This window comes from Pogona vitticeps, chromosome 5, assembly GCF_051106095.1.
Source record: "Pogona vitticeps strain Pit_001003342236 chromosome 5, PviZW2.1, whole genome shotgun sequence".
NCBI lineage: Eukaryota > Metazoa > Chordata > Lepidosauria > Squamata > Agamidae > Pogona > Pogona vitticeps.
Window position 1 is genome coordinate 48,008,364 of NC_135787.1, and position 121,896 is coordinate 48,130,259.

The 121,896-nt window shown below is 40.7% G+C and overlaps 2 protein-coding genes and 1 long non-coding RNA gene across 4 annotated transcripts; 2 read left to right on the plus strand and 1 right to left on the minus strand.

Moving 5' to 3' along the window:
* Positions 1–36,987: 36,987 nt before the first annotated feature.
* On the plus strand, positions 36,988–78,167 carry LOC140707559 (uncharacterized). Its single transcript, XR_012087691.2, has 3 exons — positions 36,988–41,062; positions 61,502–61,633; positions 76,674–78,167. It is a non-coding gene; the product is annotated as an uncharacterized LOC140707559 (long non-coding RNA).
* Positions 58,071–102,765, minus strand: GASK1B (golgi associated kinase 1B). Its single transcript, XM_020781403.3, has 4 exons — positions 98,075–102,765; positions 85,035–85,249; positions 83,397–83,623; positions 58,071–81,645 (listed from the first exon to the last, which is right to left on the minus strand). The coding sequence occupies exons 1-4, from the start codon at positions 99,051–99,053 to the stop codon at positions 81,438–81,440; spliced, it is 1,629 nt and encodes a 542-aa protein (XP_020637062.3). The 5' UTR covers positions 99,054–102,765; the 3' UTR covers positions 58,071–81,437.
* Positions 102,766–107,821: 5,056 nt separating this feature from the next.
* TMEM144 (transmembrane protein 144) lies at positions 107,822–121,138 on the plus strand. 2 transcript variants are annotated; one of them, XM_020781405.3, is made up of 12 exons: positions 107,822–108,156; positions 109,005–109,188; positions 110,015–110,137; positions 110,680–110,779; positions 111,912–111,992; positions 112,369–112,450; positions 112,769–112,854; positions 113,134–113,252; positions 113,898–114,017; positions 115,790–115,887; positions 117,325–117,378; positions 118,397–121,138. In XM_020781405.3, the coding sequence occupies exons 2-12, from the start codon at positions 109,065–109,067 to the stop codon at positions 118,478–118,480; spliced, it is 1,071 nt and encodes a 356-aa protein (XP_020637064.3). In that variant the 5' UTR covers positions 107,822–108,156; positions 109,005–109,064; the 3' UTR covers positions 118,481–121,138. The 2 variants fall into 2 exon arrangements, with proteins under 2 accessions (XP_020637064.3, XP_020637065.3); XM_020781406.3 differs by having other exon boundaries at positions 107,834–108,160.
* The last annotated feature ends 758 nt before the right edge of the window (positions 121,139–121,896 follow it).

Genomic DNA, 121,896 nt, shown 5'->3' on the forward strand with positions numbered 1-121,896 from the left:
TCAACCTCCAGTTACATTATTGCTCAAGCCATTTTACGCCTGTGAATGCTTTCGAAAAGGTCAAAAATTATGTGGAAAGCGATTTTCTCTCTCTTGCTTTAGGTTGTAAATGAGTGGTGTCATGAACAAAATCATAGCCAAAGACAAATGCTGAAGGTAACATTAGTTAAGAAAGACTGAGGAAGCTAATATTGTTATGTTACGCTTTTTATAGTGGAAGTCAAAGCAAGCAAAGATCTTGCCAAAAATTCCTTATGTGCTGTAGGTATACTAGAAACAAGCAACTGGCAATAACTTGCATATCTTACATATGGAGCAGTTGTTCGCAACTAGAGATGGGGACGAATATAAAATGGATCGCTTTTTCTGACAAATACAGTGGAACTTCTACTTACAAACTTAATCCGTCCCAGAAAATGTTAGTTAGTTGAACCGTTAGTAAGTAGAAGCAAAAATTTCCCACAGGAATGCATTGAAAACCATTTAATCCATTCCGGCTGTTTTTCGTTCTTATCTAGAGGCGCCATTTGCAAGTACAGTAGAGGCATTAGTTCCCATATCTTTCTGAAGTGGCTGACCATGTTGTCATTCACCATGTCACAGTCCTGTTTGGGTGGTGCCTCTCAAAGAAGTCCTGGCACTCGGTCCATTTCTTGCAGATGTATTTTATCTTCTCACTGCTAACCTGCGGTGCCTCTTCCTCTTCCTCAGTGGAAATCTCCTCCACAAAAGCCTTGTGCTGCTCGGTTCTTCTGTGGTCAACTCCTCTTTGTGGTCTTCAACCAGCTCCTCTACATCCTCCTCGTTGACATCCAGACCCATGCCTTCACCCATGGAGACAATGTCCTCACCACCTGTTCATCAGTCACCTCAGTGCCACTGTCTGTGACACATTCTGGCCACAGTTTCTTCAAGGCTGAGTTCAAGATCCTAGTTGTGACAACTTGCCAGGCCTTGTTGATGAGTCTGACGCTGTGGAGGACATTGAAATGTGTCCTCCAGAACTCTTTCAGGGTCAAGGACGTCTCCTCAATGATATTGAAGCACCTGGTGAAGAGTGTCTTTGTGTACAGCTTCTTGAAGTTGCTGTCACGTGCTGGTCCATGGGCTGCAGAAGAGGGGTTGTGTTGGGGGTGAGGAACTTGACCCTGATGAAATCCTCATCAATATCATCCAGCAAGGATGGGGGTGTGTGCCGGGTGTCCATCAGCAGAAGGCACCTCTAAGGAAGCTGGTTGTCCGAACGATGTTTCTTCACAGTGGGTGCAAAGATCATAGAGCCACTCCATAAACAGCTGCTTTTTCATCCAAATTCTTGAGTTGGCCCTCCACATGACAGGCAGTAGTGGAATGGGCAAGGAGTCTATTTATTTCTTTTTTTATTATTATTACCATAAACTTTAATGAGTTTGTACTTTCCTCTGAAAAAGAATTATGGGAATGAAACCAAAATGGGAAATCTCCTCCAGCTTTTCTAATACTACATCTTTTTGCTTGCTTTGTTCAGATTATTCTATGAAAATCCCATTGCTTTTTATGGAACTGTCTTCCAGACAACAATCTCAGTCTAACTAAAGCTAACTTTAAGTACTTAAACTCTACTGAAATCACAGGCCTTGTTCATAGGATAAGTTACTATGATGATCATAAAATCCATTAATTTCAATGGAACTTAAGAACCACTCAACTTTAGTTGAATGAAAACAAATATGTTTAGGATCATGTTGTTTGAAGAAGGACCAAGGGCTCAGATGTGGCTCAGCAAGTGGCATGGGATGCAAGCTGTATTCCTAATATAAAACAAGAAAGAAAATGAAATATTGGGATGGATAATCAAGGGAAGAGATAATGGTTATATAGATAATAATGTGTACATAGCAACACTAAAGGGATCTTGCAAAATATCAAGAAAGACACAGTGATACGGGAAACAAAGCAATTGCTGTTTAGTATGAATAGAACCTCCACTGAATTATTAAATGAAATAGTTCTCTATTTTGACAAGCTAATGAAATCTCTTTGGGAATAAAACAGCAAAACACTTATTGGGGCGTAATATTTAAAAACACAGTACTAAGCACTGTGCTGATAAAGTACCAAATTTCTTACAGAGGTGTTTTGTGCACAAATTCTGCTTCTAAACTGACGTATATCGTTCATCCTAAAGTGGCATTTCAATTATGTTGGTGGAACTAGAACTTGCCAAAAAAACATACTTGTTTTAATGGATGTGTTACTTTCTCAGCCAAATGACTCAAAATGCCATCAATAAATATGATAAGACGTAATATCCATGCCAATTTCAGTCATTAAATAATGGGCAAAATTAGAGATGGGCACAAACCGCAGTTTGGCCGTTTATGCTGGTTAGGTTATTGGTCGATCAGGTGTTTTGTGCTTCCGAGGCCTTTCTCCTCTGGCGGGCACTCACTCAGAGGCAGCATCCCAACTTCCCTGCCCCACCTCCTCTGGGAATTGCCTCTGAGCAGGCACCCACCAGAGGAGGCAAGCTTGGGAAGCACCAAAAAACCTGTTCAGTCAAAAAATGAACCAGCCCAAATTGATGAAGTGGTGGTTTGTGCTACTAATCGCTAGCAAAAGTTCTACAGAGTTTCTACACTGAACTATAATACAGTTGGCCTACATCTTACTGGTAAACAGCTGTAAGTCAAAAGTTAATGTAGAGATTTATGCCAACCGATGGGAATAACAAACAGGATTTTGGGCATTCTTATTTATGCCTATAGCATGCATTTTGCACAGAATGTATATGTTTGCTGAGAGACACAAAGAAATAAGTTTAAAGAGATCTTTCTGTGTTTTTGGTTTTATCTCCCGATATTTTTGAGATTGATAAAATGAACACATATAGAAGATAGTTTCCCTCAGTATGAAAGGAGTAGACATGGGCTATTTGTATTTGTATCCCTGGGGATACGAATATAAGTCACAGAACCACAGGTGCCACAGATGTCCACTCCCTCCCTCCCAGAACTGGCTGGTCCACTCACCAGTCACCGCACAGTGCTGGGGTCCTTTGTCATTGTCATCATGTCAATGTGGGAAGGAGCCTGGCTGGCATTTCCCTGCCTCTCCACACAGCCAACCTCTCATCAGCTGAGCAGGGCGATTACCCATCCCATTCCTCACTGGAGTGGTCAGCTGTGCAGGGAGGCAGGGAAGTGCTGCCCAGGCTCCTTCCCAGATTGGTGTGATGCCAGATCCCACCACTGTGCAGAGACTGGTGAGTGGACTGGTCAGTTCTGGGGGAAGGGAATGGGCCTGTGTGGCACCTGTGTTGCCATGAGTCATATCTGTCTCCCCAGGGATATGAATATGAATAGCCCATGTCTGGAAAGGACTCAGTTTGCCACACCAAGCCAAAATGCTAAGCCAGCTGCAGCAAGAAAAAGTAAATCTTTTCCCCCAAAAGATTGATCTTAAATAGGGCAAATAAAAATATTTAGAAAAGTGATTCCCAACCTTGGGTCCCCAGACGTTCCTGGACTAAAATTCCAAGAAGCCTTCACTACTAGCTGTGCTGGCCAGGATTTTTGGGAGTTGTAGTCCAAGAAGATCTGGGGATCTAAGTTTGGGAACCACTGAAGAACAACTGAAAATAGACTTATTCATCCTGTAAAAACTCTGAAAACACAATCCAAATTCAAGGATATGCCCACTCAGTGTTTGGAATGAGCAGAAACCTCCTATATCAGCACAACTGCCCTTGTGCTGGCATATTCTCTTTGGCTGTGACTTCACAGTCAAATATCATGGGATTTACTCTGGTTATAAAACAGATTACTTTAAGCTTTTCGTTTACTGATCATGTGATGCAAAGTCTAAGTTGAATTGGCCTAGCCCTTTTTGTTCCCAAAACGGAGTTTTTCCTTAGCTAGTAGGGGCTTCTACTTTTTCCAAGCCAGAACGATTCAAACAGACTTTTACCCATGTTATCAATTGTTTCCTTTTGCAAAACAACAAGGATGTGCCTGTGGGTGGTGTTGTGGTGATATGGAAAGTTGGGGTGAGATTTTTAGGAAATTACAGGAATTCCCATCTTCACAATCTGTCCCCTAAGTATTGCGCCCCCCAAAAAATATTTCAACAAACAAGTAATTGCATTGATATGCTAGTTTAGCACTAGATCACTGCCACAAAGGAAAAAGAATGTTACAAAATAAAAACAATCCTGATAAGATACAGTACGTTATATATGTTTCTGCAGTGTATATTATGAAGGTTGGAAAACTGCCACCTTTTCCTAACACTTGCAACCCTTTAAAAACCATAACAAGTAGAGGATTGGCAGAGGCAGGAATAGAGGCAGGGAGAAAAGAAAGGGGGATGTGGGCTGAAATGTGTATCTTTGTGTGAATGGTGGCTCCAAATCAATCCGTGGCCCCGTGTGATTACGAACAGTGAATTGAAGGAGAAGATAGGCTGTAAATCAAACCACAGCCAAAGCCAAATCTTTGGAACAACAGATGGCCAGGCTGGCCCCATCTTTACCGTCCTTCAGCAAGGAGGCAAAGACCTTTCTCATCAGACTTTCCCTTTGAAAACTGTCTGCCTGAGTCGGGTTTTTAAATGGATTGTTATACCTTACTGCTTTGAATGTATTTTGGCGATGTCAACCACAGAATGAGAGTGAAAGGACATCTGGAAAGCACACTCATCAAACCAGTTTTTGTGAACTCATCAAGCTGTGCACATTTAAATCTCCAGGTGCCTGTGTATTTGACTCCCTTTTCCATTTCTCTTTCCCTTTCTTCACAAAGTGGTATTATTAAATGTAAGAAATAAATGAAAGCTTTCATTTCTATGCACCGCTATGAATGTGTACAGGGCAGCTCTGAGAAATGGAATCATAGCTATTAAAAGATTATATAAAAATTGACTTAGAATACTGTTGTTTCCCACATTAAATACATTTCACACTGGGTTGGATCTAAAGGATACAGACACTAGGTTGGAGGTCTCTGTATAAAGGGCATCTTCTGGTCATGGAAGGAAGGCTTTATATTCCACTATATAGCCTTTGCATGGCAGAAGTGGAACTAAATCCAGATCTGTCCTTCTACTTGAGTAAGAGTCTAAAAAATACAAAGACTGCTATAGAATTTACTAATAATAGCACAGTGTGAACTCTTCCTCAAGCTCCTCAGCCAGTGTATGTAGAGCAATGTGAACAGCTATTTTTGTTCCACCATGTTCTGTCCTCAAAATTCTTTGGATCGAACAGCCCCTTGTTTATAAAACACTTATTGAGAAAAACAAGAGTATCCATATCTCTATTATATTAAGACTTTTGTTAGTAAATGTGCACATATTTGAAATACAAATGAAAGAAGACTCCTGCTGCATCGGACCAAAGGCTTATCTAATCTGGGCTTCTGTTCCCACCATGGCCACTCATATGCTCCACAAAAAAAAGCCACAGGTAGGCATGAGAACAATAGCATTCTTCCATTCCTGTTCCCTGGCAACTAGGATTCAAAGGCATATTGCCTCTGTTTGAGGGAGGAATGTACAGTCATTGTGACAAGTAGCCATTGAGAGCTTTGTGCCTTAATGTTGTGTGCTGTCAAGTTGCATCCAACTAATGGTGACTCTTAAGAGGGCTTTCAAGGTATGTGAGATATTTAAAGATTGTTTTCATCAGTTCCACTACACAGTGAGCTTTCATGATTGAGCAGGGATTTGAATCCTAGTCTAACACTCTATCCATTATACCGCACTGGTTCCCATGGATACATGTCACAAATCCTCTTTTAGAGGATGGGTAGCAATCTCAACATAATGCAGAAAAAAATTCCATGATTTTGTTATACACTTATGAAAAAAAAAAATTTCCTTTTATTTAACCAGAATCTGTACAATTCAGCTATGATAGTCAAATAAAAACACCCAATTGGACGTATTTGCACTGGGATTTCCATAGAATATGCATCTATGCCACATAGAAAAACCAGAAATATAAAGAAATGGGGGGGGGGTGTATGAAAGAGAACATTCTAGTTCCCAAGAAAGGAGCGCAGTAACTATAGGGTCATTGCTCTAATTTCCCAAGCAAGCAAAGTGATGCTCAAGGTGTTGCAACAAAGGCTTTTACCATATAGAGAGTGAGAGATGCCCAGTGTTCAAGCTGGACTCCAAAAAAGGAAGAGGCACTTAAGATCAAATTGCAAATATCCACTGGCTATTGAAGCACACCAAAGAATTTCAGTCTATGCTTTACACACTACAGCAAAGTTTTTGACAGTGTAGATCATGAGAAATTGTGGATTGTTCTGAAAAACAAATGGGTGTGCTTCGGCATTCATTTGTCCTGATGTGTAACCTGTATTGGGGACAAGAAGCTACTGTTAGGACTAAATATGGAGGGACAGAACAGTTTCACTATAGGCAAAGGTGTTAAACAAGGCTGTATTTTATCCCCTTAGCTGTTCAATCTGTATGTAGGACATATCATACAGAAAGCCAGGCTAGAGTCAGATGAAGGAGTGAATACTGGTAAAAGAAACATTAATAATCTAAGACATGCAGATCACACCATCTTAGTGGCAAAATGCAGCAATGACTTGAAACAACTTTTAGTGAAAGTGAAAGTGCCAAAGCAGGACTGTAGTTGAACATTAAGAACACCAAAATCATGACTACAGAAGAACTGCATGAACTTTAATGCTGACAATGAAGAAAGTGAAATGGAGATTTGATACACCCTGGTTTAATCAATCCAAGTGAAGACTGCAGCAAAAAAAAAAAAAAAAAAAAAAAAAAAAAATCAGAAGGCGTCTGAAACTTGGAAGAGCAGCAATGAAAAAAATAGAAAAGATTTTTCTGTAAGGATGTGACACTGGAGATCAACGTCAAGATCATCCACACAATTGTATTCCTGATCACTATGTCCAGGAATGAGAACTGGACAGTAAAGAAAGCTGAACAATTTAAAAAAAATTGTTCTGGAGGAGAGCTTTGCAGATACCCTGGACTACCAGAAAGACAAACTAGTAGGCCTTAGATCAAATCAAGCCTGAACTATCGCTGGAGGAAAAATGTTTAAATTGAGATTTTCATACTTTGGGCACACCACGAGAAGGAAAATTCTCTGGAAAAGACAATAATGCTGGGAAAATTTGAAGGCAACATGACAAGACAAAGAGCAAATACAAGATGGACTGACTCCCTAAAACACTGGTTCTTAACCTTGGGTTACTCAGGAGTTTTGGACTGCAACTCCAGAAGCCTTCACCACCAGCTGTCCTGACTGGGGTTTCTGGGAGTTGCAGTTCAAAAGCATCCGAGTAACAATGGTTAAGAACCACTACCCTAAAATAACCATAGGCTTGGGTTTAAAGAGCTAAACAGGGCTATTGAGCAGAGGACATTTTGGAGGTCATTTATTCATAGGGTCGCTATAAATCAGAGGCAACTTGAAGGCATGTAACAACAATGGAATATGATAATTTTTTAAAAATACTGGTGCTTTCTGTGTTTATTCCCTTTCTGTCTTGTGTGTTCTTGTTCCAGTACATTCCATAAACATTGCCTTCCTGACTTATAAAGTTAAACACACTATGAGAACGACTTCTCTTCACATGTACTGTCTTTCTGTGGTATTGTTCTTTCATTTTCATTTCTGGTTGCCATATTTTTCTACATACACAATGATTCGTTTTCCTCTGCTTTGTTTCCCTGACCTTTCTGCTATTTTGTGCCTTTTTTATATTTATTTTTTTAAAAATAGTAATCATAATCACCACAATTATTATTAATAATAATTTATTTGATTTTTTTTCTAGTTTAGTGCTATGGTTGCTATGATTTTGTTGGTAGAATGGGAAAAGTATACATGTTGCTAATAAATTATCAACACCCCTGGCCCAAGTCTGGGTGGAGAACCCCTGCCAAAACATCTGAAAACTAACGTAATCTTTTCCTCTAATATAATTTTCATTATCAATGTAAGGCTTTTGTTTCCATAGCCACAGACAGAGAAAAGAAAGGGAGGAAAAGAGATGGAGGCAGAAGCAATAGAGAGATAAAGTGAGACAGGCACAGAGAGGAGACACAGAGAACTATAAAGAGGTTTTCTGGATTGTTTTGTGGCCACTGAAATCCAAAGCAGTTATTTCGTCCACCTCTGTTTTTTTTTTCCTTGCCTTCTCAGATATTTAGATAATTTTTAATTTAGTCCATTCAGTTGAGCAGAATTTATTTCCAAGAAGTAACTTAGCTAATAAACCAAGCTTAAAACTCCTTGAAGTAAATGGTATCTACTTCTGGGCAATAGAGTGTTTTAGGACTGCAGTTTTATCACACAAATAAGCGTCGTTGAACTTGGTCAGATATCTTTCTGAGTAAGCTGGCAGGCAGGAAGATGACTTGTGGAAACAATATCCAAAAGCATTCTCTTCTTGTGTTGACAATGCATAAGTGCCAAAAAACACTTGCACTGCTACCTTGTGTATGCATATTTTTCCTTTCACCCTCTCTAAATCTAGATGTCTTGTGCCCCACTGTTATTTCTGTGTTTTATCAGATTTATTCCAAATTGGTTAAAAAGCAAGCTAATTTAGCCTTCTGTATCATTATTGAGGCACAGCTGTCTGGAAATCATGGTCCCTGAAAGGACTAACTAAATAATATTCTGGTGAGTCAATAGGGGCCCTTTCTAAGGTTTTCTATGTAAGGAATGCTCAGAAATTGTTTAATATGCCTTTGATCAGTGGGTGGTCTGGAACTGTGGAGCTTGCCCAAGGCTACACAGGCTGCCTCTATTCCCAGGAGTCACAGTAGGGAATCAAGTTCCTAACATTTGGCTCTGCAGCCACATATCCAGCTCAATGAACTATTATATTTTACAGCAATGTACTATTCATATTATTTTAGTGCCGGGACTAAAAATCTTGTAAAATGTGTACTCACTGTTAAAATGGCTGTCCTGCGAAGCATCAGTCCCAAAAACATAGGGAAGCCATTTTGCGAAGCCGCTGATCAGCTGTAAAAATCGTCGTCTTGCAAAAAAATGGTCCGCGTAGCATGGACCAAATCATCATCCAGCGAAAATCGCCCATTGAAATCATTGTTTTGTGAATTGCTGTAGCGATTGCAAAACCTCATCATCATGCGGATTCGTCGTTTTGTGAGGTCGTCGTCTAGCGCAGAGGTCCCCAACCTTGGGCCTCCAGATGTTATTGGACTTCAACTCCCAGAATTCCTGGCCAGCAGAGGTGGTGGTGAAGGCTTCTGGGAGTTGCAGTCCAAGAACATCTGGAGGCCCAAGGTTGGGGACCACTGGTCTAGCGAGGTACCACTGTAGTAACTAATATACTCTTGACTCCATTACTGTGATACAATTCTAGAATCCATAACCTATATTATATTCTCTACTCATATCTGTTTCTGGGCTCAATCATAAAACATTTTCCAGCTTTCCATATGTTCTCGGGTTCTCATGTAATGTATCCGACAATCTATCCATTTCTGTGATATCTAATAATTTTTAAATAGCTCCTCTTTCTCCGGGCCCAGATCAGCCTTGCAGCTGTAAATATGTGCAGCAACATATATTTAATTTTTTTAAATTAACAATTTCTGAGATTATATTCAACAAAAATATTTCTGGTTTAAAAGCTATTTCTTGTTATATAATTTCTTGTGTGATATCTTTCACACAAGTGGGTGGGGAGTGTTTGGGGAATGTTATGTGTGTGCATGTGTCTGGTCTCTGGGTGTCTGTGAATTTCGTTGTATGGTATACTGTGTATATACTTACAATGACAATAAATTATATTATTATTCATCTGCCTCCAAAAGCTTTTTGCTTCATCGCATGTCCATCACATATGGAAAAAAGTTCCGGGTTGCTGAGAACACTTCCAAGATGAGTTGCTAGCCCCTAGCATCATTTTTGCCAGTTTTATAGGTGTAAAATGCCATCTATAAAACATATTTAAAACATTTTCTCTTAAGTTTACTGATTTGAGCCATCTATAGTTCTCATTCCACATTCGAATCCAATTGTCTAAATCTAGATTATAACCAAAATTTTGTGCCCATTTAATCATCACTGTTTTCACACTTTCATCCTTTAAATTAAATTCTAACAAAAAGTACACATTTTTGATATAATCTTATCATTATTATAAATCCATAATTCATCCACCTAAATTTTATTTTAAACTGTACAATTTGTATATGGCATTTTAATGCATTGTCCTACAAGTGATGAAATCAGCCCAGAGATTGAAATAGTTACAACTCTATTTGTAAATGTAAGAAAGAATATAGTGCAGTGGCCATTAACATGCTTTCCATGAATGAGGTACCACTAAGCTTCAGTTCTTTTTTTTTTCTCTGATCACAAGATCTCATAGAGCATGGTTTATCTAATAACTTCCTAGACATGGGGAAAGGTGTGCAGAATTGGCTAATGCTCTGATAATATGAGACAACCCCATAAGCAAACTCCTCCGTTTGAAAATATATGGCTGGCGCAGAGTGTATTCGTTTATGGCCCCTAAAATGGTGTGAAACTTTTCTCAGATGCCAAATGCCTTTATTAACCTTGTATAAAATATATTGCAAGGAGCAATCCACAAGTTTTCCTTCACCAGCTCCAAGCTTTAATCTATTAAACAATTAGCCAGTTGATTAGTTGCTCCTAATAGGGACTGGAAGGAAGACTAAGGGCATGATGATTTGTCAGCCAGACCAGAGGCCTTTGAATACAGTGGGGTCTCGACCTACGGAATTAATCCGTATTGGAACGGAGTCCGTAGGTCGAAAAGTCCATAGGTCGAAAATGCATTCCCCATAGGAATGCATTGAAAACCATTTAATTTGTATCTGGCCCAAGAAACCCCCCCCCCAAAAAAATAAAAAATAAAAAATATTTTTAAAAAAAATATCACCTTACCTTTTTGAAGTCTTCAAGGGGTCCCCCACTGCTGCCATCGCTGCTGTTGGAGGACTCCAAGGGCTTTGGCATGGCTGCCAGAGGCCTCTCGGAGCTCCCCCACCGCAGCTATCGAGGCTGCCAGAGGACTCTGAGGGCTTTGGCGCCGCTGCCGGAGGCCTCTCAGAGGTCCCCCGCCACCGCTGATAGTGCTTCGGAGCCACTATTGGCAGTGGGGGGGACATCCAAGAGGCCTCCCATGGTGGCAGAGAAGGCCTTCGGAGGTCCGCTGCTGCCGGGAGCCAAGCCGTGCCCAGCTATCCCAGCCATGCATGGACTCCCGGGAGTCCAAGCATGGCTGGGGTTGCCTGGCACGGCATGGCTCCCCGCAGTGGCAGCAGGGGGGGGTCCCCGGATGCCTTCCATTGCTTCTCCTGAAAGGCATCCGGAGGTCCCCTGCCACCGCTGGGAGCCGAGCTGCGCTGGGCAACCCCAGCCATGCTCGGACTCCCAGGAGTCCGAGCATGGCTGGGGTTACCCGGTGTGGCTCCCAGCAGCGGCAGCAGGGTGGGGGGGTCTCCGGATGCCTTCCATTGCTTCTCCTGGAAGACATCCTGAGGTACCCTGCCGCCGCCGCCGGGAGAGGAATGTTACAGGTCACATTCCTGGCTGTATGCCCATTGCAGAACTTGGCATATGACCAAGAATGCAAACAACAACTTGTCAAGCAGAGATGGTTTACACAACTACTGTACACTTAAACTGACATAAATGCCCAGTACAATTGCAGCCATTGACTTACAGATCTCTTCTTAAACTTGTGGTAGCTTGTGTCTATATAAAGTCTACATCCAGTTGTTAGTCTGTACTAGAGCAGACCACTGAATCAATGTAGCTTACATGAATAACAGGTCCCATTCATTCAATGGATATTCTCTAACTGGAATTAACTATTAGTTTTTGTCATTTATCTGAAAATATTACAGAAGAATTATCTTGCTCATGTTTCTAGCCAACCGATATGTCCTTTTACAAGATACATCTGTCTTGTAATCCTTCCACTGTTTTTCCGTTTTATCTCTAATGGTCAGTCAGTATTCTGTGGTAATGCTCACCTCCATTGAGTTGCTTTTGGAGTGCCCATACTACCCAGGATTTCTTCTTGTGACAGTACAACTTACTAGAAAAGACAATAATGCTAGGAAAAGTTGAAGGCCATAGGAAAAGAGGCAGACAGAATGTGAATTAGATTGAGTCAATAAAGGAAGCTATGAACTTTGGTTGGCTAGATATGAACAGGCTGTTAATGATGGGACATTTTGGAGATCATTAATTCGCAGTCACCATAAGTTAGAAGTGACTTGATGGCACCTAGAAAAAACAAATGTGATGTTTTTCACACATTGAAACACTGCTGCAGAATTATCCAGTTTCAGTTTAGTGTAGCATACAAATATTCATGCTGCATTGGCTTTATTTAGCAAAGGCAGAAATAAGTGGAAAGTTATGGGAGGGCTTTAGTTCCTCACCCTTCTTCCACAGAAAAAAAAGATGTGATGATAATCCAAATACTGTACAGACATATGTTTTCAGTCTAAATTTTTACAAAGCTATGAAAAGACAGAAGTAGAATAGAATCTCAGCATTTTTAAAAGATGAAATTGGATGTACTGCTTCCACTTAGATGGACTACATGAAATAAAAACTTCATAAAGAGTGTGATTCCCATAAATAAATACACCCTAGACTAAAGACTGATACTCTATACAAAGAAACAAACAAGCACCAGCAGCTGTAATATATATATAATCATCAAGTCTTTTGAAAGTTTCCTGTCATCTGCTTTTAAATGATAAAATGCCTGGAAAGAAACACATCTATTTAAGGGGGTTTGTTTAGACAGGAGCATATAGCAGGTTTGCATAAACCATCAAAAAGACTTCACATGAGATCTGAGCACCCTTTTATTCGTATAACTTTCTGCCAGAAGCACCATCTCTCAAGCTGTCCTACTTCTCCTAAGAACAGGTAGCCTACTTACATCTGATTGTTGCTGCAAACTAGCACAGGAAAACATTTTTTTCAGAAACCTTGAAGCAAAAAACATTTTTGCTCAAGAGACATTTGGCAATGGAAGTCGACTTCATAAGCAGATCTCCTCTTGAATTCATCATCGCCACAAAATGCGTTTCCTGGATATTTGGTACATCTGACATGCCATGGAAGAATCAGACTTGAGAAAGGAAGGAGCAATAGAGCTGGCTCATGAATCAATCTTTAGAGCCAGTGGTCTAATTCAAGGCCTATTTTAGCTTGAAAGCATTCAATCTATGTGCAACAATAAATAAAACAGGAGAATCCATGTAGATTTTGAGGGGAAGACAAATCCCCAGTCCCTGCAGAATGAATCACGAAGTTCTTGAGTCAAGCTGAGAAAGTGGTTGCCTTGTGGTGTGTCAAGTCAGAATTTATTAAGTGCTGGGTTGTGATACATTACACAATGAAATATTAAACAATGGAAGGGAAAAGAAACTCCTTTTATAATGGAACTGATGCTATCATTGCATTAAAATACAACCAAAGACAAAATGAATATATTGTTACATAAAACCAAGGTACCTTAATCAGACATGAATTTTAAATGTTGGAAAGATTTAAAGGAAGAGTACTAGCACAGTCCTATCCTTGGCATTAGTCCTGTGGACAACAATAGATCATTACTAGGCCCCTTCTACTCAATTTTAGTCCAAACTTACTTCATCATAATGAATGTATGCCATTGCACCACTATTGTGCTGTCCAATGCAGTGGAGTGATCAGAGTGGTGGGCTGTGACACAGGAGGCAGGGTGTGCCAACGCAGTAAGGGAAATGTGAATTAACTTGCATTTTCTAACTGTGAAGTCACACCAGGGGATTAAGTTTTCTTCTATTTAAATAGCCATTAAAGGCAGAAGAGTAAAAGCCTTCTAATTGCAGTCCTATTGCAATTCGATTGAAGTGCGTGTAAGTGGCACACTTGAAATGAACTGCCTTAAGAAAGTAGGGAGTCAAGAGATAAAAGGAACAACAGGAAAGTTTGGCCTTGGAGTTCAGAACGAAGCAGGGCAAAGGCTAACAGAGTTTTCAAGAGGCGACTCTACACATGGAAATCACCAGATGGGCAATACCGTAATCAGATTTACTATATTCTCTGCAGCCAAGGATGGAGAAGCTCTATACAGTCAGCAAAAACAAGACCTGGAGCTGATTGTGGCTCTGATCATCAGCTTCTCACAGCAAAATTCAAGCTAAAACTGAAGAAAGTAGGAAAAACCACTGGGCTACTCAGGTATAATCTAAACCAAATCCCTTATGAATACACAGTGGAAGTGAAGAACATATTTAAGGAACTAGATTTGGTGGACAGAGTGCCTGAAGAACTTTGGATGGAGGCTGGTAGCATTGTACAGGAAGCAGCAACAAAAACCATCCCAAAGAAAAGGAAATGCAAGAAAGCAAAGTGGCTGTCCAACAAGGCCTTACTAATAGCAGAGAAGAGAAGGGAAACAAAATGCAAGGGAGAATCTTAAAAGATGACACTGTTAAAGTGCTGTATTCAATATACCAGCAAGTTTGGGAAACTCAACAGTGGCCAGAGGACCGGAAAAGATCAGTCTACATCCCAATCCCAAAGAAGGGCAGTGCCAAAGAATGCTCCAACTACCGTAGAATTGCACTCATTTCCCACACTAGCAAGGTTATGCTCAAAATCCTACAAGGTAAGCTTCAGCAGTATGTGGCCCGAGAACTCCCAGAAGTACAAGCTGGATTTCGAAGGGGCAGAGGAACTAGGAACCAAATTGCTAATATGCATTGGATTATGGAGAAAGCCAGAGAGTTCCACAAAAACATCTACTTCTGCTTCATTGACTATGCAAAAGCCTTTGACTGTGTGGACCACAGCAAACTATGGCAAGTTCTTAAAGAAATGGGAGTGCCTGATCACCTTATCTACCTCCTGGGAAACGTATATGTGGGACAGGAAACAACAGTTAGAACTGGATATGGAAACACTGATTGATTCAAAATTGGGAAAGGAGTAAGACAAGGCTGTATATTGTCCCCCGGTCTATTTAACTTATATGCAGAATGCATCATGCGAAAGGCCAGACTGGAGGAATCCCAAGCCGGAATTAATATTGCCGGAAGAAATATCAACAACCTCCAATATGCAAATGATACCACTCTGATGGCAGAAAGTGAGGAATTAAAAAACCTCTTAATGAGGGTGAAAGAGGAGACTGCAAAAAACAGTCTGAAGCTCAACATCAAAAAAACTAAGATCATGGCCACTGGTCCCATCACCTCCTGGGAAATAGAAGGGGAAGATATGGAGACAGTGACAGATTTCACTTTCTTGGGCTCCATGAACACTGCAGATGGTGACAGCAGCCCCGAAATTAAAAGAAGCCTACTTCTTGGGAGGAAAGCGATGACAAACCTTGATAGCATCTTAAAAAGCAGAGACATCACCTTGCCAACAAAAGTCCACATAGTCAAAGCTATGGCTTTCCCTGTTGTGATGTAGAGAAGTGAGAGCTGAACCATAAAGAAAGCTGACCACCAAAGAATTGATGCTTTTGAATTGTGGTGTTGGAGGAGGCTCTTGAGAGTCCACTGGAGTTGAAGGAGAACAAACCTATCAATTCTAAAGGAAATCAACCCTGAGTGCTCACTGGAAGGACAGATCCTGGAGCTGAGGCTCCAATACTTTGGCCACTTCATGAGAAGAGAAGACTCCCTGGAAAAGACCCTGATGTTGGGAAAGTGTGAAGGCAGGAGGAGAAAGGGACGACAGAGGATGAGATGGTTGGACAGTGTCATCGAAACTACCAACATGAATTTACCCCAACTCCGGGAGGAAGTGGAAAACAGGAGGGCCTGGCGTGCTCTGGTCCATGGGGTCACGAAGAGTCGGACACAACTAAATGACTAAACAACAACAACAAAGAAGGTTTTTCCTGCCTCAGTGACCTTGTTTCCTCATTTTACCCTGCCAATCCCACTCTTGTCCTCCCTCATGAGACAAGAAGTTGAGGGGGAAGGTGTTTTGCCACAGCTTTGTGGGCATCTGTCTGTGTGTTCTCAGCTGGCCTTTCAATTCTGCATCAGTTCAAAGTAATCACACACTTTTGAACCAAAGCGAAGGGATTTGACTTTTCTTAAAAGTAGAAAGATTCCATGTGGGGAGGAAAAACGATAGCATGGGCGTATGGGACTCCAAGGTGATTCACATTTCCCATTGCATCATGTGATTAATGGGGGATAATGTGAATCAGTCTACCCCAAACTCAGTCAGGTTCACTATAAAGCTCACTAGGTCACCATGGGCCAGCCATACAGTCTCCACATGACTTCCCTCACAGGGTTGTTTTGAAGATAAAGTGGGGAGGAAGATAGCAACGTACGCTGTCTTGAGCCCCTATGAGGAAAGATAGGATGTACATGTAACAAAATAAGTAAATAAATGCAACTGTGCCGCGGTATGGCATCAGCAAACAAGAGGGAGATATGACTAAGACAGGCTGTTAAGTCAGAACATGTCATGCTCACAGAGAGATCAGTAACACCAATGGCAGAATAATCTTTGATCTGCGAAAGAAGTGCACCACTCTTTCCACTACAATCAACAGAAAGCCTGAAATAACTGCATTTCCTCGTGAGGAGAGTAATAGAAAAGGAGGCTAAATCTCTCCCCATCTGACACATTTAGATTTGTTTTTTGCTGAATGCCTGACTAGTGGTGCCCCCAAAAAGGCATACAGTATGTCCCTCACTCAGGAAACCAGCACATCAATTTTATCTCTAATCAGCAAGATAGATTTTTCCCTTCCCATTTTTGTCAAAATTGCAGTGTGTGGAGGGGAGTTTTGTATCTATTTTTGTGTCTATCTAGGGTTTAAGCAGAACTCAGCTTTTCTCTTGAAGAAGTTCCATATCATGTAGGCAGCAATTGGAGGCTTGACAGAGCCCCATGATCCCCATCACAACCTTTTCCATATATAGGCAGCATTTTTGTTATATAAGAGTTACAGTGCTGTAGCTCACTGATAAGAAATAATGAACGCCACTTCAGTGCTGCAGTCTGAAACATGACCTCCCAATTTGCAGCAGATCCTTGAGAAAGAATTCTTACTATCCTGCTTTCAGATAGATTGTCTCATTATTTTAGCCTCATTTCCCTTTCTAATTCTGATTTTTATCTCTACAATATTCCAAATTACCTGGGAAGTTCAAGGTGTTATTAATATTTTTGTTGCATCTCCCCAGAATAGATTCTGTGTGTATACACCCAGGCCCTATCTTCATTGACTTCCGTTATTCGACATTTCCTCGTCTTGCCCTTGCTCTCTGTTACCCATTTCTCTCCTCCTCCGCCTTTTCCTTCTTCCTAACAGAGACGGGACAGTATCATTCATAGCTATTTTGATTTTGCAACAGGTCTAAAACTACTTTCCAACTGTTTTCCAGCCAGATGTTCTTCTCCTTCTTTCATTTCTTTTCTCATTTATTTGATCTCAGATGACCAGCTGTAACAATCTGTCCTTTTCATTTCTTCTGTAACTGAAATATTCTAACTTTCGGCATTTTATATGTTATGCATCTTCGCATATGTGTAGATAATGACATGTTAGAACAAGAAGAAAGACACGTGGGAGTAGGGACATATTCTTTACTAGCTGGAGCAGAGAATGAAAGATACATTTAGCATGTCTTCTGAAGAAGTGTTCCTCAATTGATAAAAGAGGTATCTCTGTTATAGGCTGTGATGTGTGCCATGACGTCACCTGCCTGTCTTGGCTAAGGCTGGAGTTTCCTGGCCTATGGCAGGGCAGGAGGTGGGTCTTAAAGGGGTGGAGTTTGTGTATATAAGGGGGGTGTGCAAAGAGGGAAGAGGTTGTTGTTGGGGAATTAGAGAGTTATAGAGTGACAGGGTTAGATATAGGTTAGGTAACTGTGTGTTAAGTAACCAAGAACTGTGCAGGGTGAAGGTATGAGAAATATAGTGTGATAAGTAATTCTTTTAATCAGTGATTTCCATTTTATTTTTCTGTATACAATAAAACATCATTTTTATTTTAAAATCCACAATAAGTCTGAAGTGTCAGGTTTATGTGTGGTTGGTGGCAGCGAAGTACTGTGTGTGTGTGTGAAGGATCGTGACCTGTCATCTCTTGTGGTGACGTAAGAAGAGGTGGCAGTCGCGACAAAACTGGTGCCAGCGTGTGGGATACGAGTTGTCCAGTTGCCCAGTTGCCCAGAAAAGCCTTGGCTAGTGTGATCAGAGCAAAAGGATTTCAGTGAGGTGCACCTGACCTGAAGTGGGGTGTGGGTAACTCTCTAGGATTTGTCTCCAGGGGGGAGCAGATCTAGTAGAGAGGCACCTAAACTTCAGAGTGAGGGAACTGACTTATGAGCTCTAGAAGGTCCATTTTCCATTTTGTGAGGGAGATTGACCCAAAGTAGGAGGCTGTTGTGACTTGGTCTGAGAGTCCAGAGTTAGGAGAACTCGGAAGGGACAGACAGACCAAGGGCAGCGAAGATTTGGGATCTCTCTAGTGAACTGCAGAACCTGAGAGAAGGTGAAGCTGTGGTGGATTTTGGAAGTAGAGCCAAAGGCAGAAGATTAAAGTAGCTCTAAATCTGGCAAGAGGCCCAGTGAAGGGGCAGAAGCCATTAGAGACTACAGTAACAAGCCTAGCCATATCTGTTTGTATACCCTGTTAGAGAGTGTCAGACCTTAGCACAGGAAAGGAAAAAGTGACGTTTTAAACAGAGGCTTGAAAATAGAAAAGAGCCTTTTGTGTGATTAATATGCCTCTCACGCACAGTCAAATGGCAGAAGTGAGTGAACAAAGAGACCAAGCAATGTCAGACTGGTCTGGGGATGAGTCAAATGGTGAGGGAAGAGTTGCCTCAGTGCAGGAAGAAGCTCATGGTGAACAGTTATCAGAACTGAGGAAAATTCAATTAGCCCAGGCACATGAATTTCAAATGAGACAAATAGAAAAGGAGGAAAGAATAGAAAGGGAAAGAATTGCTCTGGAGAGAGAGCGTATGGCTTTTGAACTTAGGAAATTGGAAATATTGAACCAAAACAACAACAACAACAGAGATTCTGGTACTGAACCAAGCCAGTTATCAAAATCAGATTTGAAGAAATTTCCTACATATAAACAGGGGGATTGTCCTGAAAACTTCCTTAAAATCTTTGAACGAAGTTGTGCTGATTTTTCTGTGAGGGAAACAGAGAAAATGATAATTTTGAGGTCTCTCCTGAGTGGAAAAATGGCTGATGTGTATGCTGATATGCCAGTTGAGCTCAGTAAAGATTATTCAGAGTTCAAAAAAATGGTTTACAATCGGTTTGGCATTAATTCAGAACATCTTAGGCAGAAGTTCAGAAGACTTACTAAAAGATCAGATGAATCTTATACCCAACTTGGTTTTAACTTAGAAAAGTGTTTAGATCGGTGGCTTGAACAGGAGAATGTAAAAACCTTTCAGGAATTGAAAAATGTTGTGGGCCTGGAGCAGTTTTATTCCTTACTCCATGGGGAACTTAAATATTTAGTTCAAGAACGGAAACCAACTGATGTTAGAAACGCTGCCCAAATAGCTGATTTTATTTCTCAAATAAGGGGTCCTAGTTGTTATGAGGGGAGAGGTGTGAGGAAAACATGGGACCCAAAGTTCTCTAAGGAACAAGCACAGAGACAGACTAAAGTAGGCGGCCATTTTAGTGAAAAGCCCTCAGAACAGGGCCAGCACAGTAAACAAGTTTTGGAGGGAAAAGAGAAACTTGAAAGATTTGATGGGAAAAGCTCATGGGGGGAGAGAATCTGCTTCATTTGCAAAAAGAAAGGCCACATTGCTGCACAATGTTTTAATACAAGGCAAAATAAAGAAATTCCACCTCAGAAAGTTAATGTAAAAGAAGCAAAGGCTGTATTTTGTGTTCAGAGTAAACCTCAAGCTTCTTCTAATGAAAGTTCTGTTGCCATGGAAATCCAGGCAGAGGCAGTTAGGAGCTCTGAATTGGATACATTGAAGGAGCTGCCTCTCGCTGAAGTTGTCCACTGTTATTACATAGAGACCAATGGTGCTTTATTGGAATCTGCTGGGGACAGGATAAAAGTCTTTGAAAATGACTATACAGCTTTGAGAGACTCTTGTTCTCAAATTTCTATTTGCCACTCAGACATAGTACCACAAAGTTGTATGATTGCTGACCAGACTCTATCTGTGAAAGGGATTGGGTCAGAACTAGTTTCATTACCTGTAGCTGATTTGAAAATTGAATATCAAGGTTGGAAGGGATTGTGGAGAGTGGGGGTGTCTTCTGAGATTCCTACCCCTTTTCTTATTGGTAATGACTTAACAAAGCATGTCAAGAGTGCCCTGGTGGTAACACGTGCACAATCAGTACAAAGTGAAGCCAGTAATGAGACTGACTCTCAAGAGCCAGAGAAATTTGTACCACAACCTGAGGCATTCTCAGTTGAAATACCTCAGAAAAGCCTCTTTGTCAAGGAACAAACAGCAGACCCCACCTTAAAAGACTGTTTTGCAAAGGTGACTGATAAAGATTTATCACCTGAGTGCCCTGAACGTTTTATTATTAAGGGTGGTTTACTGTATAGGGAAAAACTGAATAATATTTCAAAAGGGGGGCCTGAAGTTAAGAGACAGTTGGTGGTGCCTGAGAAATATCGCCCTATGATTCTGGAAAAGGGACATGCAGACATTTTCTCAGCTCATATGGGGATAAACAAGACCAAACAAAGAATAGCCCAAAACTTTTACTGGCCTGATATGGGTAAACATATTAAGAGTTTCTGTCAAAGATGCCATATTTGTCAGAGACAGGGCTCTAACTGTGATAAAACTAGAGCAAAGCTATGCCCATTACCAGTGATTTCAACTCCTTTTACACGTCTAGGGGTGGATATCATAGGTCCATTGCCCAACGCCACTAAGCGGGGGAACAGATTTATTTTAACTACAGTAGACCATGCAACGAGATATCCGGAAGTGATCCCATTACGTAATATAGAGACCCAAACTGTAGCAGAAGCCTTAGTGAATTACATGGGTAGGATGGGTTTTCCTTCTGAGATAATCACAGATTTAGGAACCTCTTTTACATCCAGACTAATGAAGAGGTTATGGCAAATTTGTGGGATCAAACACCTGGAAACCTCCCCTTATCACCCAGAAAGCAACGGGTTAACAGAAAGATTTAATGGAACTCTTATAAGAATGATCAGAGCATATTTACAAGAGAATCCAAATAACTGGGACCAAAAGTTACAGCTGCTCCTTTATGCATATAGATCAGTACCCCAGGAGAGCACTGGCTTCAGTCCCTTTGAATTGTTATTTGGAAGGCAAGTGAGGGGACCGCTAGATTTGATCAAGCAAAATTGGGAGCAATGCTTTGAGGATGATCCACAAAACGTGGTAGCTTATATTGACTCCCTAATGAATTGCCTAAAGCGGAATATGGATTTAGCTGTGGAAAATTTAACCTCTAAAAAGGCCAAACAAAAGCAATGGTATGATCGAAAGGCAAGAGAACGTCAGTTCAACCCAGGAGATGATGTTCTCAGGCTGAGGCCCATAAAAGGGAACAAGTTACAACTTAAATGGGATGGTCCTTACAGAGTGGTTGAGAAAATGAGTGACCTCAGTTATATTATTGAGGACGAGGAAGGTTCAGGCAGGAGAGTTGTTCATATAAATGCCCTGAAGCCTTATTACAGAGAGACCAACCATGTGCTGTTTGCCATGAAAGCTGCTGGCAAGGAGGAGCCTGAATTACCCTTTTGGGAAGGGAGAGGGCAGCAAAAATATAATCCACAGGATGTGCAGATCAGCCCTACCCTATCCACCGAACAACATAATAGTCTTTTAGCACTAGTGGCAAGATATCGTGAAGTGTTCTCAAGCAAACCTGGCGTTGCCAAGGGAGTGTTACACAAGATTGACACAGGGAATGCTTCCCCTCAATCTGTAACTCCATATAGAGTAACAGGGCCATATGTAGAGAAAGTTAGGAAGGAACTGGATGAAATGCTAAAGGATCAGATTATTGTACCTTCTTCTAGTGCTTGGTCAGCCCCGATAGTTTTGGTGGACAAGCCGGACGGCAGTGTGAGGTTCTGCGTAGATTACAGAAAGCTAAACGCAGTAACCAAACCTGATGCATATCCTATGCCCAGGCTTGATGACCTCTTAGAAACCATTGGGGGGTGTAGGTACATTTCTTGCTTGGACCTAGTTAAAGGTTTTTGGCAAGTGAGAATTGATCCTCAGGACCAAGAGAAAACCGCATTTTGCAGTCCATTTGGCCTGTTTGAGTTCCGGGTCCTCAGTTTTGGCCTGAGAAACTCACCAGCAACATTTCAAAGGCTCATGGACCATACTCTGAAAGGGCTTAGTGACTTCACAGTAGCTTATATCGATGACATAGGGGTCTTTAGCAACACCTGGCAAGATCACCTACATCATCTAGAGTTAGTGCTACAAAGATTGAAAGATGCTGGCTTAACCGTTAAAGCTAGTAAGTGTCAGCTAGGTAACTCAGAGATGAAGTACCTAGGTCACATAGTGGGAGGAGGCCTAATCAAACCTTTAGAGGCCAAGGTAGAAGCAATCCTGAATTGGCCCAGACCTACCACTAAAAAGAAAGTGAGGTCCTTTTTAGGTCTGGCAGGGTATTACAGAAGGTTTATACCCGGTTTCAGTGAGATTGCTGCACCTTTATCAGACCTGACAAAGAAGCAGAGCAGCAACAGCGTTTCCTAGTCGGAAGAATGCGAGATGGCGTTTGGACGGCTGAAAGATGCTCTAACCAACCATCCAGTGCTGCATGCTCCTGACTTCAACAGAGAGTTCATCATCTACACAGATGCGTCTAATGCCGGTGTGGGAGCGGTACTGTGCCAACAGGATGACAGCGGAGACCAACATCCAGTGGCGTACCTGAGCAAGAAGTTGCTTCCCAGGGAGAAGAATCTTTCTACCATCGAGAAAGAGTGTTTGGCGATCATCTTCGTGATCCGGAAGCTGAAGGCTTACGTCTGGGGTCGACATTTTACCTTGTGCACTGATCACTCACCTCTATCGTGGTTGCGGACTATGAAATCACAGAACAGTAAACTGATGAGGTGGGCGCTTCTTTTGCAGGACTATGATTTCGAGGTTAAGGTGGTCAGAGGGACTATAAACTGTGTGGCTGACGCCTTATCCAGAAGACCGGAAGACGACATCTAAAGGACTTATGGACTCTGTGTATGGTATATGGCAATGTAAAGTATTTGGAAAGTTATGTATTGTGTTATGATAAATGTTTTGCATTGCATGTTTTTATTTACCTGTATGGAGGGAGTGTAAGTATATTTGTAGTTGTGTTAAACTGTGATGATAAATGTAATGATTGATGTTTGTTGCAGTTGTTTTGGGGAAAAAGCACCTTAGCTTTCCCCCACAAAACAACTTATTAAAGGGGGAAGGTATGTGACGTGTGCCATGACGTCACCTGCCTGTCTTGGCTAAGGCTGGAGTTTCCTGGCCTATGGCAGGGCAGGAGGTGGGTCTTAAAGGGGTGGAGTTTGTGTATATAAGGGGGGTGTGCAAAGAGGGAAGAGGTTGTTGTTGGGGAATTAGAGAGTTATAGAGTGACAGGGTTAGATATAGGTTAGGTAACTGTGTGTTAAGTAACCAAGAACTGTGCAGGGTGAAGGTATGAGAAATATAGTGTGATAAGTAATTCTTTTAATCAGTGATTTCCATTTTATTTTTCTGTATACAATAAAACATCATTTTTATTTTAAAATCCACAATAAGTCTGAAGTGTCAGGTTTATGTGTGGTTGGTGGCAGCGAAGTACTGTGTGTGTGTGTGAAGGATCGTGACCTGTCATCTCTTGTGGTGACGTAAGAAGAGGTGGCAGTCGCGACATAGGCTATGATTGTCTTCAACTACATGTCTTGCTTATAGCATGCCTTGTTTCATGATTGTTCATTAGAAGTAAACAAAACCTTAATTTGCAAATCTGATTACTAAGGCATGTGTCTCTGAGGGAATGTACTGTGAGAGAGAAGATAGTACAAACATACTGAATATAAGTTCCCCTTAAGATCCAGTTTAACCTTCAGAAGATTTTGAATACCCATGAATTCCACTGAGGGAGGTGAATGGAGCTTGATACCACTCTCACCACCCCAAAGGTATATATTACAAAAACTGTGACAAACGTCCACACCAGCTTTGAGAAGTCCTGAGCTACAGCATAACAGAGACAGTCTAGGGGAATGATGGTGCCAGCCTCGCCCAGCGTTTGGCCTCACCATATGTCTGCCACTCTTGGTTAAAAGGGTGTGTGTGTGTGTGTGTCGGGTATGAGACTCAGTGGTGTGCAGCCATGCTGGATGATGGTGCTCAGCTTAATACTGACCAGGTTAAGATGCTGTTGTTTGGATAATCAGTTCCTTCTGAGCCTGAGCTACAGGGATTTCTCTATCTGCTGCAAGTGTACTAACTATGATTGACTTCATTACTCAACGGTGGTGGAGTATCCATGACTTATAATGGAGAGATATGCTGTTGCATTTAATATTTCATTCTATATAATTAAAAAATGGATTACATTTGTTTTCCTTCTTGCCACTGGATGTGGCTCTGTGCTGGAAGAAACCTCCATTATAATCTGAAGCTATCAACCTAAATTACATCATAAATTTAACAGAAACTTTATCAACAAGACTCAACTTAGGCGGTATTTATCTCCTGTAAGAAAATGCTTTGACATCATTGTGCAAGATAGGAATCTAGACTTTAAACTTGACGAACAATTGCTAGTTGCACTTAGCAACTCATAAAGCTACCACCTACGAATGATGACTCATTGAATGGCTTCCTACTTGCTTTTGTAACAGCTTTTTTTTTAAAAAAAGTACATGTGACCGGGAACTGTATTTTTCTGTATTTATCTCTGTCTGGATAAAATCTGGACTGAGTAGAATTGATTGCTTTGCATCTATTTACTGAAGTATACATGTGTTCATTTAAATACATCTTGGGACTGATGCTTAATAGCATACTGAGCACAAATGGAGGTCATAGGTGTGAATCATTAGTGGTTTTAATCACGAAGAACGTGTACATCCACTTCAGACTGGAGCCCAGTACTGATCTGCAGTGGACCTCTTCCAAAATAAAGTGGCGTTGAAATGAAACCATCTGCTTCTCCTGAGGTTTTAGATTCAGACACTCCCTGCCACTGAAATCCAAGCAATACATCCCTATATCTCTTGTCAGGGAGTAATAAAAATTGTGTGTTTGCATAATTATGTTGTAAACTGCCCAGAGAGTGCTCTAGCACCATGGGGTGGCATATAAGTCGAAACAACAACAGTAAGAGGAGGAAAGTGAAATAAATGGATTTTTGTGGCTGAAAATTGCAGCTTCCAAACAGGGTCTGCAATCACAGAACTTTTGAGATGAAAATTGAAATCACATCATCAAAAATGTTATAAAGCTTCCAGTGCCTTTTTTTGAAAGCTGGTTCTCATAGGAGCAGCAACACTTGCAGAGTTGTAATGAGTTTGTAATGAAGCTGCTGATGGTCTGCTTGTGTGACATTTTTATTCCAGTCCAGAGCAAACCTTTCCTAAAATTCTCTGCCAGAACCAAATTCTAATTTACACTTGCTACTGTTTGTGGTTAGGGACGTGGTGGCGCTGTGGGCTAAACCGCAGAAGCCTTTGTGTGCTGCAGGGTCAGAAGACCAGCAGTCGTAAGAGCGAATCCACGCGACGGAGTGAGCTCCCGTCGCTTTGTCCCAGCTCTTGCCAACCTAGCAGTTTCAAAGCATGGAAATGTGAGTAGATAAATAGGTACCATCTCGGTGGGAAGGTAAAATGGCGTTCCCTAGTCATGCTGGCCACGTGACAACAGAAAACTGTCTTCGGACAGGCGCTGGCTCTATGGCTTGAAAAGCGGGATGAGCACCGCCCTCTAAAGTCGGACACGACTGGACTGAAAATGTCATGTCATGTTTGGGGTTGTGCTGGGTGGTTAGTTAATAAATCCTTGCACTCTGTGGCTCTAGTTCACTATTCCCCAAATGGGAGTGCAGGTCCAGAGGACAACAAAAACATTTGGGGGAGGGTGGAGAGCAGGATGATAACAAGAACAAAATCCAAAATCCACAGGCAGGCAATACTTTTAGGATGCCAACTGTTAATTCAACAATTTGCTTTATTTTGCCACCTAGTCTCCTGAGTTCTGGAGAATTGAGAAAGTATTGTAGAGTCGCAACCCGTCCTATCAGTGGTGGTATCCTGGTGGCAAGAGATATAGGAAAACATTCATCCATACATAAATAGTGGTAAATAAGCATTTGTGATCACTTCTTAGATTTACCCATCAATTTTATACTTTTAGCAGGAAAATTATTTTGATATGGCCTTAATTAAGAAACATAGAACGAGCACAATTTTATTTTGTATCAAGAAACAGAATTGGTGTTTCTTTTTAATTCAAAATATTTTTGCTACATTTTGTGTCGTCTATTTTTAATTTAAAATCCAAGGCATTCAAACTGATAGTAAAAGAGAGGTGAGAAGCCATGATGGCTTCTCAGAAATCAACAGAGAGCAAGATGGCAAAACATTTGGGAATCAGTGCCCTAATTCATTTGGTTTAGGGTCAGAGTTAAATATTGGTAGGTTTGTCCTTGAGTTAAAGTATAGCATCAGTCCTAGGGTGCAATCTGACAATGAAAAAGAATCACACTGGAAAGGGCCACTTGGCTTGGAGTAATCTCCCTTAAAGCAACTCTCCCATTCATGTGGGAATCCTTTCAGCCTCCCCACGCCCCATGAGTAGCCCTGTCTTTGAACAAGAAAGGTCCATATCTGCTGGATCACCATTGCCCATATTCCATGTGTTCACTGGGAAGTAGATTACACTGGACTGTGCTGCAAGCAGTATAAAATGTAAGCTATTCCCCCACTTGACCATGCCCATACTCTGAGTCTGTGCTGATGTGTGTGACTGTGTTACACAGACATATGCACACACCCATTCATGTATGCAGATGCACTGTGTTGTGGATTTGACAGACATTCCACTAGTGTACACTTTCATATTCCGATAAAGCAATACCCACTCCATCAACAAAGAAGGAGGAACACAGTAAGTCTTATACTGTGGTTTCTTGGAAAAGATGAAGAAATTGCAAAATTCATTCCTCCCACCTCCATCAGTCTGAAAGTCCCTGTCCCCCAACATCTTGGAAAAGAAATGTCCAAGTTATAATAACCAGAAGTGACCATGAGCAGTCACTTATTTTTGCAAAAGAATTTTTAAGGTCTAAAACAGGACTTCAGAGTGCGGGTGGGAATTTTGTTAGAAATGCCAACCATGCCTCCCAGATATCTTTTGAGGGCATGACTTGTAATTTTTCAGAGATGTTCAGGAGATGAGGGTTGCGGGATCTGGAGGATCACAATTTCTCCGCTCTGCCATAAACTATGATCTTGCTTTCTTTCCTACCCATCCCTAATATTTATAACCTGCAAACTTTCCCAAAAAGTGAATGAATGGCTTTATGGTCACTAGCCAATCTGGCCCGCTGACATTTAGCTGCACATGCTGTTTTTAATGCAGCTCTGTAGCTGTCCTTTAATTCTCTTATTTTTATCCACCTACAGAATCTAACCTAAACCTGTATGTTTCTTTTAATTTATTTATAGACTTCTAACACATACTTCCTTTCCTCTCTATTCTCTGGTGCCTTTGGCATCCTTTGAAATTAAAACTGCTGGCATGGAAGGACAGTTCATTGGCACACTTCCTTGCATTGTCTCACCCACTCTCCTTCTCATTCAGGGTCTCACTATAGAAAGAATTTAGCATTCACTTTGGACTAAGAAGCTTTTATTTGCTGATCCTTCTTCCCTCCCCCTTGCCTTCTATTCTTGAAGCTTTTCAGCCTTTCCTTGCTCTGGAAACTTCTATCTGTAAATAAGGCTGGTAACCTAGCAACACCAAGTGAATAATACATATTCCCTGCCGCATAACACTGATGCATAATCAAATCATGCCTTTCCATTATTTGAAGCATTAACATTCACTTTAAGGTACATTGTGCACATTTACACATTCCTGCTTGACAGGAGGAAATAGCAGGGATCTCTTTCCTTTTGTGTGGTCTATGCCAGTTTCCCCAAAGTTCTTAAACAAGAGTCAATGAAGCCCCAAGGCAATCAGGTCCTCAGTGCTCTTACATTCCAGGACTATCTATCAGGCTGCGTCCTAGTTTCTCCTCTGCTTCAGAAAGATGAAAACCTGCCCCATTCTTAGCTATACTTCCACTGCCTGGATCACCAAGACAACAACTGTTGTACAAATCAGCGGAGAGAAGGCCGAGATCAAATTACTGCAAAGACAAAAATTAATCATCTTGTAGGAGGCCACCATGCTGCATGTTTGATGGCTAGCTGTTTACAACACATCTGCAGTTCCCCCAATGGATGTGTCACAGTGGTGAAGTCAGAAGGTATTCCAAGGGCTATCCAGCTCAAGCCTGTCCAAGAAACCACAGCTTAAGCATTCCTGAAAGAGGATTATCCAAATTGTTTAAAAATAAGCAAACTCTAAAGAAGGAGACTCCACCACCTTACGTGATCTGGATGTAATCTGTTCCAATGCTGCAGAGTTGTTAGCATCAGGAACTACTTCCCAATGTTTACTTAGATCTCCTTTCTCATAATTTGAATCCTCTGGTTCAGACTCTTCCCCTCTGGAGCAGCAGAGAACAAGTTTCCATTTGTCACAGAATAACCCTTCAGATATTTGAAGGTGTCTATTATTTATATACCTCCCGTGTTTTCTCACCTGTTTTTTCTTTTCTTCTTTTTCTGAAATTTTCTTTCCTTTTACTTTTCTTAATGGGGAAAAAGATAGAACAGCTGCACAGCCCTTTTTTTGGCTGGTAGCACTAGCGGCTGTCCATCTGGAGTGAACAAATGGGATGACACATCCAACCGTCACACATCTGTGCTTGAGAATTAGCTAGATAGTTCTCAATGTGGCCCAAAATAGGGTTCTCCCATGCCACTTTCTAACCATGAGAAGTCATTGGTTCCACAAATTTAGAAGGTAAAACTGTGTGAGCCCCACAAAAATCCTCCTTAACACAGGCATCTGTAAACACAAGGCAGCAATATGGCAGTTACAGATAAGCATTAACATTATTCTTCTCTATGACTCAACAGCAATGGCACAGGAAGCAGGAGATGATGAGGGGAACAAAGAAGAAAGTAAGGAGAGCCACCCATGGAAAGCTATGCACCTTAAATAATCTGAAACTTCCACATGAGTGTAACACAGATCATGCCATAACAGCTCCCAATACGTTGCTTGAAGAATTCTTCAGAGAAATGAAGTCCCTTATGTCAATTATGGGCACCACATGTCCTATGACCCTTATTCATTTTTAAGACCCCTGCCTGTCCTTTCCTTCATCAGCTCTGGATTTGTTGCTATGCCAGCTGCCCAAAAAGTGTTTCTTTTCTTTAACAAAGCTGACATCCTCCAGAAGCACTTTGTTGTTGTTGTTGTTTAACACAAGAAGCAGCATGCTCACCTCCATGTGGCCTGGCTGATGGTGCTTGTTGTTGCTCCTATTGTTAACTGCCATTCCAATAACAAATTCTGTAGTGTAGATGACAGCTAGTTCGGAGTGTCATGGTCACCTTGTCCTAGGGATGACTATCTCTTATTTAAGATATTTTTGCCCTTCTGTGCCTTAAAATGTTCAGAATGTCTTGCTGTTATACATGATATGAAAAGGACACCTTGAGTTCTCACTAAAATGTTTGCCATGAAACCTTTCATGAGATTTTAACTCCCCAGTTTTTTGTCCAATATTGCACTTCCATTCCTATGTGGATTTTCTGAGGTCTAAGAAAAGTAGTTTGACAGCGAGAGCTTTTCACAGACACTATACATTATATACAACTTCTCTCCTGTGTGTATTCTCTTAACATCTTTAAACAATGAGTGCCAGTCAAACCTTTTTCTACAAGCTGGGTTTTTATATCTTTTTTTTTCTCCTGTGGGAGTTCCCTTCTGCATTATAAGGTGCATATTCTTAATAAAACTTTTGGCAAGTGGAGTATTCTTGTCATGTGTTTTTCCTCATATATGGATTTGTCTTCTGTATGGTAAAGCTATACTAATAATGGAGGCTGCTCGTAAAGGCTAACTGTAAATTGTCACCATGAATGAACCTCTACACCATTCAGTTGTACTGATAATAACAGGGATATATCCACAATACTTTCTCTGCAGAAACATTCTTGATACAGTACTACCACTTTCTTAAGTACCGGTAAGTATCAGAACAAAAAGATTTGGTATACAATAGCCATGCACATGTTTAGTAAAGGCAATTAATGTCAACTGGGCAGTTCAGGGTGGGGTTTTTTTGGGGGGGTGTATGTGTTTTGTTTGTTTACTTAAAAATTCTTAATTTGTCTCAGTTTCAAAACTGAGATTATTCTTAGAAAGTGTTAGGAACAAGTCCATCTATGGCTATCTCTCTTTTTTTGGAAACAAATCTTTGACTTCAGTCCTCAAACGGAACATGCCAACTGAAAATAATGGGATTACTCCAAACAGAGAAGTGTCTGAGAAAGATGACCCCAGACTCAACTGGGTCTGCCGCATTGCAGGCCACGAGGAAGCCTGGGAGAATGTCACCAGGGTGAAGGTTCTTGCTGGCAGCCAGAGAAGGGGGGGCACTCCCAGGCCAAGGTTTGTGGAGGCCTCAGCAGTGTTCACCCTCCCCCCCACCCCGTGCTTTGTGCAGTTAAGAGTTGTGGAGGATATGTCACCCCAGGTCATTTCCCAAAGAGGTCTGGGAAGTGGATGCTACATCATTGATGCACTTGGGCCTCCCAATTGAAAGGATCTGACCCCAATGCTTAGGCAGGGGAACTGCGGCTCTAATTAATTAATCAATTAATTGTGGCCTTTTACTTCCATTTTAAGTGTGCTATGCGTTTATTATCTGGGGGAGGTACTGGGCTGCCTTTCTGCTTCATGCAGAAAGACATTTTTACATGCTAAATATGCTTAATTATTATCTGGAAAAGAGGTGTTTTCATATTGTATTCGCGAAGGCTTTCACAGCCGGGATCTAATGGTTGTTGTGGGTTTTTTGGGCTTCTTGGCCGTGTTCTGAAGGTGGTTTTTCCTAACTTTTTGCCAGTCTCTGTGGCCGGCATCTTCAGAGGACAGCAAACTGTGCTCTTGTTTTCATATTACTCTCTCGCGCGGCATACACTTCTAGTTATCTCCTCAAATGTAAAATCTATTGAATTCAGTGTGTCTATTTTCCAGATACTGTAGATGGGTATAAAATTTCAGTCTTGGTGCAGCATTTCAATTTGAACAGAATCAAATGTGTAACCCTGCCTCAGGCAGCAAATTGTCTCGGTTTGACTTTGACTAAACTGAAAAAAAGAGAATAGATAGATAGACCGAGTGAGGGGATGGCAGGCTGTGGGGATTACTAGTAGAAAGAACAATTTCTCTCCAACATTTGTATTTTGGCCCTTCCCAAGGTCCTGTTTTCCTTTGTGTATGTCTCCTTTGAAAACATCTTCCTTCATTCAGCTCAGGCATTTAACATGTCTGAGTATATTCAGGGCACACTGGTTCTATCCACTTTGTTTCCTGTCTTGGTTCATTGCCAGTCCAGTGCATACAAGATTGTAGTTGCTAATTCCAAGCAAGAAAAAAAGGGCATGATTCTCTGCCATGAGTAACTGCATTATATTTTGTCATCCTTTATTAAACAAAGCTTTTGTACCACACAAAAACATGGTATGCTAAAATAACAACAGGAGTTAAGAGACAAGGGCATCTTCGGACATATCTGGACAGGAGCCTTCTATCTCTTTATCAGAGCCAGCAATTAATGGGTACCTGAGAAGAGATACAGTGTAAACCATAGTTTGTTCCTTTAATAGCATTGCTTTGTCTATGAAATCACTCACCCAAGCATACTCAGCCAACAATCCCTATATCAGCAGTGGCAATTTATATGCATATCAGTGAAGGCACAACAGAAAGGATACACAGAGTGTAGGGATTTGCATTAGTTGTGTGATAATATTTGTTGCCTCAGGTTGCCTTGATACTGCTATTGTAAATTGCATGTATTGTTCTAATTTGAAGCTTGAAGTCAGTGTCCTTATTATATTGCGTCTCTGACAAAAGTTGATGTGTTCCTTCTTCACTAAAATAGTTAAGTAATTTGGCCTGCCTACTAGCTACATTTTCTTTTGTTCATGCAGAAACATTTGTTTTATGCTGTACAAAGCAGCACTGCCATTAGCCATCTCTCACAAGGGATCCTCTTGTGGGAACATACATCCTGGATAAATGACTGAAATGTGAGGGAGACATTAATGAGAAGTGAGAACTATGACAGGAAAGTCAGCGATGGCAGCTCCTTGTTAGTGACAAGGGCATCTTCAGTCTCGTGAGGGCTAAAAAATACCCAAGACTAAGGAGGAAAAGATATGGTGCTGAGAAAAGAAGGAAGAAAGAGAAAGAAGAGTTCTGAAGAAAGTGGGAGCATACATTATAGATTGGCACATGCAGTACAAAGAGAGATGGGCCACAAGTGAAGAAGCCTGAACTAGGTGATTAAAATGCTGAAGCAAAAATTCAGTGTAGACAGACAGACGGACGGACGGACGGACGGACGGACGGACGGACAGACAGACAGACAGACAGACAGACAGATAGATGATAGATAGATAGATAGATAGATAGATAGATAGATAGATAGATAGATAGATAGATAGATAGATAGATAGATAGATAGATAGATAGATAGATAGATAGATAGATAGATAGATAGATAGATAGATATCCATGAATTTCTAGATAACAATGATGGAGGGAAACTTGATTATTTGCTCACAAGAATCAAGTTCAGTTGTTGTTCAGGTTGACTGGATTAATCTTGAACACAGAGCCATAATTATGAAGCAACATGATGAAGGCAAGGCTTTCATGCAAATGGAACAACAGTTACACTGTTTTAAAAAGTGCATGAGTCTTTCTTGACCCCACTGAAAGGAAATAAACAAAATTCACCTACTGTTGAAAACAAAGAAAAGGAAGATGGGGAAACACTCTATATCCAAAGGACTGAAACTGTTAAGCCATTTAATATTCTGTTTGCAGGTGCAAAATTTGTGGCTTGTTATTTAAAACAGGGGTAGGAAATACAGTACAGTACTTTCCATGCATTTGGGGCTACAGTTTCCACACACTTCAACCAATAGAGCCAATGATTGGGGAGTTATGTTCCAAAACCAAAGATGAGAAATGTTTTAAGGCTTTTTGGACTACAGCTCCTAAATCCCATGGCCAGTAGCCATGGTGACTGTGGGACTCTGGGAATTGTAGTCCCAAAAACTCAAAAGATGTTCCACTTTGGTCCAAGTCAACTGGAAGCCACCAGGTTGTTTATGTATGTTTATTACATAACTGGGCACGTTGGCTGAGGAACTCTATGAGTTGTTGTTTGGGGGGGAGGAATGATTTTTTCCAAGTTCTGAATGCAAAATCATGCAGTTTATTCTACCCTGAAAGGCTTATTAGGGTACCCAGTGTGGATCAATGGACAGAGTGACAGATTAGGACTCTAGGTTGGCCATGGAAACTCATTGAGAGAGTGGAACTGGTAAAAACACTCCTGAAATATTGCACTTACCTTAAACACCCTATTAGAGGCACTATAAATCAGTTACAACTTGGTGGCACATAACTAGCTACTTTAGCCCCAGTTTAAAGGCTCTTTTAGTAGATACAGTTGGTACACAAAGAGATTTTTGTGGCCTTGGTGATGACAAAAAAAGATTGGGTCAAATGGTTTATTGGCTTCCTCTCATTCTCAAGGATTAGTGCAGGTTGCAACCTATACTACCATCAAAATGGCCCACATGTGCTGTAAACATGAGCAAAGTGCCCTGGGACTACAGGTTGAATTTTTAAACCTTTCGGTCAATGAATTTGGGAATTTGTTCTTCAGTATAGAAGAAAACATCCCTGACCCTGGAAAAGTGAATAGGTACATGGTTCTTTTTCCCCTCCCTGATTTGTGCATGGGGAAGGGAAAGTTAATGCCTCCATCCCCTCTACCACCCACCCACCTCATCCTGCTGCACCCATCACCTACTTTCCTGGTTCTGGTCCCTCCTCCCCTTTGTCCTCCACCACCAACATCTTTAGAGACAGTGGCCTGGCTCCCCTTCCAGAAGCTGGGCTGCTGTCTCTGCACATGTTCATGCCCATCAGCTGATAGGCATGCACATGCACAGAGACTGTTGGCCTAGCTGTTTGTAGTTCGGTTTGTGCCCATCTCCATTTGTTAGGTAGGTAAGTAGGTGTGAGTCTGTCTATATAAGCTCCACTTCAGAGCTAGGGATGATGTCTAGATTTCAGCTTAGACTAATAGTGGTCCAAAGAACCCTTGCATTGTCAGTATTTGGATAAGGTCCCAGGCTTATATCTTTATATATAACACAATTGGAAAAGCACGGTGCCACTTTTCTAAAGCAGCAAAGGTTGGTAAGGAAAATATGGAGAGGCTGAAGTATAACAGGACCTGGTTGTGTTTTTCTTTCTTTAAAACCTTGTCATCTCCTAAAGAGAGATGAGAATTTGGTCCTTTGTCATAGAAGAAGGGAGTGTGAGCAACATGTTATATCTATAGAAGTGAGTTGCAGCCTCCCTTTTTAGACCTCCCTTTTTAGATTGTTGGTGCTTCTGTAGAACTCCCCCAGCCTGGATTAGGTTTGGAGTTTTAGTGGGTCTTGTCAATATATATATATAATGTAAGGTTGCTCACAAAACTGCATGAATTCCCATTTGCAGACCAGGCACACACACATACACACACACACAAAGACACATATGTTACACACGCCTACTCAAGAAACATAAAGGCTTTTTCTCAAATGAAAGATAAGGCCACTCTTGGTGATGAATTGCCCTTGCTTGCTGACAAAGTGCATCCCCCACTATCTCTATTGGCACAGATATTTTCTATTTTCTGGAATGTTTTCTCGCTACTGTTTTTCTTCGGTACTGTAGCACCCTCTAGTGCTCCAAACTCAGTGTTATGCCTTCCATTATCCAGATACTCAAAGAAATAAAAGGCATCACTTAGAGCCACACAGAAAGATAGCATGGAGGGAGTAGAGAACTTAACAGATGGTTTTTTTCTTCTTCTTCTTTTCCTGTTCACTGAAACAATATAAGAAGAGCTATTTAGGATCAGGCCCAAGTCCTTTTTGGTCCAAATTGTGGTCCTCTAGTGTCTAATCAAAAGCTTTTGGGAAGCTCACAAAGATAGTATGAAGATAACTGGATCTAATGGTTGTTGTGGGTTTTTCAGGCTCTTTGGCCGTGTTCTGAAGGTTGTTCTTCCTAACGTTTCACCAGTCTCTGTGGCCTGCATCTTCAGAGGACAGCACTCTACTGGTGAAATGTTAGGAAGAACAACCTTCAGAACATGGCCAAAGAGCCTGAAAAACCCACAACAACCATTAGATCCCGGCTGTGAAAGCCTTCGCAAATACATAACTAGATCTGCCTATTTGTACCCACCACAACTGATGTTCAGAGGAACATTGGCCAAAATCTGGTTTGTTTAGTTAAGTTTGCATGTGGAACAGATCTTTGCACATACAGTATGGTTGTAATTTGATACCACTTGTGCAAGGCAGTATTCACTACTCCTCTGTGCCTAAGTAAGCACCATTGTGGTCTTTGGCTCATTTAACTGCTATCTGGAGACTGCAAGAGCAATCCCAGAGCACTCTGCCAGCAGAACAGTTATGTTGCTCAACTGCTAATAGGAGAGCAATAGGATGCTGAAGCTAGAACCTTCATGCTTGGTAGTTACGGACAGCCGATGAACTGTGGAAGTCTGTAGTCGAAGCCAAGAGATGTTGCTGTTTGGGGGAATGGTGACTACCCAGTTCCAATCATATGCATTTCAGTCCCTCCTTATTAACTGCAGAGAGCATGACTGTCTGTTTTTGTATGAGAAAGAGATTGACTAAAAGGATGCAGCTTTGATGACCTGTTGGAACCTCCATTATCAGTGCGATGAAATACTTGAGAATGCAAGAACATGTGCGTATTGCCGCAACAGAGCATTGTAGCAAAGTATGAAGGTGCAGGCATTTTTACTACAGTAACTAAGGGTGGAGCAACAGCAGTGAGACAATTGTTTATTTTTCTGAAGAAGGCAAGCTCTTGAATTAAGGTTGCACGCCCATGTTACTTTAATTAAAATGTTTTCCCTGTACTATAGGGCCAGACTGCTTAATAGCTTTTTGAGACATTCAAGTGGGCAATTTGTAAGCATAGCCTATCAACTATCCCTTTGATGATAATAATTGTGTGCCATCAAGTTAATTCCGAGTCATGGCAGCCCTTTTCAGGGTTTTCTAGGTAGAGCATACTAAGAAGCGGTTTACTGTTCTTTTCTTCTGGAGTCATCCTGGGACTGTACAGCTTACCCACATGGGCTGCCTGTTCTCGAGGACACCATGGGGAATTGAACCTTTCACTAACCTGCTGAGCTATCCAGCCAGCTGCCCTTCCACAGCTGTCATTTTCAAAGTGATAGCTATGTTAGTCTGTGCAAGCACATCAGACAAAAAAAACCAAAAAAGAAAAGAAAAGACAAAAATGTTGTGACTACTTAAAGACTAACTCGTATATTTCAATGCGAGCTCTTGTGGATCAGTCTGCTTCCTCAGACATATACAATACATGGGGCCATGTATAAATGTTTGCCATGAATTCTCACTCTTCTGTCTCTGAAAGTGGACAAAAGTTCACATTAAAATATAGCAGTTAGACTTTAAAGTGCCACAACATTTTTGTGGGGTTTTTTTTGCTTTTTTGTTGTTGTTGTTGTTGTTGTTTCTTGTATGAGATACCCTTCCATAGCCTCTGTTCATTACCATGATATTTTTGTGTCCATGTATGTGTTTAAGTTTTAATAGCAGAGCAGCACTTCTACTGGTTGAAGAATCATGGGAAATGTAGTTTAAAACAGTAATTTTCCCAGAATTTCATCCTTATGGGCATGAGGGCAAGGGGCAAAAGACATGACTTAAAACTAAAACGCTAAAGAAAACAACAGACAAAACATAATAAACTATTTAGAGGCAAGTAAAATATTTGAGAAAACTATTCACATAACTTAAATGTGAAACACCTGAACAAACAAAAGTTCTGATCTTTATCATATGAGCTTTCGAATGCAGAAGGAGAACCAGACAGAAAGAAAAAACTGAAATCTACAATGCTTTTAATGAACACACAGGGGAATATTTGCTGAAAGATTGCTGGGAGGTTTTTATTTTGGAGAAACACACCACCAGACAGAGTTTGGAAAAGTTAATTTCAGACTACTGCTCCAAAAAGAGAGAGACCCCTGTCCAGCAAAGCCAACTTCCTTTTGAATCCCAAAAAGTTACTTTTCCCTCCGCTGCTGCTGGTTGACACTGTGCTCCTCCAGATGGTTATAGAGTGCTTCCATTTTAATTTCTTCAGATGAAGTGGGTTGCTATCCACAAACTTTAGTTTTCAAAGTGCTTCAAGGCTCTACAGTATTTTAATTATGCTCTCAGATACCTGCAATAAAGCATAAAAAGGCCTTATGGTGGAAGCGGCTCCAGAGGACAGATCCTTATGAAGATGATCAGCTAGGTAGACATTAAATGTGGGACAAAGCCATGAAAAGGCCCAGCTGTGGCTTCTGCCCCAAATACAGACACCTGTGGGGGAAAATGTTCAGTACATACTTCCTTATGCAAACAGGGTCATAACTGGGACAGGGCAAGTGCTCTATCATATTTAGAGGGGACACCACTTACTTTAGACTTACAAGTTTGGCTTGGCAGCCTAGCCTCCTGCTATGGGAAAAGAAGGCAAACTGCAGGTTTTTGGCAGGCTGCACAACCAGCAGACCAGATCACAAGGAGATAACAAAGGAAAGATGATTAAGCTCTGGTGAGGCATCGGAGGGCATGTCTACCCAGAATTTAGTAGACCAGGCCTCTGGCCCAGACTTGGAAGAGGAGACAGCATCAAGATGGAGGGCTAGTTTATTTGGGTTGCATAGGTAAAACAGGCCTCCCTTGGAGGATCTTCCACTTCAAGTTTGCCAGACATATACGTATCTATGGTACGCTGAACTACATCTATATATCTCTACCTATCTATCTACAGACACGCGGACACACACACACACAAGACACAGGTTTGGTCTTTGTAGATCTGAAGGTGCTGCTGTGGGATAAGGGAGATGTTGACACAAGTGCTTATAATTACTTCTTGAATGATTTTCACATCATGAACTCGCACATTGCTTTGGTGGCCCATTCTGTGCTACTTGCCCCAGGTGCCAAAATAGCTAGTTACATCTCTTCATGAAAGGGTGCATGTCACCGTGCAGGAATATGTGTAGACAAGGTCTCACTTTCCTGTCATACATTCACTAAGTACACAAGGGAGTTCACTTAAATACCCTCATCACTTAAATACCTCATGTTCTGTACATACAGAACAATTCAGGCAAGAAACTTTTTTAAAAAATTCAGGAAAGGAGACAGGGTACTTCAGTGGCTAAGAGCGCTTGGTGTTCTTCAGGCTGGAAGAACACATGTGCACCACATACCACATCAGAGGCAATGTTGGCATAATCAATGCCAGTTCTCTCTGAACTGTTCTCTGTTTCCTGAGGCTGTTCATCAAGTTCCAAAATGTCTCCCACTTTTTAGGTCCTCTGGACCTAAAAGTACTCCACTTTGGCAGCATTCCTTCTGAACTTTTGGCAGCATTGTGTCTGGGTTTCGGGTGGGGGGAGGTAGTGCATTGTTTTTCTTCCACATGGTTGCTTTTTCATTGAGGAAATAAAAGTATTGTTCTGCACCTGGAAAATAGGACAGTGTTAGTCATCACCTTTACAATCTAGTTGATGTTAAAATGGGTCAAGAAGAGAAAGCAATTTAAATAAAATACACTAAAAAAAAGTTTGGGAAAGTTGCTTTCATGGGCCTTAACTCCTATAAACTGCCAAGCAGCATAACCAGTGGCTAACAGTTGTAATCCCAAAAAGTAACTTTTCCAAGCTACGACCAGAAACTGCAATTGAAATTTTTTTTTCTCCCACTGTTCTGGAAAGGAAGATGGCCAGACCCAGCTATATTGCTGCTGATGCACCATCACAAGTTTACCTACTTCAGCATCTCTTGTTTCATCTAGAGTTCAAGCACATTTTCAAAAACTGCAGGTTAAATTCACCTGGAATGGTACTTTGGCAAAGGGGAAAGTTTTACCTGTAGAGTAGCTGGCCAAGGAAGACTAGCAAATTTTGGCCATCCAGATGATTTTAACTTTAACTCCCACAATCCCTCGCCATTGGCCATACTGGCTGAAGATTCTGGGAGCTGAAGTCCAAATGATCTGGTGGGCCCAAGGTTCTTGACCCCAAGCTACATATAAAGTTATATTATATATTAAGTGTATTATTAAAAGTTATCCCTATCCTTTTGCAGTGCGCAAACTCTCTCTCTCTCTCTCTCTCTCTCTCTCTCTCTCTCTCTCTCTCTCTCTCTCTCTCTCTCTCTCTCTCTCTCTCTGTGTGTGTGTGTGTGTGTGTGTGTGTGTGTGTGTGTGTGTGTGTGTGTGTGTAAATAAGCTAGGACTATAAGAAATGTTATGTTTTACAATGTCATTTTCTATTAACCTGTCTTGAGTTCTACCACTGGACAAGACTGAAAAATCTGATGCTCTTTTACACAGGCAGAAGACAAATGATGTCCTAATGTTCGCTTGCTTCCAGTTGCCAATCCCCCCTGAGATTCTCAAGCATTCATCAAGCCAGCAGGCATATGTGCCTGAGAATCACAGCACTGACTCTTTAACTGCTGGCTTGAAACAAGAGAATGTTACATTGTTTGCCTTCCATCTACATAGACATCCAACATGACAAAACAAGCACTGAGAGTAAAAAAAACCTCCATACACTCATATTTTAGCATATTATTATACATAGAGCTCTAAGAAGACTCTGGACACCACTCTCCACCAAGGGCATAAAAGCACTACTTTCATATTAAAAACCCAATAACTGTTACAGATACACACATGTCTGCACTCTGAAGACACTACCAACCTCATTGTCTACACTATGGTCATCTCTATGAAATAACAGGATTAGCTATTAGTCTTAAGGTGCCACAATATTTTATCTTTTGCTCACTCTTGCCCTTTTTGTCAACACATTGAATCAAACTGAGGGTGTGATCAGGAGGAGGGACACCTCACATTTTGGTCTGCTTGTGGCATGGTCTCGTGCAAGCTATTTTCCAGTGATCAGACAATTTATAGGAGATTATGAACCAGCTGAGCCCCACTCTGTGTCTGGTCCAAACCTTTTTGGTACAGAGCTAGAACTAGGCTTTTTTGGAATTGGACTGGGTGACTCTTATGTGCACGGAAGTATTGCTTTGAGGATTATCACTCCCAGTGAAGCAATTCTTTTCAACATGATCGGATGCCACCCTTTATCACTGTCTGATTGCACCCTACAACAGCTATCTCTTTGGAAATAGATAGGTGGCTAGATGAATAGGTACCACTAGATGGCAGCAGACTTCTTAAAAGAAAGAGCCAGCTCTACTCTGTAAGAAAATGGAAATTATTTCCTCTCTGGTGCGTCCCTATGGGACTTCCCTTCTTCAGCTGCTCTAGAATTCGTGCCAAGAACTGCAGATACTTTTCCAAGATTGCACTTAGGGAGCAGCAAATTAAAGATTTGCCAGCCATGCTGAATGGAATCACAGAACACTAATTTCCTTTCATAATTATGGGGGACCATTTACTAATATCATCTAGCCATGCTAGAGAAGCAGACTTACAACTGCTGTCTGAAAGACACCGAAGCCCCATGGAACACAGCAGGACTTGCTTTGAAGGAGTGTATACTGAGGTATATGCAGTTAATGAAAACGAATCCTTGTAGTTTAGCTTATTTTGTTTGGGGCTTTCCATGCTCACTCTAGCTCCAAAATGCCAAGGAATTACAGTTGATACTAAACTCATGTCACGTTGTTTAGCTTCAGCTTTACTCTCTTGCAGCTTGATAGCACTCAATGGTAAAGCAGTAGACTGAAGTCATGTCTGCTCACAGGAATACACATGTAGTGTCTATGCAATTGCAGCTATCACGACACGATAACGTCTGATGCAATGGGGAAAGCCATACAAGAGAAGGGTCCAGGTCAGTCATCAAATTTTGAATTCTAGTAAATGAGCTGCTGGCTGGATAGCTCTGGATAACTTTTGGAGTACAAGGTCAGGGGCTTGATTCCCCACTGTGCCTCCCAATAGAGTAAGCCTCTGTAGCTTATACTTTCTGTTTCAAAACTGGCATGGAGCATCTGTAAACCAAATGCCAAGTTTTTAAATCAGTCTGTTGAGCTGCTTTCTGACTATAGAGAACCTCCTATCTAGTAATCAGAATGGTTCGGTGGTTTATGCCTGTTCATTTATCACCTTAACAAGTTTTTGGCGCTCCAAAGCCCTGCCTCCTCCAGCAGGCACCCACTTTGAGGCAGTGGCCTGGCTTCCCTGCTCTGCCTTCTCCAGGCACTGCCTCCAAGTGGGCGCCCACCAAAGGAGGTTGGACTTTGAAGCACTGAACACCTGTTCAGGTGATAAACGAACCAGGATGAATCCATGAACCAGCAGTTCATGCCAATCTCTACTCTTACCCCATCCCACCCCACCCCCTTAGTAGTAGTAGTAGTAGTAGTAGTAGTAGTAGTAGTAGTAGTAGTAGTAGTAGTAGTAGTAGTGGTGGTGGTGGTGGTGGTGGTGGTATTTTGAAAAATGGCAAAATATTATTTTGAAAAATATTTATTTTTATTTTGAAACATGGCAAAGTATTATTCTTCATGCTTATTAACACAGGGCTGCTTTCTATAGCTGTGTATTATGGTATAGCATCAGATATGTCACCGTGCAATTTACAGTAGTTCCCAACTTTGGGTAACCCAGGTGTTCTTGGACCGGAATTCCCAGAAATTATAGCCATCACAGCTCGTGATGAAGACTTCTGGGAACTGCAATCCAAGAACACCTGGATTACTCAGTGTTGGTAACCACTGCACTAGTACATTGTAAGGGATAATCACCGTTAGCAAATTTACCTGACCTGGGTAATACATAGGACTTCTATTAATCTCTATTGTATCTAATACCCTGATTTTCTAACAAAGTTTCCTTTTCGTGTAAGCCCACATGACTTTTCTTTATCACTGGTAGCAGCAAGCACCTAGTTGCTATATCACTGTATGTAATCTTCCCGACAAAACTAATCTTTATAGTTTATGAAAACAAATCATTTATGCCTGGCACTCATATAGCAATGAGGAGGGGAATCAAGCCAGGTGCTTCCTTTACAGTTGATACGTTTTAATCATGAATGATAACTTGGAACATATGTTTTGCACTTTTTCATTGCGTCTTTTCTTTCATAGTTTGAACTCGTGAGGTTCATTTGTTAAATTGCTTTATTCAAAGTATGCAATCAGAAAATCAGTGAGTCGCCATTGACTTACAAAGTGTGATCTTCTGGATCTTGTTGGACTGCAACTACCAGCATTCCACACAATTGGCTCTGCTGGCTAGGGCTGATGGGAGTTGCAATCTGACGACATCTGGAAGCCTGCAATTTGCCTATTTTTGTCTTAGATCAAAGGATAAATGAACTTGAGGAAGTTCTGCTGGTGAAGTTCTCCTGAATTTATTTTATCCATTGAATTTATAAAATGCTCCTTGCCAAAAATTGTAGGTCAGTATAATAATAATAATTATGTGCCAGCAACTCAATTCTGACTTATGGTGACCCTTTCTAGGGTTTTCCATGTAGAGAATACTCAGACGTGGTTTTGCTGGGGCACTCTGAGACTGTTCTCCTCCTATGAAGCACAGTGGGGAATTGAACTCCCATCATTTGGCTCCATAGTCAGATACCTAAATCACTGAGTTATCCAGTGTACAATGCATTAAAACAAACAAATGCCTAAGGCTGCAAAAATGATTGTTTTCAGGAATGCTTTTCTGGAAAAAAAAATGAAAGGTATGCATGAAGACTCATACCAGAGACATGCAGTGTATACCTAACCTCAGATGAAAGAGATTTTTGTAAAATGGTAGGCAATACACTAAAGACCCTATTCCAGGTGGACCTCAAGTACATTTCAGGCCCATATGGAACCACCAGGAGCACCTCCTCAGAAGACATCAGAACACAGGTAGGATGATGGGGGGGAGTGTGTCCTCAAGTGTCTCATTCCTAAGTTGTTTAGGGATTTCCATATTACCCCTAAATGGAATGATGTAGAAGGTTGCTGTGGGAAAGTTCCTTCTGTATACCTCCTTAACATATCTCAGGATGTGATTCCAATTTTTGGTGATTCTTCTTCACTTCCAGCTGCACTTTTCTGCATCCCATTTTACATCATTGAAGAGCTACCTTCTCCAAACCATAAGACAAGTTTTTCATAACTTGTAAGTAGGAAAGGAAGGGATTGAGACTTAAAGTTCATGCATTTTTTTAAAGTTAGCTTCCCTTCAGTTCCAAATGATTGTGTCTGATGAAAATCTAAGGGATGAGACCTTTAAATGTGGAGAGCAATAAATACTGGATAGGTCACTGGTAATTACTGTATTAATGTATTTCATGGAGAGTTTTCTTTTGGCAGTGACCACTGAAAATAGCCCCAAGAATACTTACATGCAAGCCACCACATCCTCAGAAGTAAAGAAAGAAATCCACTAGAAAACTCTTTAAACCACTTCAACACATTGTTTTGGCACAATGTTGTCACCTCCATGCTGAGCATGTTGACACTCACTGGTGCTGGTGAGAAGAAATTTGCTTTATTTTGTTGCCAAAGCACTTGGAATTCAGGATTTTGTTTTCATGTTTAAGATAGAAGGAACATGAATGAGCTTTTAAAAATTCTCAGGAGAAGAAAGCAAAAGTGCCAGGTGTTTCTACTTCTGGGTAAGCTGGAACTTTGCCTTGCTGTGCAGAGATATATACCATTCACCTCATCTACTCAGTCCATTCCCCCAGCTCCTTTTAGAAGCCAGGAAAAGCAAGGATCCAGCACATACAGTGTTTCTCAACTCCCCAGGTACAGTATCCTGTTTGTATCCTCATGCTACAGAAATTGCAACATATCCACCAACCTAGGACACGTACAGGCCAAAGTTACAGATACTGGACCTGTGTCACGATAGCATACAAGTCAGAGCAAATCCTAATAATTTTATCTGCAGTGTAGTGCAAATGCTACATAGCAGATGGTGTAATTTTGTTTGTTTTTCTGCATACTGTTAGACACCACAAGGATTCCGTTTTTATTCTGCATAAACAGACAGATAAGGAAAGAGACAGAAAACATGAACTACATACTAACTAGGAATAAAGGGTACTCGAAGAATCTACTTCATTAAATCCATAGATAGTATTCTAGCCTTCGTTATTCCTAGCTGGTGTGCAGTTTTATTTTCAGAATTCTAAAGAACTAACAGACATAAACTGAGGAATTGCTCAACATCATTCCGACTGGTTCTTTGTGGGAAAGTATGAGACAGCCCAAACATAAACTGGCTTCCAGACATCTGGGAAGTCTACAAGGCCAAATGGACTATAAGGCAATATTTCTGTGGAGAGAAATCCCAGTGTCCCTCAGCAAGAATTTGCACACAGGAAGCCATTCATGGCAAAGAGCACACCCAGATGTTTCTGAAGAATAAGGTTGATCCGTGCCAGCAAAGACCCAAAGCAGGGGTGGTAGCAAAATAACATGCATATAAAAGCACAGTGAGTATCACAACTTTCACTTATGTGTTAGAGATCTGATGGTGTGTGCTTTATTACCCTCAATATGATGGCTTGGTTATTACAAATGCAAAGCCATTTACTGTATATTTTTAGAGTCAGTGTAGCCCTCTGTGTCCTTCCCAGCCAGTGTCAGCACTGAGTCTTGTTTTTCATAACATAATGCTTATTAGTATTGTTCAGATGTTTATACCCTGCCTTTTGGTCCAGATGAGTCCCCAAGGCACAACTGAGTTAAAAATGTCATAAAAGAACATAAGAAAAAGAATAATAATGATGTTTGTGAGTTTCAAAAATGTCCAGACCTAGCCAACAAACGAAACCTAGTTGTAACCTTCCTCCACACTCAAGAGCAGAAATTAATCTGTTAACCCTCCCCCTCCCCCGGTCCAAGGTGTGTGGCATGTCCTCAGAGCCTGGGCACCCATCTCCATTTGTCCCCAGATAGTTCGAGGGTTGACAAGCCCTTGCTGGCCTCACCCTGATGCCGTGTCACAAGGACCTCCCCTCTAGTTTCAATTTGTAGCCCTGAAATTTCAGGAAATCAGATGCTGTTGATTTGGCAACATTAACAAGAACTGATTTGCTAAATGTGGATCAACACACATGCCTGGATATCTGGATTCTGCTTCAGGTGCCTAAGAGAACGGTCTCTAGATAACTGTCCTTGTATCCCAAACTTTACCAGTACAGCACTGATGCTGTGTCAGTACAGGGAAAGTAGAAGTAGCCTTCCATTCCCCATGGGTTTTGCTGACTGAGAAATGTTCTGACAGATGGATGAATATGGAGGCTCTTCTTGTCATTCTCCTGGATCCCAGTAGTAGAATGTCAAGGGCTTTTCTCTCATGACAGACCCTACAATGCTTCAGCTTTCCTCTGGAAGGTTTTGCTGTGCATCTAATCAAGGCAAGCTTGCTTGCTGTCTATTTGCAATAAACACAATAATTCTTTCTGAAAAAAATCATTGGCAACCTTAATAGCCTTTACACACACACACACACACACACACACACACACAGAGAGAGACAGAGAGAGAGAGAGAGAAAAAACGTTAGGCTCTTTCCTCCCCTGGCCATGATTCTAACAATTAATCTTTTTCCCTCCTCTTTGTACATCCTTACATTGCACATGCAGGCAGATTTCAAAACAGGAGGGCTTTCAAACAATTAGTCCGTTGTGTGTGCCTGAAATGGTACAGAGTGTTGACTGTATCAAATGGTCTGTTGATTCTTTGAACTGGCAGTTCAAGAAAACGATGGGAAGCCCAGAAGGAAAACTGACCTATTTATTGCTTAGAAGATTTGTACTGGCCCTCAAGTACAAATAATATTGGGGATAGCTACCAAGAAAAGTAGCTATAACTAGAATAAATAAAAACAGATGCAACCAGAGTAAGCAAAGCAGATTTGAAAGAGGAGCAGCAGATTACATCAATTTCATTTTTTATTATTTTTAATGGCATGTGGAAACTGAAGGAGGAAAAACCTTCCACTTACAGTGAAAACTGAAGAGTATCAGAGAAACCAGTCTGGGAAGAGCTCTCTATGAATGGTAGATTACAATGGGGCACCCCTTTGGTAAATGGCTCCTAGAGAAAGGCCTTCTATGATTATTTTAAGATACAGGCAACTACATGCCTATCTGACAATGCAGTTTAGAGTCATGTTGCCTTGAGAACTTTCCCCCATTCCAAGAAAGAACCATATTTTTGAGTCTGGAGTCTGGTTTCTGCACACACATCTGCATCCTGTCACAGTCATGTGCTGCTGGAATTAGACATGAGGAAATAACTGGAAGCTTATTTCCATACTGGTTTGTTTTTTAACTGATCCTTCTTTGCTGAAAACAAGATGCATGAGGAGCGTGCACTTTCTTTTAAAGGAACATCACACTTCCAGGAGGCTTTGGAAAGCACAAGTCTCCTTTAAAGGAAGCAAAAAATGAGTTCAGGATAGGGCAAATACTGTTCTACGGGCTTCAGTGGGGAAGTGGTGAGGACTGTGAGGCCCAAAAGCAGCCGTGGGCTGCCCCACTCCTACCCTATATCATGATTGAGAAACGTTTTTCTCTTGAAGGCTAGATTTTCTCAGAAATACTTTGTCAAGGATTATTCTGCTCACAGGGTGGGGGGACAAACCTGCTCCCTCCCTCCCTCCCTCCCTCTCCCTCCCTCTCTCTCTCCCTCTCCCTCCCTCTCTCTCTCTCTCAGCTAATCCACAAATTCCATTTGCTCCTGTTAAAGAGTTGGTTTGATTGCCCATTGATTTGAATTAGTTTAATGACATAACTGGAGGCTCAGATTAATGCCTTCCACTTCCTTTCTACTTCAGGATTGTTTTCCTTTTCTTGGGAACTGGGCTTCTGCTCTTGTTGCTTGCAGCCTGGTTCATGGCAGATGTGTCAGAGCTATCTGTTTCATGGTTCCTAACAAATCTGGTTCTTATGGGGTGTGCACAATCCAAACTCCCCTGACAGCAGCTGTGATGTCATCTGTGGGAGTGCCTTACCTCTATCTCCCCCTGTAGGTGGAAAAAAGACAAGGGCTGAAGACAGGGCTGAGAATGGGGACAGCATGAGAGAGCTGGAGGGGTAAACGTGTTTGGAGCAAGAGAGAGGATGTCTTACTATGTGGAAATTCAAATCAGAAGACTCCAGATTTCACTCAAGGGGAAAACTAAAATGAATATGGAAGCTTGGAGAGAATGATTCTACATCTATGGGGACAAAAGACCACACTTTCAACTCATTTCAAGTCACACACAGATCTTGAGCCCTCTGTCCCTCTCTGACACATACTCGTTAGAATTTTTCCCTCCCCTGCTTTCCCTTTTCATCAGAATACCAGGGTCCAGTTTCTGGGATCAGTTGAAAGGTTTTTTCCCTGTGGCATCATCAGTTTAAGAAATTCTAAATTCTATGAGTTTATAATTTTCTACAATATAATTAATTGATTTTTGTTTTTAGGCGAGTATTTGGTTTCTCTTCTGTTTGGTGGTTTTATTATTCTTGTTTTTGCTCTGCTACAATTTTAATAATATTACTGTGGTATTATTTTGTTTTTTCTTTTTACTCTTGGGGTAGGATGGTTGTTACATTGTAAGCCAAGAATTTTCACTCTGTTTTAAAGGACAAGATGAGATACAAATGTAAGCCCACTTACATGTTCTGTTGCAGCAGTGGTCCTGCTCATTCTTCCACGCCAGGAGCGCCACTCTCTTCCTGCTTAGCTGCCCACTCCAGGCAGGGGGAGGGAGGACGAGTCTCCCTGCATGGCTGCCAAGTGGCCAGTTGAGTGGGAAGAGAGTAGCACTCTGGACGTGATTGGAAGGATGAGCAGGGCCACCACCACAGCAGGATGTGTGAGTGGATGGTCTAGCCCTGGGGGGGGGGGTGGACCTTTATTAAGTCCACCTGCACAGAGATATTTGTATTTGTATACAAACACCTCCATCTCTAGTAAGCACCAGTAAAGGAAAAAGGCCTAACACAAGATGGGCTGATTCAATAAGAACTACAGACTTCAGTTTGCAGGACTTGCAGAAAACTATTAATGACAGAACCTTTTGGGGGTCATTAATTCATGAGGTCATTGTAAACAGGAAGCAACTTGACACCACATAAGAACTGCAGTTCCTTTGTCCACTAGTCTACATAAATGTACTTAATTTCTTTATCAAGGGACATACCACCCTTAATTCCAAGTAGCTGTTAGCCTAGCGGCAGCAATTCAAAGAAGTAATTTTCCAAAAGAAAAAAAAGGCATTATATCTAATTGACCTTAAATCAGGTAAACCTGTAATACAAGCTTATTTTAAATTAGCCTGCAAAAGCATGAAGTGCAAGTAAAGGCATAAAGTACACTTGCTTTCTTATACTTGGGGAAAATCCTAATTTCAAAATAATAATAATGTCCTACACAATGAAATCTGTAGAGACTTTGTATGCACTGTATTTTTTCCTGGCTCCAAATTAGAAGCCTCAGAGGATTTCCTTCCTGCTAATTTGCTTTCAGGCACTGGTACAAACTTAAGTTCCATCAAGGGAACAGCAAAAGAAGTCCTCAGGGAACACTCACAGCACTGCATTGTCAAAGTTTACATTCTAAATTCCTTTACTTTATGTGGCAAACAATACCATCAAATGCTCAAGGGAAAAAGTGACACTGATGCAGATTCTTATTGTCAGAGCTATTTTGGGCATTGCAACAGGCATAACAATAGCAATATTTCCGTTGGAAGAATATGTGGCTATGAAGATAACTATCATTTCCACTTCCTTAGCTTCCCTATAAGAATCTGCTGCTCTTTTTGCACTTTATACTGTAGACAATGTTTATTTTTATTAGGAAAAGTCCTGTTGGAAAATAGTCTGTATACAGTACTGGCATTGCAGCATTTTTCCTTCGCCGGCTCAGAACTGCAGAGTGACATTTCCTGATTAGAACTCAGCAAAGACATAGCAAAATTCACTTGGGTCTTAATAATCACTAGAAGACTTTTATTTTGCACAGAATCACATGGATTTCTCCATGAAACCCCAACAAAAAGCAAAGAACTCCCTTTGGAACATGACCATCTAAAAATATTTCTTTTGGAAGTCATGTCCACAGATATTTAAATCAAAACTGTCAGTTGGTGATGTTATTGAGAAGGAAATGAGTATCATTTATGACTGAGCATATAAACTGGACTACCCAGTGTGATGTAGTAGACAGAATAATAGATTAGTACTCAGGAGATCTGGGTTTGATTCCCTTTTTCTATCATGGAAATTCACTGGGAAAGTGGAACTGGTAAATAAGTACCTCACCTTAAAAACCCTATCAGGGTCTTTTAAAGTCAGTTCTGACTTGCTGGCACAAAACAGCAACACATGGACTGGCATATTTCCCTGTTCTTTTTTCATCGTACTGAAGTGTTTGTCTTTCAAAGAAGCTCTGAATAGAATCTCTTTGTGTGTACAACATGTTTGTACATACTTCTAGCAGGATTCCCAGTTACGAGAACAGAACCTATATTTGTATGCACAAATAGTAAAATGCGTGCCGGAGGATTGAGAGGGAGAACAAATGCATGGAGAAGTTTCCATCCTAATCTATGGCAGAAATAAACAAAATGGGAAGCAATTAGTACAGGGACGAGAGGGTTCACCTCTGGACCTTAAAAAGAAAGCTCTGCATTCTCCTACCATCTGGCCTTGGATTATGGTTATAATCCAATAATTATCATTGGTTGGACATCAACTCCTCACACCCACTGCAACAGGAAGGAGACCCTCAAAGGATATGTGGCACTGGTGGCAAGGTTCAACTGCCTGAATCAATGGCTATGACTCCTCTGGAGAACACATCACAAGAGAGACGCTGAGAGACACTGGGTTGTGACGAAGCAGCAGCTGGGAAGAAGAAGCTGTTGTGGGAGTCTGTGTGTCAGACAGGGTACTTCTGTGTGTCAGAGTACCAACCTGATAGGTTCAGGTGTCTGTTGGTTAGCCAGAACTGATAGGTTCAGGGTCTGTGCTTTAAGTTAAGGGTTCTGTGTGAACCAAACTGTATGTATGTATGAGTGAAACCAAGCCACGTTACTTTATCTATTCACCTGATTGTTTATTTTTCCCTGTGTGTATTTAAATAAACCTTATTCTTTTTATTGTTTGAAAATCCATCCCTGGTCTGTGTGACTTCTTACAGGGAATGGTTGGTGGCAGCTTAGTGTAACTGTGTGACAGATCCCAGTAGGTCTGGGTTTATCACATTGATTGGTGTCCAGCGTGTGGGATACGACTGGTCCAGTTGTCCAGCGGTCCAGCAAAGCCTTGGCAGGTGTGCCCAGAGCAAGGGGGGTCTAGTCAGGGACAGTCTGAGGCGCGTAGGTAATCTTCTAGGTGTACCTCACGGGGAGGTGCGCTAGTAGAAGAACGTGCCAACTGGGGAGACTTAGATTAAGGTGCTCTGAGGCAGCCTGGTTTTGGCGGGAAAAAGCTGAGGCAAAACTGCGTAGTAACAGTGATCTAGCTTGCCAGCTGAGAGGCCCAGCAGAGGGGGGTAGGCTCTGACTCGATACTGTTGCAAGTTAGTGCTGAAGAACAGCAGCAATCTCTAGGGAGAGCTGGTTCTGAGGCAAGAAGGAAAAAAGTGGTCGTTTTATTTTGAGGCTTGACTTTTAAAGCAGCCTGTTCTGAGGGGGGATTATGCCCTTGACTCGAAGCCAGATGGCCGAAATGAGTGAAGTGAAAGACCCCCAGATTGACCAAGGTTCTGAGGATGAATTTGGCTCAGTGCAGGGTGACAGCACAGGAGAGCAGAACCCAGAACTTAGAAAATTGCTCATAGCCCAACAGCATGAACTGAGGATGAGGCAATTTGAAATGGAGGAAAGGGAAAGAGAAGAAAGGGAAAGGGAGAAACAACGGCAATTTGAATTAGAGAGAGAGAGAATGGAGAGGGAGGAAAGATTGGAGAGAGAGAGAATGGCGTTTGAATTAAGAAAACTGGAACTGATGAACCAGAACAATAATAATAATAGGGATTCTGAGGGAGGCCAATTGTCTAAGGCTGACCTGAAGAAATTCCCTGTGTACCACAAGGGAGATTGTCCTGAGGTGTTCTTTTCCTTAGTGGAAAGAGCGTTTGTGGACTTCTCAGTGAGGGAAACTGAGAAGATGACCATCATGCGATCTTTAATCAGTGGTAGCCTGGCTGAGGTTTATGCCGAGATGCCTGAGGAACTGATGTTACATAACAGCACTGATGTTACCTGTCTGTCATGGGTTTGGAGGGAAAGTTCCATCCTATGGGGAGTGGAAGGCGGGACATCAGGAGGAGGGGCTGTACTGTATAAATATGTGATGCCTGTGTGGTGAGAAAGCGATGCTATGAGACACTGTGAGACACTGGGTTGTGACGAAGCAGCAGCTGGGAAGAAGAAGCTGTTGTGGGAGTCTGTGTGTCAGACAGGGTACTTCTGTGTGTCAGAGTACCAACCTGATAGGTTCAGGTGTCTGTTGGTTAGCCAGAACTGATAGGTTCAGGGTCTGTGCTTTAAGTTAAGGGTTCTGTGTGAACCAAACTGTATGTATGTATGAGTGAAACCAAGCCACGTTACTTTATCTATTCACCTGATTGTTTATTTTTCCCTGTGTGTATTTAAATAAACCTTATTCTTTTTATTGTTTGAAAATCCATCCCTGGTCTGTGTGACTTCTTACAGGGAATGGTTGGTGGCAGCTTAGTGTAACTGTGTGACAGATCCCAGTAGGTCTGGGTTTGTCACATTGATTGGTGTCCAGCGTGTGGGATACGACTGGTCCAGTTGTCCAGCGGTCCAGCAAAGCCTTGGCAAGTGTGCCCAGAGCAAGGGGGGTCTAGTCAGGGACAGTCTGAGGCGCGTAGGTAATCTTCTAGGTGTACCTCACGGGGAGGTGCGCTAGTAGAAGAACGTGCCAACTGGGGAGACTTAGATTAAGGTGCTCTGAGGCAGCCTAGTTTTGGCGGGAAAAAGCTGAGGCAAAACTGCGTAGTAACAGTGATCTAGCTTGCCAGCTGAGAGGCCCAGCAGAGGGGGGTAGGCTCTGACTCGATACTGTTGCAAGTTAGTGCTGAAGAACAGCAGCAATCTCTAGGGAGAGCTGGTTCTGAGGCAAAAAGGAAAAAAGTGGTCGTTTTATTTTGAGGCTTGACTTTTTAAAGCAGCCTGTTCTGAGGGGGGATTATGCCCTTGACTCGAAGCCAGATAGCAGACATGAGTGAAGTGAAAGACCCCCAGATTGACCAAGGTTCTGAGGATGAATTTGGCTCAGTGCAGGGTGACAGCACAGGAGAGCAGAACCCAGAACTTAGAAAATTGCTCATAGCCCAACAGCATGAACTGAGGATGAGGCAATTTGAAATGGAGGAAAGGGAAAGAGAAGAAAGGGAAAGGGAGAAACAACGGCAATTTGAATTAGAGAGAGAGAGAATGGAGAGGGAGGAAAGATTGGAGAGAGAGAGAATGGCGTTTGAATTAAGAAAACTGGAACTGATGAACCAGAACAATAATAACAATAGGGATTCTGAGGGAGGCCAACTGTCTAAGGCTGACCTGAAGAAATTCCCTGTGTACCACAAGGGAGATTGTCCTGAGGTGTTCTTTTCCCTAGTGGAAAGAGCGTTTGTGGACTTCTCAGTGAGGGAAACTGAGAAGATGACCATCATGCGATCTTTAATCAGTGGTAGCCTGGCTGAGGTTTATGCCGAGATGCCTGAGGAACTGATGAAAGATTTTGCAGAGTTTAAAAAACTGGTGTTTGCCAGACATGGGATAAATGCAGAGCAGCTGAGACAAAGATTCAGGTCCCTCACAAAAAAACCAGAACAGACTTTTACCCAAGTGGGGGCCCAATTGGTGAGGCTGCTTGAGAAATGGCTATCGCAGGAAGGGACAGAGACCTATGAGCAGCTTAAAGACTTGATAGCCCTGGAACAGTTCTATTCAGTCCTGCAGGGGGAATTGAAATTCCAGGTGAGGGAAAGGAAACCGAAATCTGTGGCAGCAGCCGCAGAGATCGCAGATTTTATTTCTCAAATAAGAAAGCCCTTGGGTGAGGGGAAATCTGTAGGTAAACCCAAAGAAACCTACAGCAAGTACTCTCAGGGACCAGGGAAAAGCCAGCAAGGGGGAGGGGCCCATGGTGAAGGGAAGCCCTCAGACATGAAACCAAGACCTCAGATTTTGGAGGGAAAATCAAAACAAGATGAGAGAGAATCAAAATACACCAGAAAATGTTATTTCTGTCAGGGAAAGGGTCATCTAATCTCAGAGTGTGAGAAATTAAAGCAGCTAAAAGGAATGGTGCCTCAGAATTCTAGTGGGACCAAGCCAAAAGCTGTGTTCTGTGTCCAGAAAGAGCAAGGCTCAGTGTCACTGAGGGAGCCTGTTGCCATGGCTACTCAGTCTGGAACAGCTACCGCTGCTGATCAGGCTGAGGAAAATGGTCCTCTTGTGGAGGTAAAGCGCTGCTTGCTGATAAAAACAGATTCTCAGTTGTTTGAGACAGCAGGGGTGGACGTAGGAATACTTGACCGTCAGTATAGGGGGCTGCGGGACACTTGTTCCCAGGTAACCCTATGCCATCCAGATATCATTCCTAGGGAGTTTATAATCCCAAATGAGAGCATAAAGGTGGCAGGGATTGAGGGGCAGGTAATCTCTCTGCCAGTAGCAGAGGTACCTGTCAACTTCCAAGGCTGGAAGGGAGTGTGGCGGCTAGCGATTTCATCGACTCTGCCAGCAGCCGTGCTCGTGGGAAATGACCTGGCTGAACATGTGAAACGGGTGCTAGTGATTACACGCTCACAAGCCACCACAGGGACAGTTCAGGGGGGTAATGATGAGCCAGAGACAGAAGCAGAGGGGAGTTCAGAAGCTGTGGTGGAAACCTTAACCACAGACAGCAGATTTGGACAGGAGCAAAAGGCAGACGCCACTCTCCAAAAGTGTTTTGAACAGGTGACTGACGCCCAGCTAACACCTGAAACCCCAGTGAGATTTCTGGAGAAAAAGGGGATTTTATATAGAGAGACCCTGAGGAATATCTCAAAAGGGGGAGATGGGATCAGAAGTCAGCTGGTGGTACCTGAAAAGTATCGCCCCATGATCTTACAAAGGGGTCACTCTGACATGTCTGCTGCACACTTAGGGGTGAAAGGGCCCCTTGATTTGATCAAACAAAATTGGGAGCAGATCACCCAGGATGACCCACAAGACGTTGTGACATACATAGACACCTTGATGAATGACCTAAGGAGAAATCTAGAGCTGGCAGCAGAAAACCTGCAAGCTCAGAAGGTCAGACAGAAAACATGGTATGACCACAAAGCTAGAGAGAGGCACTTTGACCCAGGGGAGGAAGTGCTTTGGCTTAGGCCCTGCAGAGAGAATAAACTGCAGCTCAAATGGGCAGGACCATATAGGGTCATTTCCAAGATGTCAGACCTGAACTACCTAATAGAGCAGGAGGAGAACCAAGCAAGGAGGGTGGTTCATGTGAATGCCCTGAAACCCTACTACAGAGGGGAACAGAGGGTTTTATTCGCGATAAAAGCAGCTGAGAGTGAGGAAGCGGAATTACCCTTCTGGGAGGGTAGAGGGGAAGTAAAATACAACCCAGAGGAGGTAAAGATCAGTCCTGCACTCACCCAAGACCAGCAGCAAGAACTAAAAATGCTGCTTAGTAAATATCAACAGGTGTTTTCCAACAAGCCGGGGATAGTGAAGGGAGTGATGCATCGGATCCATACAGGGGATGCACCCCCGCAGGCAGTATCCCCATACCGAGTAACGGGACCCTATAGGGACAAGGTGCGGAAGGAGCTGGACGAGATGCTTAGGGAGAACATAATCGTCCCCTCTTCTAGTCCTTGGTCCTCTCCGATAGTCCTTGTGGACAAGCCTGATGGGAGCATTAGGTTTTGTGTCGATTACAGGAAATTAAACCGTGTAACCACTCCTGATGCCTACCCAATGCCCAGGCTAGACAACCTGATTGAAACCATAGGGGGTTGTCGGTTCATCTCATCATTGGACCTGGTAAAGGGATATTGGCAATTAAGAATTGATCCCAGGGATCAAGAAAAGACTGCCTTTTGCAGCCCTTTTGGTCTCTATGAGTTTCGAGTCCTGAGCTTTGGTCTCAGAAATGCACCAGCCACGTTCCAAAGGCTGATGGACCAGACCTTGGCAGGGCTCAGTGACTTTACAGTGGCCTACATTGACGACATAGGGATCTTCAGTAATACCTGGGAAGATCACCTGATACACCTGGAGTTAGTGCTGCAGAGGTTAAGTGCAGCAGGGCTAACAGTAAAGGCCAGCAAGTGTCAGCTGGGTAGCCCAGAAATAAAATACTTGGGTCACATGGCAGGGGGAGGAGTGATAAAACCCCTGGAGGCCAAAATAGAAGCAGTTCGTGATTGGCCTAGACCCAACACCAAGAAAAAAGTCAAAGCATTTCTTGGGTTGGTGGGCTACTACAGAAAGTTCATCCCGAGGTTTAGCGAGATTGCGGCTCCGCTGACCGATCTGACGAGGAAGAAGGCTGATGACCGCATCCCGTGGACCAGCGACTGTGAGGCGGCGTTCCAGAGGTTGAAGGAGGCGTTAATCAACTATCCTGTCCTGCGTGCTCCAGACTTCGACCGGGAGTTCATCATCTACACCGATGCGTCTAACAGCGGGGTAGGAGCAGTTCTGTGCCAGGAAGATGAGAATGGTGACCAGCATCCAGTGTCCTACCTGAGTAGGAAACTTCAGAGAGGTGAGAGACATTTGGCAGCCGTGGAGAAGGAGTGTTTGGCCATAGTCTACGCGATCCAGAAGGCCAAGCCTTACATCTGGGGAAGACATTTTATTCTGTGTACTGACCATTCACCATTACAATGGTTAAAGACAATGAAAACCCACAATAGCAAACTTATGAGGTGGGCTTTAAACCTACAGGACTATGACTTTGAAGTGAAGGTGGTCAGAGGGTCAGTGAACTGTGTTGCTGACGCCTTATCAAGAAGACCTGAAGAATGAAGACGGCGAAAGAACATGGACTATGTGTATATAATGATGACAAAAGTAAAATGTACCTGTTTTTTGAAATTGGTTTGTATGAATAAAGGTAAATTGATGTAATGTATATGGTAAATGTTTAAATGCTTAATTGCTATGGTTAACTTAGAATGTAAGTCTAAGTAAGTATGATATTGTATGTATAACTGTTGTGTGTATTTTATACAGGTTGTTTTTTGGTGAAAAGCACTTTAGCTTTCCCCCTACAAAACAACTTATAAAGAGGGGAGGTGTTACATAACAGCACTGATGTTACCTGTCTGTCATGGGTTTGGAGGGAAAGTTCCATCCTATGGGGAGTGGAAGGCGGGACATCAGGAGGAGGGGCTGTACTGTATAAATATGTGATGCCTGTGTGGTGAGAAAGCGATGCTATGAGACACTGTGAGACACTGGGTTGTGACGAAGCAGCAGCTGGGAAGAAGAAGCTGTTGTGGGAGTCTGTGTGTCAGACAGGGTACTTCTGTGTGTCAGAGTACCAACCTGATAGGTTCAGGTGTCTGTTGGTTAGCCAGAACTGATAGGTTCAGGGTCTGTGCTTTAAGTTAAGGGTTCTGTGTGAACCAAACTGTATGTATGTATGAGTGAAACCAAGCCACGTTACTTTATCTATTCACCTGATTGTTTATTTTTCCCTGTGTGTATTTAAATAAACCTTATTCTTTTTATTGTTTGAAAATCCATCCCTGGTCTGTGTGACTTCTTACAGGGAATGGTTGGTGGCAGCTTAGTGTAACTGTGTGACAGATCCCAGTAGGTCTGGGTTTGTCACAAGAAGGGAGAAATCATCTTTTACTATACTGAGTGGAAGCAATGTGTTCCTCCTTGACAGCTCTGTGGCACCCCATGAAGCTTTTCATACATCAGACTAGAATATGCTAACAAATGCAGAGCTGTAGAAATTTGCTAGTACAATAGTAAATATCTAGCTGCTGAGTGCTCTTCTTGGAATTCAGGATAATACACTTCATGAGTGCAGACAACTCTGCAGCAAGACTTGGGCCCCTCTCTCTTGTTAAGATAGTTATTTCAAGTGCTGAAATATCTCACAACAGAAATCTGGGATGTGTTGCAGATCCTGGCTACAAGAAAACTCTGGAAGTTAAGACTTGTCTATCATTTCTTCCTCAGAACATGAGAGGATCTGGCCTTTCCTCTTCCTTAGATCAGAAGCACTCCAGTGCAGCTCAAGAGTAGATGGGAAGGAAATGTTTGGCTGTGCTGATTCTGTCGTCACCAACTTGAAGCATATCCAGATTGTGCTGAAATGGAAGGGTTGTGGTGGTAGAGAGGAACGCAAATTTGAAGTGAATACATGAAATGTATGTGATATTCACAATCTGAAAAAAAAATCAGTATCACCACATGAAAAAGGCAACAGAAAAATGGTCCAGAATGATTGTACAAATAAACACCTCAGATAGTAGACAGCATTCCGTCTGTACCACTATCTGGGCACTTCCTGCTTACTTTTTTTTAAAAAAAAGTCATAAATAGCTGTTTCCACAGGTAGTGCAGCTCATGACAGGGGCTGGTGGCAAATCTTTGGTTTCCCGGCCCCACCAGGTATGCCCACTCCTGCTCTATGTATTTATTTTTCCATGAACCAACGTATCAACAACATTTGAATTAAGAGTACAAGTACCATGCTCTTTCACAGGAGAGTGCATCCTTGTTATGTCTTTCCTGGTCATACAAATCCTTGTCTTCCATAAGCAAACAAATTGTCGATAGTTCTACCTACTAAAGTAGCCCTTTAGATTCCATTCTCTCACAAATGTGGTTCAGTGCATGTGCAGTGACCTAAAAGTGCTCTGTTCTGAACAGTACACATTCTTCTCCCCAAATGATTCCCTCAGATATACATTTTGCCTAAGACTTCTGGCAGTGTTCATTTGTCTCTGTCCCTTTTCAGATTTATGAATCCCTCTTATGTGTAGCAGATGTGTCCAGCTACAGCACAGCAAAATGAGACTTGATGAACTATGGTGGAATAAGCATTCTTTATATGAAATGTTATAAAGAAAAGAGTGTTTCATAATTTTACAGGATAAGAAACGTGGCCTTTATGTGAAAATAGCCCACATTTTTACAAATAATAGGCTTCTGTGCTGGGAACTGCCAAAAGCACAAACCTTTATGTACATGTAGAGAAGGAAAAGGAATAAGGATAGAATTTCAGAATGTCTACAGACATTTACATGCTTTGCTGCATTAAATGAGGGCAATTCAGAGGTGAAGTAATAACTGTTAACATTGTTCGCCATTTTGCTTTGCACTGTCCATTACCTGCCCTTTTGACCCAAGGACAGCTCTCTCTTGTCCTTTTGCCCTGCCCTGACATTTTCAATGTGTCTGGAAAGCATCCACTGTAACATTTGCAGAAAATATTCACTTATGTCAAGGAATACCAATGAAAATGAGTCTTGCACAGAATAAGAACTAGAATTACTTGCATAAAATTGCTAGCCAAGTGTATCATATTCTAATGAATCTGGAAACAAAGGATGTGAGTTTGAGGTGAAGGGAATTTGAATGAAAAAAAAAATTAGAATAAGAAAATCTATGCATACATAATTTAAAATTTCATATGTACAAGGCTTTCATAGCTTCTTTCCAGAAGAAAATGTGGGGGAAACAGCTTGCACATATGACATTTCACACCTACATCAGAGTTTTGGGTTCATAACTAATCTGTTGGCTTATATATTCCTGAGCACTGATTATTTTCTGTTTTCATATGTTGCTACCCATTGTCTTATTAGATAACTGTTCCATGCCAAGAACTGGTGAACTGAGTGAAGCTGAATCTTGACAGGGCTGCACGAAATACAGATGTTGTTATCTTCAGAAACTAAAACATCCATAATTCATGCACTTCCTTTTCTTTTTAAATTCTGATTCCCAGACTGGGGTATTTCTGTGAACCATTGATTGGTGTAAGTATGGCTCCAAATCACCAGGTTTTCCTTAATTTTTTCCAGGTCAATAAAACATGGTTTTCCAGAATTCTGCATCTTCTAGGATGCCTAAATCAGTATAAAAGACTTCCTGGTATACTAGTTTTCCTTCTTCTTGGAGGATAGTACTGGGGATGGAGCTGTCAGGCTTGTCCTTGTTTCTCCAATTGTGTTTTGTTTATACACTGAAGATGAAAATCTGAATAGGTTCTTAAAGTCAAGAAAACAGGGGTGTGATGACATTAGACCACCACATTATCAATCAGATTTAGCTAGAGATTATGATATCATTGAAACCCATTTGGAATGGGTACAGGAAGCTTTAGCTATGTTGTTAATATAGTTTACAGAGTAAGCCACATTGATGAACATTTCTTCCTATTCAAAGACACATTCAACAATGACAAGCATGTTTCATGTAGAAGAGGAATGGCTCTGAAATCAACTAAAAAATGCTTCCAAAGGGATATCACCCAGGATATCTGTTTATGCATCCAAATCTAGGAAACATTGAAATTTTCGTGCAGTTTAATAGATATACTATAGATAATTTCACTTTAAGTTGATGATCAGGTTATATCTTTGAGTTGATATAGGCTATATACAGTAATCTTCTACTTCAACCAGTAAAACTCTCAGGAGTAGCCAAGAGGGCCTTATTCTTGTACATCATAGTGCAATATTATTCTCAGAGAACATTCAGTTCTCTCTGATCTTTTATTGCAGCTCTAATGTTTGCGTCCTGTCGTCTTATTAAATTATCATCTCAGAACAACTTTTACTTTGAGTTGAAATACCTACAGTGTCACTAGCTCCACCATATTGTTATTGGCAATTCTGTAGTCTCATTGAAAAAGGCTATTTCTAATGATCTGCTACAAAGAAAAAGAGAAAAAATGCCCCTTGCTTAAAAATAGGTCCTCAAAAGGCAATCCTGGGGCTAGATTATGTTCAACTAGTTTATAGAAAAGATATTTTATTATTATTATTATTATTTGCTTGTAAATATTGTCTTCTAACAATGATGGCTGCCTTGGGTCCTTTTTAAGGACAAAAGCGAGTAAAATATTTTAAATAAATATAATAAAATATTATCTTTTGGAAACTATTGGACTGCTTCAACAATTGCTGTGCTGTGTGAAAGGTGATGAGGATGTTGGCTTGGAAAAGGAAATCAGAAGTTGTAGGAAAGTCAGTTCACATTTACCATTAGAAAACTGCAACAAAGTACTGTAGTACAGAAAACTCTCTGATCAGAATTCCACTCCCTATGTTCCCATTGCATTATTCTGGGGAACCTCTCTCTCTCTCTCCTCTCTCTCTCTCTCTCTCTCTCTCTCTCTCTCTCTCTCTCTCTCTGTGTGTGTGTGTGTGCGTGTGCGTGTGCGTGTGCGTGTGCGTGCGCGTGAATATTCCCACCTCAGTATTTCTGCAGAACAGAAATGTACTTCTGCAAAAACATGGGGATTTACCAAGGTTGGAAACCATTCTCTTTTGTGTTGGTTGTGCCACCTACGTAAGGCAGCACACAGCCTGATCAGAAATAAACAAAATGGTGTCCTAATCATGACACACATTACCTGACACCATACGAATCTGCCTTCAAAAGTAAGCATCTCGCTCAGTGTAACAAACTGAAATTAGAACATGAAAAAGCCCACCCATTTTAATTATTTGGTTTCCTCAACTTACTTCCTTGCCAATATTATTCAGTACAGCTCAGCAGAGAAAAGTATTTTGATTATGTTAATCTTCATTACTAATAAAACAGTGAGACAAGGCTGTTCCCATGATTTCACATACACAGAGTTTCCAAGCTTTCCTTCCTGCTATTTCTTGCACGTAGCTCTCTAGGAACAAGGCCTGGTATATTGTTCTGATTTTTCAGAAATGGTTCCCATCCAGCTTCTCAGAAGGCTTGACAAAAATCTCTTGTTTTGATTGTGTTCCAATAGGGCCAGGGAAGAGATTTTCCCAGAAAGCGCTATCTCTAGATGCTTTGGATTCAATCATCTGCCAAACCAGAGGAATGTCACAAGCAATTGCACAAGCCAAGCTGAAGGAAACTGAGTACAGATAAAACCAAGGTAAATGTGAGGGTTTATGACTTAGAAAAGAACAGGAGTCCTGTCACACATCCTGATTGTTCAACTTTTCAGTCTCTTCACTGATACAGAGCTACAGTGGTTTGTGGCAACTTTGAGAAGATCTATGGTGCATACAATATTATCCCATGCCTGCCACCACATGCCATGTAGTACAATATCCTGCCTTGCCAGGAGAAGACTTGTAAATCAGAAAGGTCACATTGGTAGTATACTACATCAGTAGTACGACTGTTCCATAAAGATAACAATGAGACAAATGTCACATCAATAAATTGGGTTTGACCATACATATTTACAGGTAATGGTCAGTATCCTATTACTAGTACAGTAGATCCATCAATTCAAAGAAATTTGAATAAGTTTAGACCTACCATTCAGAAATTGATTCAGTGGATCTGCTCTTAGTTGGAATTACTGATAGGATACCGGCTGCTGCTGCTGCCCTGTGCTATCACCACAACTCTGGAAGCAACTCCAAGGATTTTTTATTCTTCAGATGCTCTGGACTTCAGCTCCCTACCCTGCATGACCAATGATCAAGGGTTTTGGAATCTAAAGTTCAATCAATCTGGAATCTGAGGGCCAGTTATCCAAGCCACACTTCCTTTTCAGGCGTAGGGCTCACGAATATTGGATGTATGACCGGACAGGCACAGCAGTCAAGCTTTGAACCTTAATTCTGGCTTTGCACTTTGAAATTAAAAATAAGCCAGTTTTACAGCTTGACATGGTAAACCAATGATAAAAACAAATACAGTGGTGCCTCGCTTAGCAATGTTAATCGGTGCAGCAAAAATCGCTGCTAAGCGATTTCATAGCTAAGCGATTTTTAAAAGCCCATAGAAATGCATTGAAACGTGTTTAATGCGTTCCTACGGGCTTAAAAACTAACCTTATGCAAAAATCCTCCATTGCAGTGGCCATTTCCGGTGCCTCCGAAGCGAGGCAAAACAGTGGACGGCCATTCTGTTTACTCGGCGGCCAATTTGGAACCGCCGATCAGCTGGCCAAAAATGGGGGCTTTGCGATGATCGCTTCCCTGCGATCATCGCAAAGTGAAATTTCCCCATAGGGGCCATCGCAAAGCGATCACTCTTGCGATGGCAAAAAGTCCATCACAAAGCAATTTCATCGCTATACGGAGCGATCGCTATGCGAGGCACCACTTGTAGTGGTGTGTACAGAAACCACTTGTCTCAGAATAAAACTCTTGGAATATTGATAAGACAAAACTCTTTCACAGGGGTATATCTAGGGTGCTCTTTATCAATTTTGATAGCCCATGGAGGACAATAAATAATACAACAAGAAACATTCTACTTGATCCAACAGCCAGCTGATGCTTTCTTGTTGGCCCAATAAAAATAGATCAAAGAATGTAGCACTTGTATAGGCAAATGTTAATCTGCCAGAAAATGAAACAATTTTGAAGGAGCACTTACTAAAATAAATAAGAAGTGCCAGTGAGTACAGATCAGAGGAACATAGCAGGTGTTCCTTTTATCTTGTCATTAGGAGATTTGGAAGTATGGTTTGCAGTGGTTATTAAAATGTTGCCTCCCACTTTAAAGAAATAATTATTAAATGCAAGTAATATTATTTAGCACAGAAACATTGTATTTATATTTTGTTTGTAACACCCAAAATGATTTACCTATCTTATCACTAATTTGAAGAAAATTATTATAAGAACCGATGTCTAATAACTCATGTCCTGGGATTTCTCAAGGTTTGTCCACACGCCAATTTTCCATCCCTAGCTTTCACGGTGGGAATAAAACTAAACAGAATTCCTTTATTTCTTATATTGTGTGTTAAGCACACTGAACTGATATGATCAGGGATAGGAATGAAGCAAAGTGGCAGCGTAGATTTTAAGCTATGGCAAAACTTGGCCACATACTGTACCAATAAAATGGTGAGTGGGGCCAGAGGCAACATTAAGTAGATCCAGAACCAATGACAGTATATGGGGAACCAACCCCCTGCTCCCTTTACCCTTCTCACAAATTACAGCAGCAACAGTTAAGTAGAGGCCAGACTGTGGCAACTTGGAATGATCAAGTGAGGACACTTGCCTTCTTTAAAGGAATCATGGCTACACTTCTTTCTAAGACAATAAGTCTGTGTTTATTAGAGAAATGCACACTGGATAAGAAAAGTGATGGAAGTCCTGGTTCTAGCTAGCTAGATTGGAACTGTCAGGAACCATGACTATCCTTTACATCTCTAGAGAGCAAAAGCAAGAAGTCTCCTTCTTGGAGGGGCAAGAGAGAGAGGTGAGAGGAAGGAAGTGACATCAGCAACCCTAGGAATAGGAATCTCAGGTCAAAGAACGTTTAGAACTACTCAGAGTTGGTAGAGTGGAATTTAGGAAGCCTGATAAGTGTCTCTCTCTTCCCCCCCCCCTTCCTTATGCAAAAACATGCATCCTCTTGTCTGGAACTAGATTTGCACCCAGGCACTTCCAGCAACCTTGCAGAACATCAATTGTCCCAAGTCAGTTATAGGGGAGAATGGCAAGACTTGGAGTGGGATGGATTGTGGTTGGTTTTAACAATGTACTTACACTCAGTTCTTGGAAAAGTTACTTTTTTTGACAACGGATCCCAAAGTCTCCAGCCATCTGGGAGATGTAGTCCCAAAAAGTAATTCCCCCTCCCCCAGGCTCTGCTTATGGCAGACATGAATGTGAAACATAATCATCTGTGGTCAGGGAGAAATCTAATCATATCATACATAATGCTCTTTGTCACATTCATTCAATGCTATCATTGTTGTAACAACTCTGGAGTAAACGTGAACATTGTATATTATTTTTTATTGAGCATTTGTGAAAAGATATGCAATATACATTAGTGTCTGTTCCATGTGTTATTTATATGGCCATAAAGCCAGATGATTCCTACATTATTGGTGAGAATGCTCAAGATGAGCAACATGAAATCTCCCCCTGAAAGCATCATAAACCTTTATAGCTCCTGTTCTAGTTTCTCTCCTCTCTTTGGAAAAAAAACTGGCAGCAATTCCTTTCTCAGGGAAATTAGTTAGATGCATTGCTCAGTGAGGTAATTTGTTCCTTTGCTGCTAAATCTCAGGAAATAGCCAGAGGTAGCCTCATGAGAACAGACATAGCTAATTGGAAATAACATATTGTAGAACATGTACAGGAAGTTTGTGGAACACATTGTGGCAAATTACTGTAAAAATAGGAAGCAGTAATGAATTGCTGTCAAACTGAGGGTTTTAATAGATAAACTGACTTCTGAATATTGGCCAGGGAAAAAAGCAATCTTCACATTTCCATGACTACCCAAACCAATTAACACCCAATATTTCATCCTGTTATTGCAGACTCTATTTTTATATAATTTAAACACATGTCTGTTTGGCAAAGAACTTGACTCTGTACTCATCTCCTTTCCAGAGATGTAAACAGCAACAAGTCTTATGACACATTAGAAACTAAAGCTATCCATCTTGCATCTAAGGAAGTGGACTGTAGTCCACAAAGGTTTGTGCCGTGTGATACTTGTTAGTGTTTAATGTGTCACAAGACTGCTGTTCCTCTTCTAACAAAATATTTTGTCCAGAGGCAGTGTAGCAGACACTTGCACTCAGGCAGATCATCCAGTGCCAATGAAGGGAGACCCCTTTGTTTCAGTCATCCGAACAAGCAGCCAGAATCAGTTTATCTGCTAATTATTTCTGGACACAACATGTAAGCAGCAAAGGCTTTTGTGGATTAAAGAAAGGCCCCATATTGTGGAATCTAGGCTGTCATAAGAACTTAAGAGCAGTGCTAGAACACACCGAAGTCCTATGTAGTACAGCATTCTGTTTCTGCTGTGACCAACTGGATGCCAGCTTTGAAGACAGGGGCTTGGAAGTTGCCTATCAACAGGCATACAGCTCACATGATGATAATCTTTTACCAGATGAATAGGAACATCTCTACAAATGAACTCATTTGCTTCCTTTAATCCAAATTGCCAATTGTGAATGGATGTAGATTCAGCTCTGTGTATAATTCCCAAATGACATCAGTAGATGGAAAGATAATTCGGATTAATGAACACACTCATGAAGTTAGTTTTGCAGCAAGGGTGGCCAACATCTATACTGAAGATTTATTCTATTGATTTATGCTCCAGACAGTTGAATATCGCAGGGTTCTGTAATGCTGCTTCTTTTCCTTACAAGTAAAACTATGCACATTTCTTCTATTGCCTCTTCATTCAAACCTTGTGCTGCTGGGGATTAGGTAGAATGGCACAGATTAACCACCTCTGCTTCAAAGTGTAAGTTATAGGCTGAAATCCTCTTGTGCAACCTACATTGCATAAGACTGATGATGTCAACAACCTTATGTGTCTTCTGACTTCTGACAACAGGATTTCAGGCAATGAATATTAGCTTCCTTCAAAAAATGATAACTCCTTTCGGGAGAATATAATGGACAGTAGTTCCAGGTAGGAGGATTCTCTCTCCATTTTCAAATATATTGTCACTATTGCTAGCTTTAACAACACTGGTCACTTGTGTGGAGGAAAGGTGATAATGACATGATCCAGCTAATAACACCAATAATGATTTTGAAAAAGGATACATAATTGTGGTTTAACTCTGTAGCCACTCTGTTGCAGTCACAGAATTAGAGGCAAAGGGGGATGATATGCCTACAAAAATATGTTTCTCTGCACAGATCTTTCATGATCTAGTGGGCCACATTCAAAGCAGTATTTGAATATTGACCTATCTTGATCTCATTGAAAAGAATAGGTTAGAAGTGTTGCTCTGCAGCAAAGTAAGGAAAAATGTGGTTGAAAAGGGAAAATGTCATCCATGAATCCATTCTGAATCAGAAGATTGCAAATGCATGGTTATTTATAAGCTACAGTTTTTCCTTGCCCAGCAGATTTCCTATGATTTCTTGGAACAATTCCCAGTCTACAGAAATCACATAATTCTACCCAAATTTATACTCCCTATATAATATATTTATTTGATCAGGTTGTTATTGCTTTTCACCCTGATCCTCTGGCAAATAGCATGGTTGTTGAATTAAAATGGAGTGGATTTCAGAAAAAGTTCTAGAACTTTATGAGCACATTGTCTATTGCATATAAAGAATCCACTTTCTAATTGCATGTGGCAGTTGCATCACATGCTGTCTACAGAAAGGAGACAAAAGGGAGATGTCTGAAATGGCCATGTGCTATAGAATGCTTTCCCACAGGGAGATGCAAAGGCCCAGAGCTGAACATTTTTTGGAAGCAGTGTAAAACTTCATAAATAAACTGATGTTCGTGACATGAATTACAACCATAAAAGACAATATTGTGGCCCAATTACGTTTAAGGTCTTTTAATGTATGCAACTGGTTCATTGATTCCACTGTAATTAATCTTTTCTCAGGTGGTCCAGCTGCAGCATTTGCGTGCATGTTGTATGTGTAAACCTGGATGTGTTTTTTGTGTGTATGTGTGTGTGCACATGCAATGCTGTTTGATGCTGAGTACATAGGTACTCAGAGAAAACTTGCTAATTAGTATGATACAGTTGCAGTAGAAGAGAGGCAGTAGGCACTGAGCTATGAAATCTTTCCAGGCAGTGTCATTATTCCCACAATGCAACAGCTGTTGTTGCTAAACTGAAATATTTCTCAAAAATAATTCTTTAACAGTGCAGTCGTACAAATATCTACTCAGGGGTAACATCCATCATATTCAGTGAGGTTTATTCCCAGGTCAAGATCTACATGCATGGTGAGTTTTCTAGTTCAGGTTTAGACATTTGCATTCATAAAATAAAATGAAATAAAATGGGAGGCTATGATTCTAAGAGGTTTTTAGCCTCTTTTCTTTCTTTTTTTAATGGCACTTAAGTTATATCTGCACTCTGGCCCAAATGCAATGCCTTCATGAACTTTAGTTAGCATGCCAGAAGCTGCCTGAATACAGTGCTCAGTTACTCAGAAATAAACATGAATCTAAGTGGAGTGCATTTCATAGGTCAAATAAGCCCAACCAGTGAGGCAAAATTTCAAAAATTTCCAAATGCCATACATTTTTGTTTGTTCCAGCTAATGTCACATGAAGAATTTCCACAAAAGAACAATTGGAGGGGTTGAAATGCTCTCACTCCAGAAGTGTCAATTGTGTTCTTGATGTAAGAAGGCCTGGGAGACAGGATTTTGATGGATTCCTGCAGACCTTTGTGCCTTTCTTGGACCTAGTTCCACTAGTTTTCCCCAGGCTGCTAATCTGCATTATCCACAGCCACCGCTGGTTCCAAAGGTGGGCCATGTAATCTAACCCTCCTGTTGAACATCAGGTTGGGAAGACCGAACTCCACTTTGCTGCCAGGAGAAAACAAAGCTAACTAGCATGAGAAGTTTTGAGAAACAACTGTATCCATTTGTATAGCTACATAGTTCACCTCTTTTAAAACTTCAGTGGAAATATTTTCAAGACTGGGTAAAGTTTCACTAGTTCGAAACAGACAATAAAGACCTAGTTCTTGGATGAAAGAAGGACTGAGTTCCTTTATTTCCCCTTCTCTGAGTTTGCTGTTGTTGTTGTTCTAACAGTAACTTTTTAGGTCACTGGTATTTTTAGTTGCATGGGTTTGTGTTTCCTTTTGTGGAAGCAGAGGAAACAGGAGCTCCATCATCTTTTCTAAATTATTATTATTCCTGACCTGAAGAGTAGTGTAGTTCTTTCTGCTATTTAGGGCATGTGAGGGGCTTAAAAGGATTTCTCTCTATTTCAACATTTCCAAACCCAGACAACTTCAAATAGAAGCCAGCTTTCACCATCTGTCAGACATGGTTCTCACACTTCATACAACTGCCTTTAACACAGGCACACTGTCATCTATAAGTGTTTGTTATGAATTGCTGCCAAATCTGGACGTGTTCCATATGACCTGTCAGACTATTACTGATAATGAGAGCTGATATTGCCCAGATGAAGAACCTGTCAGGAATACCAGGCCGAGTCCTGGTGAGAAAATGTCATTCCTCAGATGATGCAACATCATCACAAAGTGAGATCACAGCTACTGGGGGAGTGAAGTAGGTAATCTTGAAAGGGCATACATTCTGTGGTGGAACATATGCCTTGAACACCATAATTCCGAGATTGACACTCTGACATTCAGATTCAGAAGGGTCATGTGGCAAACAATGTTAAAAGCCCTCGGCCTGAATCCTGCAGAGAGAGCAGCCAGGAAGAGTCAACAACAGTGGACTAAATGAACAAAAAAGCTGAACTGGTATAAAGAACTTCCTTAAATGCTTTGTGAATGAGAGAACCATTTCATAGACCAACAGCAGGGAACTGTGGCCCGCCTGGTATTTCTTCACCCATAACCTTCATGTTCTCAAGTCAGCACATCCGGTGGTACAGGATTATAGCCAGCCATCTTCTCCGGCTTTGTGCTTGTAGAATGGGCATGGCAGCAGTATAGTCTGGCAGGGCAACAAACTGTCCTTAAGCCCTAATGACAGTGGTTAGAAAGGGTGGTAGAGGCCACGTTTTCTTCTTCAACAGAAACCCAAAACTTATAGTATGAAACTCTACCGAATCAACACAAGAGACTAATCTTCAATTCAGTTGCAAGGGAGAAGGAAGGGGGAAAGAACAGAATTAGTTAGTTCTGCCTACTGTCTGTTTTACTTTAACCTTTCACTAACCACCCTGCCCTATTCATCTTGAGGGGCCCTATAGACAGATGTAAATGAAATACCACTCATTCTCAGTATCAGAGTTGACAGAGGACAGAAAGATATGAAGAGGAATACAATGAAAAGGGGTGGCTTTCTTGCCATTTGTTAAACTTTGTACTCTGAGAACATCTCTGGAGAAGGGCTTGCTGATTCAAAATATGGAATTATTATCAGTAAGGAAGCTATTGGCAAGATGCAGATGGTGCTCTAGTACTAGCTGTCAGTTTAGATTGTTTACAAAGGTCACTCACCAAAGTAAAGGAAGTAAGTCATGAACATGGTCTCAAGATGAACAGTATAAAGCCCAGTTCATGGTGATCAACAAAAAATAAGAAGTCGAAGGAAAGCCGTTAAGATCCTCAATGAACGTTTGCAGCATGTTGACAAATATAAGTGTCCTGGAATTTGGCTGGAACAGTGGGACCATAGCTATCCAATAAACGTTAGGATAGAGATGGCCTGGAGTAACTTCTTAAAATGAAGCATGTAATATGCAACAAAAGTATAACATTGGCTTTGAGAAAATGCATTGTAGATTGCTATGTAATCTCAACTCTATTATATGGCAGGAATTCATGGTCTTTAACCTAAGCTGTTTAAAAAAAAAAAAGACAGAAGAATTTGAAATGTGGATTTATCACAGGATGACACGACTCTCTTGGATACACGACTCTCTTGGATTGATATGATGACAAAGGGAGAAGTATTAAGATTATAAGCACCAAGAGTACCTCCATAACAATTATGATGGTGTTTATGACGGGGAACTGTGTGGTAAATAGCAGCCTGCTGGCTTGTGTGGAGGGCACCATCCCAATGCCACTGATAAAGAAATCCAAGTGTAAATTCAGTCATCTTTTGTCAGGGGGTGCTATCTTCTTGTTTGCTTCAGGCAGCAAAATGTTATGGATCATCCCTCTATATTCATCTACACACCTTTCTGGTATAATGTTTCTCTCAGACCTAGTTTGTCCCACTGCCATATACAGTACTTGATCCAACTTTCCACAATTAGACAAACAAACAAAACAATCCAACTAGATGTGCTGCTCATGAATTATCACCTTGAAATGACAAAACCATGAAAGCATTATTTCACTGTTTTGAGCTGCCAGAGAATCAGACAGATCCAACAATGCAAATTATTTTTTCCCCTCCACAGAGACATGACAAAGAAACAAATTGGCACACTGTGGAAAACAACAGCTGCCTTTGACTTGCCATATTTCCGTCTTTTAAAACTTTCTCAGTCCATGCTGAAATATAGGCAGCTGTGCTGGCTGGGAAGTCTACACACTGGTTTTTAGTATAATATGTGGTGCTGGAATTTAAAAAAATCTCCTTTTGTTCAATTTTGGAACGTTCTAATTTGTACATATAGGAGGACTGAAATCTACTGCAAAGTAAATCAAACGGGTGATGTGTTTTATTGAGGATTTCAATAAACCCAGAGGTACATTTGTTCAAGAATACTTTCGACCCCACATAATAGTGATAATCTTCATGACCCTCCTGTGTACAAATAGGTCATAACTTGAGAAGATGCAGTTACTTTAGAAATAAGTTTTAGAAGAGTTTGCCATGTTTGTCTGTGCTCTGTTGCTGATCCTACTCCAGTCCTCTGAAGATGCTGGCCACAGAGAGTGGCAAAACGTCAGGAAGAACAACCTTCAGAACACGGCCAAAGAACCTGAAAAACCCACAACAACCATCAGATCCCAGCAGTGAAAGCCTTAGAGAATACACAGATATAGCTTCTTTCTAAAGAAAAAAAAATAAAAATAAAGAAGACGAAAACATTATGGCACCTTAAAGACTAACTACTGCATTTTGATGTGAGCTTTTGTGGAAATCTCACATGGTGGACTTGTTCACAAAATCTTACACTGAAATATAGCAGTTAGTCTCTAAGGTGCCAGAACATTTTTGTCTTTTCTATTTTTATAGATTTCTTTAGAAAGAAGCTATGCATAGCACACTACTCAGTTATTCAACTTCTCTATCATGTCACCTGCTTTGATGATGATAAGACGTGCTGCATATGCTGTCAATTCCATTCAAGACTGATGTGTCCAATTATATAGTAGGATGCATATTTACTGATTTACTTATATTAAACAGCAACAGTTTACCCTTTGTTAAAAACCTTATCAATATGCTAAAAGGGACGAACTGAAGGGCAGATGAGTTATCTTATATAGCATAGGTACACTTGTATATGCTGGTTGGTGAAGTTAACTGGCTCATGTACATCACATACAGGTTGTTGAGGAAACCCCTAGTAGCACAACTAATTGAATAAAGAACTCTGAAATGCATTTTAAAAGAAAAGAGCAGGTGGTGTCTACCTTCAATATGACATAAATGCCACAAAAATTGCAAAACTTTGAGTTTTCCAGAACTTTGCCTCAGGTTAGATGGTCTTTTCTGCCAACTTAGAAATGTGAGTTTTGCCCTGGTTAATGGCTCCAAGGACAGAAACTGATATTTTGTTTAGTCTAGGATTAAAGGAAGAAAATCTTTAAGGTCTAATCTTTTAGGGGTATCAAGCAGGAGCATCACTCAACCCTTGGCATTTGCAGATTAGCTTTCTTTGCTTTGTTTCTTTGTGATTGGTCTTCAGGACTTAATCATGGGATTTCTTTGAAGTCTGGCTTCCAAAACAAGGACTCCTCCTATCCCATCCTCCAGCATGAACATAGTTTTACTGTAATGGTGGGCTATGTATAATATCTGCATCTTTCCTGAGTTACAGCCATTCTTTGTATTTTCAGAAATGGAAGCCATCCACTGATATTTTTAAAATTCTCAATATATACAGTAGGACCTGCGTATCCAAAGGATCAGTATCAATGGTTTCACTTGTCCACGGTCTGAAAATATTAAAACTATTAAAGGGGGGGGGACTATTTTTACATGTATTACCAGAACATGCCACTAGAGGGTGCCAGAGATCGTGCTATGAATACTTGTTAGTGAATAATATATAGCATGGTCACTGGAATTCTCTAGTGGCCAGTTCTGGTAATGCATGTGAAAATAATTTTTTTCTGTTTCTTCCCCCTTTTACCATGCTGTAGTAGGCATAATCTGGTACACGTAGTTCGTTCTGTCTGCAGTCTCATCATCTGACCAAGCTGTATGAAACCTTTTGTCTTTCCTGGAGGGAAGGTGGAGTACCACAGGACATGAAGGATGCAAACATCATCACACTGTATAAGAACAAAGGAGATAGGGGCAACTGCAATAACTATATGGCATCTATTTTCTCAGCATTGTAGGGAAGCTGCTTGCCCTTGTTGTGCTGAAGAGACTCCAGGTGCTTGCAGACAGAGTCTATCCAGAATCACAATGTGGATTTCAGTCTCATACATCCACCACTGACATGGTATTTTCCCTCAGACAGTTGCAGGATAAATGTAGGGAACAATGACAATCACTCTTTGTGGCCTTCATAGATCTTACAAAACCTTTGTTTTGCTTAGCAGGGACGGCCTTTTTAAAATACTTCCCAAGATTGGAACTATTTTTAAAAGATCCCTTTGACATCCAAAGCAAAATGAAACAGGGCTGTGTCCTCATGCTGACCCTGTTTGGGATATTTTTTTACTGTCATGCTGAAGCACGCCTTTGGAACTGCAACAGAAGGTGTCTATCTCCAGACTAGATCAGATAGAAAGCTCTTTAATCTCTCTAGATTAAGATTGAAGACCAAAATCCAGCTGAAATGCATGTGGGACGTCCTCTTCGCCAATAATGCAGCTGTTGTTGCCCATTCTGCTGAAGACCTCCAACAACTTATCATTTTAGCAAGGCCTGCCAAGACTTTGGATTAACAATTAGCCTGAAGAAAACACAAGTCATGGGTCAGGGTGTGGACTCACCTCCCTCTGTTACCATCTCCACACAAGAATTGGAGGTTGTTCATGACTTTGTGTAGCTTGGCTCAACGATCTCTGACACTCTCTCCCTAGATGTCAAGCTGGATAAACGCATTGGCAAAGCAGCTACCATGTTCTCAAGACTCACAAAGAATGGCTCAATAAGAAGCTGACAGTGAACACCAAGATCCAGTTCTATAGAACCTGTGTCCTGAGCACACTCCTGTACTGCTGTGAGTCCTGGACCCTTTGTGCACGGCAGGAGAGGAAGCTGAACATGTTCCATATGCGTTGTATCCAATGCATTTTTGGTATCAACTGGCAGGACAAAATTCCAAATAGAGTAGTCCTAGAATGAGCTGGAATTTTTAGCATGTATACATTACTGAAACAGTGATGTCTACTTTGCCTCAGGCATGTCGTGAGAATGGCTGACGGCTGGATTCCAAAAGATCTCCTGTATGGTGAATTAGTGCAGGGAAAGTGCCCAAAACGGAGGCCACAGCTGAGATACAAGGATATCTGCAAGTGGGATCTGAAGGCCTTAGTAATGGACCTCAACAGATGGGAAACCCTGACATCTGAGCGTTCATCCTGGAGGCAAGGGGTGCATCAGGCCCCTCCCATTTTGAGGAGACACTTGTTTAGCAGGCCAAGGCAAAGAGGCAGTCCCTAAACCAGCAAAATCAGGGAGCTGGACAGGGGATAGATTGTATTTGCCTCCAGTGTGTCCAGTGTGGAAGGGATTGTCACTCTCAAATTGATCTTCTCAGCCACACTAGACGCTGTTACAAGTCCTCTATTTAGACCGCATTACCATAGTCTCTCGAGACTGAAGGATGCCTAAATTTATTTATTTCTTCATTTGCCCCCCTGCTTTCTAAACACCTAATGAAAAGTTCTGGAGAACATGATAACATTGACACATTGGTCATTTTTTATTGCCATATTGTACATGTTGAGTTTTTCTTTTGGAGCTGTATAGTTGCCTTTGCTGCAGATGCTCTTTGCTTTTGTTTTTCTAAATGTTGCCGAGATACCACAAATACCTCATTTGCAAAAAGGGTGTTGATTCCAAGCAATAAGCATTGTTACAATCCAGTCATGATCTGATTTTGTGTAGCTTTCTAGGTTGGCCTTTGTAAGGAAAGAGGGGAGGAAATAGAGTGTACCACTGTTTTTCAGTAGTATCATACTTCATGTAGTGAGTACAATTTGGCTCTTGAAGAAGGGTGTACTTCAGAGACATGGGCTTTAATTACTTGAACTACATATTTTGAATCTTTAGTTACACAGCTGCTTGCAGATGTTAGGCTTTTATGTAAGGGCCATTTATGGAGGAGTGGGAAAGGCTTCGGTAATGCTTATGAGCCAGTGTGGTACAGTGGATAATGAAAGTCCTAAGTTAGGCCAGGAGCTGTTTTTTCCCCCAGTTGAAAAGCTAACAGATGGGAGAAATGTTCCCGCTGACCTTCCTCCAATCCTATTTATTTTCTGTGTAAAGAAAGGGTTTTTTTTCTGTTTTACTGTGGAAAAATCCAAATATGTAACCTTTTGCTTCGGGACTTTGCATAGAACACAAATGCATGCAGGCAAGAGTTTTTAGTTGAGGGCCGGGGGAGATGAGGGGATGATAGAATAAAACCCAGGTATTTGCTTCCTTGTCTTTCCTAGAGCTACATGAAGATTAATTATCTTTGGCTTCTTTCCTTCCTTCTGTGGACAGAGGTGGTCAGCTTCTTCTTTTCCTCCATCTTAGTTAAACAGAAGCAGACATAGATGTTGAAGCTGAATTTTGAGGCTTCTGTGATTAAGTTTTGCAATTATTTTTGTCATGCGATTAATAAATAGATTATTTTTAAACAGTATGTTTTCATTTTGTCTAGACCAGACTAATCATTACTATTCAGTAGTCACAAGTTCAGCACTAGGCTGTTGACCTCAGCAAGTATGAAGTGTCAAGTACTCGTAACACTGAGTTGGCCTATTATGATTCAGAGCAGACAAGTACCTCAAATAGCTGACTTCAGATGTCATGAAAGAGTATCAAAATGTTATGCATTACTTTGACTGGGAAGATGAGGAGCTTTTGAGTTTTCTCCCTGGGTATTCAAATGAGATGACCGGTCTTGGATACCAAGCATCTTGAGTCTGCACTCCTAAGATTTTGAAGTGGTACTTCCCATGAGTGTTATACTGAGTAACATGAACTGGAAACATGGCATCTCCTCTTCAGGTGTGAAGAGGTGGATGTTGTTGTTGCTGTTGCTGTTCCCTTTCAAATACACAATATGCATTACACAAGAATAGCTTTAAGTGAAATCCATCTGACACACCAAAGTTGAAAGGATAGAGGTGAGATACATGCAATTGTTATATGTATTGTAAGGAAGCAACTGAAAAATGTTTCCATCAAAAGATTTTCATAACCTGACTTTAAATATATTTTATCTTGTTTTAGTCAAGTGTAGTCATCCAAAATTTAAAAATTTAGTTGCCTGAACAAAGTAGTCAAACAGAGCAGATGAAGAGGTAATTCAATAATTTTACAGCATGCAAGTTCATTGTAAGTAGTTTTGTCCATTATAAAGAAAGACAATATCTTTAAGTTTTTTTGCTTTATTTTCCAAGACATAGCAACAGAAACATTTTTAATCCCTTACAGAATCAAAATATGTTTAATAACAGCTGATATTATTTATATATATTTTATATATTATATCTAAAATCAGAGCAGAATTTGCAGCAATGTATACATTGTTATTGTGAACAAAATGCCTGTACAGTATACTGTACTCTTTGATTAAATACAGCAATTGATTGTGATGATGATGATTTTATGAAGTCAATTTGGACTTAATAGTGACAATCCCAGAATTTTCTAGGTATAAAGTACTCTACAGAGATTTACTAGTCGCACCTTCTAGTGGCGTTCTGCGACCATGGAAACTGCTCAGGTCTGAACAGGTGGTGAAGCACTTGACTTCACCAGCCATACATGCTTTGGCTGATCCCTCCCTTAGGAGACACAGGGGGCAAGTAACCTTCCAACTCTGGCTCGGTATACATATTGAATCAACTGTTGAATGAGCTGTTAACAGATATACATTTCACTGATTCAATGAATCTTTTCTAGTTGAAACTACCAGTAGGATTCTGACCAGTGTGTGTAGAAGGAAATACTGTGTTAGACCATAATCATAAATTATTTGTGGATGAGAATTTCACTTCATTTGTTTTAAACTATAGTTTATCAAAATCCATAAAATTTCACTGTGTCATAATATGAAAATGGCATATTTGTCCATCCTAAATTAAATACAGCTGACTAGATAGTTCAGTGGTTTAGGTATCTGGCTGCAGAGCTAGAGGCTGGCACTTTGATTCTCCACTGTGCCTCCTGCAGGTAAAGCTGATCTGTGTGGCCTGGGGCAAGCTGCACAGTCCAATAGCTCCTCCAGAAGAAGGGAATGATAAACCACTTCTGAGTGGCTTCTACTGATATTTGAGTATCTTTTACCTGGAAAATCCTGAAAGAGGTCATCAGAGGTGAGAACTGACTTGATGGTACATGATTATTATTATTTATTGAATTAAATACAGCTGAAATTACTGTAATGACAATGTCAACTGAACAGCCTTCGGAAGGTATCCAAGTAAATCCTATGGCAACACATCAACAATCAATCAGCTAAGAGGAGAAGATTTAGAACACCATGGCTCAATGATCTCTGACACTCTCTCCCTAAATGTCGAGTTGGATAAACACATTGGTAAAGCAGCTACCATGTTCTCAAGACTCACAAAGAGAGTATGGCTCAATAAGAAGCTGATGGCGTACACCAAGATCAAGGTCTATAGAGCCTGTGTCCTGAGCACACTCCTGTACTGCAGTGAGTCCTGGACCCTTTGTGCACGGCAGGAGAGGAAGCTGAACACATTCCATATGTGTTGCCTCCAATGCATTTTTGGTATCACCTGGCAGGACTAAGTTTCAACTAGAGTAGCCCTAGATAAAGCTGGAATATTTACTATGTATATATTACTGAAACAGCGATGTCTACATTGGCTTGGGCATGTTGTAAGAATGGCTGATGGTCGGATTCAAAAAGATCTCCTGTAAGGAGAATTAGTGCAGGGAAATTGCCCCAGAGGCAGACCACAGCTGCGATAAAAGGATATCTGCAAGCCAGATCTGAAGGTCTTAGTAATGGACCTCTACAGATGGGAAACCCTGACATCTGAGCATTCAGACTGGAGGCAGGTGGTGCATCATAGCCTCTCCCAATTTGAAGAGACACTTGTCCAGCAGGCTGAGGCAAAGAGGCAGTCATGAAAGCAGCAAAATCAGGGAGCTAGACGGGGTACAGATTGTATTTGTCTTCAGTGTGGAAGGGATTGTCACTCTCGAATTGGCCTTTTGAGCCACACTAGATGCTGTTCCAAGTCCTTCATACAGAGCACGATACCATAGTCTCTCAAAACTGAAGGATGCCTAATCTAAAAACTCACAATTTAACTGCTTGACAGAGTTTAGTTATAGAGGAAGGGAGAAAGGAGCTATCTGGGAGGCAAAAGATCTATCCGAAAGGGGAAACAGAGAGTAGTACAATAAAGATCTGAAAAGAGCTGATTTCATACCTGTAGCCAAAGAACCCTTGGAAAAATAAGTTTCCTCAGTGTGTAAATACATATTCTCAGATTTGATTGTATAAGTTGGAAAACACTCAGCATTGTTAATAGTTTGGCATCTAACCCAGAAGCTTCCTCCCACCCCCACGTCATTTTTTCACAAGACATGCTTCATAACACATTTCTCCCACACACAGACCTTAGATTCCTAAGCTATTCTCTTCAGACTAGCCTGGAACGTGATGTCTGATCCTATATGCCCCAAAAAGGAAAATAGCCTAGGACAGATGATTACAAGTGAAGAAGACAAGTGGACATAGCTTCTGAATTGCCAAGAAATACTTTATTTCTTAATCTAGCTTGTCCTATTTCCCAGAATGTAATAAAAATCCTTGATCCCTCAACTGTTCTAAAAGCCAAGGTGATTTAGTTGTCATTCTTGCTTGATAGTCAAGGTGGGTTGGGAAACAGCATATAAATGCCCACGGGAAGTGTTGGTTAGGCACAGGCTTCTCACTACGGAGCATATAAACCAACAAAATTGGATTTACAGATGTGAAAATGATCAGGACAAAGAAATATTTCAATCTTGAAATGAGTTGTTCAAGATTCACATTCAGAGCAAAACTTGCCCCATGTCTAAATACAGGAGTATAATCTTCACATGTTAAATGGGCAAGCAAGATAAATGAAAGGCTATTTTGAAAATGTTAGTTAGTATTATAATTTTTGTCCATTTAGTTTTAGACTTTCACTTGAAAGCTCACTTCAGTTTTTTTCTTGCAAGCACTCCCACTAATTCCAGCTGGATCATCAAATCAATGGCATTCCAGGCATGACTTATGAGTAAGGAACACCCACAAGTGGATGAGATTCTGAAAGGGCATATCATATGTCGATTAATTCCCATCCTCTCCGGATACTGTGAGAACCGTTGTTTTCTGAGTGGGAGATCTCTGTAAAGGAATACTCAGCTTTCTCATCAAATAATAAATTTCAGGATTCTTTGCAGGGCCACTTGACACTTAAACTGCTATTAGGAGGTGGAGATAAAGGGCTAAATAGTGGTGGAGATAAAGGGCTAAATACAATTGTTCACCCCAAATAAAGTAAACTTATTGAACAAATGAGACTTTACATCAACACTAATGTTAAATCCCATTAGGAAAAATACTGTTGCTTAGTAAATTGCACTCAAGTAAACCCATTGAATCAATCAGGATTTGGTAAGTCAACTCCTCCATATGTTCCATGGATTCATATAAGGTTACTCTAGTTGCAACTTATTGTGATAGAACTGTAAGCTACAGTTAGAGAGGGCCCATTTGAATCAATGGAACTTACAAAGTAGTTGAGTCACCAATCCCCATTGGACCTACTCTAGCACAATTTACTACTATACGCAACAGGATTTTGGTCACTGATTTAATGGATCTAATCCAATTGAGGAATGAAGCTGGATTTAGTCCCCAACCTCTCCATGAAACCAAAACCTACAAACTAACAAGGTGATCTAAAAAGCATTACGTTCATGTTTTCATAGTAGTGACAATATTGATCTTCATGACCCTTTTAAATTTCTGATCTTTGTGTGATTTTGTGATCCTGACAGATCTTTGTGCCCCTTTAAAGTTTGGTTTCAATCAGAGTTCTTCAGAATGTGATAATCAAAAGGAATGCTTTCAAAGCCATAAGGTATAATGTTGCAGAACATTCAACCAAAATATGACTCAAGTCCAAAGTCACAATGACAAAGTCAGTGTTTTATACACTGGGAGAAAAAACACATTTTCATTGGGTGAATGGCAGAGCAAAGATAGACCATTCAATTACTCATTACATGGACTTTATGAAAGAAATAATCCACAGGCAATTTGTAACAGAATATACTGTATAGTGCCGATGGCAATTTCATCTCTAACAGTGACTGGCTGGGTTGAGGGAACAGGTTATACAATGGCTTTGGCAAAAATACATCTACAATAGAGTTCCTGTAATAAGGGAAGGAAATGTATAAACATGAATGGAATTTAAAAACCCAATAGGCAAGCTGAAGGCTGGAGAAATGTCTTTGGATGCAGTAAAGTTGAGAAGAGAGAATATATAGGTGAGAAAACTCAATGAAGGGTACAGAGCAGGCAGTGAAATATGAATGAGAGACCTGAAGAAAATGTTGGCACCTAAAGAGCCTTGAGAGTAGACCCATTTGAATTAATGGAACTTACAGAGGAGAGAAGGAAACTGAGGATGGGAAGAGACTAATTAGAATGAGCCCACAAAAAGAAAGGGAAAAAAAATCAAGGTGTACAATTACTGACAAAACATAGCAAGCAAATACTGTAACATTCCCACTAAATATCTGCTTAATCCTGTCAAAGCCACATTCCTTACTTAGAAATGTAACATGTTACTAACTATAAGAGTTTTTGCTCTTTATTTGCTCAACAATCTGAGAGCAAAGCTCAAAAAACTCAACAGCAGAAGTTGATCATCCACACTCCAAAATTAACGGAAAAAAAAAAGGCCCGGTATAAATATATTCTTTAAGCAAGTATTGCAGCAGTCCTGGAAACTACTCAGTGCAGAACAAACCTAGTGTACGTTGTCTTGCAAGCTGCAACTTTTGGTCATATGTTGCAGAAAGTGTCTCCCAAAGTGAGCAAGCTTATTCCTGCTGAAACTCAAGAAATGGTGGGAAATCGACTGTGTTCTTTAGGGTTGGGTTTATATTTATGGATGTGCAAGTAGGCTGGTAGAGACAGACTTTCCTTCTTCAGTCCCCTGAAAATACTACATAGAGGATCAAGGGATCTTGTAGAATCAGAGGGACTGTTGAACAGGACTCTCACTTTCCATGAATAGAGCTACACTCACAGAAAATAACCTATTCAATAGGTTCTGTATGTAATATTTTCAGGGAGCTTGAGGGGCAGCCATGGAGAAGATTGGTAAGGAACTTCACCTCTGCCATTCTAACTACACAAACGTTAATTTGGATCTAGTGTTTATTTTCCAAGATGGGAACAAATATGTATGATTTGTAAAACAAGTAGTATGAAATGTTGCTATCTTGGATAATAAAATACTTAGTTCAAAATGGTTAGTTTTAGTATTTGTGCTTTGGGAATTAATAGTGCAATGCTATAAATGTCTATTCAGAACTAATTGTCACTGAGTTCAATTTGTATAAAATTGAATTCAAAAAATATCAACAACAGGTGCATGTCTATCTATGCAGGCTTTCTTATTCAGTTCAGAAAAGCCCAAGTCTTTTCATTAGAGCTCTGTTATTTTATCTACTCATTTCCACCAAAATCAATTGCATATTCATTTAGAACATTGGTTCCCAACCTTGGATAATCCAGGGGTTCTTGGATTGCACTTCCCAGAAGCCTTCACCACCAGCTGTGCTGGCCAGGATTTCTGGGAGTTGCAAGAACACCTGGGTTACTGGTGGTTAGGAACCATTAACTTAGAAGTAAGTCCTGAAGTATATAGTCTGGCTTACTCCCAGATGAGTATGCGTAAAATTATAGCATCATTCATTCATTGGGATCACTTTTGTACCATGTGCATTAATATAGGTGAGAAGAATTCTGGCCCTCTGTTCAATCACATCAATTAATTTTTCAATAACCCCGCGACCACCTTGGCTATCCCAAAAAATTCTGTCAAGGAACAAAGACTGAAGAAGTTTTTCTCTCAAACGATGGCTCTTCAACACAGAGATAGCAGATTCAGGGAACCTGAAAGTGAACAAACAAATTCAATTGGAATAAATTCATATCAATATTTCTGGAGCTGTGGTATAACACTGGCTGAAATCCTGTTGTACAATTATGCAAATAGTGTAGGTGTAAACTGCCAAAAGCTAAGAAATCTCTGTAGATATTATTATACACCAAGTTGTGTGACTGAGTATGCAATGAATAATGTGTACAGAAATGTCTTAGCTTATGGCAATTCACTTCCAAAAGTTATGCTGTTTGTGTAACCGCACAACAGGATTTCAATTAATGTCCATTTTTCCACATCATTCTTTTCTTGTGGCAGTGAAATCATGTCAATGGGTTGAAATCAGAGTCAGGCCATGAACTAGAACAGAAGGGCTTCACTCAAGGACAGTGTCTTCTTGCACCCCCAGCCATTTCACAGGCTGAAGTGGGAAGGAGGGGCTCACTTCTACCAGCTACTGCACATGCCCAAATATGAGTCCATCCCAGTAAATAATCTCCCTTTGATCAATTTCCCATGCCACCTCCCTAGTAATGATGCTGCAGGTGACCACCCCAAGGAAAGTCCAAAAGCCTACAATGAGGAGCCAGGCCTTCTCTGCGTTGGCCACCTTTTTATGGGATGCTCGACCTGTGGAGGCACATCAGACCTCTTCCCTCTTAATATTCAGGTAGCATATAAAAACTTTGCTTTTCAGGGAGGCATTTCAGTATAACCTCCCCTCCGAATTGTTGGTTATTTAGTCTTATTTTAACTATTATATTCTTGTAATCTTTTTGTCCCTTGCTGCCATCTTGATTTTTAGACCTGTTGTCCTTTTATATTATATTTTTTTATTTTATATTTTTGAATTGGGTGGGATTTGGTTGTTTATTTTTATTTTACTGGAAACTGACCATAGTAGTGGCAAGACTACTAGATGGTGCGGTATAAAAGTTAAACAAACACACACACACACACACACACACACACACACACACACATACACATTTATTTATTTATTTATTTATTTATTTATTTATTTATTTATTTATTTATTTATTTATTTATTTATTTATTTATACCCCACCCCTCTAGACCATGTCTACTCGGGGCGGCTACATACATACGATTTTGGGTAGAAAAAGCAAGAGATAACACAAGACATTTTGAAAACAGTTCCACATCCATAATTGATTGGACTGGTAGCTGAATCTCTCTTTAACACTGGTAATGGGGTGCTATCATCCTTTACTGAAGTTCTTAGCTTTTGGCTTGTCAAATATTTGAGAATCTAAATCAACTCTTTGACCATTAACCATGATGACTGCAGCTTCTGAGAAATAAAGTTAAAATATTTGGAGAGCTAATGGTTGAGAACCACTGCTCTATCACACTTGAGGGCAGCAGGCTAGCTTAGGAAGCCCAGGATAGACTGTATAGCACACAGAATACAACCCCCTTATTGCCTTCTCTAACTATGTGCTGTCTGAGGCAAGCACCTCACTGTTACTAATAGTACATCTGATCCTGAATGTGACTGAGGGACTATACCTCTGACCCTAACCACAATTTCCTGAACGGAAAATGCCCATGGAGGCTTCCACACTGCTGGAACCCTGGTTGCTTAAGACGGGCCTTTGGGGTCAAGAAGTGAAGTGAGGTTCAAGAGCAATAACACAACAACACTGCCTCCTTCATAGAAATGGCCTTTAAAAGTTTCACAGTTGAAAAAACATGCAGACCTCTTCTATGCATTTTTTTCGTATTTCATGGAACTTACTCATTTATGCCTTGCAATATTTTGAAATCCAGATTGTCTTCACTTCTGTCAAAGAAACCTTTATTGTCTATAAAAACCAAATGCTTTGGGTCATCCTTTCTCTGGATAATGTGAGTCAAAGCAATATTATCCTGGTCATCACAATTCCCACTCAGTCCATTCTGTACACAGGAATCCTCCTTCCGTGGTTTGAACCCACAGCAGTTCTTGTCCAAGCGGTGATGGATCTGAAAATGATCACCAAAATAAAATGAACAATGTTTTTTAAAGCTGCCTCAGAGAATTATAGGAAGCCACTGAACTATGTGTGAACATGGAACATCACAACCATTTATCGGTCCTTTAAGTCATAATTGTTTATTATTTATGGAGCATGAATGTAACTTGTGAGAAGGGGAACATGGGATGTGAGTTAGATGTCCCTCGTTCAAATCTCAGCTCAGCTATTTACTTTCTATTGGCTTTAGGCAAGAGGTTGTGCAATTCATAGTAATAAAAACAAAACCCACAGTCCACAAATGGGCAATCCCTTTTTAAAGAATCAAGTATATCAATGATCTCAAAAGTCCCTTGCAACTATATAATTGCACAAGGATTTGTATTTTACAAGACCCAAGGCTTATTTTCACTTATTTTCTAACCTTTTGTAAAAATTAAAAGCTAATAGATCCCTTATGCATATAGACATCCTGGTTTTGTTTCCTTCCTTCCTACTTCTGTTCTCCCAAAAGGTTGAAGAAACATAACCATTGTAATTTGTCCTAGGTATGTGAACCAACTATAGGGTACAATTTAGATCCCATTTCTGGAAAATGACTGAGTACATCTTGGACAACCTCTGTGACTGTCTGATGCAGAAATGTATATGCTTATGCTTCCCACTCGAAAATGGCAAAAAATTTGTATACTTACACTTCCCACTGGAAGCCAACAACATTTACAACTTTTGTTCTCTTGTCAAAACTGAAAGACATTTGCAAGGATAATAGCCCCTTAGAAGAGAACACCAAGCAAATGCTAGATAGATAAGTGCAAGGGATTTTCACCTAGGTCCATTACAATTTCAAAATTTTGAAAAGGAAACTGCCAATAATTAAGTTTTTTAAAATTTCTTGACAGATGTGAGGAAAAATTAATGAGTGGGTTCTGTATTTTCTTTACTAACATTGTTTTAAAATTCAGTTCTACCTCAGGATTGTAAAATTTTGTGGGTTTATGTGTTATCTAACTAATCTTGTAGCAAAGTGTGATGAGTTCCAGTTTTAGAAGAAAAGAGGCCTATAACTCAAATAAATGAATAAATAAATAAATGCCAAGGGTATTTGAAAAACTGTCAAGTTTCAGGTAGTTTTGTACAAGGGCAGGCGTTTTTGCCCAGGGGCAGGGTTTACCTATAGAGATGAGCCACAAAAAACCACACCCCTATCCCTGTACACCTCTTGTGGGCCATGGATACCCCAGAGGTGACCCTAAATAAGAACTCTGTTAAGTTTCAGAAGGATGGTTGCAACTGTTTATGTGAGAGATGAGTCCCCACACTGGGTGGGTAGGGGCCTTTATACTACCATAGTGAAATGTGAGATCCTGGTTTTAATATGCCATGCTGAAAGCAAGTACATTTGGATATAATTATCTCACCTGTAATAGAAAATCAAGGACTGCCATCTTGGACCACTCAAAGTGATGCACATCTGTACACCTCCACTCTGCTTTGGGCACTCTGCCATTTTGCCAACACTTCTGCCTTAGTTGTTGCTGGTAAAGTCCCCAGTTGAGCTTCAGTGAAGAGTGTGTCTCACTGTCTGTTTTAGCCAACGAAGGATCCCAAAGGACAACAGGACATGGTTGACCATCTCATGTGCGAGAAAAGACCAAAGAAAACCATTAGAATACTAACACAGTGCACTGAAGAGTTGCAATCCTTTTGACATTGTCTAAAATTATTGTAGTTAACAACACATGTTAAGAAAAAGGTATTTTAAAGATGTGGTAGGAAAAAGTCTAAAACCAGCAATGACTTTACTTCCTTTGGTTAATGTGGTCATACCCCACATCCAAAAGAAGCCACTAGTCAGGGAAGTAGCCTGGACGTTATAATTGTCTCTTATGACTGAGAATAACAGCTGCTGTTTTGCTACAAAACTGGTATGCTGTAAAGGAGCCCTATTGCATCTGAAGATTTATTAAATAGATTAAAAGTGGTTTGGCAGATCAGTACCTGAGGTAAATCTCTGTACCTCATTTAATTTCAGAAAAGCAATATTCATTTATGAGGGTGTCGTCATTTAATGATATATGCATGGCCAAGCTATGAACACCATCATCCAGCAAACAGATTTATATTCCTATCTGGATTGCACCACTTTGTAACAATGTATGACTTCTAAACTATAAGAGGAGTCAGGATGCACAAAATGCATGTGCCTATATTGTTCCAGTGGAGAGCCCACAGAGAGATGGTGTAGGCTCTCCTGGGGAAAAGCAGCTCATAGCATACAGAACTTTCAGGATGCACATCTTTAACTACATATTACTTGTAATGTCTTTCTTGAAGCAGTCATATTCCTATGTAATTACTGAAAAAGACATCTATCACCATGCATATGGGGAGGAGAGATTTAACAATCCTGTAAAATTCATCTAAAGAGCAATTTTTTTTAAGCAAATCTCATTGGTGTCATTTGGAATTTTTTAAATATTATGATTTACCACGATTGGGTATAGGTGCTTCCCCCCCCCCCCCCGAAGCACTGTGGGTTTGGAAGGATTAAATTTCTACCCTTTGTCTGCTGTAGTGCAATATGGATCGGGGTATGATGGGGTCTGTACATGAGTTTAAAAAAAACCAAAATGCTAATACTGCTTCAAGTAATACATTTAAAGAAATGTGCAGTTAGGTCTTTAAGCAAGATCCATTTGAAAATATAAGCTTTAAAATCTCCTTAGGTGTTAATTTTTTTTCTTACATGGAGACAGAGATTATTGTTGTCTATTTCTCAAAGACAAACTAGAAGAACAATGGTAGACCGGTGGGGGGTTTTGTGCTTTTTCATGTGTAAAACTTGGTTTGAAAGCAAAAATAATGTGTAACCAAGGACCCTGAACCTTACTTATCCCTTGCCGTACATCTAAGGAAAGGCAAACTCATCAGCTTTGTTTTCTACTGCTTTCCAATTTTTGAAGCACACTTGTTTCACTGATTTTCATATCGATTTGTGATTTTTTAAAAAAAAATTAAAATCTGATCTGAAAATGTGCATATTATTTTGTAGCCATTTCCCATAATAGACAGGACTTCACAAATGATTTATTTTCTTTATGTGTATGTGTGAGAGAAAATGTGTGTGTATGTAATTATCGCTTAAGATATAGCTTTTTGTGTGCAATTTTGTATAGTACTTTTTGATACAATTTTCTTGAAAATGTTCATTTGTATTTTCAAACTTCCAAAACATTATTTTTTGAAGGAAACTGGTTGTATTACTCATTACTGTGGGGAAACCAGACCAGCATTATCATTATCTCTCCTTTGTTAGCAAAGATAGTTTGTCACTCTGTGGGTTATTAATGTCTTGCCTTGTCATTATCAGCAGACCAGAAAAATACAGCAAAATATTGTTTTGTTCCCTTTAGTATCAGTCTGAGTAACTGTCTGCAGATCCAGAGGTTAGGAGTTCAAATCCCCACTGCATCTACTAAAAGAAGGGATAACCAAGATTACTCAAAGCATGTGTAGTCAATGGGGTTATATGCCATGCCCCCTTTGAAGCCTTGGGCAAACTGCACAGTCCCAAAGTGCTATCAGGAAGGAATGGGAAACCACTTCTGAATACTTTATATGTAGAAAACCTAGGAGGTTTCCCATAAATCAGAATCAATCTGATGGCTCATAACAACCCATCCTGCTACTGCACTCATAAAACACGTACAGAAATATGAAAAACTAAACAAATACTGAGGATTGATAAAAGAATACCTTAAAATCTAGAAAATTTATGTCAAAAGCCTTAAAATCAAAAGAATTAGAAAAGATTATCTGTTGGACCCAAATGTAACTCTGTTATTTTTTGAAATCTGAACCTTGTTACCTCCAAAGTAAATAGTTGCTGGCAATGGTGTTACTTTTAACCAGCTACGTACTTCTGATCTCTGCAAACCTCCTTAACATAATGCATTTCTTAAAAACCAGAGACCAGCATCACAAAATGTGGAGAAGTGCAAAAGACAATTGTATTCTGATTCATGGAACAGTTTGGCAAGTGCAAAGTAGGTCAGTTCACAGTTAAATAAAAACTAAAGTATCATTCTTCCCTACTGACACTTTAAAATCCACTGCCACAGGCCTTTTTTTCTGATTGCTTCCACCATCACAGTGAGGAGTGCAGAAGAAGCCTTGGAACAGACAATATGGGCAAAGGGAAGGCTCAGCAACTCTCTCCCATATCCTCCTTTTACATTTATCCATTCTTGTCTTTAAAAGACAAGTCCTCCTGCAAAGCCCTTCCTGTAATTCTCTCCTCTCCAGGTCCTCCCTTGAGTTCAGAAAGCTGGGGAGGGGGAGGGAGACACTCATATTCTGAACACACAGGCAGATGTGAAATTTAAACAGGAGAAAATGGAGATAAAGTGAAGTACAGGAAACATGTGTGAAGAACAGGAAATAGGATGTTGTGAAAAAAATCAGTCAACCCTAGAAACACTATCTTCAATATGTTCTATCAAAACAGACATCACTGAAACCAGGAAACCTTGTTAAAAAGGGAGGGAGGGACAAGATTTACAATGCTTATTATCAAGTGCTAAAAGTATCAGTTAGTCACATGTCCTGTCCTAAAAGAGGCATGCCATAAATGGATCTATGGCCACACTTCTTGTTAATTTCCTACTAGTTAAGTTGCATCCAAACAGCAGCATCTCTCAAGCAAAGAAAAAGAAACATTTTTAAAATGCCAAAAGAACTATCTGATAAAAACACTACCACTCAGTCTCATCTGAGAAAAGTCCTCCTCACTCCTTAGAACATGCCACTCTGATCAGATTCGGCACTTGAACCAAATCCCATTAAATCTCCTCTCCCTCACCATTCAAGTCTTCACAGTAAGTGGTCTCCATTAAACATTGCAGCAAGGCATGCTGGAAATGAAGGGGAGAAAAGAGATCACTCTGTTTCCTGCTATTTGTGGGAGGAGGAGGAAGGGTTTGGTAGGCATTTGCTAAAAAAACACGCTCTACGTGGGGCTGCTTCTAGAATATGTTCAGAAACTTCTGCACATATGGAAGCTAGATTGTTAACTGGGGCTGGCCAAAGGGATCACCTAACCCTACTGCTACAGCAGCTCCACTGGCTGTTGATCCATGTGAGATCGACACAAATCAAAGTGCTGGTTCAAACCTATAAATCCCTAAACTGCTCAGGTCCAAGCTATCTCAAGAACCACAACCCCCGTTTATGAGCCTGCCTGGCTGTTAAGATAATCAGGAGAAGTCTTTCTCTCAATCCCACCACCTTCACAGGTGCATTTGGTGGGGACATGAGAGAGGGCTTTCTCTATTGCTGCTCCCAGACTCCCTCTCACCAGAGGCCAGGCTGGCTCCATCTTTGCTGACCTTCTGCAAGCAGGCAAAGACTTTTCTCTTCAGTCAAGTTTCCCCTTAATGACTGGGTGTGGTACTTAAATGGATTCTTGTGCTTGCTGGTTTGAATGTGTATTTTTTTTAAAATGTTGCTCCTCTTTACCATCATTTAGTGTAGAAGAAGAAGAAGAAGAAGAAGAAGAAGAAGAAGAAGAAGAAGAAGTGTAGTACAGTGGTGCCTCGCTTGACAAGGATAATTCGTTCTGTTCAAATCGCTGTTAAGCGAAATCCTCGTCAAGTGAAATTTTAAAAACCATTGAAATGCATTGAAAACCAGTTCAATGTGTTCCAATGGACGAAATACCTGCTCATTTTGCAAAGATCCTCCATAGGGCAGCCATTTTCCAGTGCCTGTAAAGCGAGGAATCCGTCCTAAAGCACAACGGGGAGCCATTTTGCACAGTGGGCAGCCATTTTAGAGCTGCCGATCAGCTGTTTTAAAATCATAATCTAGTGAAAAATCAGTTGCAGAAGCAGGGAACTGATCATCGTTAAGCAATTTTGTTCCATAAGAACATCATTTTGCAATTGCAAAAACTTCATCGTAAAGCGGTTTCATTGTTTAACAAGGTAATCGTTAAGCGAGGCACCACTGTATTTGTTTGAGCCTTTTTAGTATTTGTATACTTATTGTTTTTAGCTCCAAATATTATCTTTTAATGATGAAAGTTGCCTTGGATCCTTCTTAAGGAGAAAGGTGGGGTAAAATGGTTGTTCTAGTTTTTTTCTGGCTGCTTGGCCACGTTCTGGAGGTTTTTCTTCCTAACAGTTTGCCAGTCTCTGTGGCTGGCATCTTCAGAGGACATGAGTTAGAACTCTGTCTGTGTTCTGGTATTTGTAGCTATAGGGTCAGCTTTTTCTCCTATTCAGGAGATTGGGTGATTATGGTGATCAGGGTGGGTTTTTTTTTTTTTGTTATGGGTGTATTGTTGTGATAAGGGGGAGATGACCTGTCACTGTGATTGATGGGTATCATTAGCTTGTGTATTTTGTTCAGTGATCACCAGTCCTTGTGGCTGGGTAGAGTTTGTTGACCTTTTTGCAGGCTGTATTTTTCAGTGCTGGAAGCCAGGCTTTGTTGAGTTTTAGACTTCCTTCTTTTTTGTTGAAGCTGTGCTGATGTTTGTGGATTTCAATGGCTTCCCCGTGTAGTCTAACATAATGATTGCAATCATTAAGTTAGACTACATTAAGGCTGTGAAAGCCTTCGAGAATACATGGGGTAAAAATATTTTTAAGAATTTAGTCTTTGTGGAACCTGGAAACTCAGTTTATAAAACTACAAAGCCTATTCATCACACTGAGGCCTGTTCCTGGTCCAAAGCTGAAAAAGAAGGGTATTTTCCACTACAGCTAATCCTAGGAACTTTTAAAGAGCATTAGTGATAAAAAAAATAGAAGACTCAAAGACTGGAATCCAGTAGTAAATCACAGTTAGAATAGGTCTATTAAATCAGTAGGGATTTGGTGAGTCAACTCCTTTGTAAGTTCCATTGATTCAATGGGCCTACTCTAGTTGTGATATTCTAGTGGATTTCAGCCAAAGAAAGGAAAGAAGGAGGCAGGGAGCTATACTATACTGCAGAGTCAGCAGTAATCTCCTAGGAGGCAGTAGTTTGGTGATATACTCAGTGTCTGTGAAATAACAGCTATTTTTACTTGTGATGGCTTCTGCCTCCGTAGCAATTTTGTGCCAAGCCTATATTAATGTGCCCTCCAGATGTACTAATATTAGAATTGTAGGTTTGGTACATCTTGGGTACAGAGACAGAGCCTGTTTGGAAAAACTGACTTTTGAGAACTCCTGTCTGGTTTTCATAGGAAGGAATGATTCTGTTCCCCAAATCATGTCCCTTTCTGTAGGCTCAGATGCATGGTTCCTCAAACACAAAGCTTATTGAACATGGATTAGAAAATCTCCAAAGAATTCAAAACTAAAGCTGTGCTCAAAAGGCACACGCATGCACATGTCAACGATGGCAATGCATCAGTCAGATTTCAGGAGCTGCATGAGCAAAGTAAAAATAGCAGGATGAACCTTAAAGCCATTGCCCAATTCCCACAGAATTGTTATCTCAAGCCTATCCATCATAAGTCTGTAACAATTGCTATGGTGGATCAGACCAAAGCTCTATCTAGTCCCAATTCTGTATCCCTCACTGGCCAATCAAAGATGCTCCAGATAACTTCATATGGAGGGCATGATGGTACATATTTATTATAGTTTCCTTTTCCCAGCATGACGAACACTGTCTTCTAAACATTCCTGTTCTGCCTTGCTATTCAAGAGTCCAAGAGCCCTTTCTACTAGGATAACTAATAACTAGAATTGAGGAATGACTACAGATAAAGGTGACTAATCTTCTTGCAATATAATACATTTTTCACCAGCAAATCTTAGAGCCTGTCCACACTGGCATATAGTTATGCTATATAGTTCAGTGATTGCACTCTTTGAATTGGGATGGAAGAAACTGTGTCTATTTGTGTTTCTACTTAGAATGAACCATCCTTCCCCTTTCTGTCACACACCTTTTTGACAAAGAGCTAGGGCATGCATCCTTTTTGGCATGATGCAGTAGGATTCAAAATCCACCTTTTGCTGGACTCCCAGAGCACTGGCGGCAACAGCAGCAGCAGCAACCGCCTCAGGAGCGGACAAGAACAGCTAATAAGCAGCGAGCCTTGGCTGTGAAGCAATGCACCACTCAAAGCTGCCCTGGAACTGTGGTAGGCTTCCCACCTCGGTGGATCAGCTGTGAGATAGAGAGTGGCCGCGCAATCAGCCTGGAAGTAAAGAAGAGTGGCAAAGAAGAGAGGCCAGTTTCCAGCCCTCCCTGATTGGCTGGGAAGCAGAGAGTGGCTATGTGATCACCTGGAGAGCGCTTAATTGACAGCTGATTGGGCTACAAGGGGTCATTTGCTGTTTGGACAGAAGGAGCATGTCAAATGACATGGGCGCTTACCGCACTTTAGCACTTGAAAGTGGTTCGGCAGATTGGGTCCGTACGTATTGCATGGGTGATCTGGATTCCACAGCGGGCTTCCCTGACCCACCACCTCCTCTGAGTGGACACCTGCAGGAGGAGGCGAAGCACGGAATCTGTATCACCCAAGCAACACATGTGGGCCTAATCCTCAGAAATGCGCCAAAGTGCCGAATCATGGTAAGTGCCCATTTCTACACATCACTTATTCCACCACCACCACCCCAATCTCAACTAGCCCTTTGTAGACCAATCCACCTCATACCCCAAATAGCTGGTCTGGACAGGCCCTTAGTTGTTGTCCACATGAACTCAAAGAGTGAATGTAAAAGGAAGGACATGAATTAAGGTCTCTCATACCTATTTAATGTATTCAGTAGGTTGGCAAAGTATCTCAGACAGGATCACTAACAAATAAAAACAGATAACCATTCCAGATGCATCTGATGAAGTAGACTAGAGTCCAACCTTTGTGTCTCAATAATACTGGTTAGTCTTTAACATGCCATAAGACTCTTTGTTGGTTTTGCTGCAACAGACTAGCCATCCCTCTGGAAACCCGACATGATTGAAACAGTAAAACAAAAGGAACATCCACATTTAATAAACAAATCCAACCCAGCAGAGCTGAATACCACTTCAAAGAGAAATGCAAGCCACTGGGATGCTTGACTCATGCCAAAGCTGAAAAAAAGGAAGCAGGAATTTCTGTGAAGTTGAAACAAATGAAGCAAACAAAAGAAGAGTCTTTGAAATGGAACTTGTCAATGCTATAGTCACAGTACATGGGTAGCAAGGGCAAGCCTCAGGCACACCATTCTTAATCTCATTTATCCTTGCACAATCTTATTTTAAAAACATTGTATAACTTGTAGGATAATGTGGAGCGAACATGAAGAGTCATTGTTCTACCATTTTCATATGAATGCTGGTACTGAGACATATGGGAGAGCGTACCTAACTGTAGATGTGACCTGTAGATTATAAGATTTCAAATAAACAAAAAGCTCTCCAGTAGATGTTTCTACACCAGAGTTTTCTGTTGGCCTCCTATTATCTATCAGGAGAACAATTTGTGAACAAAACTGCTGAATCCGACAAAAGGTGCTCAACAAAGCTGATTTCTCTCAGCAAGAACAACTTTCCTCATTGTCCTTTGATGGAATGTTGATCAAATTGATGAGGTACAATTTGAAGTGTGCAAGGAAGAGCATGGCAGCTCTGCTTGTGTGCTTGTTTTGTGCTATTTCTGTTTTAAAACTGGCCCTCTGACAATGCTTATCACCATGTGGCGATCACTAAAGTAACATAGTTAATGGGACCAATGGAGCTTCTTCTTCTGTCTGTGCCAAGTTCCCAGTCTCTGTTGGTACAAACCCAATTACAGAGTGAGCAAACACAATGAGGCTCAAAGTCAAATGCCCTCTCACCCTAAGTACATTTCAGACGAGGGTCGCTCTTGACTCTGAGCTCCTGCTTTAGCTACTGTTGTTATTATTGAAATTACACAGATGTAGCTCTTCTGAGAGAAATGAGGGCTTGGCTGGAGGCAGGCAATGTTTTCACATCAGTGGAAGAAGATTCTAATAGGACTCAGCCTCCAGTCCTCTCCTTTTACAGGTGGGGTGAGTGGCTGTGCTTCAAAAAATTAGAACATACATTTGATCAGAGCTGATAATGAAGCAAAAGAAACGAATGTGGCAGGGAAGGCTCAGTCATACCATCTTCTAGTTTTCTAGAACAGCAGTTCCCAAACTTGGGTAACCCAGGTGTCCCTGGACTGCAATTCCCAGAAGTTTTCACCACCATTCAGACAGCTATGCTGAAACATCAGAAGAGTAATAAAGAGAACTGGTCCCAGATTAGCTTGGCATTCATTGTTAATTTCAATCTATTCTCTACCTCTTAGCACAAGCTACCCAAGAAATGTTGAAAACTGCAGTCCAAAACTTTTCCAGACTCTGCACAGGATGAATAAAAATACATGGCGAGAATCCTGTGGCATAATGTAAGCAAATGCAAACATTTTGGTCCATTCCTCATTAGTCCATAAAGAGCCCTCACAGGGATTCTCAGGGGTGTGCACCCAAGCTGCTTGATGCACATGCATATGCCCCTGAGAGCTGCAGTAAGGACTCTTTATTTACCAATGAGCAACAGACTGAAATGTACAGATTTGCTTACATTACTCAACAGGATTTCAGCCCCAATTAAGTTAGGTACGGAGCTACAGAAATATACAACTAGTTCTATACATCTAAGGAGGTTTTGATTTTTTTAAAAATTCTTAACCCATGCCACATGGCAACCCTCTTTTAAAACCTGTGATTAAAAGAAAGAAAGAAAGAAAGAAAGAAAGAAAGAAAGAAAGAAAGAAAGAAAGAAAGAAAGAAAGAAAGAAAGAAAGAAAGAAAGAAAGAAAGAAAGAAAGAAAGAAAGAAAGAAAGAAAGAAAGAAAGAAAGAAAGAAAGAAACTGAGGAAAAACAACCCAATCCTATTTGGTATACCTAAAGGAGATGCAGTAGTTGAATCCTAGGCATAAATTTGCACCTACACGCTTTATACAAGCCTTTAACTGGATTCTTCTTCACTTAAATTAGAATCTATTCTCAGCAAACACAGATGGATGTAGAATTGGACCGCCACACTTGGCACAGCAGGTATATCTTCTTTCTTCATCCTGATGTGTTTTTCTTCCTCTTGAACTAAAGGGCTTTCATTCAGTCAAGATTACATGTGAGCTCATGGAGAAAAACATCAAGTTTGCAACTGACACTATGAATTGAGGTTTTGTTTTCTTTGCAAGCCAGAACTACAGAAGGCTTTCCTCTCTTCTGGTCTCCATGCCTTCATATACTTTCATGTGTCAACAGTAATGAATCTTGGTGGGGTGGAGAGGGAGGTTTCAAGCTTCTCTTCTAATAATACAGATATGTCACAGAACAATGTGAATTATTTTTGTGGTATTTTACTATTCATTTCAGAAGCAACAAACAGAGGCCAATGGCAAAAAGAAGCATGTTAAAGTGGAAACACCACATTGAAATGTCAGACCCAAGTCATATTTGAATGAGTAGAAAAATTCTCTTAATATAAAGATCAGTTTAACCACATATGTTTAAAAAGAAGTAAAAAAAATTCACCAAGAAAGCCAATAAAGTCAGGAGTTCAGATATATACTTATTGTCTGTACAAATTAAATGAGTTTATGTAGAGTTATATCTATATGAGATAGCAAAGTAAGAGAGAGGGAGGGGGGGAGAGAGAGAGAGAGAGAGAGAGAGAGAGAGAGGAAGAGACAGGTAGGAGGAGAAAGCTTTTCTTTAAAAAAATGTATGGGTGCCACACAACTGAGAAAAGGAAGGCTAGTGACAGAAAGTAAAGACTACTCAGGAATAAATCCCTTTGCGTTTTGTAGGTTTTACTTCCGGTAAATGGATACAGTGGACCCTCGATTTACAGACTTTTCACGTTATAGACTTCTCTGGCCGCAAAATTTAGGTTCGATTTGCAGCCGGAGAATCGACCTACAGACCAGAAAAAACCAAAATGGAACAAAAATGGAACAAAAACGGCCAGTTACAGGATTAATCGGTTTTCAATGCATTGTAGGTCAATGGAGACTCGACCTACAGACTTTTCAACCTGCAGCCACCATTCCAATACGGATTAATTCCATAAGTAGAGGGTCCACTGTACAGCACTGCAGTCTCAGTTTACTTCTAACAAAAGGAAAAAGCAACAAGCCAGTACCACTTCACCATGAAGGTGTGTAATGTCATTCAAATTTGTATGGTTGTTGCCTAAATCAACACAAATAGGAGAACCACAACATACGGAAAATTCTTCCACACAATCTTCATCTAAAGAGGTGAGAGCATCATAAAACCATTCACTCATTGCAGTGGGGCTTCTGTAGGGTGGATTAAGTTCGTGATTAAAATAGGACATTTAGGATCTTAAACATTTCCAGTGTACGCCATTTGCTGAGGCTGTTCCACACTCTGACCTCATTCATAGCTAAGAAACAGCCCAGGGAAAAAACAGCCAAAATGGGAAGTAGCTATTTCCCTCACTTCTCATCGCCTAGCAACAGTTCTGCATCTTTGGAACATCACCAGTTATAGAGTCTGAGAGAAAGAGAAAGGCTCGTCTATTTTGCTTTCTTCCCAGCTATCTAAAATGGATACTGCAAGCTGAAAGGAACAGTTCCTAAAATTTAGCTAAGTACAGTTCAGACTTGAAATTAATGTTCTTCATTCCTGAAACTAAACTGCCCCAATGATTCTGTGGCAATAAAGCCCTTTTCCCGAAAACAATGCATGCATTATTTGTCTTCTACATCCTGGTAACTTGAATAATTCACAAAAGTGAGCAAATAATGTTGCCCTGAGAAATCAAATCTACTGCTGCTGTTGCATATTATGCCAGTAGGGAGGTTATAACGTGTTCAGAAACCAGAGGATGTTGTTATATCTGATTTCTGCAGTCTGCTCCTAGTACTCCCTCCCTCCCTCCCTCCCTCCTTCCCTCCTTCCTTCCTTCCTTCCTTCCTTCCTTCCTTCCTTCCTTCCTTCCTTCCTTCCTTCCTTCCTTCCTTCCTTCCTTCCTTCCTCCCTCCCTCCTTTTTCTTTTTCTTTTTCTTTAATAAAATTCATGCCAGTAATGGCTATTTTAGAAAATAATATAGAGAACACTCTAAGGGGAAAAAAAATCAGAATGTAAATTATAAACTATTTAAGCAGCAATTAATTAAAATGCAATCCTGCCTTTTCCGTCATATACTTTTCTGTCATATTACATCACATTATACTAATACTTCAGCTACAATTTAACACAATAGTAGTATGTATATGAGAGAGAAACTGAGAAATAAAAACCCATTTATTTTGGTCTGATTTTAATTTCAGTTTTGGATTTAAAAACTGAAATGTGCATAATAAAAGCAATTTGTGAGTTCAGTGAGTAAGAGACTTTGCATATTTTTGCTTCCAAACAAAAAAATAATAATATTAAAAATAAAAAGCAGAGTCATCATTACATTTTCTTTCTTTGCATTTAAGCTATTTTACTAGAATACTTCTCTGTTTTCTTATTACCAACAGTAGCAATTCAAATAGATTTTTTAAATAAAGGCTTGTGATCTGGCATTATATTCTTCTGAGCAATAAGAATCAAAACTAGATATATGTAGACAGATATAAATATAGTTATAGCTACAGTACAGATATAGATTTAGGTTTAGATATAGATATAAGCTTACTGTCTAGTACAATACATTATGCAACAATAACTTTAAAAAATTCTAGCAACTTGCATCTAAAAAACTAATTTGGAAGGGCAATGATATGTTTAGTAAATGTTTATGAAATCACCTTAAGCAGACTGCAACAGGTTAGGCTCAAACCTCTAAGTCATGCCTCCTTTCACAACCTACATTCATTCACTTCACTGGTCTATTCTGAACCCTTGTAAACATCTCACAGAGGTGAATGGAAATTGCATTGCTAACGTACTTGGAAACTCTGGCTGCAATCTCTGGCCTGTAATGTTTCCTTGTCTAGAAATCAAAGTTCTGACAGAATCATCTGTACAAAACCTTGGAATGATTTGGATCAGAGCTTTAGTAAATTATTTTTTTGACAACAACTCCCAGAACACCCTTAGCTTCACTGACTGAGGGATACTGGGAGATGTAGTAAAAAAAGGGGGGGGAACATCCCCAGCTCTAGATCGTGACCATTTTTAGACTTTTGCTCACAATTAATTTCCAGTTCTCATAATTCAGCAGTTTTCATGTCACTCTGTGAACAACGCTAGAGTATTTTTCTGCTCAGGCTCATAATGATACAGGAGGATGATTGAAACATTGACAAATTCAGGAAATGAAATGTTCAGATGGTAATCTGAAATAGTGTTATAATTGTTTAAGGAATATCCTTTTTTTATTCTCATTCTGCTCTGTAGAGCAATGAACTGCTTGCTGGCTGTTGAAGGGGAACAACCGCTCAACGCGTGGAGGGACAGAAATGCCCCAGTTTGTCTGAATCAATTACCTTGCACAAATTCCGACTTTCTGCTAATGGTAGGCAAGGTCCGGTTCAGCCCCAGGATCCTATCCAAATGGAAGGCAAACACTTCACTCGTGTCAATGGGTCTCTTGATTAAACCACAGTGACCTTGGCTGCAAACACCTCTTTTCGTTGACTCGTTGACAATAGCATCCCTCTCAAATACCAGAAGTACTCCATGCTGCGATGGTGCCACTTGTATACTCTTTATTTTGGAGTCTGCCAGAAGACGCATACTTAAGATGTCTTCTTTGCTCAGCCATGACGGTGGTCTCTCACTGTATATCCTGATATTGCTCTCCTGAGCATTAGGTTCAACATTCACACCTGTTTTGGCCACCACAGGCTTCCAGTGCCTGTTATATTTTCTTGGCATATATTTCTCTTTCTCTTCCTTGTGATGGCTTGATTTCTTTGGAACTGCTCCTCCTGCCGTGGTCCACTTGTTAATGGAATTACTAGTCTCATGAAGTGACCTTGGAATTAAGGTCTTGTCCTGGCTAATGCTGGGTAGTAGATGCTTATTTCCATACTGCGAAGGTGTGATGTGCTTCTTCCTTTGCTTGGGCTTCACAGTGCCTCGGATGTTGGCAGGCTTGCTACGCTTGGATCGCAGTGTAATGTACACCACGTTGGGTAGCACTGAAGAGTCATTGTTCCCTGCTGGGTTTTTTTCCAGGTCAGGAAATGAAAAGGTGCTGTCCAATGGGATATCAAGGGATAGGGCCTGGTCAGCATCTCGAAGATTTTGGACATCTGCTTTTGAAGATCTTCCTTTGTGTTGCGGAACAATATGACCTACTTGGCTGACGAGGAATCCCAGATAGATCACAAAGGCTGTGCCCAACAACAAATTCCTTCTGGTCCTTGGGCACCGACCACTCCAGAGTCTCAGCAACCGGGGTGAGCACAGAGAGCAAACAAGCCACTTTATAATTTGGCATGTCTGATCCAAGAAAATCATTTCTCCAGTGAATCCACATGATGAAAATAGTTTTAAGAGTCCAACGGCTGCCGGCAACTATGATGATGCATGCCTTCTAAATGACCAGATTTCTCCTCCTCTTTTTCCAGCTGTGTGTGTGTGTGTGTGTGTGTGTGTGTGTGTGTGTGTGTGTGTGTATGTGTGCATAAGAGAGAGAGAAAGACAGAGAGAGAGCTTGGACATACACTCTGGAAATGCTCTAGGAATGTGATTGTTCAGTCCTAATGGATCTGACAAGCTACCCTGACAAGCTGTTAAAATCTTATCGGCCACCTCAGAGGGTGTGGTTTTGTTCCGATGAATGAATGGAGTCGGCTGTGTAAACAAAGTTAACCGAGTCACAGTATGAAAAGTCTGGGAGCCCCTTCTAGGTTGGCTGCACTGTTACAGGGCAGAGAAATACCATTTTATAGTCATCATCAGCCACACAGTTATTTTTAAACACAGAAAGCTCTATGTTTAAGAGCTGTGGCTAAGGATTATATCTAGACTGGAAAGAATGGTCGGATTTCTCATATATCTCAAATGAATGGAGAACCATGAAGATAGATGTGCAAACATGGTTCAAAATAATTATGCATGAACATGTAATACGAACTGTGAGTAAGAGGGATATTTTCAGAATCTAACAGTCAAAGTTTCTTCTCCTTAGGCTAATGATAGGGAAGATGTTCTACTTGCCTTTTATATCATTACAAGAAAATATTATATGAACTAGAGAGAGCTAACCCAACAGGCATGCTTATGCTGAATTAAGAACTACTTAATGTGAATTATACATACCAGTCAATTGTTAATATACTTCCTAGTCTACATTAATTGGACTCACATTTATTTATTCAATGTCTAAATATATTTTCACTACAAAATGATGCTGCAAATAACACATGTAAGCTATTCCTTGTTGCATCAGAAAAATCTGAAAGAGAGAGAGAGATTGAGAGAGAGTCCAAAATCCAATTGGTGTTCACGAAAGGTTTGCACAATTTGTTGCATCTCATAGTAGTTATGATATACAGTACCAGGCTGCATCTCAGTTTTGTGGCTGGTCATATGCCCAATTGTACAACCAACACACAACCTTGTTGATTAGTCTAAATCAGCTATGGCAAGTTGCATAAACCTTACACAAATCCCAATAGGACTGTAGGCAGTATGCATGCAAACCAAGGAAGTAATTACATTGTCGACAATCAAACTAAGTATGCACATGCCTCATGTCTGTGAGCACTCTGACAAACTGACACACAAGGACCAACCTCCCACACTCCTCTGGTACAAGAAGGGATGCCATACATGGTGCATTTGAACATAGCTTATATTTGTTTGTACTAATTTTTTTATAAATTTTAAAATAGTTTTCCCTACAAAGCTTGCCATGGTCTTTGTTCTTACAAATCTGTAACACGAAAGCAGCAGATTTCTATAAAATGCAAAATAAAGTCCAGAGGGGGACATGTCAGAAATCCACAGCTAAATAGTGTAATACTTTTGTTAATAATAATCATCGGCCATCAAGCCAGTTCTTATGACAACCCTTTTCAGGGTTTTCCAGTTATAGAATATTCAGAAATGGTTTACTATTCTTTCCTTCTGTGGGTGCCCTAGGACTGTGCAGCTCACCACACGCCACACAGGCTGGCTCTACTTCATAGAAAGCCCAGAGGGGAACTGGGCTCCTAATCTCTGGCTCAGCAGCCAGATCCCTAAATCACTGAGCTATCCAGTCAGCTTAATATTTTTGTTAGAGCCAACCAAATCATTCTAAGCAAAGTTTTTGAATTCTCCAAACCCGTTATTTCACTACAGGAATGTTTTTTTTTTCTAAATGATGGCAACAACTTATGCAAACTTTCCCATACAATTATAAAAATAAGGCAACTTTAAATTTTGGAGTGGGAAAGCTCAATCTGACCTCTTGTTTCCAAAAAGACGCCAGTATCTGTTTCTTTCTAACTCTTGAGTTCCCTCTAGTGTACATCAAATGAAAATGTTTAAGGTATCAGTCCTCTCTAAAGCTGAGAAAAATCCAGGAGAGTTTAAGTTTGCAATGCCAAACCAAAGTACATTCGTTAGGCAGCTACTTCTATGCAGTAGATGAAACTAGTTGCAATTAATTAATTATAAATCCTCAGTGCCCTAAAAAGTTGACAAAATGGAAGGGGAAATGGAGGTAAATGTGAATTAAACACAAGGGCTTGCCTTTATTTCAGTTAACTGTACTTTAGGTTCAATGAAAGATGTGGACTGTACAATTTATCATTTATTTATTACATTTGTATCCTGCCTTTGCATCCAAAATAGCACTCAAAGAAGCTTACAAGCTTCATGAAAGACTAAAAGTATGCAGAGCTAATTTTAACTATAAAAACATAAACTCAAGAATTGGTTTGGTAAGTATGTGATGAAAGGAGAAAGGATCGTGTAATGCTGGTAAGAATGATTTTGATTGACTGAGAGAAAGACTAGATAAGGAGGGGAACTGCGTGTGTGTATCAGGCAGTCCTACATATTGAGATTGGAGAGAAAATGGTCTGGAAGGAGAGTGCAGTCTGAGACAGGGTGTTTGAGGGGAGGGAGTGATAGAGTGAAGAATTACGCTGAGTAAATTTGAAACCTAGAAATGAACAAGATCCATTTGACCAAGTTATTTAAAAAAAAATTATTAGTTCTCTTCAAGTTGAGTGGTTCTGAATTTAGGGTTTGGGACTCCACTCACAGGACTCGCTATCAAGTCAGACTTAAATCACACGGGGACATGACTTGGACTTGACTCGTCTTTTTTTTCCTCACTGACTCGAACTTGACTCTCTACTTGATCCCAAGCGGAGAAAAAGCTTGTTTTTAATTGGGACTCAGGACTTGGTACCAAAGACTCAAACCCAAATACTTGCCAACTTCCCTGGCTTGAATTGAATACCAATGAGCTGGTTATGTGAAGGATGTCACAGTATAAGAGCCTGAGTGAAGGGGAAACAACAAAAACAAAAACCACACACACACATAGGGGCAACTAAAGGTTAATGGCAGCAAAAGAGGAAGAAAAGAAATACGTGGTAATAAAGAAAACATGTTTATTCCTGTGGTTATTTACAGTGACCATGACATAAGAACTCAGGTGATACAATAAAGGTAGTTTTGACAACAACATATGAGGACTGTGACACCCATTAACAAGTTTAGTGGATGACGAAAGGAGAGAGTGAGGTCAGCTCTCAAAAAAAAGGCTGATGTACCAGCTGATGGCACCATTTTAGGACCTACACAAATAGCATTCCTCTAAAGCAGCCTTTTGTGACCCAGCACCCTCCAAACATGTTGACTACAACTGTCGTAATCTCTACCAGCATGGATATTGGGAGTGATGAAAAGTATGATTGTAGAGAGCATCAGGCTGATCTGAGAAGGGCTGTATGTGTTTCCGGTTTTCTCTCACAATTTCCTCAGGGTCAGTTCAGGTCATTTTACTGCCAGTGCCAAAGGACAAGATGACATGTATAGAAACTGATGGGATTTCTTATTTTGAGACAAGGGAGCCTGTTTAGGAACTGATCTCAGAATACCTTTACAAACTACCATTTCTAGAATCCCACAGCTAGCATGGCCAGTGACTATGCTTTTTAGGGGATTCTGGAAGTTTTAGTCACAGTAGGCCCACAGATTTGTTACTGTCCTGCTTAGAGGGTGCATCCACTTACAGTGGTGCCTCGCTTAACGATGTTAATTGGTTCCAAAAAACCCATCGCTATGGGAAAACATCGTTAAGCGAAACACCATTTCCCATAGGAATGCATTGAAAACCGGTTAATCCGTTCCAATGGGAACGGATTACCGTCCTTAAGCGAAAATCCCCATAGGAAACATCACTAAGTGAAACAATGTTTCCCCCAACAGAAAGCCATTGAAATGCATTGAAGCTGACTCAATGCTTTTGAATGGCTTTCCGATGTCCGTTTTTGCTCATTTTTAAGTGTCTTAAAATGTTTGAAACCTGTTTTAAATGCTTGGATTCGGTAGTGCACCTTGTGAAACATGTGCAAACTTAATTTGGCTTTGTTCTGAGTCTTCGTTAATTTTTGGTGATTTTTTGTTTTCCCCATTTAAATCCATTGAACTGTCTGTGGGAATAGTAGATGTCATTCCTCATAGGTTTGCTGGAAGCAGAGGTGAAAGCAGTTCTGAGACGTGGGAATCCAAAATACCTGGAGTCGCAAAGAGTTGAGAATTATTGAGTTAGGTGACAAAATATATGCATGTTCTACGTTCCTTAAACTGGCTTGCATTCTAGGTGCAAGAAATTATATCAGAACTGATGAAAAGACACACAATTGTAGCAAGGACACCCTTTCAAATAGAGGACTGTCTTTTCTGAAATAGGAGATATGACCACCCTGTCTAGGAAGATGAATGGCTTAACCTTTTGATTGCAACCTGTTTTTTTAACAGCAGGATTGGTTTTGCATTTCAACCATTTCAACCAATACCTTTACCATCACAATACATTTAAATACAACCAGGCATCACAATGGGGAGTCCTGTTGTGACAGCAAATACACAGACAGGTATGCTCTGAGGCACCTGAGTAGTTAGTGAAGATGAATTCCACAGAATTAAATCTGTTTGGATATAAAGAACATTGTTCAGACTGGTAAGATTATTGACATCAGCCAAAAGAGGTATACTAAGTATATTTCAGTAATCTTTTTAACATTATTTTAATACGCCATCCTTCTTGATCAACTGGTTTCCTTGAAAAACAAAGGCCCCTTTTAAAATACAAATGATAGATCAAAATGTAAGATGTAGTGGTTAGTGTTGGACTATGACTCAGAAGATTTGAGTTAATATTCTTATTTAGCTGATAATAATTTCTCAGCCTAACAGGATTTTGAGGATAATCCAGGGTGAAGCAGTGGAAACAACTACAGTGGTGTCCCACAAGACAATGTTAATTTGTTCCATTGAAATCACTGTTTTGCTAAAGCATCGTCTTGCGAAAAGCGTTTCCTCATTGGAATGCATTGAAATCTGTTTAATGCATTCCAATGGGGAAAAATCGTCATCGTCCAGTGAAAATCGCCCATAGGGAAGCCATTTTGCGAAGTGCCGATCAGCTGTAAAATCGCTGTCTTGCAAAAAACAAGCGCCGATCAGCTGTTAAAAATTGTCGTCTTGCGAAAAACGGTCTATGAAGCACAAACCAAATCATTGTCCAGTGAAATCACCCATAGGAAAAACCATTTTGCGAATCGCTATAGCGATCACAAAACATCATCCTGCGGATTACCCGTTTTGCAGGGTAATCATATAGCGGGGCCCCACTGTACTTTGTTGTATCTCCCTGAGAAGAACAGAAAGGGATGAAAAGCCTAGAAAGACAGAAGAAGGAAGGAAGGAAGGAAGGAAGGAAGGAAGGAAGGAAGGAAGGAAGGAAGGAAGGAAGGAAGCATGGTTGAATCAAGGAATTAAAAATGTTGCAGATTCTAGCAAATTCTTATTAGAAACAAACTGGAGCAAAATTCTCACCCTCATACAGTACTATTTTTTTCTACAAATTATAATTGTCAATAAAAAATAAAAGAAATCTGGGAGCACAAATGTCCGTGCTTACAGAAAAGATAATGTCTGCCAGTGCAATGTAGTAGTGGATAAAGTGTCACAATAAAAGTTAGGAGGCCTGGATTCAAATCACCGCTCAACCTTGGAAACTCATAGTGGAGTTGACAATAGGAAACTGCTACTTTTGAACATTTCACATACCTTGAAAATGCAATTTATGCAACCACAAATCAGAACATGTAACAACATATCCACATTATTCTGAGTGAATTCAGGTACTTATGAAAGCTGAATTGTTTTCTTTCCAACAGACAGAGTCATTTATATGATAACTATTTATGTCCACTAAAAATAACTGGAATGGTTTTAATACTGCCAAAGAAGAACATTACCCTACCACGCTCCCCTCTGCCATGTTATATGCCATCAATTCATACCAAATTTCTGGCAGCCCTAACAGAGTTTTAAAGATATAAATATGTGAAGTATTTAAGGAATGATTTTTCCAGTGCCACCCTGTGAGTAATTTCTGCAGTTGAGTAGAATTGTGGTTTGAACCCAGTCTCCTGACTCCTAATCCATTACTCCACCCACTACACTGTGCTGCCTCTACATTCCTATGAAGAGGAGTGAGCAATCCAGTTATTGTTGCACTGCAGCTCCAGTCAGACAATCAGATATGTGATGAATTTAGGGGAAATGCAGTCCAAGATTTCTCCATCCCTGGCTTAGAAATTTGCTAGAGGATGATAATTACCAGGGATGGTCTACAGTCCAGGGAGTGGCTCACCTTGATCTTGAAGGATGGAAAGAGGTCATCTTGTTCAACATTTTAATTAATCTGGTGTGTAATCCTATACATCTGCTTATTCCCAGTTAAAGATACAGTAGACAGATTTCAGGCCTACTACATCTGAAAAGTTTCAGCAAAGCCACCAGAGGGCAGTGAAGGCATTTAATAATTTTTAGTTCTCTTTTTCTCTTCCTATTTCCCCCTCCCTACAAACAATTATGATTATCTGTTTTTATAATGATAAAAATCTTTAAGATGATAAAAGATTTCCCTCCTTCCTTCTTTCCGTCCTTCCTTCCTTCCTTGTCTGCAATAAATGCTGGGTATTCTGCTAGAACAGAACTGTAAATCTAACAATACGTCCAAGGGTCATGCTGGCTTCACCAGCCAAACCCATTTGCTGAATGACCAATTCATTCACAAAATGATAATTTGGCTCTCAAATTCAATTGTTAGGATAACAGCCAGACCCTGCTCTATAAAACACTGTTTTGCTAAAACTGTGATCAGTAGCTGTGACCCCTGGGTACATCATGAATGGTAAACCAACTGCACTTTCAGCACAGTCCTGTGCATGACCACTCAGAAGAAAATGCCCCTTAGTTTAACAGGGCTTACTTCCAGGTAACTGGGATTTCAATCTCGATTCATTCATTCATCCATCCAAAGAAAACTGACATAAAATAAATTTCATAAAATTTTGAAGGTATACCCTTTCAAGACACAGCATTCGTAGTACTACTGTTTCCCCCAAAATAAGACCAAATCTGAAAATAAGCCTTAGTATGATTTTTCAGGATGCTCGTAATAGAAGCCATCCCCTCCCCAAAAAATAAGCCCAGGTTAAGTGAAACCCCATCCTCCACCATTGTGCAGCATTGTGCAGCAACCAAATGACATGACTGTACAGTATTTGAATAAATGTAGATTGTTGTACCTGAAAAAAGTAAAACATCCCCTGAAAATAAGCACTAATGCGTTTTGGAGCAAAAATTAATATAAGACCATATTTTATTTTTGAGGAAACATGGCAGCAACAGAATAAAAACCAGTCTGCAAGAAAATCACTTTATTTGCTTGTAAGCAAGTTTGGCACTAGCATTAGGCTGAATGAGGCAGTCACCTGTGCCAGCTTGGGGCATTGTGAAAGGAGACTGAAGTATTTATTTACTTTGTTATTATCCTGCTTTTACTTCCAGAGAAGAGAAGAGGCATCTTGTATATTCCAGCTTGGTTGTTCGGGTTTCAACTTGGTTGGGCCAGAAAAAGAGATTAATTGACATATTTAGAGCAGAAAGCACATTCATACTGAAGACAGATGACTGAGGTAGCCGTTTCATATTTCTGAAATTAGACTTCAAAGGAATATTATCCATAAATCCCGAAGATCAGTCATGAAACAAGGCACTCTGATTTGCATAACCCCGGAGGTGAAATAACATTCTGCCATGACACTAACTGGGCTTACATTAGTTAAGGGTTTTCACCTTCCAGTCATGAGCTGTCTCCAAGGTTAGTTTCTGACCTTAGATAGAAAAGCAGGTTGCCATTTGTTGTTCTGCTTCAGGCAATAAAATGTCCTGGGCTGACTCTGCTTGTAAGATGTCCATACTGAATCCTCTCTACAGAGAACTAATGCCACTCACTCTGTGGGCCCTTAAACTGATGAAATACAGAAATGTAAGAGCAAAGGACTTTGGAGTGTATAAAATTTGATAGTACAGCAAATGAGTGTGTGCAGTGCACACTTTCAAGTAGTAGACATTCAGTGAATAGGAGATTATTGGATGTGTAACGAATCTGGCCATAAGGACTGCAAAATGTATGAACTGTGGAAAATGTATGTAAAGGATAGCCCATGCAAGGGTGCAGGGGATGGGGGAAGGAGACACAGTTGAGCCTCAACCATAGTGATCTCAACCATTATTTATATCAAGACTGAAGCCAAATTTATTCTGCTAACTATCTACCTACGTGAGCCGTGGTGCACTACAGTTCATGCGGATAAATCTGTCTTTAAGGGTTCTTGTGCACGAACCAGTTTGGTGTAACAGCACCACTAAGTGGTGAGAGGAGGGTGGGAAAAATACGAATAAATGAAAGCCAGCCCAATCCGGAGCCTGTCACTGCAGTTGTTTTTGAAGGAAACGGAGGAATTTGATTTTAAAGTGACCCTGTCACAATGGGGGGGGGGAGCTTTCTTACGCCGGTGATGAGTATTCCATATTAAAGATACACAGTATATTGTACATGTAGAAGATGGAAGGCGGGAGCGAAATGCTACGTTTCCGAGAATTTCTCCTCTAGCTCGCCTCCAGAGGGAAGGTTCGTGCGGCTCTTTGGACCTCGTGGGGCAGCACGACTACCTTAAAGGAAACGCGGGTCCCTCCTCTTTCCCTTTGCCCTCAGCTCGTCATCGTATCCGAGCGAACAAGCGACCGCAGCTGCAGTTTAACACAGATAGATAGGAAAAGAGCGAGCTACGGAAGAGAGTGCAAACTCGGGTGTCATTTCGCGGGTTCCACCAGGATTCTTCGGTTCTCAAGACAACCCAGTGCGCAAACCTAAAAAAAGGGTTTGCTCAGTTGGCAAAACGGAAGGGACACGGTTTGGAAACCACCTAATAAAGATTGAGGAAATGGGTCACCTGAGAAAACAGGGTGGAGTTTCTTGCTCTTATCCTTAAAAAATGGTTTAGAAAATCTGCACGAAGTAAGATCGGCCTGGAAGGTGTGTAAGTAAATTCCATGTGCCAGGGAATTACCTGTTTACAGTGAACACAGGAAAAGACCCCTCTCCGTAAAATAAATAAATGCGGGGAGAGACAAACAGATATGGGGGTGATGGTGGCCAAGAGCAAAGAAAGGATGCGGATGCCAGAAATAAAAGTTGTAAACAGATACCCAAGCTTTTGGAATAGACAAAATGGCTACGTTCAGCTCGTGTTTCGATGGCAGCGTTTAGACGTACAAGCGATCTAATGACAAACGATGTCATCTGAAAACGAGGCCAACCCAAAACATTTGACTGCCTTTAGTGCAACAGCAAGTGGTGATATGCTCCCATCGAGGTCAATTGCACCAGTACCCAAATCCTAGTTATTTTGACATAGAGTAGGAGAGAGCACAAGAGTCTCTTCTCATCCATGGTCGTAAAAATACAAAATAATGAAAATATCAATTGTGGACAACTCACCGCTTTAATGACACTGAATAATTGGCACCTGAGCCAGCTGCCTATTCTGTCTAATAGTAGAGGCAGTTGCTGCTGAGGGGGTGATAAAGTAATTGAAATAGGTAGGAACTGTTTCAGGCTTTTTGGAGCACAACTGGCAGAATCATACAGTTCAGAAAACCCAAGACGTTTCCGGTCTGTAGTAATTACTATTGATCCTGGCAGGTTACTATCTAAAAACCACCCCATCTTTATTATGGATTAGTATTTATTTTTTTAAAAAATCCCTTTATTGTACAGCAGGAATAGTAACATGTTAGTGGCAGTAATAAGTAGGACAATTGCTGTTAAAAAGAGATTTCATCTCTAATTGTTGTTTGTTTATTTCATTCTCCTGTTTCCAGCCCTGCCAGGAAGAAACAATCTAAGCAGCTCCTTGAAAAAGTTTGTCACTCACAACAGAGATGGATGCCTGGCAAGGAAGCAACAACGCAACAGATTTAGCCATTGGTTTTACCGCCTCAGCAGTAGCCGTTGTCTTATTTGGAACAAATTTTGTACCAGTTAAGAAATTTGACACTGGTGATGGTAAATACTGGAGCTGAAACCTGATTGCTGGGGTGGGGGGAGGTACTTTGCAGACTAAACAGTACAGAACATGAAATTTTCACATACCTAAGCGATGTTAGCCACTAGTATATGTGAAATAGTGTGCCATCAAGTCAATTCTGACTTATGGCAAACTTTTCCAAGGTTTTCAGAAGTGGTTTCCCATTGCCGCCTTCTGGGGGTGCCCTGGGACTGTGCAGCTTGTGGAAGGCCACACAAGCTCTTCTAGGATACACAGTGAGAAACTAAACTCCTGGCTTCTTGCTCTCTAGGCCAGATACCTAACTCACCAATCTATCCAGCCAGCTCCTCTATTACCTAGCTATCATGAAAGAACAAATAAAAAATATTTCAGCCAATGGGGTGAAGCCTTTAACTTGCCCTTTGAACAAATCGTGTAGTCAGCCATTTCCTTGATGGTAGTATGTGAGACAGAGTTCGTTTGTCAATGCAGGTAGCTGAATGGTCTCTGCTTCCTTTTGCCACAGATGCCAATCTTTTTTCAGAGCCAATACAATATGCCTTGAATGTTGTTTTTTCTATAACTCAACGTCAAATGACTGATTACAATAAACACACTTTCAAAGGAAGCATGATTAAGCTGTCCTCACCCACCAGATAGGCGGGGTATAAATTAAATAAATAAATAAAATAAATAAATAAATTTTATTTTGAAGAAAAGCACTAGGCCACAATGGCCTCCTATTCTAATGTGGGGTAAAGATTCAAGTAGCTAAGATTTAGCAGCCCTTCATGTAAAATGGTATAGCATATTTAACTATTGTTGCATTTGTTTATGTTTTAGGCATGTTCTTCCAGTGGATTCTGTGTGTTGCCATCTGGATAGTTGCCTTAATTGTTAATCTGATTCAGAACAGCCCTAGATTTTGGCCTCTTGCTATGGTTGGGGGCTTTTTGTGGGCTACAGGTAATGTTGAACCATTCCTACTTTCTCAACTTTCAGTATCCACCTGCATACAGATTTATGCACAATTTTCAGATTGCAAGGGTACTGTAAGATACAGTTGTTAACTATGAGACAGATGTAACCATAACTGAAAAAAGAAACCAAAAACTAGATCTGGGAAAAGAAGACGGTTTGAGGGTATGGGGTGGACAGTGGTTGAAATCCTGTTGCACAACTTTTCGCCATCCAAGACTGATGATGTCACCAGCTATGCTCAATGTTTTGTTCAGATTAAAAGGATCCAACACCCTCCCCAAATCCCTTGGGATTGTATACGTATTTGTTGATAAACAGATTGAGGAATTGAGTCCATATGCAGGCATGCTGATATTAGTTGTTGTTAATTATTGTTGTTTTATTATTTGCCATTAATAAATAATAGTTATGTGCCATCAGATTGATTCTGACTTATGACAACTCATGCTATAAATATAAAATTACAAGGAGCTGATTAATGAGTAAGTGGATTTTGTTTCTGTTTTTTTTCCCCACACTATTTGCAGGTAATATAACCGTTGTCCCGATTTTTAAAACCATTGGGTTAGGTCTTGGTATCTTAATCTGGGCTTCTTTTAACTTGCTAACTGGCTGGGCAAGCTCCAGGTAAGCACTGCATTTTTAACCATTATTGTAATAATCATTTATGTATTTGCAATGTTTGTTAAAAGGCATGCTGCAGCTAAGCAAAATTTCTTGGTATTTCCCCCAACCCCCCCGATGTACTTATTCATAGTAAGTTATACAGTGGGAACATAGGAACCCACTCACATGCTTAACCACAAAAACACAGAGTAGTTGTTTTTGAGAGCAGACATCTTGATGTCAAGCAGTTCTTGTTGGGATGGTAGCTACTGAAATTCCCTAGCCAGGATAATCAGGATAATCCTGCTACCTAGGGGATTTTGGGAGTAATGGTGTACAAAAGATATAACTCTGGTTATGGGTCTCTAAGTTGTAGACTTTTAAAATCAAAGAATATGTTCAATTACATACAGCCTTTAACAGGTAATTCTGATACACTGTGTGTGCTTAAAGTGTTTTAGAAGAGTTGGTATTTTTGTAATATTTATGACTGGCTCCGGATACAGATAAGTTATAATGTTTTTTAAAACAAAAATTGCAACAGTTCCTTAGATTGTATGTGCGATCTAGGACAACCTTTTTTTTTGCCACGGCCATAAACACAATATGAAAGAAATATAGGCTGAATCAGGATTGTATAACTTGCATAAGGAACCTTATAAGGTGGTGTGTGAAGAATTGTTTCCATTCTGTGGACCCCTTTAAATATGCCATATGGCCCCCATTGGGAATGGCTGATCTAGAGAAATCTTGCAGAAATAGGTATTGTACTAGTATGTATGAGAATTGCAGTACTGTGTGACTGAGGAGGTTTTGTGTTCTTTACTCACTTGAACATTAGGAACCTGTGGCCCTCCAGCATTGATGATCTCTGCCTCATATGAAGTCCAGCTAATATGGCTGGTGGTCAGGCATGATGGGAGTTGTGTTACAACATCATCTAAGGGCTGCAGGTTGCCCACTCCTGCCCTAGCTGATGCTACCACTGTGCTTGTTTTGAGCAGTGTTTATTGACAATAATTGAGTGATACTAACTGTTTGTGTCATAGACATCTGTTACTGATGAACAGCACATGCTTCCTTCACCAAGTTTCAAGACCTCCTTTCTTTAGAGAATGAGGGGAAAAACACATTCTAACTTCTTGGTTCACAGGTTTGGTTGGTTCGGAATTGACCCAGAAGTAGTTGCAAAACCAACATTAAACTACATTGGAGCTGGACTCTCAGTATTGAGGTATTTTCTTTTTTAAAAAAAGTGCAACATTTACTTTTCTTAACAATTGTGCTATTTCAATGTTTAATACATCGATAAGTTAATATACCTAAATATACCTATTAGAAAGTAAGTCCAAATAGAACATTGGGATTTGCTTCCAAGTAAACATGCATAAGCGTGCAATTTTTAAAATGTTGTTTGGGATTCCCCCTCACTCAGAATATTAAAGAATATTTTTTTGCAAATGGCCCAAAAAATAAAATAAAAGATCACAGAACCACAACCAAAAATATAGGAAAAGGTACAAAGTTAAAATATATGCTACATAAGTACGTATGTCCATGAAATACTACATCATCATGTGTATACGGTTCTGTTGCTGTTTCTTTTGCAGCACCGTCCTCTTTCTTTTCATAAAAAGTGATGTTCAGAATCCTTCCCCATCTTCAGAAACCACTCCTTTACTAACAGAGCATGTAAGTTGCATTTTTGAAAGCATCATTACTGCCCTCTATACTGAAAGAAGGGGACTGGTGGGGGGTATAATTCAAAGCACCAGTTTTCCAAGGCTTTGTGGGTGGCCCCTCTGAGGTCCCTAGTTTTCCTTTTGTCTTTTTCAAGTGGCTTTGTCCAAGAAATCACTCTTAAGGTGGTCTTCCCCTTCATCTCTGGTACTGGAGGAAACCTATCCCCAGCAATCCTGGTAGCTACCAACAGACAATGAATCCAGCTATGGGATTTTCAGAAATCTTTTCAGAAACCTCACACTCTGAGATTTTCATTTTTATCCACAGTCAATCAATTCTTATGAATGTCGAGCTGAACGTAGGAACGATGTATCATGGGTGGACAGTTTGTCTCCCTTGGGGAAAAGGATCATGTAAGTACTCAACACTATTCCAGTGAATTTCTTCTACCCTGCCTTAATTTAAAAATGCACATGTCATATGCATTCTGTGATTAGTTCCCTAAGGAAAGAGAGACTGCTAACTCCCAACGATTTCACTGCAGTTGTGAGCATTTTGACATCTCTTTCCAGGCAATTATTTCTGGAAAACCATTGGCAGTCCGTATGCTGTACCATGACTGTACCATGTTTTCTCTGTTATAATGATATGACAATAATTTTGCCATCCCTTTATCTTTCTTCTACTGTAAGAGGCTGCTCCCTGGCTGTGACAGCTGGAATATTCTATGGATCTAGTTTTGTTCCTGTGCTCTACATTAAGGACCATGGCAGACGGAATGGGACAATGTACACAGGAGCAAGCCAGTTTGGTAAAGACAGATGAGTACTTCTAAAAATAATCTATGCTAACTTTGAGCTTCCATGATGGGTGGAAGTGGGGAAAGAAGTTGGGACTTTCCAGATCTGATGGATGTGGGTATGATAGACATTGTAGTCTAACCTACCTGGAAGTCACCAGATCAAGGAAGGCTAATTTGTATTGATAAATCTGTAATTAAGGTATGTGCATGGCCTTGCACAAGGCACTTGCATCTGTGATTTAATAGCCCAAACCTACTTATGGTGGTGTAGCACAAACAGCACAAGGTTAGGAGGAGAATTTCCAAATATAAGAATGCTATGAATTGTATACTGAATTGTATGATTCAGTGTGCAACTGATAATGTGTACGGTAATTTCTTAACTTGGGGTAATTTGCCTCCAAATATATTCTTGAAGGCTTTCATGGCCAGGATCTGATGGTTGTTGTAGGTTTTTTGGGCTCTTTGGCGGTGTTCTCCAGAACATGGAGAACACGGCCAAACAGCCCGAAACACCTACAACCACCTTTGCCTCCAAATGTTACGCCATTTGCGTAGCTATGCAAGAGGATTTTGACCAATGGTTATGAAATTCCTGAATATATTTCCTGTGTACATTTTGTATCTTGCATGTGCATTGATCTTTTCTTTTAGATTTAGATTATGTATTTGCACACTTCAGCGGCATCCTCCTCACCAGTACAGTTTACTTTCTGATCTACTGTGCAGTGAAAAAAAATAAGCCGAACGTTTATCCTCAAGCTATCATCCCAGGTACACTTCTCAAATATGTCTGCTTTTGTTTTAATTAAAATATAGTTTTGATCCTGTTGCTGTAGAAAATTTGTAATGAGGCTGGAAAACCTGTGCTTATCTTTAAATGAGGGTGAAGCATTGGCTGTCCTGCATATAATCCTTAAGGCAATTAAGAGTATTATTGGTCTAATAAAACTGAAGTATATAGAGAAGAATGTTACATATGAAAGTTTCTGTCTTATTAGCTAATTCAACATGGATATGCTTATTTTTAAAGATATATACAGTTGTACTTACTAACAAGAACAAATGTGGCTTTTTCCATTGTAGGCTGAGCTCCTCACCTTCTTAATTGTTCAAAGAACATCAAAAGGTGATGTAGCTAAGAAACTGAGTTTCAGACAGAGAAGTCCCTGGTTTAAATGTAGCCTCTACAATTAACAGAGAGACAGCTTTCGGGAAGCCATTCTCTCCAATCTGCAATATAAAAATAATCTTTAAAATCTTAGAACTGCAGTGCTGGAAGGAACCCTATGGATCATCAAGCCCAGGGCCTGTCAGGGAAGCATTGTGAGGAATCAAACTCCCAACCTTTGGATCTGCAGCCAGATATCTAAACCACTGAGCTATAAGGAATATAATATTTCTGACTTAGAACAGCAAAAGTGGTGCTCTCCACATGTTTTCAACTACAGCTTCCTTAATCCCTGTCAGCTATTTTGCTGGGGTTTATGGGAATTGTAGTCCAAAATATCTGAGTTCACCAGTTTGCTTAAGGATTATAGTTTGATAATGTATGCAGACTACCTTGACTGCTGTAAAACAGCTGTACAAAAGCTGTGTTAAGGATGAACTTTGAAGTTTTAAGGCTGGATACGCCTTCTGCTTCTGCATGTGAATCTTCACTGCTAGAATTCAGGATCTGTTTTTAGCCTCAAAGTGGCAGAGCAGATTTGAGTGAGAAAGTAGGGTGACTTAAATCCTCAGTTTCAGTGAGGCTAATTGTTGGAGGCCTCTGGCCATTTTATTCAGCCTGTTGTTGTCCCTTGTCCATTTTCTGTTCAAAATGTTGCACTATTTTTGGACTGCATAATTGGAGAAGTTGTCTGTGTAGGAAACCAGACAATTTTTTGCGATGAATCCTGTAGAACACATTGAATTATGTAGCCTGTGCCTGTCATCGATTAGGTGAAAAATGTAGCTTCCCAGGAATTGTTAAAATAAATAAAACTGATATCTTAAGCCAGCTCCTTAGTGAATGGAGTATCAGCATGGATTTCTTCCCCACTATATCATCTGTGTATTGTAAATCCTGTATTCTCCAGGTGTAGGTCTGTTTGTAGCCAAAAGAACAACACATGAGAACAGTGCACAGAGAGGCACCAGGGTTTACAAAATTATAAGAGCCAGGGAAGGTGGGGGGAAGCGATTGGTAGAAGGGGGCAAAACAAGGTAAAGTGGGGTTAGAATGGAGCATCTTGGATAAGGGCATGGCTGGCTGGCTGGCACCTTAAGCAGGACGACTCCACACTGTAACTTCGCATGTTCCACTTGCAACATTTCCTCTAATTTTCAGCCCTTTTGGGTGGGGCTCCACGCCTCATGTGTGCAACTCTGCCCTCTGCACAGGGTTCTGCCACAACCAGAACCAAAGGGGCTGGAAATATTTGCTGTAGGTGCATGGGGGGTGGGGAGCATTGTGCGCTTTAGTCTTATGTGCAGACCTTAGAGGGAACCTTGTCCACTTGTATGAAATAGATTGTGTGAAATTACTTATTGTTTGTTATCAGGATTTGTATCTGGTGTATTGTGGGCCATTGCCAGTTGCTGCTGGTTCATCGCCAACCGTTACCTCAGTGCTGTGGTCAGCTTTCCTATAATCACTGCAGTAAGTGACAAAATAATTCTGTTCCTTAACTGGGATATTGAACATCTTAAAAGTGTGCATTTCTGCTGCTCCTATCCTATTTATAAAGGTTTTACATACAGTCTTACAGAGCTTGTTGTACAGCCAACAGTATACATTATCAGGTTATGTCCTTCTCATTCATCTTTTCTTCTAGCAGAATCTGATTTCATTTTTCAGACATTAAATTTAATTCTAGTCTGACCATGCTCAGGCTGATGAACGTACTGGCTACAGAGGGCCCCCCTCTCATACACGCACACACGCACACACACGCAGACAGACAGACAGACACATAGACATGTTTCCATGTAAAGGACTGATGATGATATTGTTCTCCGTAGCAATAATAATAGGTTTGCTTCTATTGCTATTCATCAACACCTGTTGTCTGAGGCTGTTGCCTAATAGAAGGGCTGCCCTTGCTAATCACCTTTTATGAAAAGGAAGTGGAATGGAGCCAGAACTTATCTAATAGTGATACAGGAACTAAATTAGAGATAAAGAGGGCATCTCCCTCTGAAGAGCTCCCCCTTCACTTCCCAAAGAGAAGAGTGTGTTATGCCCAAGCTTCAAGTGGCCATGATGGATGGGGAGAAAAGTTCCAAGAAGCACTTTGTGAGAATGATTTAGGGATGTGATACAGAGGAGGAAAATATTCCCTCTATTTCTTCCCCGATATTCATGAAGAATATATCACTTGTCTGGGGAAGAAGGAATAAGAAGTGTCATCTCTGGTTAGTCATACAGTACTTCCCTAGTTCATAGTGGCACTGAACTGTTGTACCCATCCTGTTGATGGTTCTGTTGCAGGAAATGTTATTAGCTTCAGAAATGCAAGGATGAATATCGTATATATAGCTTTTTTTTTGTCTTCTTCCAGGCAATTTGAAGGTAAGCTGAACTATTTTGATGTAAAACGTGCAGAGGCTGTTGAACTCAAAACCAGCAGTTTTTTGGGGGGGTGGGGGTGGCGGTGGCATTCTGGCTCTTTGTACGTCATTTGGCAGTAAATACCTTAAAATGTGCTACGATGAATGGTTTAAAGTTGAGAAGCTAAAACTGGAAACACCATGGAAAGCAGTGAGATTGTGGTACAGTACGGAAAATAAATGGTTTTGGAGAATAAATAAATAATGTTCCATTTTCCGGCAACAGAATATGAGTATTTTCTACTGCAAAGGGGCTCTGTGACCTCTGTGGCTCAGAAGATTCCAATGAGTTTTTTTTTTTTTAATGATGTGGTGCCTCCTTTTCAAAGACTCTTTTCTTCTTCTTGGCTTGGTAATGAACAACCAATTTACCACCCAGTTAGATTTTTATGAATTAAATCAGAAGGAACCATCCAGAGATTTCTGGAAAGTCTTCATCAGCAAATGTTACTGTTGATATTCAGCATGTATTAAACCTGTTTTCTAGGGCCCTGGCTTTATAGCTGCAATGTGGGGAGTTCTGGTGTTTAAGGAAATAAAGGTAAGAGTTGTAAAATCCTTCTGTCATCATAGTCATGTCTATATCTGAGGAGCAATGCTTAGGGTGTTCTAAAGAAGTTGGGTTGAGGTCAAAGGCTGGGCCAGTGATTTACACACTTACTTTTTTAAATACTTATTTAGCATTTTACAAACTGAGTGTGTGTAAGGTCTGTGAGCTCAGATTTGAAGGTTCCCAGCAAATCTAGAGAGTCACTTGCTCCCTTTCCCCACACTTGTTTCACATGTCCAAAGCGTTGCACATGTCAGGGATAAGAAAATCATAGTGCCTGCTGCCTGTAGAGAAAAGGAATTTGGGGAAGAGTTACTTTGGCCTAAAGAAGCATAGGTGGTGGAAAGGGGGTGCTTAACCTTTCCTGTACATTTTTTCTCTACCCATTCCACATAGCTCTCCTGTTGCTAGATGTCAGGTACATTTTAAAGGGTAAGCAGTCCTCTGGACCTCTGCTATAGGGGAGGGAATTAGTGGGACCGAGGCAAGGGGTAGATGACATGCACTGTGGGTTTCCAGCTCAGATGTAAGTGCTGTATGGCTGATGGGGGCCAGATCAAGCTGCTGTACAAGCCTGAGCTGATGCATCTTATCCAAATTCCAAAGATCTCAAGGTAGGATGTGTGTTATTTGATGTTTGTAGATTACACCATTTTTAGCCTCCCACAATCCAGCGTAGGTCGATAGATGGCAATTGCCAAGGTCACCCACAGAGCTGCATCCCTAAGTAGGGATTTTAATGCAGTTGAAAACTGATTATACAAGCCAATGCATGCAGGTTGTTTGGCCGACAAAAGGCATGTTTGTAATTACTAGATGTTCAATACCTCATGTCAGATGATTTATTACAATAATTGTTGCAGAACATGATTGTAGTTGCTGCAGCTGAAGCATTATGCTATCACTGTATAGCAAGTGAGTGATGTGCATTGTTCTGCAAATAGTGAAATACCATGTTTTATTTCCTGAAATAATAGTGCTTCCTTGCATTTCCCCCTTGTCTATGCAGGGACTCAAAAACTATCTATTGCTCTTAGCAGCATTTTGTGTCATTTTGGCTGGATCGCTCTCCACAGCTTTTTCTAAAGTCTGAAGAGGCATCGCTTGAACCAGCAGATGGCATCACCAGTTAATAAATTCTAAATCTTCTGGCAGACCATAGCAGATGTTGTCTTGGCTCACTAATACCATCACTTTCACCAAAGACTGGGGGGCAGGAGATGGGGGAGAACCCCTCTCCGTAAACAAAGAACTTTTTGTGCTGAATGCAAAATGGTCATATTTTCCACATTGTGGAAAGCAAGGGAAAATCTTCTTTATTTACCTGTAATGTAACAAGTACCACAGGTTTGAAGATCCCATAGCATTATAGTTTGTTATCTATTGGGAAAGTGAAGTATAAAAACAAGACCTCAAAGATGTGTGCTTGTTGAACCTTAATTAGAAGAAGCAATGTATGCACTGGGCATTGAACATTTTGTTACTCATTAGTTTTGGGGAACAGACCTTAGAAACGTTACCTTTTTTGGATAATAGCTCTCAGAGTGTGAGAGAGTTCTAGGAGCTGTAGCTCATAAAAGTAACTTTTCTGAGTTCTAGTGTCCTGCAGGGATTGGAGGGCCACCACTAGCATTGGCCAGAATGTGGCAGCCCTCTCAAGCTTCGGGCATTGTGAAATGGCACCAGGTTACCTATTATTTAATTTCTGATGCTACAGCCATGGATGAAGAAAGAAGGACTTTTCTACCTCATATACCAAAATAACTTGCTTGGGTTTAAGTATTGTGTCTCAGAAAGCAAATGTTTTGAGAGGTGGGCAGCAAGTAGGTTGAGATCTGTTGGTATATCGTCGGTGAATTACAGTATGTTAGTAAAGGTTTCGGGCTGCCAGGAATCTTCATAATTCAAGAGAAAAAGTACTTTCCTCACTCCTACCCTAAAATTAGGTCACTGAAAAAGAGCACTTGGGGGATGCAATAGTAAGAGGATTACAGATTTTGCCTAGACATTATCATAAATGACAAGATGCTGCTCATTGCCTGTAAGAAATTAATATCATGGAGGCAAAACTGACTGAAGGGTCAGGAAACAAATCAGAGTTTCTGAGAGCAGTTTAAACTGGATTGCTGTCCATCTTTAGATCTATTCAGGTGTTATTCACTTCATTTTATCCAACGCAATAGTTCTGCCTTCCCACCACTGCACACTTTCCACATGAGGAAAGCAAAGTGTCTGAAGGGGTAAGGTTCATGTTCTCATGAGCATGATTCCTTATTTTCCAGGGTTCTTCCTCACACAGAATACCTTGAAACGAATAGGAACTTTTCTTATGTCATTTCTGGGGTGAGGCAAGCAATGACAACAACATGGAGGAGGCTAGGTGTTCCCCCCCCCCTCCTGTATTAGATAAAGTAGGGCGAAGTAATGCCTGCACTGTGTTTTTTGTCTGTGGGAAGAAAGATGCTGAGCCATTCAGCTCTGGTGTAGAGGAGAGATCTTGAATGGTATGAAAAAACAAAATATATTGTTCAGAAGTATGTGGTTTTCCTGTACTCTACTGTCACCCAAGCATTTTTACAAAAAAAGTCTTTGTGAAACCTAGTCAGTAATACTGAGGAACAGTCTACCAAATGTAATCTTTTCTTTATTATTAAAAATAATGTTTTAAAGAAAAACAGAGCAAGGCTAAGTATGTCACAAGGGTTAACAGCAAGGTTTCCACCAGGAACCCAGTTCTGAGGATTATAGTTGAGCTCAACAACCACTGTATTGCTGGGGGGGGGGGGTTTGACATTAGGAACATGGAAAAGGTGAGGAAAGCCCAGTACTTTTCTCGGATGAGAAACAGCATAATTAGTTTGATAGCAGTGTACTAAATTAAAGGGTGGGAATTTGTTCCTTTCGAAGAAAAACCCAGTGAATATACAGTCCAAGAATAGATTTCCATGGGCAACCAGGAATAGATTTCCATGAGGATGTGAAAGCACTTGTGGACCCAGTTCTGATATTGATTTAAAACATAATCGCAAACCTTGGCTAAACATGTTCTTAGTAGCCTATGACCCTAGCCAGCCTATATACCCACCCTCCTGAGCCATGTTTCGATATTTGGCTACATGGGGGACTACCATTGAGTAACAGCACCAGGAAACTTCCATTAATTCCTAATGGAGTAGCTAGACTGTTATTTTGCAAAAATAAGTCTTTTGACATTCAAGTGATCATCTTGTCTTCTTGGGATGTGAAGCTAAATTGTGAGAGGGAGGGAGTTTGCATGCCATAAATGCTCAATTTCACCATCATCTTTTTCTGATAGACAGTACTCTTTCTTCCACAGCCCTAATTCTTTGCTGCTGATTGCTCTTTTACCGTGTCTGCCTTTCACTTGCACTGTCAAAAATCACAATTCTTTGTTAATTTTGGTCTTGAAGGATCAGTAGATTCATTGTATAGTGTCTTGTATGACTACTGAGCATTCAAATGAGGATTGTGAAACTGATTGTCTTACTTGAGAGGCTTGTCAGAGGAGGAGTGGTATAATAGACATGCTTAAGCATTACCTCTTCCATTTCCAAATATAGTCCATCTGTTGCCTTTTGTCATGTTTCAGGTGATTTCTGGGTAGCCAAAATACCATCTGTGAGGTCTGACTAACAAATGTCTAATTAATTTTGGCTCAGAAAGAAAGATATACAGTATCTTCAGAGAAAAAGATACATCTTTGAATGAAGTTTTGTCTGGATTCTTTGTATTATATGGACCTGTATCCATTTTTTCCTTTCTTTCATATAACAATACCACCTATTTGTGGACGAGAGCTACTTCTTCCCTTTCCACTGTTAGCTTCTGAGCTAGTCATTGGATAAAAAGGCCTGAATAAACTGGATAAGAGGCCATTGCCTTTTAAGACCTCAAAGTGGGCTTCCACTAAGTATCAACATCTGTGCCTGCTTGCAGACTTCTGAGACTCTTGTCAGAATCTAGGCCTTTCTCCACGTCCTCCTGGAGACAGATAGGTGACAGGTAGCCCCTCGTAGTAGGGACAGGGCCTTTTCAGAGATGACTCTGTGGCTTCCGATGACTTTTTACAGAAGGGCTCACATAGCACCCATTTTGGGGTCTTTCTGACATCCATGCAAAGACTTTTCTTTCTCCCCCTGCCCCCAGAGAAGAATTTAAAATTTTGCTATTACATTTACTTTTATGGTTTTCAATGCCGCTTTTATATGTCTGTTGGAATTATATGTCTGTTGGACTTCAAGTTAATAGTTTTTTTAGAGGGTAGGATGCTGTGGGGCTATTCCATTGAGGGTGATTCTGTCAGTGGAACTAGCGCACCTCCCTGCTGCAGCCTGAAACACCACTCTGGCCAGCCAGAAAACTCTCAAGAGGAGCAAGTTGGGGGTTATGCGGAGGAGGGGAAAGTGAAAAGAGGATCCCCCTACAGTACTGGACATCCACTAATGTGATGTTGGATTTGGAACTGTGTGTATTTCCAAAGTTATTGTA

Excerpts from the sequence above, each read along its gene's own strand:
- GASK1B (XM_020781403.3), bottom strand. The coding sequence starts at position 99,053 with ATGATTTTCTTGGATCAGACATGCCAAATTATAAAGTGGCTTGTTTGC. Across the intron at positions 85,250-98,074 it reads AAAGTCGGAATTTGTGCAAG|ATGGTCAACCATGTCCTGTT; the intron begins GTAATTGATTCA and ends CTCGCACATGAG. Across the intron at positions 81,646-83,396 it reads ATATTGCAAGGCATAAATGA|GTTCCCTGAATCTGCTATCT; the intron begins GTAAGTTCCATG and ends GTTCACTTTCAG.
- TMEM144 (XM_020781405.3), top strand. The coding sequence starts at position 109,065 with ATGGATGCCTGGCAAGGAAGCAACAACGCAACAGATTTAGCCATTGGT. Across the intron at positions 109,189-110,014 it reads GAAATTTGACACTGGTGATG|GCATGTTCTTCCAGTGGATT; the intron begins GTAAATACTGGA and ends TTTATGTTTTAG. Across the intron at positions 113,253-113,897 it reads CACAGGAGCAAGCCAGTTTG|ATTTAGATTATGTATTTGCA; the intron begins GTAAAGACAGAT and ends CTTTTCTTTTAG.